The sequence below is a fragment of the Lissotriton helveticus genome, chromosome 10 (genome assembly GCF_964261635.1).
Source record: "Lissotriton helveticus chromosome 10, aLisHel1.1, whole genome shotgun sequence".
In the NCBI taxonomy this organism is placed as follows: Eukaryota; Metazoa; Chordata; class Amphibia; order Caudata; family Salamandridae; genus Lissotriton; species Lissotriton helveticus.
Genome location: NC_136071.1, coordinates 758,735,513 through 758,879,691, shown reverse-complemented (window position 1 = coordinate 758,879,691; position 144,179 = coordinate 758,735,513).

Here is a 144,179-nt window from a genome sequence, read left to right as displayed (position 1 = left end):
CACACTACTCTCTCATTACGCCAAAACCATTAATAACCACACCTTAACCCCTCACAGCAGGTTACGTAATTCCTCTGTAAAGTTCGTCCAGAACCACATGGGTCCTAGTGCATGTGGGGGCAGAATTACTAAGATTTATCACTGGGTTTGCTTTACAAGAGTGACGCCAAATCAGAGCAAAATCTTTTTGTGCGATTTTCTTTCCAACTTGTGAACTAAACTTGTGAAAGTAACACACTGCTTTGCATTACTTAGCGCCAAGATGGCATACCATGGGTGGTGCTTGGGCATTCCCATACAACCACCCAAGGATTCTGATGCTATACCCAATTTACTAAATAAAGTAGACAGGGTTTATTGTCAGAAAACAGCACACCTTTCAACCTGGATCTATGAAGGAGAAAAGCTTATTTTCTCCTTTATTTTTCAATCTCACATGTGTGCTGCACTCTACAACACACATACAAAGTATGAAAATGTTTAAAGTTAGTCTAAGCATAATATTTTGGCAGCTAATTTCAGCACCAGCGCTAGTTAGAGAGGAGGAGAGTTTTATATTTAAGTAAATTTGGCGCTCTTCTGCTCTCTCCTTCTCACGCAGCACAGTATTTGTTGCTGCTGCACTGCGCTACATGAGAATTTTGTAAATCTGGCCCGTAGTCTCATGACATAACATGCTGGTAGCAAGAATACTGAACAAAGAGTACACTAATGTTTTACTTATAAATCTGTTATTTGTCATATACCACGTATTTTGATGTTAGCTTTTGCTATGGAATCTTTTTATGAATAATAATTAGTAGCTGACTATAGCAGGGTTCATTTTGACAACATTTCTTCCCATTTACAAAACACTCAGCTAATTATTTGTTTCCTATTAGGCATAGCCTATGCATGAGACATTGTTCAATTAATGAGCTTGTACAAAACTAGTAAAACAGCCAGTAGTGGCAGGGAAGACTGACTCATCCTATCAATTATGTCCAAGTTCAGTAATGTCCAAGACATTGCCTTCGTCTGTACTCACCTCCTACTCAAAAGCGCAAAACTCAGTTGAAGCAAATATGTGAATGAATCCGTCAGGTTAATCAATGACGATAGAGTTTACCAATAACACATTGTGAATAATGAAAACACGAAATTGAGCTGAGTTTCCAAAGTCAGTACACCTTAGTACCAAAGTACTTCTCATTAAAATAAATACAAGTCGATCATTTCAAACTTAAAGTGAAAAATGCAATGTGCCCAGTACATGGGATGCCATAGCCTCATTAAAAGTGAAATTCCTATTTCTGTTCTAATTAGTGTAATAGTTGATGAACTATAAATGCGAAAAAGTATCAACACTGCTCACAGTCAAACGGATACATGCCTTATACGAATAGAAAGCCAAACACACGGGTGTCAGCGATGGTAATTTACCATTGTGATGACACTTTTTAGAAAAGCCCATGCACAGCAAAAGAACTCTATGATTTAGCACATCATCAATGCATTTCACAGGATATCAAAATACAACAGAAATATCCTGTTAAAGTCTACCCTCAGTAGGAACACAGGGTGCTAATGTACTGCATAAGTAGGTAACAGTGCCATTATCCCTTTAGTGCTGAGGCCTTTACCCCAAGTGCTAAGCACTTTCTTGATAGTTGGGGCAGTTAAGCCTTTAAACCTTGGTTCCACAACAAAATATCCAAGCCAGTTTAGGTCCTTTGTGCCACATGTAGGGGATTCTAAACGTGTTCAGGGTTTGTGGATTCCCTCGGTGGGAGTTGAGGAAATAGTCAAAATGTATCAGTTAGTTTATTTTTATTTTTAAATGGTATGCCAAAAAGTGTGTGCCTTTTTTCTAAAAAATGTACAGCAGAATTGGGCCACAAGGAAAGAGAAGATTTATAAAATCTACAACACCCAAAAAAAACACATTTTCCAAAACAATTTGATTGAAAATCAATTTCACAAATTCATATCATATTCATCAAGACAAAGTCAATATGTACAACATGATAATAGGTGCTCTAGGAATAAGTGAACAAAATCAAGTGCTTAAGGAAGTGCACATGCGATGTAAGGGATGAGGGTAAAAGGTTTCACAATATTTACATTTAGTAGTGGAAAAAACCTGTCTGACAATCAATTATGTATATATAACTGAAGAGAACCACAGTAAAGAAATACAGTAAATGAATTGCTGTTATCTACATGTGGATGAAATTGTAGTATAGGTTGATGTAAGGAAAAAGCCGAAGTTTCGACCCGGAAGAGGAGGGAAGGAACCATGATTCCTTAAAATGGGGTCTTCTTCAGGACAAGGGGAGCCACCTTACGTCCACTGCGAAGAAAGCAGTGGGCAAAGGGAAGTTGGACTTGTAGGCTTCAATACCCGAAAAACAATAATTTAAAATATTTGTCAGTGGTCCATATGCGATATAGGAACCATTTGTTGAGATTACGGGGCCAACAGAAAGTAAAGGCCCTCAATTACGTGAGCATATGTTTCTTAAAATATTACACAAAGTGTTATGTTTTTCGATGTAAATAAAGACAGATTGAATATGATGATTGAATCTGTAGATTTTATAATTCCTCTTTTCGGTTTGGACCAATTCTGCTGTACCTTACCTGACCCAGGTCCAGCGGAATACTGGGTTCCCCATTGTTATGTAATGTTTTTATTCCAAAAATGGTATCAACAAGGTCTTTGCTGTACTAATATCACCTTATTTCCAGACTTCAGGAACAGGCAGCAAAGTAAAAAAAGAAACTTTGTCACCACAATTTTTGTAAATTTCTAAGTGGTTGTCAATTATTCCTATATTTGTAGTTTTGACCAATTTGCATATTGTCGGGTAGAGGTGTTAAACCTATGGGGGAACCTGAAAGCGTTTCATTTTTGAAAGGTAGACTAAATTCAGTATGTAGCAAGTGGTATTTGGTGTAGATCACTTGTGGTTTTCAAAAAGAACCAATAGATGAATGAAAAAACTGGTGAAAGATACTAAGAAAAAACAAATAAGTGACAATGAATTACCTATATTTTTTGCCCCATGGCCGATCTATAAAAGTAATATAATGTTCCAACAATCTAACTTTTTCTATCACAGTTCATTAGTTGTCTGAAACCACACAATACCTAGAGGCATCAACTGAGCTGCAAGTTACAATGACTGTTCAATGTGCATCAACCATGCAGAAATTCAAAAGGTAAAATCTTATGAACGAAAAATGGGTATGAAGGAAGGTGATACATTTTTTAAATGTGCCACAGAATCTGAGATAAGGAATACTGATAATTTGTACGACTTATAATATCATGTGAATCATAGGATGTTTTGCACAATGTGTTCATTCCTGCACACTGACTTACATTTGGAAGCCCAAAATGGAGAGAAATTCAAAAGATAATATATCATGTTCTACTATTCTGTTTTCTGATACTCCTTTCAATAAAATTGGTACCCACTTTGTGGGTAGGCATACCACCGACAACAGGAAAAACAGACAATATAACATGAACATTTTTTCCTTGGAATTTCAATCTTTCTAGGGATGTTGGTAGCTACTGTACTTGGTAGAAGATTGGTCCAGCACCCAGAGAAACCCGAGATATTTCTAGAAACTTAATACTGGAGGAAAGTCCAGGTAGGCGTGGCTTACTTGTATCCTACATGTGTTCTTACATAGAATGCCCTTCAAAAATCAAACTGTTGCTAAAATCACAGAATTTCTTCATATTTCTGTGAGGGTAAGTTCCAGAATCTGTGAGTCATACCATACTTTCCCTGAAGAAATAGTATCCAACTTGTGTAGGTGGACCTATCATGGACCTATCACCTGCAACAGCAAAGCCCCAAAATAGAATATGGAGTCATCAAGATGTTTTCATTGAACTTCAGTCTTTCTGGGGGTATGGAGAGGAGCAGTTATTGGGCCAGGAGTTGGATGGGAAACCTACTAATCCCAGGCATTTCTAAAAAACAGATACTTGGGGGAGTTCAAAGTGATGTCCTTTGAGTTGTTCCCACTATTTCTCTTTAATAGATAGCCTCTTCCATTTTATTTTTTAGGAAAAATTACTGAATCTGCAGGGATGAAAAAAGTTCTACAGCCCAGCATTTCCACACTTCCCCCACTCTAGAATTGTCCCCCTCTTGTGGGGATGGGCATATTATTGAAGACTTTAAAGGCCCTGCAATGATATAGATACATCACGATTTTTCGCACATTGCTATGTGGGACAGTTCTAAAATTAGCAGGGATCGATAAAGGTCATACCACCCAGTATTCCCACATTTCTGCAAATAGATACATTACCCTTCTTCTGGAGATGTGCCTATCCTCAGTGATCGGAACGGCCCCAGAGTACAATATGGAGGCATCAAGATTTTCCCTTCAGATGTTGATCTTTCAGGGAATTTTGCTAAAGGTAGAAATTGAGGCCAAGTGTGGGCACTACCCTTGGAGTCTTACCAAACGCAGGCATTTCGGAATAACAGACAATCTGGGAGACCCTGGCTGTATGGCTTAAATGGATCCCTGTAGTATTTTTTCTTTCCAAAAATGTCCTATAAATATCAAACCTTCTCAGAAATCACATAATGCTCTCATTATTTCTATGAGGGAAAGTTCTGTTCTATGTGAGGATTGACAAAAGTCCTACTACCCACCATCCCCATACTTCTTCCAATAGGCCCCTAAATGACACTAGGATATACCATGATTCTGCAATTGAAATTGAATTTATATGGAGATGTGGGTAACTGTGAGATTTGGGGCTAGGGTCGGGTGGCACCAAAGGAAATCTAATCCCTCCAGACATTTCTGATAAGTTGACAAACATGGCATTACAAGGAGGTGTGGTTTGCATGTAGTCCATAACATTTACTTATGCAGAAGGCCCTGAAAATGTTGGTTAAGTCACAGAATTCTCTCATTCTCCTTCAAGAATCTATGGTGTTTGGCAAAAGTCCTACCAACCAATGCTTCCACACTTCTTTTTGATTAAAACTGATCCCACTTCTATCAGTGGACCAATCAACTGCGAACGAAAGAAAAGAAACCGGTTAAAACCTGGATCGTGTGAAGTCAATGTAGTATAAATGTAATCTTCACATGGTTACACTTTTTGTCCCTTGCTATGACATGTGTTGGGTCCACCCAAACATAAGAGGGCAGCATTTTTATCAAAAGACATTTGGTAACACAGCGTCGTTCGAGTGCGACCTTTGCAGGCTTGTTTTACTTCCAGTTAGTATCAGTCAGACTTTAGGAAAGCTCTTAAATAGTGATGCAAAATAAGTTTTTGTACGTGTTGCCAAGCCAACATTCACTAATAAAAACTTCTCTGACTTATTAGTGAACTCTGTCATGCCAGGGCATGTCCGGACCAGCGACCCTGATGGCCGCTTGGAGCTGAAGCTCTGTGGTGAACCTGCACACCAGCTTCCAGAACGGTGCACTGCGTGCTCAAATCCCACTAACAACCTACAATTATGCAAATGGAATGTCAGCGGATCGACTAGCGCGATGAATAACCTTATCACGACCCTGCATGGCCAAGAAATGAATCACGACGTCCCCGCAAGCAAATGAATCAAGATGGCGCCTGCGGAGCTGCGAGACTAGGTGTACAACCTTTACAACGCAACTTTTACCACGCAGTGCCTTTACGACACAACTTTTACAACGCAAACCATTACAACGCATTGCGCTGGGGGCGCTCTAGGATAGGGTATATATTTAATTTACTATCCAACACCTTCCCTACTATCCACGGGGACTGGAGTTGGAATAGTAAATTAAATAAATCACTATCCACCGCCTAAAAGCACTATGCGTTGTAATGGTATTTGTTGTAAATACCGCGTTGTAAAGGCATGCGATGTGAAACTATGCGTTGTAACGTCATACATCCGCGAGACTGGGCCCGGAGACTGAGAGAGACGACTCGCGGTGTTGCCGACATACAACAAATCAGCTGATGGGGCTCTTATCGCCCCATGCCCTCTCCCCTAGTGATCTTGCTGGCTGGCCCCCTGGGGGGAACAAAATCCCAGTTACAGACTTCACCGTTCTGCTCCCACTGTGATGTATGAGCGCGATTGAGGGGGGAAGAGCTGTGCTCCTGAGACCACGATATACTACGTGGCTGGATTCGTTCTGGTGACCGCACGCGCCGGGGGCGAACTGCTACAGGATCCAACCACACGCTGCTCCATACATAATAAATGCCCCCCCCCCTTTGAATGCAGGGACTTTAAAGCCTCCATCATCTGGGAGCCTTCTGCTGATCTGCCTCTAGTGGTCTCTCTCTGCAGTCCTTGGGATGGCTCCACCAATGAGATGCACTGTGGGAGACTTAATCACTTACAGAATAATGCAGAGTTGGAGCAAGCTGCAGGAGCCGGCACAATCGTTGCCAAACGCAGGGTGGTGGAACCCCCCCTGCCTTTTCCTTTGACTACAGCTGTTTCACTTGCTGTGGACCTTAAAATGAGGATACTTGTCGGGTGCTGAAGGGCTAAATATTGGTTTTAGGGCATCACCACTTCAGCTGCATACAGACTGCACTTCAGAGGAATGGTGTGGAAAGACCCTCGACAATGGAAATTGCCATTTAAAACACTCAAGATGCAAGCATAGGGACAGGAGATGAGCATGGAAGGTGCAACAGCGACTGGTGCAATGGGAGAAACAACTACACCTGATAATTTCGAGTTATTGCTGGAATTGCGATCTGGGGTCAAGGCGCTAGACACTAGATTTGATGCGCTAGATCAGCGACTAGATGGGCTTAAGGAGCGCATAGACGACATAACTCCGCCTGGACACAGCTGAGGGGAGAATATCCGATTTAGAAGACGGATCCGCTCAAATTACTAAACGTGGAGAACTCCTCGAAGGTAAATGTGCAGGGGCAAAAGCAGCAGTGCGGAAGCTGGGACTACGCTATGGAATGCTCTATCCGGTGCGACTCCGGATCGACGTCAACGGCAAAACCAGAATTTTCAATAATCCCGAAGACGTCCAGACTTTTTGCAAACAATATTTACAAGCTGGAAAGGCGCAGGGTGCCCCCTCTCCTGTAGGTAACTCGCAAGGTGCCCTATTAGGCACAAGTGCTAACCTGTTCACAGCCAGTTAACGCAAATCTGCTGCTGGACTACTTGCTGAACAGTGTGGTTAAAGACAGACGGTATTGGGGAATGGGGATGGGGATTGAGTCATTGAGAGTTGCCCTGGGGATTGCATTCCTTTGTGCCTTGCCTTTTTTTTCACATGGGGCGGTCTTCTTATAGACATGGGACTGAACATTCAAAGATATCACAGGTGTGCGGGGTAGAACTTGACATTGCCACCCCCCCCCCAGTTGGTACACAATGCTACCGAATATGGATAGATCTCCTGGTAGACATTCCAGGCATTTACAGTTTTTTATGGGGTTACTACCGGACGGACAGCCATCAGGAGGGGGTGGGGGAGGGGGAGGGGAATGAATAGGGTTGCAGTGTTATTTGCTTCAGATTTTCAATTACAGAGGATAGTCCAATTTGATAGTCCACATTCGCTAGAAAAAGCACACTTTTCGATCATGCCGCACCGACACACAGGATAGATACACGCTGTAGTTTCTTTCAATATCATCCTACTGGCATGGAATGTCCAGGGCCTCAACAATCAAAAGAAATGTATGTTAGTACCCCAATACCTTAGACAGCACAATGCAGATGTAGTCTACTTGCAGGAAACACATCTGGTTCCTGCCCCTCCTTCCAAATTTTCAGCGAACTGGGGTTCTCATAGATACTTTTCGGGCTTTAGCTCTTATGCCCGGGCGGGTGGCAATTTTGATCAGCCGACTGCTGCCATTCATACACATTAACACGACTGCAGATCCGGGAGGGAGATATCTGTAGGTAGCAGGGATCCTGGCAGGGCACAAAATACTGCTGGTAAATGTATACTCGCCAAACACAGACCACCCAGGCTTTTATGTGCAGCTCCGGACTCACATCAATAGATTAGCAACTGACTATATAATACTGGGAGGAGACCTAAATATATTCCTGAATCCTGAACTGGACAGCACTGCTCAGGTACCAGTAAACAAACCCCGATCTCTTAAGATGTTCGAAGAGATTTGCCTGGCTTGGGACTTGGATGATGCGTGGCGGCATCTCCATCCCCTTAACACTGACTATACCCCCTATGAGCAACAATATAATACATGGACGAGACTAGATTATTAGTTGCTGTCCCGCTCAGTGATTCCATGGGTTACAACAGCAAAACACTTGCTGCTCACGCTATCCAATCATTCCCTGGTGTCGTTTCTGGTGCATCTACCATCTGAAGGTGAGTCAGAAAGGCTGTGGATATTCCCTACGATGGCGCTGCGAGACACCGACTTTAGAGAAGAGCTGCGCATGGTGATTATAGATTACTTTGCTGTTAATACTGGATCGGTCACTACATAGAGTGTCTTGTGGGAGGCTTTTAAAGCATGCATTAGAGGCGTATCCATATCAATGCACTCTGGAGTATTAAAGGACCTTCAACGCTGCTTCCTAAAACTGGAGAAGGACTTGAACGTACTTGACAGGTTTCATATGACTGAGGGCACCCACAATAATACACAGTACATACACCACAGGTTGTAATTATTGACTGAATACATGGAGATGGAGACCACGAAGCACTCTATTTAGGGAAATACGTGAGGGCCCCTAGATATGGAGAAGGAGAGAGGCCGAGACACACTCTTGCACGCCTCCTCTGTTCCCAATATTCCCAGAATTACATCACCAAGTTACAAAAATAAGATAGGCAAATGAGAGTAGGCATGATAGAAATTGGGCAGACTCTTCTGCAGTATTTCATGGAATTATACAGTACTAAGACAACAGCCACTCCAGGGGACATCGGGGAATACTTGGGAGAGATATCGATGGTATGGCTTCCTGATGCATTTTGGCAATTTTTAAGTGAGCCCTTCTCTGCGGAGGAGGTAGAACAGGCTATTGAGGCCATGGATGGTACCAAGGCCCCAGGTTTGGATGGCTTCACTGGAGCCTTCTATAAAGCTTATAAAACATTGCTAGTCCCTCGCCTCCTAGAAGCATACACGGAAGCACTAGAAGTGAGAATCCCTCATCCCTCGTTCAGAGAAGCAGTGCTGGTGCTATTACCCAAGCCAGGAAAAGTTCCGGAGCAGTGCAGCTCATACCGCCCGCTTTCACTTCTAAACTTTGATTACAAAGTGCTGGCTAAGATGATGGCGACTAGACTGTCCCTCCTAATGGAACCAATCAATCAATCAATCATGCCATTTGTATAGCGCACTACTCACCCGGGAGGGTCTCAAGGCGCTTGGGGGGAGGGGTATGCTACTGCTCGAACAGCCAGGTCTTGAGTTGTTTCCTGAAGGCGAGATGGTCCTGGGTCAGCCGAAGGTGGATGGGGAGGGAGTTCCAAGTCTTGGCAGCCAGGTAGGAGAAGGATCTTCCTCCGGCGGTGGCTCTTCAGATGCGTGGTATGGCTGCGAGGGCGAGGCTGGTGGACCGTAGCTGGCGGGTGGGCGTGTAGAAGGTCAGACGGTCGTTGAGGTACTTGGGGCCCAGGTCGTGGAGAGACGTGTGTGCGTGGGTGAGGAGCCGGAACGTGATTCTCTTGTCGACGGGGAGCCAGTGCAGGTTCCTCAGGTGGCTGGAGATGTGGCTGCGTCGGGGGACATCCAGGATGAGTCGGGCGGAGGCGTTCTGGATGCGCTGGAGTCTTTTCTGTAGCTTGGCTGTGGTTCCGGCGTAGAGGGCGTTTCCGTAGTCCAGTCGGCTGGTGACGAGTGCCTGGATGACAGTCTTCCTGGTCTCGGTCGGGATCCAGCGGAAGATCTTGCGAAGCATACGCAGGGTGTTGAAGCACGATGAGGAGACGGCGTTGACTTGTCTGGTCATCGAGAGGGAGGGGTCCAGGATGAAGCCCAGGTTGCGTGCGTGGTCGGTTGGCTTGGGTGCAGTGCCCAGGGCTGGGGGCCACCAGGCGTCGTCCCAGGCGGAGGGCGAAGATCCCAGGATGAGGACTTCCGTCTTGTCCGAGTTCAGTTTCAGACGGCTGTCCTTCATCCACTCGGCGACGTCTTTCATCCCTTCGTGTAGGCAGGTTCTGGTGGTGTCGGGGTCTCTGGTGAGGGAGAGGATCAGCTGGGTGTCGTCGGCGTAAGAGATGATGTTGAGGTTGTGCTGGCGTGCGATGGCTGCGAGAGGTTTCATGTAGATGTTGAAGAGGGTGGGGCTGAGTGAAGATCCTTGCGGGATGCCGCAGATGACTTCGGTGGCCTCGGAGCGAACGGGGGGAGGCGGACTCTTTGTGTTCTTCCGGCGAGGAACGAGATGATCCACTCCAGTGCCTTCTCTTGGATACCGATGTTGCTGAGGCGCTGGACTAGGGTGCGGTGGCAGACCGTGTCGAACGCAGCGGAGAGGTCCAGGAGGATGAGGCCACTGTTTCCCCCTTGTCGAGCAGGGTCCGGATGTCGTCGGTGGCTGCGATGAGGGCGGTCTCGGTGCTGTGGTTAGCTCTGAAGCCGGACTGCGAGGGGTCGAGGGATTCGTTCGTCTCGAGGAAGGCGGTCAGCTGTCTGTTGACGATCTTCTCGGAACAGATAATAGCGCCAGTGCAAACTGGGTATATTAAACATAGTACTACCGGCCTGGACCTCAGGACTTTCTTTTCAGTAGTAAATAGAGTGGCCCCTGAACTTCTGGCAGTAGCTGCCTTCTTGGATGCAGAGAAGGCATTTGATTCTGTAGAATGGGCCTTTCTACATGCTGTTCTGGCTAAGTTAAACTACTATACACCCACAGCCCACATCCGTTTCAATGGGACGATCACATCAACCTTTCCAATAACTAGAGGCACCAAACAGGGTTGTCCTCTTTCTCCCCTACTGTTAATAATAACAATAGACCCTCTAATCCGTTACTTTCAGAAGGATCATTTACATAGGGGAATTTAGTCTTCATAACAATGTATGCGGACGATGTGACACTGTACGTAAAACACTCTGAGACTAACCTGCCACCAATATTAGCAGAAGTAGAGTGGTTTGGGGCACTGTCCGGGCTACCTACATATTAATTGGAGTAAGTCTGAAATATTCCAAGTAACATATGTCAATCCCAGCACATGCAGCCACATCCCTTTGCAGGGGTGTGAAGCGGAAGTTAAATACCTGGGGATTCTCCTGAATTGAGATAGGGTGCAAGTACTACGCCTAAATTATGGGCCGCCCTAGACCGATTACAAATGCAAGTGGAGGGCTGGATCAAACTCCCCCTGTCTTTGGCTGGACAAATAGCGATACTCAAGATGGTAGTGCTGCCATGGTTCCTATATTTATTTACCAATATCCCCATACCATTGACAAATGCTTTTTTTGCACAATTACGCATGTAGTTAATCAAATTAGTGTGGGAGGAATAACTGAAAGTTATTTGGGACACACTCATACTCCCATATGAAAGAGGAGGATTTGGAATGCTGGACATGCACCTTTATTTTCTCGTTGCGCAATGTGGCCATTCATATCACTGGCACCATCCAGACGCACGCATACCGTGTGCCAAACCTGAGAGAGAATTGGCGGACCCAACTCCACTGAATGCGCTACTTCCCGTTGGGATCCCGAGACATCGACATGACATACAACCACTATCCACTACATGTTGGGCTTGGCACAAGTAACTCAGAAGGACGGGAGGGGATCTACTATACTCCCCAGCACTAGCAGTATCAGTGAACCCCTGGCTCCCTCCAACACTTGAGACAGGAGCTAGGTGCACCATTTCATGATTAAGCTTAATTACCTTAGTCAATTTACTCCCTGGCGGGCATGTATTTACCCGTACAGAGGACCCTCACTTCCCAGCTGCCACTTGCATGGACCAGTTTGTACTGACTCGGTTACAGAGCACGCTGAGAGATGTCTTCACGTCCTACCCTGTAGAACCACAAGAGTTCCGCCCACTCACACTAGTCATCACAGATACCGCTGGGGAGCATCTTACCACTAGGTTGTACAGGGCGTGCCTTGTGCTACTGCCACAACATGACGCCAAGATCAGAGATGCATGGGCAACCGATTTGGGACATCCTATCACTTATAAGGAGTGGAAGGGGTGTTGTAAACAGATCAAACTGGTGTACTGTAACAAAAGACACAAACTTCTACATTTCAAGATGCTCCGACAGGCTTATCTTACACCTTATCAGATGGTTAGACTCAATAGTACCTACTGAACGCATTGCCCCAAATGCAACGCACATGCAGCTACATTCATACACATGGTTCAGACCTGCGGTGGGATTAGCGCTTACTGGCAGGAGGTACATGAACTGCTCCATTGCATGACTGGGATGCAACTGACGCCTTCACCCTTAATAGCACTGATGGTGAGGTTCTGTGGTTTTCGACTTCGCTTCGTATCTAGCCGCCATTTTGTGTCCAGCCGCGATTTTGTGTTGCCTCACTCAGGCAGCACGGCGAACGCAGTGTCTTTGCTTTTTTCAGCTGCTACATGTCTCTTCTGTTAAAAAGTAACCCCTTGTCCTTGTTTACGAAACCGATGTCAGGATCTGGCCGAGTTCGTTAATCCATGTCTGGACTGATTAATCCCTGTCTTATTCCACTGTTTGGGTCCCACCATTCTTTCTTACTTTGTCTTATTTGACTGGCCTTCGCTATTCTCTTCGTGTATTCTCTTGTTACACAAACTAGCCTTTGAAACACACAAACATGTTCTACCACCTGCAAATTGAATTACGGGCACTAGTGTTGATTAACTTGAGGGGAGGAGAGCACACGGGGTCTGAAAGGAGGGTGTGTTTTGGATACTCAATAGCTTGTTTTCGAACTATTCCTATTCGTTAGTTTTGTATGCTTTGGGAGTGGGCATTGTAAACCTGTGTACTATAAGAGACTGTGAGCCACGGAGTTAAGTGGCAGTCTCCTAAGAATATACTATTGTACTTCTTGGATAACTGTGCTTAGCTGCAGCTAATAAACTCGATTTTCTACACCTAACAGAGTGCAGGTGAACCTGGAGATATTAGGCGTGCCCTGCGCCGCTCGGCCCATAAGGCCCGGTTCTCAAACTGGCGCCCAACGAGGGGTGACTTCAGTGGTAATGGTTCAGCCCGAGGGTCGTGAGGAGCTTCGCCAGAAAATTCTGGAGTATTCGCGAACCACGAGAGTGACCCCTGTATGTCAAAGTGGACCGAAGGTCTTTTGCAGCACAGCTACTCCTTTCCAACGGCTGCTGACGACTGCTGCCCTGACTGTCGCCCTGCCTTGGCCCTCTGGTGATGATTGGTATCGCGAGACATTAGAGGGACATCTGTTGGCGTGAGAAAACATTTAGTTAAATATTTGTGGGTAGCGCCCACTCTTTGTTTTGTTTTTGTCATTCGATTAGTGCACTTATCGAAGCCGAGGGGTAAGTATGTTTGTGCTGTGACTCCATTGTCTTACACCCCTTGAGGTTTGTGAAAAGTCCAGTTTGTTACGAAATGCCTGGATTTAGTAAGTTTCAGAAATTTTGCTGTTTAGGTTGTACTAGGCCAAATCCTCCGGTTGGAACTCCCACTTATGAGCTCTATTCGAAACATGGTCTTGGCCCTATTATTTTTAATGAAACATGGATTCGATACACGAAGAAGGATGGTGTTTTGCAGTGGCCACAAAATGGTAGCTTTGAACCTGACATATTAGACAATTTAGAAGCAATTTTGTTTAAAAGAAAAGCCCGGCCAGCAATGTTTGACTCTTTCCGCCTATGGCGTAAGGAAGCCAAACAGAAAGAAATTAAACAAGCAATGAAAGATAAGAAAGCGCAAAATATGACGATTTTACAGGCTGCCCGACAGTTTAAAAATGATGGGACTGATCAGATGATTGAAGTTTCAGAAAGACAGCATCGTATGGCAATAGATAGATGTTAGCCTGTGCTGCCTACTTCCCCACAGAGTAAGGATCTTGACGAAGATCCTTTTATGTCCCATTTGCTGAGATTACCTCCACCCTATGTATTGGGTGCTAATGCACCCCTATTACAACCTGTTGTTCAACAACCTGTTGCTCAACCAGCTGCTCCGGTTCTTGCACAATTCCCTCTTCCGGTAATTCCACCTCCACCTCCTTTGCCACCGACTTCTGTACCTCCGTCTTCTGTACCTCAGTCTCCTTCACCTTAAGTTTCTTTTGCCACTAGCTCTTCTCCTACCGTACTGAATACATTGTCTCCTGTTCTAGTGTCGGATTCTCCTACGGCTCGTCAACGATTAGTTAACACTGTTTCTGGTCTCTTGTCACCTTTTCTTGGGCCTCTTAATTTTTCTCCTGCCTCGTCTCGAAGGCAATCTCGTAGTCGAATTCTGGACTCTGACGAGCAGATTAAGCTAGATTCTCTCGCTCGTAATTGGATCATGAGTGGTCCACAGTATAGTGTGCGCGATATTCTGGATACTTTTCTTCAGTGGAATGCGCCTACGCAGAGATATGTCTTTAATGTCATGTGTAATACTCTTATTAAAGGATGGGGAGATATGGATTTGGATATACCTCCTCAGGGTCTGTTCAAGATACAGGATCAATTTTATAAAGGACTTATTGTGGGTTCAGTTGTAGAGCTTGCCGTCCAGACACTTTTTACTTTCAGGTCTTCCTTTTTCTCTCAAGCTTCTCTTGAACCTCATTCTGCGGTTCGGCGTAAAATGAAACAATACCCTATGCGAGAAGTTCCTCCGATATGGAGAGATGCAGCTCCACAAGTAGGGGCTAATCCGCCTATTCCAGGTCATTTTCAGCGTATATGGGTACATGATCATTGGAAAAGATCGGAACTTTCGGCGCTTAAACATTCTTTACCGGACCCTCATAAGAATCCTGCTGGGTATTATAAAGAGTTGTCTCAGACTGTTGATGCATGTGTCATGAATTTGGCAGATATTGATTTACTAATGGGAAATGTAGTTCCACAAGCATTATGGGTTAAAATTCGTAGGGAAGACCACGATCAAGCTTTAGGTGGTAATTGGGCTGCTATAACAGCCGCAGATGCAGGTCAAGTAGGTGGTGGTAAACCCGATGATTTGATAACAGAAGTGCCTGGTAGAATAATAGCTTTAATGAAAACGATGATGCCTGCCGTACGTGTTAATTGGGATAAGTTAGCGGCATGTAAACAAAAGACGGATGAAAGTGTCTCCGATTTCTTTAGTCGTTTCGAAGAAACTTTCATCGACCATAGTGGTCAAGATATGAGTACTGAAGGTACAGCGATTATTCGTGGATAAATTTGTATTTAATTTACTCCCAGAATTATCGCACAAATTGAAACATTCAGAGAGTTCCTGGGCCGTTTCATCAACTGCCCAGATATTAGCTACTGCCCAGTATTATGAGAATAGGGAAAAAGAAGAAAAGGATAAAGTGGAGAAAAAGACTAAAGAGTTAAAAACTAAGATTCTTTTGCAACAGGCTTATCCCCCTCTTTCTGGTCAGCGCCAATCGCAACAGCCTCCACAGTTTCAGAGATTGTTACAGAAGCCTACACCTTTTGTTCCGCGACCTTTGTTAGGTCCTAATCAATGTGCCTATTGTAAAGAGGAAGGTCATTTCAAGAATAGTTGTCCGGTTTTATTGCAGCGTAATGGTGGATCATCAGTGCCACAAGGCCGTGGTGGTTTTCAGTCAGCACCTAGAGCTAGAGGGCGAGGGGCGTTGTCTCAAGGACAGCGTTCCTTTCCTCCTCAGAATACTACAAACTATTTTGATCAGCAGACTTCTCAGTCTACGTAGTATTATATTGACGATTACTGTGTAGAAGGCGAAAGTCCTGATTTTCACACTAGCTAGGACAGCCATGGACAAAGCAAGGGAGTTGTATCAGTTCCAGTGGATCAGAATGGACCTTATGTTGATGTTGTAGCATTGCGTGTTACAGAACCATTTCTTTTGGATACTGGTGCAATGAGAAGTTCTATCATGCATTCAAAACTCCCTGGGGCACCTTTATCTGGCTTAACGAATGTTTCCGTAGGATTTTCTGGCGCCCCAGTTCGTAACCCTGTTTCCTGTCCTTTGCCTATTTCCATTGGTCCTTATGATTTAGAAGCTCCGCTTCTTTTGACGACTGGTTTCGGAGAGAATTTATTGGGTTTGGATTTACTGAAACGCCTGCATGTCACATTGTATTGTTCCCCTTCTGGTGTACATCTTACTTAGGGTGATAAATTGGCTTCTCCGATGTATTTAGCTAAGGAACAACTGCCACTTGAATTGCGTTCACTTCCTGCTACGCTTTGGGCCACAGGTCCGAATGATGTTGGTTTGCTTGAAATTCCACCTTAAGTGATTACTGTTAAGCCTGATGTTAAGTTGCCTCGCATGCCTCAATATAAAATTTCTAACGATGGTGAAAGAGCTTTGTTGGCTATTGTTCACGATTTAGTTCAGAAGGGTGTTGTTGAAGAGACTAGAGGAAATGTTTGCAACAGTCCTGTTCTGCCTGTTCTTAAACGTACTGATCCTTCTAAGCCACCTGTGTATCGTTTTGTGATCGATCTTCCAGAGGTCAACAAAATTGTTGTCCCTCAGTTTCCTGTTGTCCCAGATATTACTGCTTTGCTCACAATGATTCCTGCTTCAGCAGCTTGGTTTTCAGTTATTGATCTCAAAAATGCTTTCTGTAGCATTCCTATTGCTGAGGAGAGTAGAGATCTCTTTGGCTTCTCTCTCGGAGGCCGAAGTTTTCGATTCAAACGTGCACCTCAAGGCTATTGTGAGAGTCCCTCCATTTATAGTCAGGCTTCGAAATCCCAACTTGATGCTTTTTCTTTGCCCCCAGGTGCTACTCTTATCCAGTATGTGGATGATTTGTTAGTGGCTGCCGAGTCAGAAGATGTTTGTAAAAGTGCGACTGTGTCACTTCTGCAACATTTGTCTGATTTACACCACAAGGTGTCACCTTCTAAGTTACAATATTGCCACCAAGAGGTTACCTATTTAGGTCATCTCTTGTCGAAGGAGGGAAGGCGATTGACCCCAGAATGTATTCATGCAATTGCACGTATGTCTGTACCATCCGCACAAAGAGAGGTGCGTGCTTTTCTATGCATTACCTATTATTGTAGACAGTGGATTCCGAATTTTTCTTTGCTGGCTAAACCTCTGTTGGCACTCACTCTGAAAGACACGCCGCAACCTCTTCCTTGGACTGATGAATGCCAGAAGAGTTTTTCTGATTTACGTACTGCTTTGTGTTCTGCTCCTGTGTTGGGTACTACAGATTATAGTAAGCTTTTCACACTCTATGTTCATGAAAGAGAAGGTTGTGCATTGTCAGTTCTGGCACAACAATTTGGAGACAAACAAAGGCCATGTGCCTATTTTTCGGCTACATTGGATCCAGTAGCCAAGGCATTGCCTAGGTGTCTCAGAGCAACAGCAGCAGCGGCGATCTCTATTCGTCAATCTGCTGTATTGGTGTTGGATCACACTCCTATTGTAATGGTACCACATGCAGTAGATACACTTTTGAACAGAACAATGACGCAACATTTAACGAGCGCTCGTTTGTCTGGATATGAGTTAACGCTTTTGGCTAGTCACATACATATCAAGCGATGTAATGTTCTAAATCCAGCAACATTGTTACCTATTCTGGATGAGAAAGATGTACAAGAACAGCATGATTGTTTTCTTCGTACAGAAGAAGAAACTAAAGGCCGAATAGATTTGAAAGACACACTACTTGTGGATCCGGATGGGATCCTGTGGGTAGACGGGTCTTGTTTTAAGCTTCCTAATGGCGAGACAACAGCAGCTTATGCTGTTACTACTTTGCATACAGTAGTAGAAACTGCACGCATTACACAGAATTCAGTGCAAGCTGCCGAGTTGATTGCATTAACAAGAGCGTGTGTGTTAGCGAAAGGGAAAAGAGTGACTGTTTACACAGATAGCCAATACGCCTTTGGCGTTGCTCATAATTTCAGTCGTTTGTGGAAGGAAAGAGGATTCTTTACTTCCCACGGCACTAAAATACAGCATGGTCAGTTGGTAACTGACCTCCTTGAATCACTTGCCTTGCCTACTCAAGTAGCGATTGTAAAGTGCAGTGCACATAAAAGGATCACCGATGATGTGGGTCGAGGAAATGCATTTGCGGTTGAGGTAGCGAAAGAAACAGCTAAAGATGTTAAGAGTCACATGTATGTTGCAGGCCCTGCAAGATGGGTCGCAGAAGGAGGTATGTGTGAAGACACAGTAGAAAGTGTGAAAATGAGTCAAAAGGAAGCAACTGAGGAGGAATTGAGTAAGTGGAGAGAGAGTACGGGAATGTTGGATGCGACGGGATGTTGGACGGAATAGTCAGAGCACCAGCGTTGGCTGTTACCAGATGCTTATGTACTACCTGTAGTTACTATGGCGCATGGTCCAGCTCATATTAGTGCAAAGGGTATATGTAAGCTTCTGGCTCCAGTATGGCAGAATGAAGGTATTCCCAAATGTGCAGAGAATGTGGTGAAGCATTGTATTGTTTGTTTGATGCACAATCCAGGAAAAGGAGCACCAACTCCGGCAGGTCATTTTGCTCCCCCTATGTACCCTTTTGAGGTATTGCAAATAGATTACATTCACATGGAACGTTCCAATAACCTCAAGTATGTTCTGGTGGTGGTTTGTGCCTTTTCCAGCTGGATAGAGGCCTACCCCCTAAAGGACAATACTGCTTTGTCCACTGCCAAAGTCCTCTTGAAGGAATTCTTTCCTAGGTTTGGTTTGCCGCGCATTGTCTGGAGTGACAATGGGAGTGAATTCGTAGGCAAAATTATGCAGAAGGTGTGTATGGGTCTTGGTATTAGACAGAAATTCCATGCGGCAAACCACCCTCAGTCAGCGGGTTTGGTAGAGTGTTATAATGGCACTCTCAAGCTCAAATTAGCAAAGATTCAGGCCAGCACAGGTCTTTCTTAGCCTGATGCCTTGCCTTTGGCACTTCTTTCAACTAGAACGACTGTCCACTCTCGTTTAGGACTTAGTCCATATGAGATCGTTTTTAGATGCCCAGCCAATGTCTGGGGAGTCCCTCGACCTAAGAAATACTCTGATATTCCGTATCCATTGTTGGTTGATTACTTGCATGACCTCACCACTAAATTACGTGTTATTCGTCAACAGGTCCAAAACGCTTTGCCAGAGGCTTCCTCAGATCCAGGTCATTCCATTCAACCTGGCGATTATATTTGCATCAAGAACTTCTAGAGGAAAAGGAATCTGGAACCTCGTTGGGGGCCGCCGCGACAAGTGCTTTTGACGACACGTACAGCCGTGAAAGTTGTTGGGAAAAAGAACTGGATCCACGGCGTGCACTGTAAAAAGGTACCCTTGCCTTTACCTTATGACCAGCGGGTCCGAGAAGGCGTAGGTGACAACGAAAGTGAGAAAGTACCCAGATTTGTACCATTCAGTAGTGCACGCCTGGACCGGACAAGTTCTGAGAAAGAAGACGACGACGTGTTGCAAGAAGCTGTACCACCGCATTTGCGACTGAACACGACAGATCCAGAGACTTTGTTTCGAGACCACACAAGCAAGACACGGTATAACCTAAGACCTAGGTTGACCAAGGACAATTGAACTTTGTGTTTTTCTTTCTTTTTGTTTTGTATTAAAAGACATTCCTTTTTCCACTATCCATCAAGTTGCAGGGTCACGGTATGAGTCTTAGGCTGTGACCTGAATAGTGACTAGGTAAACAGGACTTGCAGTGTCATAGGACGGCTAATAATCACAGCCAAGTGATCCAGGAAGATTACCGTGAGCAACACCTTTAGAGAAATGGATAACAAAGTGGAAGGGGGTGATATTAAGATGATAAAAAGACAAAACTATAAGAAATGATTGTTTAGTCGTTGTGGCGTAGCATTATGTATTTTAGTATGTTTATGTAGTTTATTAGCTTGTGTAGGATGGATTGTCCACACTGTGCAGCAAGCACCTACTCCTACTTCTGTCTCTTTGTTTTCTCCTACTACTATTTCCCCGCACAAATTCTTGCACTCCCAGACCATGAGCAAATCAGGAGAACAGAATATCTCAACAATTCGTTCATCCAGTTGTTACATCAACATCAACTGGTAGTTAACACTGACTGTTAGGTTTGTGGGCTCATGCCCCATAACACAGAGAGAGGGATGCCGTACTTAGTCCTTCCATTTTCATATGAAGGTTCTGCTTGGGCTTATCTGGCTATGTTTTCTAATGCACACCAGAATCAACTCCGATTTGATAAAGGGAATAGTGACTATGGCCAAAATTGCTGATATCAGTAAGATTCCCATCGATGAGAAACGAGCATATGATGGTTGGAATCTGACTCGTTATATTACTAGTCTCACTGATAAAGTTAAACAGAGAAGATCTTCACCGATTTGGACCATACCTCATAAAGGTAACTTATGTTTGCAAATAAATGGCCAGAACACTAAGATTAAACAGGAAAAGAGCAATTGCTCCCATACATATGTTTATACACCCTTGGTTTCTTCACCGTTGGTACCATCTCAAGGTACATATTTTATCTGCCACGATAAAGCCTACACATGGCTTCCCACCTATTTTTCGGGAACATGTTATGTAGCTTTCCTTCTTCCCCTGACATATACTGCTCCTGCAGATCATCATAGAAAGAGATATGGTAGAGGGGCTATTGATTCTGAAGACACAGCTGGACAAGAGGGAGGAGACTTTCTGAAAGGGTTTCTTCCCTTTTGGGGTCCAATGGTCAATAGCAGAAACATTAGACGTCTAGTCCGTGTGGTCGATGCTACCATAAATGTGACTTCTAGAGCACTGAACAATCTGACAGTTGAACTTCAGGCGGATCGTCTTATGACTTTACAAAACCGAATGGTTTTAGACATTGTGCTTGCAGATAGAGGAGGAGTCTGTAAATTAATTGGGTCTAGTTTCTGCGTTTACGTTCCTGATAATGCCCCTACAGTATACCAAGCCATTTCTAAGTTACATGTGATTTCCGAGTCTATTCATCAGGACACCGGAGATTGGTCTGTGATGGGATGGTTTTGGGGACTACTGTCCACATGGGGATGGAAAGTATTAACTTTCCTTGGAGCGATTCTAGCGATCATCTTTTCTTGTCGCCTCTGTTTGCAGTGTGGCCCCGCCATATGTGGACTTTGTGCCACCTTGTGTGTTCCAAAGCCTGTGTCGCAGAAAACAGAGAACATTAAAATGATGTTGCAGCAACAGCTCAGTGACCTCATGACCATTGAAATCGACTCAGACTAACATGAGTCCCTTGTGCTTTGCCTGAGTATGGCAAAAGGAGGGTCTGAGGTTCTGTGGTTTTCGACTCTGCTTCGTATCTAGCCGCCATATGTGTCCAGCCGCCATTTTGTGTTGCCTCACTCAGGCAGCACGGCGAACGCAGTGTCTTTGCTTTTTTCAGCTGCTAGATGTCTCTTCTGTTAAAAAGTAACCCCTTGTCCTTGTTTACGAAACCGATGTCAGGGTCTGGCCGAGTTCGTTAATCCATGTCTGGACTGATTAATCCCTGTCTTATTCCACTGTTTGGGTCCCACCATTCTTTCTTACTTTATCTTATTTGACTGGCTTTTACTATTCTCTTCGTGTATTCTCTTGTTACACAAACTAGCCTTTGAAACACACGAACATGTTCTACCACCTGCAAATTGAATTACGGGCACTAGTGTTGATTAACTTGAGGGGAGGAGAGCACACGGGGTCTGAAAGGAGGGTGTGTTTTGGATACTCGATAGCTTGTTTTCGAACTTTTCCTATTCGTTAGTTTTGTATGTTTTGGGAGTGGGCATTGTAAACATGTGTACTATAAGAGACTGTGAGCCACGGAGTTAAGTGGCAGTCTCCTAAGAATATACTATTGTACTTCTTGGATAACTGTGCTTAGCTGCAGCTAATAAACTCGATTTTCTACGCCTAACAGAGTGTCTTGTGTCTCTGTCTGACAAAGCAGGTGAACCCGGAGATATTAGGCGTGCCCTGCGCCGCTCGGCCCATAAGGCCCGGTTCTCCAATGGGCTACACAGATACATTACCCAAAGGCATGCACAGATTCGTAGCAATTGCAATGCTACTGGCGAAACTAGAAATAGTACTCCGCTGGGGCACTCGGCAAAAACCAACAATTAAACTATGGCTCAAGAACATGTCCTATTGTGACACCACTAGCAACTAATACGCTAGTTTACAGCCGCCAACATCCCGCCCCAAGGATGTTAGGCAACCTTTAAGAGATTTTGGGCCATATGTATCAAGCTAATTAGCATTCGCAAAGGCCGAAATTCTGCGAATTTCGGCCTTTGCGAATGCTAATTACCTAAATGGTATGTATCAAACATGTTTGATGCAAAATAAGGAATAGCAAAATTTGCTATTCCTTATTTTGCGATTGCACTTAAGGAATCGCAAATTTTGCGATTCCTTAAATGCAATGTATCAAACAAAAAATATGCAAAAAATGCCATTAAGGATTCGCAAATTACCACCAACTTCTAGGGCCATATGTATCATCAAACTATTTTGTATTTCCTAAATAGCGAATTTTAAGGAATCGCTATTTAGGAAATGAAAAACTGTATGTATGTACAAAATCGCTTTTCAATAGCGATTCCTTAGCATTCCTAATTTGCGATTAGCAAATTGCTAATCGCAAGTTACCCATTCATTTCCATGGGACAGGAGGCCGATAGGAATGAAAGTGCAATTTGCGATTAGCAATTTGCTAATCGCAAATTAGGATTTTTTTCAAGGGTGCAGGGGTGTCTCAAGAACACCCTGCTGCACCCCTGAAAAAGACATTTGGGGGCATATGGCGCACATACATGCCCTAAGGGCATGTATGGGCGTCATATGGCACCTGTGTTTTTTTGTAAAAAAGCTTTTTGAAAAGAATTCGCAACTTACCACCAACTAGAAGTTGGTGGTAATTTGCGAATCCTTAATGGCAATTTTTGAATATTTTTTGTTTGATACATTGCATTTAAGGAATCTCAAAATTTGCGATTCCTTAAGTGCAATCGCAAAATAAGGAATAGCAAATTTTGCAAAATTTCGCAGAATTTCGGCCTTTGCGAATGCTAATTAGCTTGATACATATGGCCCCTAGTTGGTGGTAATTTGCAAATTCTTTTCAAAAAGCTTTTTTCCAAAAAACAAAAGGTGCCATATGACGCCCATACATGCCCTTAGGGCATGTATGTGCGCCATATGCCCCCAAATGTCTTTTTCAGGGGTGCAGCAGGGTGTTCTTGAGACACCCCTGCACCCTTGGAAAAATTCCTAATTTGCGATTAGCAAATTGCTAATCGCAATTTGCACTTTCATTCCTATGGGCCTCCTGGCCCATGGTAATGAATGGGTAATTTGCGATTAGCAATTTGCTAATCGCAAATTAGGAATGCTAAGGATTCGCTATTGAAAAGGGATTTTGTACATACATACCGTTTTGCATTTCCTAAATAGCGATTCCTTAAAATTCGCTATTTAGGAAATGCAAAATAGTTTGATGATACATATGGCCCTATCTCTTGCAGCAGGCGGAGCAAGATACACAAGCCACTGAAAGGGGGAAGGAAATAGCATCAGGACATAAGTACATTGTAGAAATGTTTGAGATAATGCAATAAACTATTAGTCGGGGAACGGGCGGAAGACCAAATGTCATCAGTAATTTCTAGGAATTATTAAGGGGGAGGCAAACAGGTATGTACCTATCACTAGATACTATTAGAACTGTGAGTGCGGCAATATATGTTGTAGTGGACATGATATGCTTTCTTTAATTTGAAAATGTCGGACTATCGTTTTTTCTTGTTTTTCCTTTTATATAACCATATTTCACTTCTTCGGTATGCTGTTAATACAAAAAAATAAAGAACGTTTAAAAATAAATAACTGTCAATGCTACCAGCTCTGATAAAATGTTAGAATTTACTCACCATATTTGGTCTACAACTGCTTAAATTTAGTATGTTGAAGTCTGAAGTGGAATCCTGCTTGGATTTTTAACAATATTTGAAAAAACAGGATTCTCCTGTTATTTTTCTAGCCTAAATATTCACATCATCCTTTGACTGCCTATTTTTGCAGGCACTAACCTTATTGCAGTGGAAGCAATGAATACAGATGATGCTCCGACATCGTTCCCCCACCCCGGGACCATGGCCCGACCCATTGATGAGTACAGTCCGGGTCAACATTGCCGTAAGTAATAAAGGATTATAATGAGAGAGAAAAAGGTGCTGTGTCAGCAGACTGGTGCAGTCGATCAGTCAGTCCTGGTTTTCCTTTTCCCTGGTCCAATGCAGGTAGTGTAAACAGAAGAGTACAGGTAAGGGTTACAGATATTGCTACATACACTGTTATTGTGAAATCACTGTGGCTAGCTCTTGCTCATACCTTGTTAACTTAAGTGTGGAGTACCCATTCTCTAGGTCTGTAGATATCTTAATTCTACAATAGTGCTAATTATGCCATAGGCATTAAAGTAAGCACTGTTACAGTAGGAAGCACACAATGTATTAACTCTTCCCTCGCTGTTGCTAATTGAGTTTTGTTCTTATTGTAATTCTTCCTTCAGAGAACAACATTCTCAAATTTGTGAAGCATGTTACACACAGTTGCCTCTCTAAGGAGCCCATTGACAGCTCTGTAAGCTTCAGTTCTGTGCTGAGGGTTGTGTCATCATTTCTTCATGGATACACACTAATACACATGGTAGAATAGAGATCATGATGAGGGTTATTTCAACTTACCTATGGAGATGCATGTTTGCAGGGTTGTGAGAAAAACAAATTTGACAAAGTGTGAGAGCCTGAGATTATGACTTTTTTCTGCTGATTATTGGTATTCCAGCTTCTCTTATGAAACAGATATACTTTGCACCTAGAGACCGCAAAAATGTTTTGTTTATTTGTCCATTAAAGGTACGTACGATACTGAATAATACATAAGTACTGAGCAAATGAAGCTTTCTGTTGGGTAAGGCTATGCTTGTGGCATGCGCATGATGTTAAAAAAAATCCATGGTGGGAGGTTCTGAATGTCTGAGTTCCAATTGTCTAGCAAAGCAATGGAAGTTTGTATGGTATTTGTACTCATGATTAGCAGTAAGTGTTGCCAACCTTACATGTTTCCACAAGTGTTTGGGTCTTGGAGTCCATCCGACATGTTGTTATTCTGCTCAACTTCTGAGTAAATTTTTCCTCTGGTCAAGGAGGGCATATTGATGTGTTCTGCAAGTCTCTCCCCAAGAGCACTGAGTCTTGCTACATGCCCTGCGATTTGTAACACCTGCCATCCCATTTCTCAGAACTCCAAGTGACAGGTAGAGAAATGTTATTTCTACAGATGGTTAATCTAGTTTTCCAGAGGGGGGTGCCGCTCGCGCTAGGAGTTTGGACTGCTGCCTGCTTTTCCTGTCCCAGGAGCGTTTTGGGTGCGGACATACCTTGGGGATTGCTGTTGTTTGGACCGGCCGCAGCGGAGGTGAGAGGCGGAGGCGAGCGGGACTGCGAGGACCAGCAGTCCATCTGGCAGCGCCAGCTGGTTCCTCTTCCCGCCGCGCCTCGCGCCCCCTCCCAGTGCCACGCCCCCCTGCCTGATAGAGTATTTTACTCCTCGCGGCCCCCGCTCTGCGGGTGCCGCTCGCGCTAGGAGTTTGGACTGCTGCCTGCTTTTCCTGTCCCAGGAGCGTTTTGGGTGCGGACATACCTTGGGGATTGCTGTTGTTTGGACCGGCCGCAGCGGAGGTGAGAGGCGGAGGCGAGCGGGACTGCGAGGACCAGCAGTCCATCTGGCAGCGCCAGCTGGTTCCTCTTCCCGCCGCGCCTCGCGCCCCCTCCCAGTGCCACGCCCCCCTGCCTGATAGAGTATTTTACTCCTCGCGGCCCCCGCTCTGCGGGTGCCGCTCGCGCTAGGAGTTTGGACTGCTGCCTGCTTTTCCTGTCCCAGGAGCGTTTTGGGTGCGGACATACCTTGGGGATTGCTGTTGTTTGGACCGGCCGCAGCGGAGGTGAGAGGCGGAGGCGAGCGGGACTGCGAGGACCAGCAGTCCATCTGGCAGCGCCAGCTGGTTCCTCTTCCCGCCGCGCCTCGCGCCCCCTCCCAGTGCCACGCCCCCCTGCCTGATAGAGTATTTTACTCCTCGCGGCCCCCGCTCTGCGGGTGCCGCTCGCGCTAGGAGTTTGGACTGCTGCCTGCTTTTCCTGTCCCAGGAGCGTTTTGGGTGCGGACATACCTTGGGGATTGCTGTTGTTTGGACCGGCCGCAGCGGAGGTGAGAGGCGGAGGCGAGCGGGACTGCGAGGACCAGCAGTCCATCTGGCAGCGCCAGCTGGTTCCTCTTCCCGCCGCGCCTCGCGCCCCCTCCCAGTGCCACGCCCCCCTGCCTGATAGAGTATTTTACTCCTCGCGGCCCCCGCTCTGCGGGTGCCGCTCGCGCTAGGAGTTTGGACTGCTGCCTGCTTTTCCTGTCCCAGGAGCGTTTTGGGTGCGGACATACCTTGGGGATTGCTGTTGTTTGGACCGGCCGCAGCGGAGGTGAGAGGCGGAGGCGAGCGGGACTGCGAGGACCAGCAGTCCATCTGGCAGCGCCAGCTGGTTCCTCTTCCCGCCGCGCCTCGCGCCCCCTCCCAGTGACACGCCCCCTTGTCATACATAGGAGAACCTCCTCACGCGCGCAGCGGGACGCGCGCGGGGCGGTCACCGGGGCGAAGACCGGGCAAAGAGCGGGCCGTTTTAGGCCGTTAGAGGCCGGTAGAGACCGGACCGGGCCACCCCTCTACCGCCCCCGCTAATTTGCACCCCATTTACTTCATTACTTCATTATGGCATCCAGAGCTCTAAGGAGTAAGTCGGTACAACATGGCACAAGCACTTTGGAAAATTTTTTCCCCAAGGCGACCTCCCAAATCAGCAAGTGTCACTTATCCACGGACTCGCACCTTGAGACGGGTCCCGAAAGTGTGTTCTTGGACCTTGAGGAATCTGCTTCAAATGATGCTAGCACACCCATCACTACGGACGTTACCCACATGTCTCTGCTGGACAGCATCGACCAGACTATCGAGTCGGTACTCCGGCAGCTAAGAACTCCGGTTACGCAGAGGGATCGAGATTCCCCACGGCCAGCAGGGACTTCCGACCACTCTGCTGTCCTGGATAGTATGGGTTTAACCACGCTGTAAGCGGGTCAAGTGGTTTTGACAACAGTCCCTGTTGACAGTGGGGTGACCCAGCCCTTAAAAAGGAAAAGGCCAGTCGAATTAAAGAGGGCAAAAAGGGCAAAATTTGTTGCATCTGAATCAACACTCGAAGACAGTACAGACATTTCGGTCTCCCCTGAGCTCATTTTACCTGGTTCTGGGTTGGATCTTGGGGCTTCGCCAGCTCCCGTGTTATCACCAGTGGTGGCGGGCCCATTTATCTTTGGTGGGCTATCATCTAATAGTTCAGATGCAGTAATAAATTCCCTCACAGCCACTATCAAGAACCTGTTAACCCCCATCTTAGCTAGACTAGAGGCTATAGAGAACTTACTTCAGTCCCGGGGAAATATTCCTATTAGGAGTAGCCCTGACGTAGCTTCAAATGTCCCTGTAGCCACCGGGAAACCATCTGGGGACAGTCTACCTCCTTCTGCATCACTACAGGCTTCAAGCAGGGCATTGCCTAGAGCAAATGGTGTGTCTACTTCCCAGACGCGCACTTTGCTACCTTCAGTGCCTGGGCCCCCTGTTCCGGCACCCAGGAGATCTAAGCCACCCCCTGTGCCGCAGACAAGGGTGACAGTGGGTCCTACAAACGCCCGAAGTGATGGTTGTGTCCCTCCCCTAGATAGACGCAGGGAGGTCAATCTGCCCCCAGAGGCTGTCCCATACACGGCAATCATGTTGGGAGTTCCTGAGCTAGCTGGTGGTGTTAGGGAGTCCCAAGACTCCCTACGTAATAAGGTTATAAGCTGGCTCAGCATTAATAGGCCGTTGCCCCCAAATTTGAAGGGTGAGGTTCTGATGGTAAGGAGGATCCCGTGGATTGGTCCTACCAAAAAGAACAGGTCAGGGGACTGTATCGTTTTAAGTTTCAGGAGCCCGCATGTTGCCAATTACATCTGCAACTGGCTTGTAAGGCCAGATAAGTCCACAATAGATCTTGTACCCCTTTCTTATTTCTATCCTAGTGGTAGCAATACGGTGGGAGGGAGTGAGAAGGGATGGACCAGGGTGGGCTTTGCCGTAGATGGTTCCCGTTACAGACCAAGGCCCTCCTTGCCAACTGCTCAGGCAAACTTCACCCATCACAACAGGTTTTCCTGTCTGGACCAGGTTGATTGACCACAAACTAGGCCAATCTTGTCTGGACATGAAAATGGGGTGGATGAGGCGCAAAGCCACGTGGGTTTGGGTGTGATCCCCATGTCGGAACTAACCCGGCTCCAGGATGCTAATGAGCGAGGGGCTGATATGATTGATAATCTGTGCCAACTGAGTCCCCCACCTAACACCGGGCTAGTCCACATTCACCAAGCAGGGGCAGCAGAGCTGGATGGCTGCGCCGTCACCATTGTCGGCGGAACCGCCGCCTCTGACGTCGGTTCACCCAAGGCTATCCTGCAACCTCATGCTGGAGCTAAGGGCAGCCTGCCACTTGACCCAGGATTGAGAATCCTCTCCTGGAATGTGGCAGGAATAGCGAATAAGGAGGGCTCTCCTGAATGGGACTCCCTGGTGGGTGGATGTGACATTGTTCTCCTTCAGGAGACCTGGGCGAGGGTCGCTCAGAGCAGGAGAGGGTTTGAGGTATTTGAAATCCCTGCCACATGGGCAGGGAGGGGGAGGTCATCTGGCGGTTTGGCAATCTGGATTGCGAGTCACACTGGGTGTCGGGCGGAGCGGGTACATACGTGTTCGCAGGACATCCAGTGTGTGCGGCTCACTTGGCCTGGTAAAACTCCGTGGGTCATTGTCAATGTCTACTCGCGCCCGGTTGCCTCGTCGAGTGAATCACCTACCTTAAATGATCTAGCTTCCTTCCTGGGTCAACTTCCGGGTGATTACAAGGTGGTACTTGGAGGGGACTTCAATTGCCACTTTGAACCCCTGGAAGGTTTACTCGATGGTGCCCTTACGGCCGAGGACGACCATTGGGGGGTTCCACCCTCTTCTTCCCCTCACCCTAAAGCCTGGTCCCCTCTAGCCTTACAGCTCATGTCCCTTACTTTGAATGGCGCGCTGAGGGCGTGTAACGGTCGTACTCCTTCCGATACCCCCTCGGTGTGTACATTCAACAGGAGGGGCCACGAGTCAAGGCTAGATTACATTATGGTGGATATTTCACTCTGGCCCAAAGTGCGGGACTTTAGGGTTATCAAGAGGACAGATAGCGACCATAACGCTCTCTGTTTAAATATTCTGTGCCCTTCGCCCTTGACGGACTCATCCCCAGCTGGCCAAGGGGCTGATACGGGGGATCTGCTCCTGACCACAAACAGGCGCCGAGTTAAGTGGGGGAAGCTTGTAAATTCGGAGGAGTCAATTAAGAAACTATACGAGCTGGCGCTCCCTAGCCTCATGGAGGTTGAGACCCTCCTGAATGAACCAAGAACCGCTGAGTACTCTGAGAAACTGGGAAACATTCACCAGGCTTTAGTGAGGGACTTGGCTGAGGTATTTCATCCGGAGGTCCCAATTCGAAAGAAAAGGACTCCTGTTCCCACTTGGTATACCCCAGACTGCAGGTCAGCAAAATCTGACCTTATTGCAGCCATAAAAGAGGGGTCAGATAAGGCCAAAGTGCGTGACCTGAGGAACCTCCATAAATCAGTGCTGGTGGCTGCAAGGACCGAGTGGGATTGGAAGTACTGGCAGGACCTCTATGATGCCCTCAAATCCAGGGATCCCCGGCAGTTTTGGGCACTTGTAAATAATGGGTCAGGGAATCTTAGTAAAGCGATTGAGCCTAACATAGCCCCTGCGGTATGGGAGTCCCATTTTGGGGCTCTCTACCTAGATACCAGTTCCTGCCCGGCCGTGGAGATGCAACTGGGTACTGAGGAGTCCGGAATGGAATTATCCCTGGGGGAAGTGGAGCTTGCCATAGAACGTCTAGCAGTGGGGAAGGCGCCAGGCCTGGATAGGCTACCCGGGGATCTATTCAGGCATCACCCGGATATCTGGGGTCCATACCTTCTTGTTCTATTTAATGCCATTCTTGGAGGTATGGCGATCCCTGGGTCGTGGTTGGGGGCAGAGATTGTGCCCATCCACAAGAAGGGCTCTACTCTGCTCCCTTCCAATTACAGGCCTATAAGCCTCATAGATGTGCCCCAAAAGATCTTTGCGCGCCTCATTTTGGACCATCTCCTAGACTGGGTCGAGGCCAATGACATCTTGAGCCCTTTACAGGCTGGCTTCAGAAAGAACACGTCGACCATGGATCAAATCTTTCGCCTCCTTCTTCTGTACTGGAAGACGGTTACGTTAGAGGGAGGCCGACTGTACATGGTCTTCGTGGATCTGAGGTCAGCCTTTGACCTCGTCCCGAGGGGGAAGTTATGGGAGGTTCTGCAGAAGCTAGGAGTCCCCCCCCACCTCCTTAGAATCATCATTAGACTGCATGAGAACAACTTTGCGGTAGTAAGGTGTGGGAGGGATGGCAAGCCCTCGGGCAAATTCCCGGTCCGCCGAGGTGTCAGACAGGGCTGTGTTCTGGCTCCGACACTGTTCTGTCTGTACATCAACAGCGTCATTCAACACCTTGACGCTGTCGGGGACAATGATGCCCCGGTTTTGGCAGGAAGGAGGGTCCCGGCAATTATGTTTGCCGATGATACCCTCCTTCTTTCCAAATCCCCCATGGGGATTCAGAGGATCGTGGATGGTTTTGGTCACTTTTGTAGACAACACGGGTTGGAGGTGAACACGGAAAAAACTAAGTTCATGATCTTCAACCCTCCGACCAAGACCAGACCCAACCCAAAACTCGAGGGAACCAGTCTGGAAAGGGTTTCTACCTTTACATACCTGGGGGTCTCACTTCAAGAAAATCTGACTTGGGATTCCCAGGTGGCGAGATCTAGGCTGAAACTCTCCCAGCTTTCGGGCGCACTCCTGAGGGTATCTAATAAGTCCACCTTCAAGCCTGTCAGCCCGGCCTTAGAAATGTACAGGACTCAGGCGAAGGCGGCTGCCTTGTATGGCAGTGAGCTGTGGGGCCATAAAGCTGGGAAGGTCATGGCAGGGGTGGAAAATTGTTTCCTTAGACGTCTTCTTGCTCTTCCGCAGGGTACACCACTCCTCCCCCTAAGACTTGACCTGGGTCTCCCGTCAATCGCAGAGGACTTGCGGTCGAAACCGGTGAAGTATTGGCATCGGCTATGGTCCACTGAGGAGTTGCACCACTATAGGCAGGACCTCATACATGTCTTGAGGCTGGATGTAAATGGTAAGATCCCTTGGCTGGCACTTATCAAATCGGAATGTTCCAGCCTGAACTTGCCAGACCTATGGGATGATCCAGCTCAGGGATGTAGAAGGATTCCGCGCAAAACCCTGGCACAGCTTTACAAGAACAAAACCCTTGCTGATATGGACAGTGCATATGATAGTGGCACCCTGACAGGATGTTTTATTGTTTCCAAAAATTCTTATGTTTTTGAACCTTTTATGGATTTTATCTACCCTCTTTTGGCGAGGAAACTGTTCCTGCAATGGAGGTTTGGTACGCTCCCTACTAAAGTTTTTACCCATAAGTGGTCGCTAGGGGGCGACAAGCTCTGCCCATGCTGTAAAGTTAAGGAAGAAGATGACTTGCACATAATGTTTTGTTGCCATGTCTACGGGAGTCCGTGGAGGCGCTGGTTAGCCCCTCTTTGTCGGAATCTGGGCTTCAGTAACTACTTACAAGCCTACAGGGTGCTGAAAACTAATACCCTGGGCCACATTGTGTTTGCGGTTTCCAAATTCCTAATGGCAGCATGGATAATAAGAAAGAAAATGTCTGTTTAATCTTTTTACCACGCTTCTCTAAACACTGCAGGTCCAGTTGGTTTTTATTGTATATATTGTCTTTTATCTGTATGTATTTTTATTGCTTCTTTTATGGCCCATGAGGCCGAAATAAAGAATTTTTGGATTGGATGCATAACAGATGAATAACTGTGACTAACGATTCCTAGAGCATGATGGGCATCCCAGAATCTTTGGTGTCAGCAAGAGGCATGATAGCAGATAATTATTTTAGTACTACTCACAAAACACAACAGCACAGATTGGGACACAATCTTTGAGAATAGATCTGTTCGGGTTTGGGATTGAAACACTACAGCAAGAAGATGTTCTCTCAGTCACTTTACAAATGACATGCATACTTGAACAGAAATTGTTAATGTGTAAGAGATTTGGGGATACGTAAACCAGGCCTTCAAATCAACAAGGAAGAATGTTGAGAAAAACTGTGCTTTAGGACATTTAAATGCCACTGCCGCAGGATTGCACAGGTTTGCTGCTACAGTTTTCATAAACAAACCATTATTTCTTTTGGTATTAGGAACTTTTTTGATTATCTAAGATGCTGCATCATGGAAAAACATTTTTTGTGGCCTTTTAAAGAACAATACATGGGAAATGCATACAAATTACTATTTACTTTGTCATGCTTTCCTTATTTGTCTACAATAGAATTATGTTCTTGAATGTGAATAACCAAATCTACTATGGTATTATGAGATATTAAGAATAAGGTACACTGCCTCTGCAGGTCAATGTGCTCCATGAGTTATACAGGTGGAAGGTTGGTAGCCAGCTAACATCAACACACCCTTCTATATCTATCCATTCGATTCACTGGAATAGTATGATGGTCAATGAGTTTGAAATTGTTCCAAACTTTTGTGCCTATTCCTCTAATATAGTTTGGTTTATCACTAGAACAATTATACATTAGACCCACTTGCCACATTCATATTTTAGAGTTATTTCACTGGCCTGGTGTGCTTGAATATCTTCATGACTGTTGCCAGTGATTCCTACCTCTTACTGGAAAGCCATGAGCCACCTATATTTTATGAAATACAACGATATTTGTTTATTCTGAGAGCTGTCTTCATATCTTATGTATTGTGTAACACCTACACGTCCAGTCATTAATCATTTAATGTATATGCATATTCACAGACATATATGTATCGCACTTAAAATAACGGACAAAGCATATTTGAAAACAAAAACTTTAATTAATTAACTAAATATAACCCAGGTCTGTGTTTGATGGGTTTTCTGGTTTCTAAGTGAATCACATGTGATTTGTTCCCTCCCTCTGATGAATATGTATTACTAAGTAGTTTGCTACCATGATGAACCATACTCGACATCAAGCGGTGTTCACAATCTGCAGTTAGAGCCTACAACCAAGAAAAGGTTGTTCAGGCGAAGGAAGAAGAGGACGATGAGAGGAACCAGGCAACCTAAAAAGAGAAAAAGATCACATAGTAGTTGTACTAGGAGGAACCAAAGCCACAGAATCTAGACCACTAGGAGGATCAAGACCAGCACCAGGAGGACCTAGACCAGGAAAACCCAGAAAAAAGAGGACCATCAAGACTTGGGCCAGAAAGACCATCAAAATTATGAAGGTCAGGAGGAGAAGGAGCTCAGCCACCAGGATCAGGAACACAAATAGGCCTACAGCCAAGAGGACCAGGAAGATTGACCAGGGGTGGCAGTCCATAAGCAGGATTAAGAGGAAGAAATGATGACCAGAAGTGGATAAGAAATAGAAACCAGCGAGCGCAAGGTAAGCGGTTTTCTTTTTTTAATTTTATTTTCCGTCTTAGTCTGGCAAAAAACCCTACCCTGCCCCACCTCCTCACCGCTCTTACTTGCTTGTTTTGCCACTCCTGCAGTAAGACCAAGAACAAATGAAGAAGGAGGCAAAGCAGGAAATGGAAGTGGATGAGAAGGAGGAGCATGGCCAGCGGGAACTCTAGGAAGTGGAACAGGAGGACCAGGAAGGCCAGGACCCCCAGCAGAAACAGGATCACAAGGATCGGGAAGACCACATTCAGAGTGAATAGGTCATAGAATTGGGATAAAGTTCAAAGGGGCAATATTGAACTGTCAGAAAGACCAGGAGAAGAAAGACCAACTAGATGACTACGGCTGCAAGAAGTTGAAGACCAGGACTGCCAAGAAGATGAGTACTAGAGCCACCAGGAGGACCTAGATAAGAAAGCTTCTTTGGACGATGCATCACATTCCCTGTTCCCTTTAAGCAAGGATGGGGTAGTACACCCCCTAAATTTGGTACAGGAGAAACTACATCTTGCCCTTGGGCAAGACATGGGCACTTAAAAATTTAGCACAAACCAAAATATGCCCAGTCCATAAGATACTTAAGGAACTCAGTGCCCACATTCCAACTGCTAGAGAAAGTTGGACGTTTTTAATTCTACTCCCTATCCCTGAGTAAAGTGGTGGTTGCTTAAGGCCCCGCAGTTACCTCAACTTCACCCTTCGTATAGGCAGTTAGCATTTCTGACCCCTTCCCCCTTCCTCTGGCAAGGCAAGGAGAAGAACAGACACCAGCCCCCTCCCCTTATTTTGGGCAAAGGTTAAGTGAGTGTGACAGGGTAGGAGGAAATGTTAAGGTCTAGCTTAACTTGGGGATTTCCACTTTGTTTTAGTTTCTGTGAATGTATCTTTATTATAGTCTTGCAAATGTTTTCTCCCTTTTTCCTTTTGTTTATGTTTTGTGCAAATACACAAAATATACTTTTACACAAAATGATGCAAAACATATATTGAAATCCAAGAGTGTTCAAAATTGTGATTTTGTTATTGGAAATTATGTGAAATGTCAGGAGAATTACATGGAATAACGTACAAATTACAGGAAATATACATGAGGGTATCTTGAGTGAAAATTGAATGCAAGTTCACACTTTGCAGTCAAAAGTCACTTAAATTACTGACAAGTGAAATGGATTGTACTGCAGATTTTCTGCTCAAACTTGTCCTCTGCATTAAAATATTGTGTGAAATTATATGCTGGTGTAATTTCCAATATTTTGCATAATTTGGACGATGAAAACTTTGCATGAATTAATACGTGAGCGTTACATTAAATTTGCCTTAGCCTAACATATAAGGACCACGCATACACGTTTAAATACTTGTTTGTAACTTTAAATCTGTGCATCGTTCAAGAATGCATAAACATAAATTAAAATATGCAAGCAATCATTGTGTTAAAATGCACACGATTGTACACATTTAGTTTTCCATCTAGCTTTAAGATCCTTGTTTTGTTCTTCTTAATGCTGTGAAATGACCTCCAAAATGACGCATCAATAACCACAAAACCCTGTCGTATGGGCGTAAATATTTTCAGTTTGCCTTGCACCAGATCAGTCTCATGTCAGTGATCACTGTTGCACTCCCCTATCTACTATCGTTTTCTTCAGGGGTATTACTGCAATACGTCCAATACCGTAAAAATTTTTTAAAAAAGGAGTGGTATATTGGCCAACATCTCTTGACAGTTACACAGAACACCACGGGATGTCTGAAAACTTAATCTACACAGTGCATCCACGAAATAAAGTTGGAATTGTGCAAAAGAAATTTCTGCAAAAAATTTATCTACCAAAAAAATGTGTGGCAAAATGAATGACACCTCACGGGAACACCACCCTCGGGGTAACTGGCAGGTACTCACCAGACTGGGCCCCTTTTCTCTTCACTGGTCGTCATTCAGTTCGAAAAATAAAAACGAGAATGTGTCCAAACAATAAACCAAAGAAGTGAAACGTGCGCAAAAGCAGAACATATAGCTCTGCTAGTGACAGAACAAGTGATTAAAATCAACAGGCACACCTATTCGCAAACTTTTATTCCTGATTATCAGGCATGGTCTGTTGAATTAAAAAGGCTGGCAGCTAACATCGCATACCATTACCTATCGCCAACATGCTTCTCTGCCTTAAAAGTTTCGGCAAATTCGTCAGGGTTACAAACCTTGTCACCGCACCAGTGTTGGACACTTTGTTCTGTGTCAACTGTCAAGTAGCTGAAAGCACAATAATACACACATTAAAAACCCAGTATGCCACCTTTCCAAACCTTATGTGATTTGCCGCATTCACGGTATTTACCCTCTAGCAGCTTTCTTCACTCATACCAGCTGTCGAGGAAAATGCGCCTAACATACTACTCCTGACGTGAGTTTTTCTTAAATGCAATCTTGGCCCATAGGATTGTGATCATCAATCTAGAACACACATATAGAAAGACAAAACAACACAAAGACACAAATATTAGCAGTACTCGCTTTCTGGTTGTTTAAAAACAAGCTGGCCCATTTACTGCGCTCACGAAGGCTAAACTCCTTCTACACAGTCTGAAACGGTAATGCAACGCATTCATGTGTTAAAAGCTTTTTCAGGCCAAAGGTAATCGTAAGGCATCGTGGAGCATCTGGAGTAACTCGGTGTCTAAGCACTCGCTCCAAAATGTCGCAGCAGCACCACCAGTCTACATATTTTTACTTTTTCTGCCTTTTCTATTTAATATTTGTTGATCAACCATACTTGAATTTTAGAACTGAACAATCTCTTTGTTTTCTATACTGTTTGCCAATTTGAACTCCGTTTTTCAGAAGTACACTAATGTGGTCATTTCCTATTATGATCTATGCTGCTTCTGGAATAATAACCACTTTGCAGAAAGTACTTCTGGTGTATCAATGGCACAACTTATTATTTCATATATAAAAATGTTGTGTGATTCAAATGGCTACTGTTATTATTTTATGTTGACAGCTTTTCTGTATCCTGATGCACGCCCAATACTAAGCATATTTATGTGCTCCATGATAGGTAAAGTGTCCTTTCTTGAAAATAAGAAGTTGCCATTGTACTATGTTCTTCAGGTAAAGATCAGCTGGTAATGAATAATTTTGCAGGAAAAAGAACAAGCTTTGAAATGAGATTAAGTTGCACTTTTTCAATTATTTAGTACTTCATGTGATCACTTCAGGGAATTGCATCTCAATGCAGAATGTTCCAAAAGCTTTGCGACAATGTATCAAATTTAACATATTGCATGGAGGCTGGTTTATATGTTAATACCTTCAATACTCTCATCCAAGTTACACATTGGACCTAATTCACAAAGTGCCGTTTGTAATATGTATTGTAGTACCACAGTAGAACTACAAAACTTAGTAAAAAGTGCTATTCACAATTACACTTTTATAGTAATTTGTACTTTTGAGTAAATTTAATAGTTTTAATGTGTGCCCTAATTTAAATATATCTCTTGCACCTGCTATGCATTACTTGTACCCTCACATATTATATCACTCATGGCGAGTTCTATGACTGCATTGATAACATCCCTAATGACATCTGAAACTACATCATTCATAACAACATTGCATTGGAGGCTGCTAGTTATAGTTACTTTAGATTATTAGCTACTTGAGATAACTATAACTGGTGAATTTCAGTGATATTGTTAGTTTTAAAGGTTATGTTTTACCTTACATTTTCACCTAATATATATATATATATATATATATATGTGATCAAGGTCGCATGTCTGGTGGCCGAAACGCGTAATTTGGACATCTGATGCTATAATTAAACAATCTTAAACACTAAGTCTTGCCTGTGGAGTCTGTTTCCTGGTTCGGCGCCGCTGTGAAGGTTGGTCGCACTGCTGGGACTTTCGTGTTTCATATATATATATATATATTTCCACACTTGTACTCCTGCTGCCACGCCACGCCATCAATCCTCGGCTGACCAACTAGCAAGAACACGGAAGACCCAGAGTGCTAGTGAGTTTTTTTATTTAACAGCACACCACGGCAGGATAACGTTTCTCCCTACACAGAGGGCTTGGTCACATATATATATAAAAACGAAGGTATGTCTGTCTGTCTATCCTTTATGCATTACTACACCATTCATCCGATCGCCATGAAACTTTGGGAAGTTGTTGAGTACACTACCGCGAAGGTTTCTGGCATATGCATTACTACACCATTCATCCGATCGCCATGAAACTTTGGGAAGTTCTTGAGTACATGCACAAAGCCATGCGAAAGACCGCCCCCACTATGATCTGCTCTCTAGCAGAACCTTACCTCCCTCACAGATCCTTGCGTTCAAGCACTGCCTTTCTAGCTACTGTCAATAAGATCAGACGTACTAGATGGGGTGGACGCTCCTTTTCCTGGAATGCTGCTAGGGAATGGAACTCTTTGCCCACCCTCCTTCGCAGTGAACCGAACCTTTTAAAATTTCGAAAGAACTTGAAAACCTATCTGTTCATCTAATTCTCCTCCTCTTTCTGTAGTATGACGGTACTTAGCGCTACGAGGCCTCCGGGTTGTTTGCGCTTTATAAAACCCGGTTAATAATAATAATAATAATAATAATAAGTACACTCCCGTGAAGGTTTCTGGCATATGCATTACTACACCATTCATCCGATAACTATGAAACTTTGGGAAGTTGTTGAGTACACTCCCGCGAAGGTTTCTGGCATAAATGTTTTTTAAATATCGGCCCCCCAGGGCCCTCATAATTTTTTGAATACTGATGTACGCACCAGACGGAAAAACAACAAATAGTGTATCCACAAGCACTCGAATAAATAAATAGAATTAAAACACCATTCATCAGATCGCCAGGAAACTTTGGGAAGGTGTTGAGTACACTCCCGCAAAGGTTTCTGGCATAACATGTTTTAAATATCGCCCCCCCAGGGCCTTCATAATCTTTCGAATACTGATGTACGCACCAGATGGAAAAACAAAAAATCATGTATCCACAAGCACTCAAATAAATAAATAGAATTAAAATAACACTTTGAAATGTTTTCCATATTAAAATGAATACGTTTCAATAAAAATGACACAATGTAAATTGAATGTTATCATGATGAGTTTTCTTGAATTTCCTTTCTTCGGAGATGGCAGCAACGCGCGACGGGTAAGCTAGTATATATAAATATATGTATGTATATTACCTACTGGCAGTCACCAGTAGGTTACTAAAGTTAAAATGTAGTTTTCATAGGAAGAAAATTCTTTCATTTGCCAATAACATTTGCGTTGTTTGACGAATCTTCGTGAAATTTTCAAAACTTATTTGCCAATCACTTCAGCTGCTGTCATAAAATCTCATGCTGATCCATCACGCAGGTGCCTAGAAAAAGGGGGGGATCCCAAAATGCCTTTCTCCATCTTAATTTCCATAGGAAACTTTGCACGGCTACAGCCTGAACTGCTGAATAGAATTACACCAAATTTGCAAGTAGGGTAATTCTTGGTCCAGAAAGTGCTCTTTTTGATAAATGGTGTACATCCATTCAGTAGTTGCTGAGAAATGTAAAAAAAAAAAATGTCCAGTTGTATATATAGGGGGCACAGTGGATCCGTGCTGAGATTTGATTGGCTGCCCCCCTAGGCCTCTTGGGGGAGTGGGGGGGGGGGGTTCGCAAAAGGACCCACCAGGGCCCAAAAAGTTATTTTTTTTTTAAATATTTGTGGCGGGAGTTGCGGGGATCCGTGACTCCCGTTGAAATGTAAAACAAAAAATGAAGCGCAGACTTCCATGCTTCATTTAATCTAGGCCCCTGGTTGTGCCAGGTCATGGGGGCAAGTTTAAAAAATGATGAAAATGATGTGCAAGGCCCATGTGGGCCTCCCGCAGCTCCAGGACCACCACCTCCCCTGGGCTAGATGTAATATTAAACGGGGAACAACACTCTCCAGGGGCACACTGTTTATTGTTTTAAGTGATGTGGGGAGGCCGTAGGGCCTCCCTCACTGCCACCGGGACTGCCACCTTCCAGGGGCACATACTTTGTTTTTTTTTAAAAGCACGGTAGGCTCTATGGACTTCCCCACAATTCCATGGACCGCAACCTCCATGGGGCACAAATAGAATAATTAAGGGGGTTAATTATGGACCCACATCCATGGGGACCACCACCTCCTAGGGCCAAATTTGAAGAAAGGAGGGGGGGTGCACGGCTCCCCTCTACTGGGCCCTACATGGCCCTAGTGACCGCCACCCCCCAGGGCCAGCTCCAGAAATGTCTCGGGAAGCCCATCCCTGAGACATTGCAGTTTGCTATGTCTTGGCAGGAGCAACACTCATCAGCGATGTCATCAGTGATGTAACTGGCCAGGTCATGAGTGATGTAATATGTGAGGTTATAAGCATAGATTGCACACTATAAGTATATCAGAAAAAAGGTGAAAATGTAATGCAAACATAACCTTTTAAACTAACAATACCACTGAAATTCACCAGTTATAGTTATCTCAAGTAACTAATAATCTACATATATACATAAACATATATACATGTATATATATATATATATATATATATATATATATATATATATATATATTCACTGAAAAAACCATAGGTTATAGACCATATATAGTTAGGAATTAGCATTTACAAAACCTTGAAAATTCACTGAAAAAACCATAGGTTATAGACCATATATAGTTAGGAATTAGCATTTAAAAAACCTTATTTTACTCACACAAAACCATTGAAATTCCATATATAGTTAGTTGCACTAACTATATATCGCGCACCCGCAATCCACTGCTGATCATGTCACATATTACATCATTCATGAAATGGTCAGTGACATCACTGATGACATCACTGATGACATCTCAAATGACATCACTGATGACATCACTGATGACATCTCAAATGACATCACTGATGACTACATCCAGTGACTGTATAATTATGTAAAGTTAAAATATGTCTTACATATTGAAGAATGAGTGGATGTATAAGTGTCTTGATGAAGGATTTAGTAGGGGCATGGCTGACTGTATGAGTGACTGATTAAATGTGTCTCACTGAGTGCATGGGTTAGTGACTAAACTGTCTTAATTTGTGCATCATTATGTCTGTTGTTCTGTAAACTGCTGCATGTGTTGATCATTAGCTATATGATTAACTGTATGGGTTATTGATTGGTTGTCAAAGCATTTGTATGGGAGACTGAGTGTGTGTGTGGGTGGCTGGGAGGTGTATGACTCTCTGCATAGATGTGTGAGCAGTTGATTGACTAGATGTATGGGTTCAAAAGTGCATGTGGAAACAGCTGTATGGGCGGTTGACTGTGTGCATGAGTGTATTGGTGAGTGAATGGATATCTCAGTGCTACATGTCAAAGTAAGTACATATGTAAAACACAGTACATGTGAAAGTTGACATATATAAATAACTGTGCATAAGAGCCAGTGAATGTGTGAGTGGCTGTATGGATTATTGTGAACTTGTATCAGGGATTGTATAACAGAGTAAATATGTTTTAGTATATGTTTGAATAAGTAAGGTGTGTATAACTGTATAGTTGAGGAAATGGAGGTGTGATTGATTCTTTGCATGACTGACTAAGTGTCTGAGTAACTCCATGGATGAGTGACAGTCTATGAGTGTCTGTTTACACTGAGTGTATCTAAGGTTATATTAGAGTCTGAAGAGGTTCATCGTATTATCACATGAATGATGTCATCAGTGATGTGATCAGTAATGTCAAATGAGATGTCATCAGTGATGTAATCAGTGATGTCATTTGAGATGTCATCAGTGATGTCATCAGTGATGTCATTTGAGATGTCATCAGTGATGTCATCAGTGATGTCACTGACCATGTCATGAATGATGTAATATGTGACATGATCAGCAGTGGATTGCGGGTGCGCGATATATAGTTAGTGCAACTAACTATATATGGAATTTCAATGGTTTTGTGTGAGTAAAATAAGGTTTTTTAAATGCTAATTCCTAACTATATATGGTCTATAACCTATGGTTTTTTCAGTGAATTTTCAAGGTTTTGTAAATGCTAATTCCTAACTATATATGGTCTATAACCTATGGTTTTTTCAGTGAATTTCATTGGTTTTTTAAAAGCTAATATCTATAGCTGTAAAATGTATTCTTCTTTAAATCCAAAAATATATTTTATATGTTTATTAATAATTTTTTTTTAATATTTTTTTTGTTTCGCTCCCGGTCCGCGAACCGGGAAGCTTCCCGTTAGCTCAATTCGATTCCGCGATCCGGTCCGCGAACCGGTAACAAATCAACATAGTTACGGTATCGCGTTGCCGCGTAATGCGTCTTATGACGTACTGCGTTAGCGCACCCGGAAGTGCCCCGGGGCGCGGACCGAGGCGCGAAACGCAACTCCCCGGAAGCGATCCGCGGCGCGAAAGCGCGACGTATCGCGTTGCCGCGAAATGCGTCTTGTGACGTACTGCGTTAGCGCACCCGGAAGTGTCCCCGGGCGCGGACCGAGGCGCGAAGCGCAGCGAACCGGAAGCTAACCGGGGAGCGTTCCGCAGCGCGTAACATGAAAGTTAGAGTCATGTGACTTGTTAATAAAGCTTTTCATTGGTTCATTTCACTTTTAGTTTCATAATTATGGAAGGCTAGGTCAGGTGACCTAAAAATAACACTTTTCATTGGTTGAGAAGTATTGTTTTTTCCAAATGATGAAAACCCCTCCTTCTTTCCTCACTCTGACTTTCATCATTGTGAGAGGAAGACCTTTATTAATACTTGAGAAATGACTTCAGTACTTGCTTCAGCTGGTGGACCCCCACCACCACCTCCACCTCCTCATGGGAAGAGAGGACCACCTCCCCAGGTGATCACCAACACAGAGGAGGAAGAGGAAGAACTAGAGGAAGAGGAGAGAGAAGAACCACAGTTCTTGGAAGAGGTGCCCCGGGTTTCCCTTAGGAAAGCCAGTTTCATCTGGCAGTTTTATTCAATCCCTCCAGGGCAAAAGAAAGTGAATGCGAGGTATGTGACCTGCCTCATCTGCAAAGAGAAATTATCAAGAGGGACTGATAAAAAGTATAGCTATGGGAACTATACCATGCATCGGCACATGACCAGGAAGCATCCACTTAATTACAGCCGGGCGGAAATACGGGATATGGAACAAAACCCAACAGCAACTCCTGTGGCCAGGTCAACATCGTCAATATCATTGACACCAGCAGAGGCACGGGAAACTGTGCCAAACATCCAAGAGAATTTTGGGCACATGAAACATACTTGTATGCACTGTGGTGCGTTGATATCATGTGGTAACATGAGTATTAATGCCATCAACCTGGCTTATGACAATCATAATTGCCCTAACCGCCCCCAGTAATTTTTTTTTGCTCCTGTTGAGCCCTTTTCAACGCCTGTTTTTTGTTGTTCCCCCCCCCCAAAAAAACCCAAAAAAAATATAAAATCGTTCAAAAAATACAAAAAAAACAAAAAATGTTCAAAAAATACAAAAAAAATATAAAACAACAAAAATATAAAAAAAAAAGTTCTTTTCAGAACTACCTTCCCTTTCCAAAAAAATTGCTAGAATGTTTAGCACTCTGGCAAGCTCTATTTCTTTTGGTTCGCTTCCGGTTTAGCTTCCCGGTACGCGTACCGGGAGCTAACCAAAAAAAAACTTTTTAAAAAAAAAGAGTAAGTATAAGGAAAGTAAACAGAGAGTGATGTTTCAAGAAAGACAGCTATAGGGAGTAAAGAAGAGATACTATTTAATAGATCTATTTACCAAAGAACAGACAGAAGATGGTATAATTGTGAAAAACAAAATAGATAACGAAGTGAAAGAAAAACAAGCATTGGCATAGCCAATAGGTATCGACTTTTGGACCTTCTAAGTCTTTAGTTATGCAGCATAATATCCTTGGTGCAGCAACATCAACTGTTGCATGGCTAAACACGTATAAGGTCCCAAAGGCGAGACCTATTGTCTATGCCAATGCTTGTTTCTTAAGTAGAATTGCAATACGTATGGCTCTTCCATGTAAAAAAATCTTATCTTGTGCTCTAAAGATTGCTAAAGTCTCGACAGAGAACACGCTAGATTGTAAGTAGGGTAAATTGCGCTTGGTGATCTGTTTGAGGGAGCGTCTGCTTTGCCTGGTGTCTTTGGAGAGCAATTTTGATTGTTATACTGGACAATATAGCCCTAATGTAAATAACATAGGGGCATATTATCAACATAGGCAATAAAAGTTTTGCAGCTTTTATAGGCAGAAATGTGTCGCTAAAGCTGCTTTTGCGGCAGAAAACTGCCGCTAAAGCCGCTTTTGCACCAGTTTTCTGCCAATAAAAAGAGCAATAATTTTATTGGCTGCATTCATAATATGCCCCTTAGTGTGCTTCAACTACACAGAGAAAGCATTATGAACAAATAGTGATACAGTGATCAGTCAAAGACACTAAGAGTAATAGAGACGGAGTGAGTGAACAAGAGTGAGGAACTATGAGAAGAGAGGGACTGAGAAAAAAAGTGGAAGGAGTTGAGTAAGTAGGTAATAGAGAAAGGAATGAGGGAAGTAGCAAAGGCAGGAAACTGAGGATTAAAGAAATGAAGCAGTGGAACTAATAGTAGTTCAATGTGATAGAAATGTAACGAAAAGAGTACAAAATACTTACCTTATAATTGTCGTTAAATTCCTCACTTTTTATTTTTATACTTTCAATCTGTGAAAGAGAGAACAAACATTTGAAAAATATAAAAACATGTATTGAAAAATTACAAAAGACAAGGGCAAAGTTTGAAGGACAAACAGTTTTTCAATAACTTTGACACTTACAGAAGCTACACAGTCCTAAAGATATACATTTTAAAGTAACACTATCTTGATGCAGATGAAGTGAGGCCTATCTTAAAACATGGTGCATCTTTTGCATTGCTGTTGTCTCAGAAAAGTGTCGCAAGACACTAAAATTTAAAATAATTGCTTCAGGATGCCAATAAGATGTCTACTATCCAGAGTTTTGTTTCAGGTGAGGCCTACTCAGGGTTGCAGATGAAATTTCGAGTTGTTGAAGAGAATAGAAGACATAATACATGTGAAGGTCTACCAATGAAGTGAGTCATGTCCACTGCAATCTTCAACAAAGTCCAAACCTCCTATGTTTCCCTGGACAGACCTAAACTTGATCTGCACAATGTGATTCGTAATGATAGGAAACACAGGTGATGTAATTGAAATACATGCAATTTATTTTGCTCATTTCACAATCACATCACTTCTGTTTCCTTTGCTTAGGTATCTCATTGTGCAGATGTAGTCTAGCATATCAAAGAATACGCAGAAGTGCAGCACTGCATGCAACAACTTTGACACTTACAGAAGCCTCACCTTCTCCATGCCTTCTACACAGTTCTACATATACATCATAAATGGAAACATTACAGAATTAATTATACATGTTAAATGGTTTATTTTTGCTGTTCTCAGAATGTATCAAAATTCACTAAAAACAGTGACTTGAAGGTATTCATCATGTAACAGCGGGGAAAAAAAAACACAATCAAAATGATTGTGTTTAAAAAACCCATACAAGATCAGAAATCAAAAATCAGAACTCCTTAAAGTTAACTTACTTTCCATGACGTCCAAGGATGTCCTATGAATAGCTTATACTCTTTTGTGCTGTTATTACTTTCAGCCCACCAGTTTCTGAAAGAAAATCTCCATCGTTTTTAAAAACATGTTACATACAATAAATGACTTCTTGCTCTCTACCACAAGATTCCACAAGGCCAAATTTTGTCAGAGCCATGTATAACTCTTGGATTTCTTGTTAGCCAATCCCATCATTTGGCATTCCCGCAACTTTCAGAATTAAAATGTTGAAGATCATTTTCACAATCCTGGAATAGTAATATCTTCCCCTTCTTGCTCAGTCATGTTCTACATTTCGTATGACACTGATACTGCTTAATATGAAGCAGACTTACACTACCTCTATGAGTACTACAATTATTTAATTCTCTACATCACTTTTAATCACAAAGTAATGTAAAACAGTAGACAGCATTGCAGACTTACATTCCCTCTACTCCATGTTTTGATTGGCTGCTTTAATTAGCTTATGAAAAGAAACAGTTTTTCTGAACTCATTTAAACTGCACATACATGTCCATGATGTCCAATCCTATGATTAGAAGTTATGTCTCTGAACTACACTTATCCTCAAGGCCAAATTGTGTAGGAGCCATTAGAACTTCTTGAAATTCCACAGATCATATCCCGAGATTATTTTCCTAAAATTTTGGTTTTAAAAACACCAGGTAAGAGTTTTTAAGGTCATACGGCAATTTTTTTTTGAAAATTACAACAGAATCATTACAGAATGACCAGCCATTTCTAGACTTTAAATAAGCTGTGTAATGTCCTGATGATATTGAAGGGCCGTCATGATATATAATTGCTGTAGTTACAAAAGTCCTTCCTGATATTGACAACTGCGAAGCTACAAAAATTTTTATTAAAGTTGTCAATTTTGTTCCATCAGGCCTACATCGTTGGAACATTAAAATGATGTACTGGCCATATGTTCGTATAAATAATGTGGACATCATTTCAGATTTACATTGGCTACACTCCATGTTGTGATTAGCAGCTTTTACTAGCTTATTAAAGGAGACTGATTTACTGTCTGGCAAAGTTAAATATACAAATCTTTCTGAGTCTACACTAGTAGTACTTGATACCATACAGTTCTCGCAGTCATGCTGCCATTGATAAGAAAGCCCAAACAGCTGATCTACATCTACACCTTCAGCATGTAATACATGAAGCATATACATTAAAAACTCCTGACAATCTTGCTGAATATTTTGAGAGAATTGTGTTTGGCCTGAACATCTATCTAACAGATTTCTAATTTCAGACACACTTTCTATGTTTCTTCTATCAGTGGTACATTTCTCTAACACAGAATTTAACAAACTGCAAAATCTTTGATCAGAATTGACCACAATCTCTTCTTTTACATTTTTTAGAGAAAACAAAACATTAATTACTACATTAGCATAGCAGTTGACACCAGAACTGTTTTCAAACTGAAAACCAACAACATCTTCAACAGAATCCTCTTTGTTTCTGCTTGTAATTTTAGGTTCATTCACTTTTTGTCTTTTTGCTACAACCTGCCCAGTATTGTTCTCATTTCTTCGTTTCCGGCCTACCAGACGTTTCTCAAACAAAGGAAACTGAGGCAAATGTGGCGCATACTCTCTTCTTAACCTATTGTATTCCTTAACACAATCTAGATCTGCACAAATGTTTCTGACATCACAGTCAATCAAGTACAATCCTGATAAAGTTCTAACTCGTGACAATGCCACATATGCCATACCCTCCTTGAACACAGAACTGCCAATATTCACCAATGCAGTGTCTACACTTAAACCTTGCGATTTATGAATTGTCACCGCATATGCCAAGCAAACAGGGAACTGCTTACGGCGAACATATAAGTCTTTTACAAGCAAAAATCTAGCAGAACAACGAGCAATTAGCTGTACTTCCTCAATGCCATCAAATTTAATTTTTAAAAATTCAATTCCATCTCTATTTCTGTATTTCACAAAATCAACAACATTACCCATTGATCCATTTACCAGACCTCTTTCAACATGTAAATTCCTTCTTAAAATTATACGGCAGTTCAAGCACACATTCAGAGTCTTTTCAAAACCTGCAGTTTTAGATATACTCTTCTCTAATGAATCCAATTTTGTTTTCAGATTCTCAGACAAAATAATTGTTGATCCCATATGCTCTACTCTATCAATAGCTTCCACTTTCACAATCTCTTGCTTTTCTAAATGCAACATTTTGTTGTTAAATTTGGCACATTCTGCAAGAGTTGGCATCAAACATATTCCAGATTTCTTATCAGTAATTTTCTGAAAAATATTCTCAGGCACAACATCTTGTTCTGGATATAAATTTGACAGTAATCGTGCATGTAAAGCTTCTTTCCCATGCTCGGTCACTTTTCCAATTCTAACATCTTGTAGAATAGTCTTGTAAACTTCATCCTTCGCCTGACGCATATTTTCATGCAGTTCAGCATAATTGAAGTTTAACCATATATTGACGTTGCCAATGCTGCCTAGGCACTTCCTGGTATCTTCATGCGTGAGCATTTTGAACACAGGTTGCCCTTTCACTGGTGTCAGCTGCAGAAGATCTCCAAAAACAATGATGTGTTTGCCACCGAATAACACATCATACTCTGTTTTGAGAACTTCTTGCATCCTCAAATGCACAAAGGCAAGCATGACATTGGAAACCATGCTTACTTCGTCAATGATAAGAAGTTTCATTTTCCTCAAGATTCTTGAAACTTCAAAACAAGCATCTCCAGATAGCTTGTGATATTCTAATTTGTTGTCATGCTCCACTGGCAGCATCAGTAAACGATGTAAAGTAATCCCTTTAATATTATGTGCTGCCAGTCCAGTTGGAGCAGTGACAACACAAGACAGTGATGACTCTGTCCTTTCCTGCAAATAGCATGAAATTGCTTTAATGAGGAAACTTTTTCCAGTTCCCGCTTCTCCACTCACGTACAGTCGGACAGGCTTCAACGACGTACATGAGCACTCTTTCTTATCATGACTTAATCCATGATCAATTTGCATGGTAACTTCGTCATATATTTTCCTCTGCTCAACGTTGAGTTGCCTTTCCAACTCTTCTAAGTTAACCGCATCCTCTTGAGCATGTGCCATGGCTCTTTCCACCTCATTCATAGCAGTGGCAGCTTCATTTTCAATAAGAGGTCCTCCTAGTGGATCCTGACTCAATGAAGCAGAACTCTGACTGTCCTGAGAACTGTCTCTGGCAATCTCGGCTGCAATTGTTGCTTCCTGCTCAATTTCCGCATTCAACATTTCTACATATTTGGGAAAAGCAGGACATTCTATGGTCTCCTTGGCGGCATTGAAAGAGTCTTCGTAACAGAGGAAATCTCCAAGCAGTTCCTCTTCTGCACGCCAAGGCTTGAAAAGTTGCAAAAGTGCTAAATAGAAAAACTCCTTTTTTTCAGGAGATTCGCCACTCAATTTTCGATGGTTTATCAAGTGGCATTTTCTTTGCTTGACCAGACATCCCTCACTTCCTATTACAGCATACACTCCTTTCTCAGTATCTTCTTTGATGTTCCTCTTGAACATGTAATTTTGCAGAACCTCATACAGACAAACATTCTCTAGGTGACTGCTTCGATTTGGATAATATGTATCCAACATGTTTGTCTTCAAAATGTCGGTACTGTTTGGCTCCTTTTCCGCCAAATACTCAATTTCCCGCACAGGTTTGAGAACTCGATTACGCGTTGCAGCAAGACCAAGACTCGCCCAAACGATACTCCTGGACTTGGCATAGAGACTTGCTGAAGACAACCGGTCAGAACATTCGTACGCTCCGATTTCTCGATGCGACAACATCTTCAGACTGAAACTGTACAACTTCTTGCTGAGGCTCTTTTCATGGGAAATGTCCTCCCACATATCCTTCAATTCTGTCTTCTCTTTTTTGGTGATATACGACGTCACATACCGAGCCACAGCCATACAGTTATCAGCCACAAACTGTATATCCATGTTAGCATTCCACATGGACAAAATCACCGGGTTGTAGTCGTTGATATACTTGGACTCTTCGTTCCTCTTCAAATTGTAAGTGTTTTTAGGTGATTTCTTCATCACATTATGTCGCAGCGAAGACATCAAACTGTTTACTCTTCCTTTAGAAATCACCGGTCGTGGGAAGCCGAAACGACATTTGGTGTAGAACTTGTCTTTGTTTCGGAATTTACGACGGCAGTACTTTCCACATCGATGGCTTTGGAAACGCAGAACTTTTTCTCTTAGGCTTTTCTTCTCCTTTGCGTTTGGAACAGCACACGTAGAATACTGTTGGATGAAACTCATCACTGAGTCTTCTGGATCCGTTCCAAATTTAGGTGCATCCTTGATCCACAGCAACATATGTATATGAGGAGCTCCTCTTGCTTGGTACTCCTTTCTCCAGAAGAAATCCAACACCTCTCCAAGAGGTGGATTCTTCTTATTCATGATGAAAGACATCATAGCTTCAAATCTATGATTGAAGTACCTACATACATTGACTGGATCCAAAGAGCACAGTTCTCCGGGTGTCTTGAATTCGATGTTTTCTACGTTAGCATTTGCCTCTCGTAGAAATTGAAGTAAGTCTTCCCAGCCATACTCGGCACAACTCAGAGTGAGGAACCATGTGGGAGTACCTAAGTTCCTCAGCATACATTTTAAATCACCATGACGACGGTACCAGTACTCATTAGTACCACGCTGACACGCCATGAGATTAATCAGGTGAGATTCCAAAATACTATCTTGGACATTCACTTTATCCATAAAATCACTTGCCGAGATGTTTTGCATGTGTATACCACTTTTCAAGATGTGGTTCACTGCATATGACAGTCCAGACAGATCGCTTTCAAACAGGAGATGAAACAAATAAGTAATGCATTGTCGAAACCTAGCATCTCCTGCATACATTCGCAAAGTCCGGTATTCAGAAGCAGGAATTTGATGAGGTCGCTCATCATATCTTCCTCCCTGACCTGTTGGAAAAAGCTGTGGGAAACACCGAGCTTCCAAACTTTCCTCCCAAACACTAATGGGACTCCCTTTGGCTTGTTTCATTTGAAACAACTCAATAGCATTCCCCATGACTTCCTTTGAATGCAAAGGATGAACACTATAATGTTCATATATTTCCTCACTAGTAGAGGGTTCTACTTTCTCAATTTGACCAGCACACAAATCGCTATCCTCTTCCTCACTTACTTCCTCTTCTGCAACATATACATTCTTATAGTATTTATTATTTTTTTTCAAATACAATGTTGCCTTTTTAACTTTCCTAACATCTACTAAATCTTGCCATATTTTCTTATTCTTTGTCGGAACCCCATTAACTAAGATAACCAGAGGTTCCTCTTCCACTTTTTCTACTCCAATTGTGTTAATGTTTTTCTTCAAATCTAGAGGCAAATAAACAACTCTTCCCTTTAATCCTCTCTGTAAATCTGATGGAGGCAATTTCCCTGTCTTTGGCTCCATTCTTACAATAGCCTGAAAGGGATGGATACTTTGAATCAAAATAGATTCATAAGTATTTAAATCCTTCAATTCAGAAGGAATCTCAACCAATTCCAGATTATTATGAACTGCTCTAGCAGGCATCTGGTTTTGTTTTAATTTGTTACCACAATAAGTACACACACGTTGATCCAATCCCAAATCAAAACAATTTTCTACCATCAAGTATGTTGCAAAATCCTTCCATTCACTATTATTTTCCCTTTCACTTTTTGCATATAAATCCACTAACTTAGTCTGATTCTTATAATAAGTGCGTCGACAACACACACAAGTGTAATTAGGCCTCTCACTTGATTTCATGTCAAACGTCGCAATTTCCCTCTGGAAATTATCTGTACTGGAAACATGTACAGTATCTTCCAAATGACCCTCTATTTCTTGCTCAATTTCAACATTCTCCTCTTTACTTCCAAAGTAACAAAACTCAATTTCTTCACATATATTCCTCACATCTATTTCAGAACCATGCAAAAGAGCAGCGCATAATTGTTTCAGCATAATTGCTGGACTCTTAGCATAATACAACATTCTAACTAACTTCCTCACTTTGTTATGATGCACTGCTAGCATCCTGAAATGATGAAAAACACTCTGGCATACTCTCCTGGAAAGACAAGCCAGTGAATGACCATGCAAACCTGTCACTTCTCTCACTCTGCAAGGATCTAATTCTTGCAACAACCTTATTTTCTGCTTTAAACTTTTCTTGTTAAATGTCCGTACAAAATCACAAAGCAAATTGATGGAATCCTGTCGCACACTGCAAATACTACTACACTTCCAGGTGTACACAGGACCCTTAGCACGTCTTCCTAAAACCTCATTACCTAACAACTCTTCTGCCTCTGTTGTCACAAGTTTTTCTTTTTCAACTGGACAACCATCTTTCATTTCATAAGCACGACCACTGATGTCAACTGCATGCACCAAATCATTATCCTGGAAATAACTCTCTTCATTAAAAAATGCCTCACAGCTTGAACTATGTATCCATTCTCCAGAAAAAACTTCACAAAAATTACTACGATTAACTATTCTCTTCCATCTACTATTTCTTTTGAAATCAAAAATTTCCTTGTTTAGCTTCCTAATTCTATTGATTATCAAAATAAATAACTTACGTTTAATTTCAAAAGCCTGATCAATAACTTTCTCAACTTTTTTTTTTCTCCTATAAAAAACTAATTTCTGTTGACCTTTCTTAATATTTTTTAACAAATTGCCAATTATCCTGTTGCGGAACATTCGTTTACGAATCTCCCAAAACTGTTGTTTCCTTCTACTATCATGCACAGATGTATCTCTTGCTCTAGCAGTAACATTTTCATTTGTCCTTTTCTTTCCATTTGATTTACTTGTCATATTATGGATTGAAACATTTTCTGTACTAATATTTTTTTTATTACAAATATTTCTTATGAAATATTTAGAGCTCTTACCCGGTGCTTTCTTCATGGCTTGAGAAATCTTTTTGTTAGAGGACTGCTGCGTTTTTTTTTTCTCCTGCTGTCTTTGACGTTTTGCAGCCTTTATCTCTCTTATTTTTGTAGGCATCTTGAAATGATCTGCAGTTGAATCTGAGGAAAAAGATAATAAAAAATGTTATTAAACATTATTATCAAACAGTAAATCAGTAATAGTGATCAAAAACATAACACACTACTTGACATTTTATTTTGAAGATTTTTTAGTCATTGCCATTTTTACAATACAGAAATACCAGAAAAGAAATGACATTTATATTTATGTTACCTATGCTATTTTATATGTGAATCTGATCTAATTTTATGAGCATATTTTAATATTTTATTGAAAACACTACACATAACCTGTTTTTGAAGGTGTTTTTATTTTTAAATTAAACGGTTTACCTTTTTACTTTTTATTGATTATAAATTTTAAAAATAAATGTTTATAATTCCAAAGGCTGAAGCAAGTCAGCTTCCCATCCGATATCATATAATTCAGACAAATCTGCATCCTCATCACGCTCTTCTTCATCCTCAGGATTTAAATCATCCAATGGATCAACATCCACTGATGTTTCAATTACAAGTTCAATGATGAGGTCAAAATCAACTGATTGCAGATTGTCGCTCATGTTGAGGTTGTCTTTATCTTTAAAGAAAGATAACAACAATGAGATGTTGCAGAGTAAGAGACAAATCTCACAGATTATAATAGTAAAATTATTTAACAAGAGTAACATTTTGCAGCTATTATTTAACCATGTCCAGCGATGCTGAGCAGGTGAAGCCTATGTCTAATTTTTCACTGAACAGGACTCATCTGTTCTTAACCTTGGATAAGCCTCAACGACTCTGTGTCCCCTGCACATACTCAAATGTTAAAGTGCAGATATATATTAAATGGCACATCCCCAGGCATGCACCAGTTAATGTGCACCACTGTTTTACCACCCATGGTGTGCCGCATTTACAATCAGATAGGAGAAAGCTGCTTCAAAACCCTGCGCCTGCTTGAAGCTTGCATAGGTCTTGACGCAGCATTGTATAGATGGGGCACCCCTGAGCCTTGCTGGAGCTGCATCGCACTTACGATACAACTCCAGCAATGCGCCACCTTTACAGCACAGATACGTCACGCATCTGTGCCATTTTTGCCCCATGCTGCGCCGCATTGTAAATGCAGCACACCATGGGTGGCGGAACAGCGGCGCAAAATGACTGGCACATCCACTGCTGCATCGGTTTCATGTGGCACGTTTTTTTTACACCATGACACATCTGCCTAAATGCATCAATTTGTAATTTTCTCGCCTCATAGCAAATCTTTTGCACCGCCACTGCGTCACAAAAGTGACGCACAGTGGCGCAAAAGATGCATACACCTATCATAAATCTGTCCCTAGCATTTTAAATGATTAATTCAGGATGACGATAAGGTGTGGCCTATGCAGAGGTTTGTTTAAGGTGAGGCCTACTCAGGGTTGCAGATCAAAGTTACGCTTGATGAAGAATACAGAGGAGATAATACATGTAAAGGCCTACCAATGAAGTAAGTAATGTCCACTTTATTGCACCAGTCATCATAAATGTATCCCTAAGCTTCTTATCTTGTTACAGATGAACCACCATATGTACATGACATTTTAAGTAATTTCCACATGTGCAGTGTTTTCAAAATATAATTTGAAAATCGTTTTTCGGGAAAAGTAATGGTTTGCAAAATTATGACAATTACATAATGGTGTATGCTTCTCTATAAAGCATTTCAGTATCTCTAATGTCATTTTTCCCATATTACATTATAAGACCTTTCCCCATGAAGCACATTCCTTGTAAATATGCTCCCACCTGTGCATTGCAAATTTAGATTTTCACTGTTTCAGACACATAGCCATGTTGAAAGTGACCCAAAAAAATTGCAAACGTTTCCCCATGAAGCACATTCCTTGTAAATATGCTCCCACCTGTACATTGCAAATTTAGATTTTGACTGTTGCAGACACATAGCCATGTTGAAAGTGACCCAAAAAATTTGCAAACGTTTAAAAAAAAAAAACATTCATGTGTCTTAATGACATTTTAAGTCATTTCCCCATGGAGAATGTTTTCTAAGTGGCACAAAAGAGGTATACACCTATCATAAATCTATCCCTAGCATTATAAATGATTAAATCAGGATGACAATAATATGTGGCCTATCCAGAGGTTTGTTTAAGGTGAGGCCTACTCAGGATTGCAGATTAAAGTTACGCTTGATGAACAAAACAGAGGAGAAAATTTTATTGTAAATGCCTACCAATGAAGTAAGTGATTTCTACTTCATTGCACCAGTCATCATAAATGTATCCATAACCTTACTTAAATTGTCCTTAAGACACATAAAAGCGTTTTTTGATTGGCTTTCCTGCATGGTAGGGTCACTTTTAACATGGCTATGTAACATAAACATTCAAAATCAAAATTTTCCATGTACAGGTGGGAGCATATTTACAAGCAATTTGCGCCACAAAGAAAGGTCTGACATTAAAATGGCAAAAATAACATCAGGGACAGTCAATTGCCTTATAAAAAACCATACACCATTATGTCCTTCTCATGCATTTAAAAACAATTCCTTTTTCCCAAAAACGATTTTCAAATCATAATTTCAAAAAACTGCACATGAGAAAATGACTTAAAATGTCATTGAAACACATTAAAGCATTTTTTGATTGGTTTTCCTGCATTGTTGATTCATTTTTATCATGGCTATGTAACACAAACATTGATAATTAAAATTTTCATGCACATGTAAGAGCATATTTACAAGCAATTTGCGCCACAGAGAAAGGTCTTACACTAAAATGAGAAAAATAACATCAGGAACAGTCAATTGCCTTATAAAGAACCATACACCATTATGTCCTTGTCATGATTTTATAAACAATTCCTTTTCCCCAAAAACGATTTTAAAATCATAATTTCTAAACACTGCACATCAGAAAATGACTTAAAATGTCATTAAAACACATGAAAGCGTTTTTTGATTGCCTTCCCAGCATGGTTTGGTCACTTTTAACATAGCTATTTAACACAAACATTCAAAATCTAAATTTTCCATGCACATGTGAGAGCATATTTACAAGCAATTTGCGCCACATAAATCATAATTTTCTCCTTAAAGCACACTATTCTCTATCTAAAGTAAAGAAATATTTTCTCACCTTAGCAAATACTTTGAGTTTGAAAACAGTCTCAGAAACACACCAATTTGTCTTCAGCAGAGCAAAAGGTATGCACTCCAGAGTCTGCAGCTATCAAAAGCACAGAAATGGTGTAATTCTTCACACATATTTCTCATGTCACCCAATCAAAACTCTTCCCTCACTTTTTTTCAAATGAAAACCCTTCCCCCTCTGCCCTTTCTGCCTATTTTCCATAGCAACCACCTCTTGGAGAAACTCTGGTGTTTGCAAATTCACACAACAATGTTGCAATTGAACTCTGAACTCTCAGTGCACCTGCATATCCAGTGCTTTCTTTCATTTAATGATTTTTTATTGACCACTCAAAATACATCTTTCAAAGAACACATCTCTACACCCTAACTTTCTGTTTTCATCAATCAAAATCCACCAATCACTGTTACTACTTCATGAACACAGAAACTCCACAGTTTTTTTCATTTCAAACTCACATTTTTTCAACTGCCATTTCATTGCCACACTTCATCTGACTGCAGGAGAACCTTCTCTCACCATGTTTTCTGTCTGGATTGTTGGTCATAGTTATATTCACTGGGCTCAAAGGTACGTTGAAAGCAGGAATTTACCTAACCTCAATTTACAAGATGTGGAAATTAAGTGGTTTGGCCACAGAGGATTAAAATGTCACCAATTGATACCATTGGTGAAAACCTTTATGCATTTGCCCAAACCTGACCTGTTAATTGTGCACTGTGGAGGTAATGACTTGGGCACTTTGACTGGTGTAGGTCTGGAAATGCTTTTAAAGGACACCTTTGAGCAATTAATGGCACTTTTTCCTCAGACTGCCTTGGTATATTCAAATATATGCCAAAGACAGAAATGGAGGTGGTCAAACCAATTTTGTCCACAAATTGAGAAGTCGAGGAAGCATGTAAACAAATCTGTTTCAGCTTACATGAGAGACCATGGAATGGGCTCCCTGTACAACAATAACTTGCGTTACCACATGCAAGATATCTACAGAGGAGATGGAGTTCACTTCTCAGATGAGGGCAACAGAGTTTTCACTCTGAATTTAAAAATGTGCATTGGTACCTACTTATAAGTACCAAAATGTACCATAAACCCAAAAGCTCTTCTCAGAGCTACCCTACATCTAATCACTCACAATTATTATTTTACTCTAACTTTTTTTACTAATTTTCAACAAAGTACGCTCCCTGGGGCGCTACCCGGTACGCGTACCGGGAGCTAACCTCGCGAAATTTAAAAAAAAAATGTTTTTTTTTCGCACATATGGGCCTCCTCAGCCACCCTCACAAAACCTAGGGGGTCAAGATAAGTCTACCATGCCCCCTTCTACCTATTCTGAACATTATTTGCCCTCCATCTTGTATCATAATTCGACCGAAACACAAAATGGTGGACTCCCGTTACGCTTAAGGTTCGCGTACCAGGGCGCTCACCGGTTCGCGTACCGGGTCGCTTCCTGGGAAGCGCACCATCAAAAAAGGTGGGAAAGTAGTTCACACAAAAGCCACTTGAGACAATTTCACCAAATATAGATTAGCTCATACTACATACCAATCCCTACCATTTTCACAAATTTGATTGGAATTCCATTTAGCCATTTAGCCTATAGAACTCACTAAATACCGTGAGGTAAATTACTTCACAAAACACATCTGAAGTGTTGGAATTGACAACCAATTAAAATGTTACTTTCATTTTCTACTTTTTTTACCTGACATTTGATTGGTTATGTACCCGAATATATATAAAGGAAGAGAAGGAAACACAGCCATTTTGACTACTACTTCCTGGTGTACATTTCTATTAGAATTTTCATTAATAACTTCAACTTCTTTTTAAAGGTAAGTTGTTATTTTTAAAACTGAAGTATATTGAGCACTTTAAGTTAATATGGCAAACTTTTTCTGTTAGTTATATACTATCCCTCTGTAGTACTTATAAATTTAGATACACTTTTTTATATTCCTACTTCCACTCTGATACTATACACTGCCCAAAGATAAATTCTCTGTTAAAAACTGCCTATCTAAAATTAATCCCAACAGTGCCCTACCTCTACTAATATATATATTTTTTTATGCAAATTTCAGGAAAAATGGAAAGTGAACAAAACATTTCATTTGAAATTGTCCTTCCAGAGTCCAACACAGAAATCATTGATCCAAATGAGATTGAATTTATGGATGAATCTTGGGACCAAGAACTACTGCAATGTGTACAAGCAGTAGATAACCTCCTTGCAAATGAGGACATTTTACAACCTCAGAGACTACAATCTATATTCCATGATTATGAAATTTCTGACAATGAAATGTTAGAAAGTTTAATAAATTATGAAACACAATAAAAAAAACTTAAAAAAAAAAAAAAAAATAATCAACAAAACCAACAATCAATTAACATACAGCATTTGAAAAGTCTATCATTCATTTTTCATTGTGATACGCTCCCCAGAACGCTTCCCGGTTCGCGTACCGGGCGCTAACCACGAAAAAAAATAAAAACATTTTTTTTTTTTTTTGCTTAGCGGGGCCCCTTTAAAGCCTCCACATCAAACCTAGGGGGTCAGGGAGGAGCTAGTATGCCCCCTTATGGTTATTTCCCCCTTTGTTTTGGCCTCCTCTTGTCTCTCAATCCTACCGAGAGACAAGATGGCGGCCGCTCCGGACTGTTTAGAATGTTGACAGACACCGGAGAGCCAATCAGCTTAGCTACGCGAAGTTCCGGTACGCTTAAGGTCCGCGGACCGGAGCGCTGCCCAGAGCGCGCTTACAGATATATATCTTTTTTTAAACGTTAATTTCTCAAAATCCACTGGAGCACATATATTGAGACCTACAAAAGGCACATCGGGCTACCAGTCCCTACAATTTTGCCAAGTTTCGTGCAAATCCATTCAGCCGTTCGGGCTAAAAGTGAGGCTAACCGCCCTATGGAAAACTCAATGTTAAAAACACGTTTTGGGACCCCCCTTTTTTCTCGGCCCCCCCTGGACGAACCCCCCCAAAATTTTCAGGGGCTGCTCAGAAACAAAATGTTCCATTTTCCTGAAAATTTCAGCCAATTCCGTCCACAAACGCCAAAGTTATTAGACATAGAATTTTCAAAAATCCCATAGGGAAAAAATCCTAACTATATATACCTACTGGCGACCGCCAGTAGGTAATATATATATATACATATATATATATATATATATATATATATATTCACAGAAAAAACCATAGGTTATAGACCATATATAGTTAGGAATTAGCATTTACAAAACCCTGAAAATTCACTGAAAAAACCATAGGTTATAGACCATATATAGTTAGGAATTAGCATTTAGAAAACCTTATTTTACTCACACAAAACCATTGAAATTCCATATATAGTTAGTTGCACTAACTATATATCGCGCACCCGCAATCCACTGCTGATGATGTCACATATTACATCATTCATGACATGGTCAGTGACATCACTGATGACATCACTGATGACATCTCAAATGACATCACTGATGACATCACTGATAACAACATCCAGTGATTTTATGTTTCTGTAAAGTTTAAATATGTCTTACATATTGAAGAATGAGTGGATGTATAAGTGTCTGGACGAAGGATTTAGTAGGTGCATGACTGACTGTATGAGTGAGTGATTAAATGTGTCTCACTGAGTGCATGGGTTAGTGACTAAACTGTCTTAATTTGTGCATCATTATGTCTGTTGTTCTGTAAACTGTTGCATGTGTTGATCAATAGCTATATGAGTAACTATATGGGTTATTGATTGATTGTCCAAGTATTTGTATGGGAGACTGAGTGTGTGTGTGGCTGGCTGGGAGGTGTGTGACTCTGTGCAGATCAATGTGTACTTATATCAATGATTGTATAACAAGGTAAGTATGTGTTAGTATATGTTTGAAAATATAAGGTGCTCTATGTTTAACTATATAGACAAGAAAATGGAAGTGTGATTGATTCTTTACAGGACTGACTAGGTGTGTGAGTAACTCCATGGATGAGTGGCAGAGTGTGAGTGTCTGTATAGGTGTATGAGTGCATATGATAGTGTTGTAAAGATGAGTGATTGTATGTATGAATGATTGTATGGGTGAATGAGTGAATGTGTGTGTAGACGTAGGAATCAGTGAGTACATATGTAGTAACTAGTATTGGTGTGTCAATGGTTTCAAAAATTATACTCTGTATTTAACACTGGGTGAAACAGAGGTTATATTAAAATATGAGGAGATGCATTGTATTGTCACATGAATGATATCATCAGTGATGTGGTCATTGATGTCAAATGAGATGTCATCAGTGATGTCATCAGTGATGTCATTTGAGATGTCATCAGTGATGTCATCAGTGATGTCACTGACCATGTCATGAATGATGTAATATGTGACATCATCAGCAGTGGATTGCGGGTGCGCGATATATAGTTAGTGCAACTAACTATATATGGAATTTCAATGGTTTTGTGTGAGTAAAATAAGGTTTTCTAAATGCTAATTCCTAACTATATATGGTCTATAACCTATGGTTTTTTCAGTGAATTTTCAAGGTTTTGTAAATGCTAATTCCTAACTATATATGGTCTATAACCTATGGTTTTTTCCGTGAATTTCATTGGTTTTTTAACAGCTAATATCTGTAGCTGTAAAATGTATTCTTCTTTAAATCCAAAAATATATTTTATATGTTTATGAATAATTTTTTTTTTTAATATTTTTTTTTCTTCGTTCCCGCTTCGCGAATCGGGAAGCTTCCCGTTAGCTGACCTTGATGCCGCGAAATAGACCGCGAGCCGGTAAACGTTTCTTTACCGCAAGTGCCGCGTTAGAAAACAACATCGTGACGCCTCCCGTCCGCATGACGTTTCACGTTCTCGCGTGATACGTCATATGACGTGCTACGTTAGCGAACTGGTACGCGAAGCGAGTCGCAAAGCGCAGGTTTCTGGAAGCAAACCGGGAGGCCCTGCAAAGCGCTTAACGTAAACACAGCAAGTCATGTGACTTGGTAATAACACTTTTCATTGGTTCATTTCACTTTTGGTTTCCTAATGATGTAAGACTAGGTCATATAATCTAAAATGAACACTTTTGATTGGTTGAGAACTCTTGTTTTTCCCATATGATGAAAATCCCTCCTTCTTTCCTCACTCTGACTTTCATCATTGTGAGAGAAAGACCCTTTGTGATCACTGAGCAATGGCTTCTTTAGTAGCTTCAGCTGGTGCTTCCCCACCACCTCCACCACATCCAAGGAAGAGTGGACCACCTGCTCAAGTTATAATTCAACAAGAAGAGGAAGAAGAGGAACAGGACGACGAGCACGAAGAGAGGCAGTTTTTGCCTGAGCAGCCCAGGACGTCTCACCGGAAAGAAAACTTCATTTGGCAATTTTTTAAAATTCCCAAAGGTCAGAAAAAAGTAAATGCAAGATACGTAACTTGCCTTATATGTCAAGATAGACTGTCCAGAGGAACCGAGAAAAAATACAGTTTCGGAAACTACACAATGCATCGCCATATGACTAGGTGGCATCCTAACAACTACAGTGCTGCACAGTTTCGGAACGACCTAGATAATCTCCCTATTATGGCCAGAAGATCTGTTGTACCGGAAGTAACGGGACCAGAGGGCAGGGAGATGGTGCCAAATATACAAATGAGATTTGGTGAAGTAAAACACACCTGCGTATATTGCGATGGATTCATTTGCTACGGAGAAAGAAGCATCACTCTGATCAACAGAGCTATTGACTATCATATTCAAGTTTGTACGAAACGCCCAAAATAATAAATACTTTTTTTTTTGTTTTGTTGCTCCTGTTGAGCCCTTTACAATGAATCGTTTTCATTGCCCCCTCCAAGAAAAACCCAAAAAAATATAAAACTGTTCAGAAAAATTCAAAAAAAGTAAAAAAATGTTCCGAAAAATAATAAAAAAAATATAAAACAACAAAAACAATAAAAAAAAAAGTTCTTTTCAGAACTACCTCCCCGTTATTAAAAAATTGGTACAATATTTGGAACTGTGCCAACCTCTATTTCTCTTAGTTCGCTTCCCAGTTCGCTCGCCCGTACGCGAACCGGAAGCGAACCAAAAACAGTAAGTATAAGGGAAGGAAACAGACACTTATGTTAAAAGAAAGACAGCTATAGGGGAGTAAACTAGAGATACTATTACCCGTAATCCACTGCTGATGATGTCACATATTACATCATTCATGACATGCTCAGTGACATCATCAGCAGAGGATTGCGGGTTTTTTGGCAACGTGCCTTATCCTCGGTTTAATAACGCTGCCTTTTGCTTTATATAAGTTTTCAAATTGTATGAAATATATACTAATAGGTCGTTATGAACCTTTAGGTAGTGCTTTTCTTCATGAGGTCTGGTCGCTTCCATACACATACAGATGTTTCAAAGATGATCAAGAAGTTTATCTGAATAGAGAGGAATGCACTGAGACGCCAGATCATTCACTAATGTGTAGGCACATACAGTTACACGGTTCATTCAACAAACACCGACCAAATATGGCTTGCGTGTTGCAAGGCACGCCAGTTCCTGCTATCATCCCCACGTTCAAGTTGTTGGCAAATGGTAGTTATTTGATGCTCAATAATGAAGATTGTTCTGAGTTAATTAAAAGTATTCCTTTTATCGTAACAGTAAGTGAACGGGTTATTTGCTGCAGAAATGTTCTATTTCCTCCCACACATGAACATAGGGAGTTTTCAATCTGGCCACAAATACCAACCTTGGGACAGATTTCAACGGCATGGCAAGAATAAGAGCTCTTTTGTCTCAGAGAGAGGTGGCCTTGAGTTCGGCCCGTGAAACTTTCGTGCTTCACATAGCGAACACCCGTACAGAGGTGCAACCCTTTTCAATTCAGATTTGCCTTTCAATTTCAGCAAGATGGTTCCGACTATCTTTAACGCATCCTCCACAAAGGCCCTGGCGCACTTTTTTAAAGTTGTTACCAGTGGTCTCGTGACTTCATTTGAGAAAATCTTTGGAGTCATCCCTGCTTCCTTTCATTCTATTTTCTCCACTCTGGTTCGTGGATTGGCATTTTTACTTGCATTACCAGCGGACGCTCTTGTGCTGTTTTACATTTTTAAATATGGATGTCCCTCCTATGCAACCTCCCACCCTGCAGCTGCTGACACTGTTCCGCAATCGCATGCTAGAATATTATGGCACAATGCCGTTGGCGATATTAAGCACGGCATATGGATTATCTTTTCGATTCTCCTACTTCACCTGTGTCCAGCCTGTATTTCACTGCCTGACCTGTGATTTCGATTGGGCCATTGATTTGTGTCTCTGCGGACCGGTTTCTCCTGACGTCGACTTTAATCAGCTGATGACTCCTATCATTACTCACGAGTTGGTTTGTCCTGGCGAAAGGATTATGGCTGTGGCATTGATGCATGGACTACTTGGTCCCTGGAATTTACTGGCGGCAGCACAGTCTTTCTTGGAACAGAGCTTTCTTGAAAACCCACCGAGCTGTCCTCTGATGGTGATAGAGGATCCGGTGCTGGGAGAGCACGTATGTTCTTTTCCGCTTTTAAATTGGATGGCTGAACTGTTTTCGGATGAAGACGGTGACTTCCTATTGGAGGCTGTTGCAGCTTATTTTGCATACACAGTTATGTCATAGACCTTTTTCATGTTTGATATGCTGAGTACTAGCATTTCATTGACAATTCATTGACTTATTTGTCAAGTTTTTATTATTTACCTTGCCTATTGGCTTAAGACTCGATAAAGTACTTGGCTGTTTTATTTTTCTTTAGCATTAAATTTTCCTAGTTTTTAATGCTTTACCTTGCGGACCGTCCACATATAAACTTGCAATCTGCTCTCATGAGATGGCACTTCTATTATCTTATTCAGTTCGTTTCCGGATCATGGGGAGGTGTCATCTAGGTCCTGGATATCTTTACACCGTGTTAAGTTAGCATGGGCTCATTACCGGTTTAAACGCCATTTTTCCTTTTTTGCAACTTCTGCACACGACACTTAGTTGTTGCTTTAGCTTTCCACCTAGTAGTTCATCGTGGTTTACATGAGAATAATATGTTATTGCTCTACTATCTGCTTTGCTTGTTAAACTATATCTGTACAGCGAGTGCTAAAGTTTCAAGAACAACATGATACAGAATTGTTATGAGGTCTGATCTCCACGACTTCATACTCATAACATAAGTGCAACTTCTGCCAATTCTGGGCATGAGGCGGGTTTTATATTGCTTTGCCGAGCACACATACACAACAGTTGATGCGGTTCACATGAAGAGAGAGCTGGTGTATGCTGATGTGATTCCTTCAAATCTAAGACACTAAAGTATGGGCACGCCCTAAACCAACACAAAGAGACCTTCTTAGCAAATAATATAATATGTGTATTAGGGAGGGTGAGATATAAGCAGCCGCGGGCCGTGGAGGGAGTTACGGTGAGGCAGGGAGGCGGGGAGGGGGAGAAGCAGGGTGGAGCCCTCTCTACCTTGCCCCTCCCCCTCCCCACCTCCCTGCCCCACTGTAACTCCCTCCACGGCCCGCGGCTGCTTATAAGTGTTGCTAACTCTTATTCATTTACAGCATGTTAACATACTGTCACCATTCGCTTTTTATGTACTAGTAACTATGCTGGTAATTTTGCTACTGATAATATGTGTACTTGTATTCTCCACCCTGCTTCTCCCCCTCCCCGCCTCCCTGCCTCACCGTAACTCCCTCCACGGCCCGCGGCTGCTTATAAGTGTTGCTAACTCTTATTCATTTACAGCATGTTAACATACTATCACCATTCGCTTTTTATGTACTAGTAACTATGCTGGTAATTTTGCTACTGATAATATGTGTACTTGTATTATCTAAGATACTACGCCTGAGAAGACGGCATTAGTAAATAAACATTTCAAATACACATGTGTTCTTCTTAACTCCATGTTCTGGTTTCTAAGAAATATATAACGACCGACTGTTCATGAGTTCCACGTATCCTGAGGTACTATAAGTTCATATTCTGGATTGTCTAAACATTGAGAGTTTGTTATATCCAATGTGACACTGTACCTAGCTTGCTAAGGAGTTTTTGATTACTAACTTGAGTTTTGGGACACCCTAATTCGCCGAGGTTCCAATCCTCTGTCCACAGTTCTGTGTGAGAACAGAAACCCTGCGACAGGGGCACCCCCGACCCTTGCTGGAGCTTCATCACACTTGCGATACAACTCCAGCAATGCGCCACCTTTACGGCACAGATACATCACGCATCTGTGCTGTTTTTGCCCCATGATGCGCCGCATTGTAAATGCAGCACACCATAGGTGACGGAACAGCGGCACAGAATGACTAACACATCCCTGGGGATGCGCCAGTCATCATAAATGTATCCCTATGCTTCTTATCTTGTTAGAGATGAACCGCCATATGTATCATCAAAGTTTTTTGCATTTCCTAAATAGCGAACTTTAAGGAATAAATAGCGATTCTTTACCATTCCTAGTTTGCGATTAGCTATTTGCTAATTACAAATTACCCATTCATTTCCTTCATTTCCATAGGGCGGTTGGACTCACTTTTAGCTCGAACGGCTGAATGGATTTCCACGAAACTTGGCAAAATTGTAGGGACTGGTAGCCCGATGTGCCTTTGCTATGTCTCAAGATATATGCTCCAGTGGTTTTTACGAAAATTAACTTTGAAAAATATATATTGGGCTACATTGGCCTATATATATGTTGGAGCCCAAATGTAGCCCAATGTAGCCCAATGAAGCCCAATGTAGCCCAATGTAGCCCAAAGATGGCCGCCAGACACACAAAAAAACAAATGTAGCCCAAATATCAGCCAGATGTAGCCCAACTATAGCCCAGTGACAGAATGACCAATCAGCTTCGCAAACCTCCGTTACGCGAAGCGGAGCGCTGTTACAGATATATATCTTTTTTTGAACGTTAATTTCTCAAAATCCACTGGAGCACATATATTGAGACCTAGCAAAGGCACATCGGGCTACCAGTCCCTAATATTTTGCCAAGTTTCGTGCAAATCCATTCAGCCGTTCGATTATTATTATTATTATTTTTTTTTGCCCCGCGGGGCCCTTTTAAAACCTCCACATCAAACCTAGGGGGTCAGCGAGGATCTACTATGCCCCCTTATAGTTATTTCCCCCTTTGTTTTGACCTCCTCTTGTCTCTCGATCCTACCGAGAGACAAGATGGCGGCCGCTACGGACTGTTTGGAATGTTGACAGACACCGGAGAACCAATCAGCTTCGCTTCACAAAGCTCCGTTGCGCGAAAAGTACGCGTCCTGGGACGCTGCCTGGTCCGCTGTTACAGATATATATCTTTTTTTAAACGTTAATTTCTCAAAATCCACTGGAGCACATATATTGAGATCTACAAAAGGCACATCGGGCTACCAGTCCCTACAATTTTGCCAAGTTTCGTGCAAATCCATTCAGCCGTTCGGGCTAAAAGTGAGGCCAACCGCCCTATGGAAAACTCAATGTTAAAAACACGTTTTGGGACCCCCCTTTTTTCTCGGCCCCCCCTTGACGAACCCCCCCCAAATTTTCAAAGGCTGCTCAGAAACAACATGTGCCATTTTCCTGAAAATTTCAGCCAATTCCGTCCACAAACGCCAAAGTTATTAGACATAGAATTTTCAAAAATCCCATAGAGAAAAAATCCTAACTATATATACCTACTGGCGACCGCCAGTAGGTAATATATATATGTATATATATATATATATATATATATATATATATATATATATATATATATATATATATATATCGGGGAATACTCTTCGTCTCTGCTTTTCTTTTGATGCATATGAAGAGCACGGACCAGGCAATTCTTGAAATACCTTTCTGTTTATTTACAGCGTACAAACAGTGTGGGCAGCCATAACGCATTTCATCCCTCCCAGGGGACTTGATCACATACATATATTCAACAAAAGGTTGTCCCAGTGAAAATGCCTAGTTACACCACGGAAGGAGGGAGTTTGTCTTGTAAGCAGCTCACCGTAAATCATGGAATTAACTTGTGTGAGGCGTTTTCATTTGGGCAGCGTTTTGTTGGATTATTAGCGGTGTGCTTAGCCACGAAAACGCCCAGCTGCATAAAGCGGCCCTGCAGTGCTTGGACTTCCAGATGCTAAGAGGATGGAGATCCCGGTATTGTGGGATGTTATTGTGGCACCAGAGGCAACTCTTCCCTCTAGAAGTAGCCCACAAGGGCAAGAGACTTTTATATTTAGAAACTTTTGTCATGCACCCACTGTGGATTAATAATGGGAACTACGAGGACCAAAAGGCATTGTGGTACATGCCCACTGAGGCGAGACTCGGTAACCTGATTTAAAGTTCACAAAGAATTGGTTTGACTTTGTTTGGCCAGTGAACTAGGGCAGCGTACAGCCCGAAAACGCGTTTGGCTTTAGTTACACGACGGAAGGGAGTTTGTCCTGTCTGCAGCCCACAGTAAATCATGGAATTAACTCTCACGTGTGAGGCGTTTTCATTGGGGCAACCTTTTGTTGGATTATTAGCGGTGTGCCAAGCAACGAATACGCCCGGCTGCATGAAGCGGCCCTGCAGTGCTTGGACTTCCAGCTGCTGAGAGGACGGAGAGTCCAGTATAATGGGATGTTATTGTGGCAGGAGAGGCAACTCCTCCCTCTGGAAGTAGCCCACAAGGGCAAGAACATTTTATATTTACAAACTTTTGCCATGCACCCACTGTGGATTAATAATGGGAACAACGAGGACCAAAAGGCATTGTGGTACATGCCCACTGAGGCGGGACGCGTTAACCTGATTTAAAGTACCCAAAGAATTGCCGTGATTTTGTTTGGCCAGTGAACAAGGGCAGAGGGCTGCCCGAAACGCGTTTGACTTTAGTTACACGACAGAAGGAGGGAGTTTGTCCTGTCTGCAGCCCACAACAAATTATGGAATTAACTCTTTTGTGTGCGGCGTTTTCATTGGGGCAACCTTTTGTTGGATTATTAACGGTGTGCCCAGCCACGAAAACGCCTCACTGCATAAAGCGGTCCAGCGGTGCTTGGACTTCCAGCTGCTGAGAGGACGGAGAGCCGGTATTGTGGCATGTTATTGTGGCAACAGAGGCAACTCTTCCCGCTGGAAGTAGCCCACAAGGGAAAGAGACTTTTATATTTCAATCTTTTGTCATGCACCCACTGTGGATTAATAATGGGAACTACGAGGATCAAAAGGTATTGTGGTACACACCTACAGAGGCGGGAATCGGTAACCTGATTTAAAGTTCGCAAAGAATTGCCACGATTTTGTTTGGCCAGTGAACAAGGGCAGAGTGCTGCCCAAAACGCATTTGGCCTTAGTTACAAAACAGAAGGAGGGAGTTTGTCCTGTCTGCAGCCCACAGTAAATATGGAATTTACTCTTTTGTGTGCGGCGTTTTCATTGGGCAACCGTTTGTTGGATTATTAGCATGTGCTCAGCCGCGAAAACGCCTCGCTGCATAAAGTGGCCCAGCGGCGCTTGGGCTTCCAGCTGTTGAGAGGACGACAGCCCAGTATTGTGGGATGTTATAGTGACAGCTGAGGCAACTCTTCCCTCTGTAAGTAGCCCACAAGAGCAAGAGACTTTTATATTTACAAACTTTTGTCATGGACCCACTATGGCTTAATAATGAAAACTATGAAGACCAAAATGCATAGTGGTACACTCCCACTGAGGAGGGACTCAGTAACCTGATTTCATGGTCCCAAAGAATTGCAGTGATTTTGTTTGGCCAGTGAACAAGGTCAGAGTGCTGCCCGAAACACATTTGACTTTAGTTACACGACGGAAGGAGGGAGTTTGTCTTGTCTGTAGCCCAAAGTAAATCATGGAATTAACTCTCTTGTGTGAGGGGTTTTCATTGGGGCAACTTTTTGTTGGATTATTAGCGGTGCAAATATGACCCGCTGCATAAAGCGGTCTTGTGGCACTTGGACTTCCAGCTGCTGAGAAGATGGAGAGCCCGGTATTGTGGGATGTTATTGTGGCAGCAGAGGCAACTCTTCCCTCTGGAAGTAGCCCACAAGGGCAAGAGACTTTTATATTTACAGACTTTTGTCATGCACCCTCTGTGGATTAATATTGTGAACTACGAGGACCAAAAGGCATTGTGGTACACGCCCACTGAGGAGGGACTCTGTAACCTGATTTAAAGTTACCAAAGAATTGCAGTGACTTTGTTTGGCCAGTGAACAAGGGCAGAGTGCTGCCCGAAACACATTTGGCTTTAGTTACACGGCAGAAGGAGGGAGTTTGTCCTGCCTGCATCCCACAGTAAATCATGGTATTAACTCTCTTGTGTGAGGCGTTTTCATTGGGGCAATCTTTTGTTTGATTATTAGCGGTGTGCTTAGCCACGAAAATGCCCCGCTACATAAAGCGGTCCAGCAGCGCTTGGACTTTCAGCTGTTAAGAGGACAAAGAGCCCAGTATTGTGTGATGTTATAGTGGCAGCAGAGGCAACTCTTCCCTCTGTAAGTAGCCCACAAGGGCAAGAGACTTATATATTTATAAACTTTTGTCATGCACCTACTGTGGATTAATAATGGGAACTACGAGGACCAAAAGGCATTGTGGTACACTCCCACTGAGGTGGGACTCGGTAAACTGATTTAAAGGTCCAAAGAATTGCAGTGATTTAATTTGGCCAGTGAACAAGGGCAGACTGCTGCCCAAAACGCATTTGGCTTTAGTTACACGATGGAAGGAGGGAGTTTGTCCTGTTTGCAGCCCAAAGTAAATCATGGAATTAATTCTCTCATGTGAGGTGTTTTCATTGGGGCAAGCTTTTGTTAGATTATTAGAGGTGCCCTCAGCCTCGAAAACGCCCGATGCATAAAGCGGCCCCGGCGGCGCTTGAACTTCCAGCTGCTGAGAGGACGGAGAGCCCAGTATTTTGGGATGTTATTGAGGCAGCAGAGGCAACCCTACCCTCTGGAAGTAGCCCACAAGGGCAATAGACTTTTATATTTAAAACTTTTGTCATGCATCCACTGTGGTTAATAATGGGAACTACGAGGGCCAGAAGGCATTGTGGTACACGCCTACTGAGGTGGGACTCTGTAACCTGATTTAAATTTCCCAAAGAATTGCTGTGGCTCTGTTTGGCCTGTGAAAAAGGGCAGAGTGCTGCCCGAATTGCGTTTGGCTTTAGTTACACAACTGAAGAAAGGAGTTTGTCCTGTCTGCAGCCCACAGTAAATCATGGAATTAACTCTCTTGTGTGAGGCGTTTTCATTGGGCAACCTTTTGTTGGATATATACATATATATGTACATATATACATATGTATATATACATCCACATTCCAATTTGGCTCAACCCAAACCACTTGTACGGCAGGCACGCGTCAGAGGTAGCCACCCCCAAATATCCACCAAACAGTCTAATGCGTAACACTCTCCTTTGAGCAGAGAAAACACAGGAGCCGCGGCCACAGATTTAAAAAGCGTGCTTATTGACACCACTAGGTCCAACGCGTTTTGGAGCTGCCTCACTCCTTTGTCACGGGCAAGGATTAGTGACTCGTCAGTTTCATTTAAAGCAAACAGTGCCTGTATTGTGCAATAGAAATAGAAACAATAATGGTGTTCATAATCACAATCAACAAAGTTTGAAATACATCAGTCAAATTGTGTAGAATGCCGTTTGCATAAAATATATACATAATTAATATACAAAAATAAATAAATCATTCTTTCTTTTACGAAAATAATAGTCTCCGTGTTTTCACCTTGGGTTGTCTATGAGTTAAATACCCTATTGGACACCATGTATTATGCTGCAAGCGTGAACAGTAGCTGACTACTGGAATCAATAATATGCTCCCAGTCCATTATGATTGAAACAGTAGACATCGGGGGTACAGCCCAAGTGGGCATTCAATAACTGTAGTCTTCCATATATAAAAGGTAAACAATATACATGCATAGTTCTTCGTGTTGCCTGACTAGCGCCTGGCTAGCGTTGCAATACAGCCCAAGTGGGCACAAGTTGTTAAAGGCGAGTCACGAATTGTAGCCAAAAGTTCACATTAGAAATAAACATAGGGATCATGCTCCAGTGAGCAAAGGTGTCAACTGTAATAGGTAAAAATATTTAAACTTCCCATTAATGCAAACAGTTTCGTATTAATGCTCCTCAGCATTCTCACTCAGCATCTGTAAAAAAAATCAAACAAAGATAATTCTATTAAAATCAATATCTCAGTGCACAAAACTAAAATTCTAACTGAACACAAAACCTTAAAAGACAGATCAGGAGAACATGAAAAAATGATCTCAAGAGGAAGTTTACAAATGTACGGAACCCTCTTCATCAAGGTTCAAATCTATGGAGGGTTGAAATGTAAAATTTGACAATCATTTTCAATTCCAACCTCCTCAGTTCAATAGTTCTATTGCCCCCCCTTCTTCTAGGTGGCACACTGTCCAGGACATAGAATATGAGAAGGTTGGGTTTCTGATTATGTTATTCACTGAAATGGCAGGCAACAGGATACTGCTTACCATTTTGCCCTTAAGTGTTGAAGCACTCTCTTTTTTCCGTTATGGATGGTGCCCCCTATATGGAATCTGTCACAAGGGCATCTCAATGTACAAACAACTTATTCACTATTACAGTTGACATGTTTGTTGATAGTAAAAGGGGCTTTGTCTTTGCAGAGTTTGATGGATTTACAGCTGGTGCTAAACTTACATGCTTTGCACTGATTGCAAGTGAAGAACCCCTTGATGTCTCTGCGTGTATTTTTGCTGGGTAATAGATTTCTTCTTAAAGTGTTGCATAACGATTGGGTTTTTTGAACGTGAGGGAAAGATATTTTACCACGTGTTCTCTCAGGTCAACGTCATTCCTTCAGACCTCCCAAAACTTTTTCAGACTTCTCCTGATCTCCCAGGCTTGATTGTTGTATTTGGTAATGAACCTGATAGGTTCATTCTGCACCTTACTATCTTTTTCTTTTTCGTTCAGAAAAAGTACCTCATCCTGTTGAGTTTATCAACTTAAGCAGTGGCTTCCTTAATGAGGGTTCTACTGTACCCACGTGCCAAAAACCTGTTGGTCATAGTCTGTTTTTCAGTTAGATAACTTTCTTCTGTACTGCAATTCCTCTTGGCTCTTATTAATTTGCCAAAAGGAATGCTACGGATGAGGTTTTTGGAGTGGCAACTGTTGGCGTGAAGCAAACTGTTGCCAGCTGTGTCCTTTCTAATCAACCTGCTGGTGATTTTATTTTCTTAGATCTCAAGTTTGAGATCAAGGAATTCAATGGTGTTCTTACTGGTTTCACTCGTAAAGTACAAGTTAAGATAATTTTGGTTAAGGTCATCAACAAACTCATGTGCCTGGACCTCAGTACCTTTCCAGACGCAAAAGATATCATCAATATACCACAAACAGAGGAGGACGTGGTCAACATATTGTCTGGTGTTATTGACAAGCCGCTTCTCCCACCAGCCGAGGTACAGCCCCGCAAAGCTGGGGGCAAAGCAGGTTCCCAGGGATTTTGGGATCTTTACATGCTAAAAATGAAACTTCATCTTTGTTTAACAATCCTTTGTGTCTCCACCCTGCCAGTTTAGTTAAAACCTCTTCGTTAGCACTCAGCCACCCATATAGGTACTCAAACAGCCACTAGCTCACCCAAAATGCCACTCAAAGTCACTCACTCACTGATTCAGTTACTCACTCCCCTACCCACTCATAGAGGCACTTATGCAGGCACTCACTAACCCATACAGCCTCTCAGATAACCACCCACTCACCCATACAGAAACTCACACAACTACTTCTTTACCTATTCACACACTCACACGCCTAATCACACACCCATACAGTCACTCACACACAGATTCATACAGGCTCATAGCCGCTCAGATGTCATATGTTAGAAATAGTATCACTAATTAGTAGTACAGAGAGAATAGTAATTTAACTAATACTGTAGGTCACTATATATCTTTTAGTGTCAGAAAAGTTTACAAAACATATGCACTGGATGATGTTATCAGCGATGTCATTTGATATGTCATCAGTGATGTCACTCACCCTGCAATGAGTGATATTTTATATGAGGTCATAAGCACTGTATTGTGGTGGTGTAAGTTATACTGAACTCAAGTAACTGTAACTACTGAATTTCACTGGTGTATAAGTGAAATCGGAGCCTAATTATAAAGTTGGTTTCTTCAGGGAAATTTCTAAGGGTTTTTAATGTTATTTCCTAATTATAATGTCCCAGTTGCCATTGTTTTTTTCAGTGACTTTCTAAGGTTTTTTTTTACTTGAATGTTCTTGACTGTAACATGTAACCTTTGAGACTGGGTGTGTGAGTGGCTATATAGGTTGGTGAGTGGATGTGGGAATATCTGTATGGTTTATGAGTCTGTGTGTGTTTTGAAGGTGTATGAGTATGTGTGTGAGTAAGTGTATGGGTCTGTGAGTGGGTGTATGAGTGGCTGTAAGGGTATGTGAATAGAACTGTGAGTAGCTGTATGGGTTGTAGACTAGGTGTGTGAGTAGCTGTGTGGGTGTATGACTGGTTTTGTGAGTGGCTGTATGGGTCTGTGAGTGGGTGTGTGATTGGCTGCAGGGATTTATGAATGGGTGTGAGAATAGTTTTCTGGGTGTTTGAGTGGGTGTGTGAGTGGTTGCATGGGTCTATAATGGGTTTGTTAGATGTTATGTGGGTGTGTGACTGGATGGGTCTGTGAGTGGATGTGTTAGTGGATTTATGGGTGTGTGAGTGGCTGTAAGAGTGCCTGTATTGGTGTAAGCATGGGTGTGGCATTATCTCTATGGGTATTTGAGTAGGTGTGAATGAATGTATGAGTATTTAAGTGGATGTGAAAGTATGTATGAGTATGTGGGTAGATGTGTGAGTGTCTCTATGGGTGTAACTGTGGGTGTGTCAGTGTCTGTATTGGTATGTAACTCGTTGTGAGAAAGTTTGTATTTGTGGGTGTGAGAGTAGCTGTATTGGTATGAGAGTGTATGTATAGGTATGTGATTGGGTGTGCCTGTGTATGAAAGGGTAGGCCTTTGTGAAAGTGTTGTTATGTGAGTGTCTGTATGGGTATGTGAGGGGTGTGATGGGTGTGAGAGTCTCTGAATGGGTACGTGAATGGTTCTGTGAGTCTCTGTTTAGCTATGTGAGAGTATCTGTATGGGTATGTGAGTGGGTGTGTAAATCTCTATATGGTATGTAAGTGAGGGTGACAGTGTCTATATCAGTGTGACTGTAGGGATGACAGTGCATGAGTATGTGAGTGGGTGTGACAGTATCTGTATAGGTATATGACTGGGTGAAAGAGTGTATGAGTGATATGATAGTTTCTGTATACGTATGTGAATCAGTGAGAGAGTATCTGTATAGGTGTATGAGAGTGTGTGTTTTTATGGCTATAAGAGTAGGTATGAAAATATATTCATATTTATTTTTTGTCACTCGCGCAAGGTCCAGAAACCCATTGTGGATTTACATGGGGCTGTGTTGAGCTCCATGACACCCCGCAGATCTCGCATGAAGCCCAAAATAATTTTTTTAAACATTTTACTGCCCAGTACACCGACTTATCCCTCTTTTTTCACGTACACAAGCAGTCAGGAAAGTTTTCACCTGCCCCTTTCATTCACTATGGAAGCAACTTTTCAGCCCAGCGGCCCGTTTCGCAATAAATAAAATGTCGGCCATAACTTTTCTATGACGATGCAGCTAGCCAATAAGAATCTTAGATTGGCATATGGGTCAGGGGATTCTCTGCAAGTAGACTCGCAGAGGGTCAGCATCATGAGATATACAAATTTGGATTTTGGTGAATATCTCTAAAACTAATGGATGGATTTACATTAAATAACATAAAGCTTGCTTTCTAGACCAAGAGCTAGCTTTTACCAAATTTGTTGTAATTCTGTTCAGCAGTTAGGGCTTCAATCTTGTTCAAAATCCCGATGGGAATTAACATGGCAAAAACTCATTTTGGAACGCCCTTTTTTCTCAACCCCCACTTGATGGATCACCCCAAAACTTCCAACACAGCATATGAAGTATGGAAACTAGGTCCTAATTATAACTACCTACTGGTGACTGCCTGTAGGTAATATTTGTGTATATATATATATACACACACACATACACACACCACACACATATATATATATATATATATATATATATATATATATATATATATATATATATATATTACCTACTGGCGGTCGCCAGTAGGTATATATAGTTAGGATTTTTTCTCTATGGGTTTTTTGAAAATTCTATGTCTAATAACTTTGGCGTTTGTGGACGGAATTGGCTGAAATTTTCAGGAAAATGGCACATTTTGTTTCTGAGCAGCCCCTGAAAATTTTGGGGGGGTTCGTCAAGGGGGGGCCGAGAAAAAAGGGGGGTCCCAAAACGCGTTTTTCCCATGTTAATTTCCATAGGGCGGTTGGCCTCACTTTTAGCCCGAACGGCTGAATGGATTTGCACGAAACTTGGCAAAATTGTAGGGACTGGTAGCCCGATGTGCCTTTTGTAGGTCTCAATATATGTGCTCCAGTGGATTTTGAGAAATTAACGTTTAAAAAAAGATATATATCTGTAACAGCGGACCGGGCAGCGCTCTGGTTCGCGGACTTTTCGCGCAACGGAGCTTTGTGAAGCGAAGCTGATTGGTTCTCCGGCGTCTGTCAACATTCCAAACAGTCCGTAGCGGCCGCCATCTTGTCTCTCGGTAGGATCGAGAGACAAGAGGAGGTCAAAACAAAGGGGGAAATAACTATAAGGGGGCATAGTAGATCCTCGCTGACCCCCTAGGTTTGATGTGGAGGTTTTAAAAGGGCCCCGCGGGGCAAAAAAAAATAATAATAATAATAATCGAACGGCTGAATGGATTTGCACGAAACTTGGCAAAATATTAGGGACTGGTAGCCCGATGTGCCTTTGCTAGGTCTCAATATATGTGCTCCAGTGGATTTTGAGAAATTAACGTTCAAAAAAAGATATATATCTGTAACAGCGCTCCGCTTCGCGTAACGGAGGTTTGCGAAGCTGATTGGTCATTCTGTCACTGGGCTATAGTTGGGCTACATCTGGCTGATATTTGGGCTACATTTGTTTTTTTGTGTGTCTGGCGGCCATCTTTGGGCTACATTGGGCTACATTGGGCTTCATTGGGCTACATTCGGCTAATTAGCAAATAGCTCATCGCAAACTAGGAATGGTAAAGAATCGCTATTTATTCCTTAAAGTTCGCTATTTAGGAAATGCAAAAAACTTTGATGATACATATGGCGGTTCATCTCTAACAAGATAAGAAGCATAGGGATACATTTATGATGACTGGCGCATCACCAGGGATGTGTTAGTCATTCTGTGCCGCTGTTCCGTCACCTATGGTGTGCTGCATTTACAATGCGGCGCATCATGGGGCAAAAACAGCACAGATGCGTGATGTATCTGTGCCGTAAAGGTGGCGCATTGCTGGAGTTGTATCGCAAGTGTGATGAAGCTCCAGCAAGGGTCGGGGGTGCCCCTGTCGCAGGGTTTCTGTTCTCACACAGAACTGTGGACAGAGGATTGGAACCTCGGCGAATTAGGGTGTCCCAAAACTCACGTTAGTAATCAATGTAAATGTAAATGTATAGGCATTTATATAGCGCACTACTTACCCGTAGGGTCCCAAGGCGCTTCGACCGCTGCGAAACCCTTCCTGGCTTCCCTGAGAGATGGTCCCTTAATGGGTATCTCCAGGGTGAGACCAGGCATCCCCGGCGGTCTGGTGGGGCCGTTAGTGAAGATGAGGCAAGCTAATGCCCAGAGTTGCCGAGTGTGATCGCTGATCAGAGTGGGCACCGAGGCGAGAATTATCGAGTCCGCTGACCCTGGTCCAGAAACCTGCCGCGCCGGGAATCGAACCCTGGTCCCGGGCCGTCCTCTGCTCTCGGGTCTGCCGCCTCTAACCAGTGAGCCACACCACTCCTTAGCAAGCTAGGTACAGTGTCACATTGGATATAACAAACTCTCAATGTTTAGACAATCCAGAATATGAACTTATAGTACCTCAGGATACGTGGAACTCATGAACAGTCGGTCGTTATAGATTTCTTAGAAACCAGAACATGGAGTTAAGAAGAACAGATGTGTATTTGAAATGTTTATTTACTAATGCCGTCTTCTCAGGCGTAGTACCTTAGATAATAAAAGTACACATATTATCAGTAGCAAAATTACCAGCATAGTTACTAGTACATAAAAAGTGAATGGTGATAGTATGTTAACATGCTGTAAATGAATAAGAGTTAGCAACACTTATAAGCAGCCGCGGGCCGTGGAGGGAGTTACGGTGAGGCAGGGAGGCGGGGAGGGGGAGAAGCAGGGTGGAGAATACAAGTACACATATTATCAGTAGCAAAATTACCAGCATAGTTACTAGTACATAAAAAGAGAATGGTGACAGTATGTTAACATGCTGTAAATGAATAAGAGTTAGCAACACTTATAAGCAGCCGCGGGCCGTGGAGGGAGTTACGGTGGGGCAGGGAGGCGGGGAGGGGGAGGGGCAAGGTAGAGAGGGCTCCACCCTGCTTCTCCCCCTCCCCGCCTCCCTGCCCCATCGTAACTCCCTCCACGGCCTGCAGCTGCTTATATCTCACCCTCCCTAATGCACATATTATATTATTTGCTAAGAAGGTCTCTTTGTGTTGGTTTAGGGCGTGCCCATACTTTAGTGTCTTAGATTTGAAGGAATCACATCAGCATACACCAGCTCTCTCTTCATGTGAACCGCATCAACTGTTGTGTATGTGTGTTCGGCAAAGCAATATAAAACCCGCCTCATGCCCAGAATTGGCAGAAGTTGCACTTATGTTATGAGTATGAAGTCGTGGAGATCAGACCTCATAACAATTCTGTATCGTGTTGTTCTTGAAACTTTAGCACTCGCTGTACAGATATAGTTTAACAAGTAAAGCAGATAGTAGACAAATAACATATTATTCTCATGTAAACCACGATGAACTACTAGGTGGAAAGCTAAAGCAACAACTAAGTGTCGTGTGCAGAAGTTGCAAAAAAGGAAAAATGGCGTTTAAACCGGTAATGAGCCCATGCTAACTTAACACGGTGTAAAGATATCCAGGACCTAGATGACACCTCCTCATGATCCGGAAACGAACTGAATAAGATAATAGAAGTGCCATCTCATGAGAGCAGATTGCAAGTTTATATGTGGACGGTCCGCAAGGTAAAGCATTAAAAACTAGGAAAATTTAATGCTAAAGAAAAATAAAACAGCCAAGTACTTTATCGAGTCTTAAGCCAATAGGCAAGGTAAATAATAAAAACTTGACAAATAAGTCAATGAATTGTCAATGAAATGCTAGTACTCAGCATATCAAACATGAAAAAGGTCTATGACATAACTGTGTATGCAAAATAAGCTGCAACAGCCTCCAATAGGAAGTCACCGTCTTCATCCGAAAACAGTTCAGCCATCCAATTTAAAAGCGGAAAAGAACATACGTGCTCTCCCAGCACCGGATCCTCTATCACCATCAGAGGACAGCTCGGTGGGTTTTCAAGAAAGCTCTGTTCCAAGAAAGACTGTGCTGCCGCCAGTAAATTCCAGGGACCAAGTAGTCCATGCATCAATGCCACAGCCATAATCCTTTCGCCAGGACAAACCAACTCGTGAGTAATGATAGGAGTCATCAGCTGATTAAAGTCGACGTCAGGAGAAACCGGTCCGCAGAGACACAAATCAATGGCCCAATCGAAATCACAGGTCAGGCAGTGAAATACAGGCTGGACACAGGTGAAGTAGGAGAATCGAAAAGATAATCCATATGCCGTGCTTAATATCGCCAACGGCATTGTGCCATAATATTCTAGCATGCGATTGCGGAACAGTGTCAGCAGCTGCAGGGTGTGAGGTTGCATAGGAGGGACATCCATATTTAAAAATGTAAAAAAGCACAAGAGCGTCCGCTGGTAATGCAAGTAAAAATGCCAATCCACGAACCAGAGTGCAGAAAATAGAATGAAAGGAAGCAGGGATGACTCCAAAGATTTTCTCAAATGAAGTCACGAGACCACTGGTAACAACTTTAAAAAAGTGCACCAGGGACTTTGTGGAGGATGCGTTAAAGATAGTCGGAAACATGTTGCTGAAATTGAAAGGCAAATCTTAATTGAAAAAGGTTTTGCACCTCTGTACGGGTGTTCGCTATGTGAAGTACGAAAGTTTCACGGGCCGAACTCAAGGCCACCTCTCTCTGAGACAAAAGAGCTCTTATTCTTGCCATGCCGTTGAAACGTGTCCCAAGGTTGGTATTTGTGGCCAGATTGAAAACACCCTATGTTCATGTGTGGGAGGAAATAGAACATTTCTGCAGCAAATAACCCGTTCACTTACTGTTACGATAAAAGGAATACTTTTAATTAACTCAGAACAATCTTCATTATTGAGCATCAAATAACTACCATTTTCCAACAACTTGAACGTGGGGATGATAGCAGGAACTGGCGTGCCTTGCAACACGCAAGCCATATTTGGTCGGTGTTTGTTGCATGAACCGTGTAACTGTATGTGCCTACACATTAGTGAATGATCTGGCGTCTCAGTGCATTCCTCTCCATTCAGATAAACTTCTTGATCATCTTTGAAACATCTGTATGTGTATGGAAGCGAGCAGACCTCATGAAGAAAAGCACTACCTAAAGGTTCATAACGACCTATTGGTATATATTTCATACAATTTGAAAACTTATATAAAGCAAAAGGCAGCGTTATTAAACCGTGGATAAGGCATGTTGCCAAAAAACCCGCAATCCTCTGCTGATGATGTCACTGAGCATGTCATGAATGATGTAATATGTGACATCATCAGCAGTGGATTACGGGTAATAGTATCTCTAGTTTACTCCCCTATAGCTGTCTTTCTTTTAACATAAGTGTCTGTTTCCTTCCCTTATACTTACTGTTTTTGGTTCGCTTCCGGTTCGCGTACCGGCGAGCGAACTGGGAAGCGAACTAAGAGAAATAGAGGTTGGCACAGTTCCAAATATTGTACCAATTTTTTAATAACGGGGAGGTAGTTCTGAAAAGAACTTTTTTTTTTATTTTTCTGAACATTTTTTTACTGTTTTTGAATTTTTCGGAACAGTTTTATATTTTTTGGGGTTTTTCTTGGAGGGGGCAATGAAAACGATTCATTGTAAAGGGCTCAACAGGAGCAACAAAACAAAAAAAAGAAGTATTTATTATTTTGGGCGTTTCGTACAAACTTGCATATGATAGTCAATAGCTCTGTTGATCAGAGTGATGCTTTTTTGTCCGTAGGAAATGAATCCATCGCAAAATGCTCAGATGTGTTTTACATCACCAAATCTCATTTGTATATTTGGCACCATCTCTCTGCCCTCTGGTCCCGTTACTTCCGGTACAACAGATCTTCTGGCCATAATAGGGAGATTATCTAGGTCGTTCCGAAACTGTGCAGCACTGTAGTTGTTAGGATGCCACCTAGTCATATGGCGATGCATTGTGTAGTTTCCGAAACTGTATTTTTTGTCGGTCCCTCTGGACAGTCTATCTTGACATATAAGGCAAGTTACGTATCTTGCATTTACTTTTTTCTGACCTTTGGGAATTTTAAAAAATTGCCAAATGAAGTTTTCTTTCCGGTGAGACGTCCTGGGCTGCTCAGGCAAAAACTGCCTCTCTTCGTGCTCGTCCTCCTGTTCCTCTTCTTCTTCTTCTTGTTGAATTATAACTTGAGCAGGTGGTCCACTCTTCCTTGGATGTGGTGGAGGTGGTGGGGAAGCACCAGCTGAAGCTACTAAAGAAGCCATTGCTCAGTGATCACAAAGGGTCTTTCTCTCACAATGATGAAAGTCAGAGTGAGGAAAGAAGGAGGGATTTTCATCATTTGGGAAAAACAAGAGTTCTCAACCAATCAAAAGTGTTCATTTTAGATTATATGACCTAGTCTTACATCATTAGGAAACCAAAAGTGAAATGAACCAATGAAAAGTGTTATTACCAAGTCACATGACTTGCTGTGTTTACGTTAAGCGCTTTGCAGGGCCTCCCGGTTTGCTTCCAGAAACCTGCGCTTTGCGACTCGCTTCGCATACCAGTTCGCTAACGTAGTACGTCATATGACGTATCACGCGACAACGTGAAACGTCATGCGGACGGGAGGCGTCACGATGTTGTTTTGTAACGCGGCACTTGCGGTAAAGAAACGTTTACCGGCTCGCGGTCTATTTCGCGGCATCAAGGTCAGCTAACGGGAAGCTTCCCGATTTGCGAAGCGGGAACGAAGAAAAAAAAATATTTAAAAAAAAAATTATTCATAAACATATAAAATATATTTTTGGATTTAAAGAAGAATACATTTTACAGCTACAGATATTAGCTGTTAAAAAAACAATGAAATTCACAGAAAAAACCATAGGTTATGGACCATATATAGTTAGGAATTAGCATTTACAAAACCTTGAAAATTCACTGAAAAAACCATAGGTTATAGACCATATATAGTTAGGAATTAGCATTTACAAAACCTTGAAAATTCACTGAAAAAACCATAGGTTATAGACCATATATAGTTAGGAATTAGCATTTAAAAAACCTTATTTTACTCACACAAAACCATTGAAATTCCATATATAGTTAGTTGCACTAACTATATATCGCGCACCCGCAATCCACTGCTGATCATGTCACATATTACATCATTCATGACATGGTCAGTGACATCACTGATGACATCACTGATGACATCTCAAATGACATCACTGATGACATCACTGATGACATCTCAAATGACATCACTGATGACATCACTGATGACATCTCAAATGACATCACTGATGACATCACTGATGACATCTCATTTGACATTACTGATCACATCACTGATGACATCATTCATGTGATAATACGATAAACCTCTTCAGACTCTAATATAACCTTAGATACACTCAGTGTAAACAGACACTCATAGACTGTCACTCATCCATGGAGTTACTCAGACACTTAGTCAGTCATGCAAAGAATCAATCACACCTCCATTTCCTCAACTATACAGTTATACACACCTTACTTATTCAAACATATACTAAAACATATTTACTCACTTATACAATCCTGGATACAAGTTCACAATGATCCATACAGCCACTCACACATTCACTGGCTCTTATGCACAGTTATTTATATATGGTAACTCTCACATGTACTGTGTTTTACATATGTACTTACTTTGACATGTAGCACTGAGATATCCATTCACTCACCAATACACTCATGCACACAGTCAACCGCCCATACAGCTGTTTCCACATGCACTTTTGAACCCATACATCCAGTCAATCAACTGCTCACACATCTATGCAGAGAGTCATACACCTCCCAGCCACCCACACACACACTCAGTCTCCCATACAAATGCTTGGGCAACCAATCAATAACCCATACAGTTAATCATATAGCTAATGATCAACACATGCAGCAGTTTACAGAACAACAGACATAATGATGCACAAATTAAGACAGTTTAGTCACTAACCCATGCACTCAGTGAGACACATTTAATCAGTCACTCATACAGTCAGCCATGCCCCTACTAAATCCTTCATCAAGACACTTATACATCCATTCATTCTTCAATATGTAAGACATATTTTAACTTTACAGAATTATACAGTCACTGGATGACGTCATCAGTGATCTCATCAGTGATGTCATTTGAGATGTCATCAGTGATGTCATCAGTGATGTCACTGACCATGTCATGAATGATGTAATATGTGACATGATCAGCAGTGGATTGCGGGTGCGCGATATATAGTTAGTGCAACTAACTATATATGGAATTTCAATGGTTTTGTGTGAGTAAAATAAGGTTTTTTAAATGCTAATTCCTAACTATATATGGTCTATAACCTATGGTTTTTTCAGTGAATATATATATATATATATATATATATATATATATATATGTGTGTGTGTGTGTGAATGAAACAAAGCAATCCGACATGCGCCTCCAACATGAACGGGACATGGACTCCAAATGTATGTGCTTCACCAGATAGAGTTTATTTATGTACACATGGCGATATGATGCGTTTTGGCCACAGCGAGGTGGCCTTGATCAGATAACATAAAGCGCTGCGAGCAAAGCTATTTGACTCTTCAACACACCACGTGATGCCTGGAAAATGGTGACATGGGAAACAGACTAGTCCAAAATGGAACTAGTAAAACTTTACAATTCAAATTTTAAAGATGAAATAAATGCAGGGATATGTTTTAAAAATTCACAATAAAAGGGGGTCTTGCTCTAATATTAAAAATGCAATTCGCTCAAATGCAAAGAATCTGTGCAGTGATTTGTTATTCCTGCTCTTAACAAGCAACATGCAATATCATAGAGACTAATATATTACCTACTGGCGGTCGCCAGTAGGTATATATAGTTAGGATTTTTTCTCTATGGGATTTTTGAAAATTCTATGTCTAATAACTTTGGCGTTTGTGGACGGAATTGGCTGAAATTTTCATGAAAATGGAACATTTTGTTTCTGAGCAGCCCCTGAAAATTTGGGGGGGGTTCGTCAAGGGGGGGCTGAGAAAAAAGGGGGGTACCAAAACGCGTTTTTCCCATGTTAATTTCCATAGGGCGGTGGGCCTCACTTTTAGCCCGAACGGCTGAATGGATTTGCACGAAAATTGGCAAAATTGTAGGGACTCTTAGCCCGATGTGCCTTTGCTAGGTCTCAATATATGTGCTCTTGTGAATTTTGAGTAAATTAAGTTTAAAAAAAGATATATATCTAGAGCCGTGCCCCGGTACGCGTACCAGGGAGCGCTTAGGGCGCGCCACGCGACTTACGGACGGCAAGCTGATTGGTTCTCGGGTGTCTGTAAACATTCGAAACAGTCCGCAGCGGCCGCCATCTTGTGTCTCGGTAGGATTGAGACACAAGAGGTGGCAAAAATCAAAGGGGGAAATGAGAAAAAGGGGGCAGGGTACACCCCCCTGACCCCCTAGTTTTGATGTAGGGGCCATAAAAGGGTCCCGCGGGTAAAAAAAAAATTTTTTAAAAATTCGATTTTCGCGGGGGGCGCACCCGGTACGCGTACCGGGGAGCTTACTGGGGAGCGTACCATGGAGATAAAAAATGACAGATTTTTTTTCATAAAAATAATAGCATTTTTTTATAAATTTGAGGTAGTTCTGAAAATAACTTTTTTTTTTATTTTGTTGTTTTATATTTTTTTAGACTTTTTAAAACAATTTTATAATTTTTTTGGATTTTTGTCAAGGGAAAAACAAAAAACAGGGATTCCAAAACTGCTCAACAGGAGCAAAAAAATTTGAAAATGTAGGGACTGTCAGGGCAGCGGTGTTGCTGTTTCTTTATGGCAATGAGTTCAACACTCTGCTCCCCATAGCAGAGCAGTTCGTCACACTCCGTGCACAGAAATTTGATGCCTGCAAACTCTGGCTGTATGTTAGGGACCATTCTTCTACGGGATGGTCCCGAAGGTATTGCTCCACCAGTGGAGGTGCTGCCGCCATCTGTGGGTAATTTCCGTGCCAGCTCTCTGACACTCTCCCTCGCAAAGTTGTTTGGGTGTCTTCTTTTGACATGCCTGATTAAATTGGCATTTCCAAAACTATATTTTTTCAGAGGATTGCCTCTGGATAAAGTACTACCACATATTTTGCAGATTACTTTTGGAGCGTTGAATTTTTTTTGTCCTTCAGGGATGTCATAAAATTTCCAGATGAAATGGGTTTTTTTCTTCTGCCTAGGAGGGTCCTCCTCTAAAAATGCCTCGGAATCACTGCTGGATGACTCTCTTGCAGCCATTGCTGTAGATCAGGAAAGTAGGAGATGAAGACAGTACACAGAACAGCTCTTGCTCTCTCCAAGTACAAAGCAATAGTGAGAGAAATGGGTGGGTTTCACACAATTTGGAAACAAAACATTTCTGAACCAATGAAAAGTGTTATTTTGAAGTCACATGGTTTGACGCGCTTACGCTACGCGACTCGGGGCGCGTCCAGGGGCGTGTTTCATAAGCGCATCGGGGCGTTTACGTTGCGCGATCGTATGCGCTTCCGGGTGCGCTAACGCGGAGCGTCATAAGACGCATCTCGCGGCTACGCGATACGTGCCTTATGACGCAAGGCGTGGCGGCTACGCAAAACGTCACGATGTTGTTTTCGTTCGCGGCAATAGTGCTATCGGGACGCTCATCAGTACGCGCCGCAAGATTGCAGTTACCCGTGCGTTCACCGGTCCGCGCCCCAGGAGCGCACCGAAAAGAATTTAAAAAAAAATGACATAATTATACAATATAAAATTCGCTTTAAAATTTATTATTTTTTTTAAAATATAAAGATTTGCTATTAAAAAACCTATGAAATTCACTGAAAAAAACATAGGTTATAGACCATATATAGTTAGGAATTAGCATTTACAAAACCTTGAAAATTCACTGAAAAAACCATAGGTTATAGACCATATATAGTTAGGAATTAGCATTTACAAAACCTTATTTTACTCACACAAAACCATTGAAATTCCATATATAGTTAGTTGCACTAACTATATATCGCGCACCCGCAATCCACTGCTGATGATGTCACATATTACATCATTCATGACATGGTCAGTGACATCACTGATGACATCACTGATGACATCTCAAAGGACATCACTGATGACATCACTGATGACAACATCCAGTGACTGTATGTTTCTGTAAAGTTAAAATTTGTCTTACATATTGAAGAATGAGTGGCTGTATAAGTGTCTGGATGAAGGATTTAGTAGGTGCATGACTGACGTATAAGTGAGTGATTAAATGTGTCACACTGAGTGCATGGGTTAGTGACTAAACTGTTTTAAATTGTGCATCATTGTGTCTGCTGTTCTGTAATCTGATGCATGTGTTGATCATTAGCTATATGACTAACTATATGGGTTATTGATTTGTTGGCCAATTATTTGTATGGGAGACTGAGTGTGTGTGTGGGTGTCTGGGAGGTGTATGACTCTGTGCATAGATGTGTGCGCAGTTGATTCACTAGATGTATGGGTTCAAAAGAGCATGTGGAAACAGCTGTATGGGCGCTTGACTGTGTGCATGAGTGTATTGGTGAGTAAATGGATATCTCAGTGCCACATGTCAAAGTAAGTACATATGTAAAACACAGTACATGTGAGAGTTGACATATATAAATAACTGTGCATAAGAGCCAGTGAATGTGTGAGTGGCTGTATGGATCATTGTGAACTTGTATCAGGGATTGTATAACAGAGTAAATATGTGTTAGTATATGTTTCAATAAGTAAGGTGTGTATAAGTATATAGTTGAGGAAATGGAGGTGTGATTGATTCTCTGCAAGACTGACTAGGTGTGTGAGTAACTCCATGGATGTGTGACAGTCTGTGAGTGTCTGTTTACACTGAGTGTATCTAAGGTTATATTAGAGTCCGAAGAGGTTCATCGTATCATCACATGAATGATGTCATCAGTGATGTGATCAGTAATGTCAAATGAGATGTCATCAGTGATGTCATCAGTGATGTCCTTTGAGATGTCATCAGTGATGTCATCAGTGATGTCACTGACCATGTCATGAATGATGTAATATGTGACATCATCAGCAGAGGATTGCGGGTGCGCGATATATAGTTAGTGCAACTAACTATATATGGAATTTCAATGGTTTTGTGTGAGTAAAATAAGGTTTTGTAAATGCTAATTCCTAACTATATATGGTCTATAACCTATGGTTTTTTCAGTGAATATATATATATATATATATATATATATATATACATATATATATATATATATATATATATATATATATATATATATATATATATATATATATTCCTCTCAATTGTACCCGCTGCAGAGGGAACTCTTGATGTTGGTGCCAGCGTTTAAAGACCGGGACGTGTCTTTAGATCCATAAACAAACAAAGAACACGTGGCACTCTTCTTGGCAGTAACGATATTTAATTACAGGTTCACAGCAAAACTCCTACGCGTTTCGAACTAACGTTCTTGGTCACGGCAGTATATATATATATATGTATATATATCTAACAACGTCTGCCCCCACCATCAAGGAACACTCAGACACTCAAGGATGCTTAGTATCTTTTATTGTGGCAAAGTGTAGCCTCCCCAACGCATTTCAGCCATAGCCTTGTTCACGGTATGGGGTAGGCTGATGTGACCATACATCAACATGGTCACCAATACAAAGGCCAAACGTATGTGCTCAGTGCAAACTGTGACCGAGGATGGACGCCATATTTAAATGCATGCATCCAAATAGCAATCTAAGAATCATGCACTTCCTCCAGAGCAACACAAGCATTAATGTCAAGAAGATTTTGCAATGTAGGTATTGGACCCCACAAATCTTAGATGCTTTTCCGGTAAAGGTTTACACAACTAATACATGATATACTAATACATGTGTCTGTAGCCATGATGTAGTCATAACAGGATACACTATATTAATTAAAAATAATATACATTTGGGATGTCATTAGTGATGTACCTGACCATGTCATGAGTGATGCAATATGTGAGGTCATAAGCAGTGCATTGCAGGGTAATATGTTATAGTTAGCTCAGGTGAATATAACTGCTGAATTTCTAAGGTTTTGTACGAGTAAAATCTGAGCCTAATTATAACGTCCATGTAAACCTTGACTTTTTCAGTGAATTAAAAAAATGAAATTTTATGCGTCTCTACCAAGACTTGAACACGGTTCCCCCGCTTCAAGGTTGACCACTTTAGCCGTTAGACCACATCCTCTCCCAACATAGTCATTTCTTTTTTACCGGAGGTGGGCATTGTGGCCCCCCTTCTCATGGCAGATTTGGGGCCCGTGGACCCCATCCCCTGGGGCCAGGCCTTTTGTCAAGGGGGGAAGGGGGCCCCACGGTCTCCTTCAATGGGGGATTTCAGCCTTGGGGACCCCATCCCCGGGATCAGGCATTTATTGTGAGTGCCCTGGTCCCACCCAAGGCACCCACCTACCACTGATGGGGTCTGTCGGGGGAGCTTCAAGGTCACCGCAGTCCCTGCTGGCTCCCCACCTCCTGCTTGAGCTGGCACTACTTTTACAGAGAGGGAGCTGCTGAACATGAAGGTCCCTCTATGTAAAAGCAATTTATTATGTTCTCACTTGCTAAAAGTGGAGCTTTTGCTATAGCTCGTGGGAGTGGTAAAGCTATGTCCGGCAGTGGGCACCTCAAGACATAGCAGGAGCTGGCCCTGGGGGGTGGTGGTCCCCAGGGCCACCAATGGCTCCAGGATGGGGGTGCATCTCCAACATAGGGCCCGATGTTCCTTTTCATATGATGGTGCAGTCCTTGCTGTGTCACCTATGAATAAGGAGCTGGGGGCTCCGAAACACGTCAGGTGTTAATCGATCAGAAATGCAAGTTGCCGGTTCCTCTTAAATAAATAATTTAGTTGAAAGTGGCTGCCTGGGGTGCTTGCTTGGGAACAGAGCAAATTGGAGACATTAATCACGGCTGCTCTGGCCGTGGAGGACTGCACCATCATATGAAAAGGAAAATGGGGACCCGGGTAGGAAATGCACTTTAACCCTCAAGTGGCACAGCAGTTTTGTGATTTAAACCAGACAAATTACCTTCCTGAGGCCCATTGGAGGGCTTGAAGAATTGTATTTAAAAATCATGCAGCCATGCAGAAACCCACGAAAGACAAGAAAGTTTGGCAAAACACTACAAAATCCATCATGCATTTCAACAAAGGTACTCACCTGAAACCCACTGGAGGGCAATGATGTTTTTAGCATGTGACTAAATAAGAGTTTGTAGTTTCTCTTCAATGTTGCTGTTTCACCTATGAATAAGGAGCTGGGGGCTCCGAAACACGTCAGGTGTTAATCGTTTAGGAATGCAAGTTGTCGGTTCCTCTTAAATAAAGAATTCAGTTGAATTGGACTGCTGTGAGTGCATCCTTGGGAACAGAGTAAGTTGGAGACATATATATTTTTTTTTTCACTAAAAAACAAAGTTTAGAGACATTGTACTCGTTTTCTGGGACATTATAGTTAGGCTCAGGCTTCACTATTACATAACCAGTGAAATTCAGAAGTATAGTTAGCTGAGCTAACTATACCTTGTGCCACCCGCAATGCACTGCTTATGACCTCACATAATACATCACTCATTACATGGTCAGTGACATCACTGATGATATTACTGATGACATCACATATTACATCACTGATTACATCATCCAGTGACTGTTTAAAAAAAGTTAATGAGTGTTAAATATATATTCCAAGGAGTATTGGTGAATAAGTAAATGTATGAGTACCTGTATGAATGATTCAGTGGGTGCGTGACTGACTGTATAAGTGAGTGATTAGGCGTCTTAGTGAATGTATGGGTGAGTGACTGGTTCTGTGAATGTCTTTGTCAGTCTGTCATTTGGTACCTAAGTGGTTGTATAGGTGTGTGAGTGGGTACGTGAGTGGCTGTATTGGTGAGTGATTGGTTGTCTGAGTACCTGTATGGTTGTCTGAGGGTCTGTGTGTGTGGGTGAGGGGATGTGTGACTGCCTGCATGGATAAGTGAATGGGTGAGTCAGTGGCTGCATGTGCTAATGAGTGCATGTGTGAGGAGCTGTATAAGTGATTGAGTGTGTGTATTGCTGTGTGGGTGAATACGTGGAAGTGTCAGTGGTATATGGGTATGTGAAAAGCAGTATAGGTGAATGATGGGGTATATGAGTGACTATGTGGGTGAGTGAGTGAATGTGGGAGTGTCTGTATGGGTGAGTATATGCTTGTATCAGTTACTGTATAGCTGAGTAAGTATGTGTTGCTTTTGTATGAATAAGAGAGTGGGGCTGTTTGTATCTTTATGGGTGCATAAGTGGTTGTGTGATGAACTGTATAGGTGAGTGACTAGGTGTGTGAGTAGCTCTATGGGCGACTGACTCAGTGTGTGAGTGGTTGTATGGGTGTATGAGTCAGTATGTCAATGGCTGTATAAGTGAGTGAGTGGGTGTATGAGTGGGTGTATGGGTGTGTGAGTAGATGTGTGTGTGCAAATTTATGAATCAGTGAGAGGGTGTGTAAGTACTGGTATGGGTCTGTGAATGGGTTTGTGAATTGTGTGGGAGTAGATGTGTGAAAGGTTCTATGGGGCATGAATGGGTACGTCAGTGATTCTCTGGATGATTCAATCAGTGATGTTATCAGTGATGTCATTAGTGATGTCACTGACCATGCCATGAGGTATGTAATATGTGAGGTCATAAACAATTCAGTACAGGGGTCAGTCAGTCAGTCAGAAATACTTTTATTTGATCTTGTTAAAAATCATAAAAGAGTGGGAAAAGTTCGATATTACAAACATGTTGAAGAAAACAAGAATGCATAAGTAGATAAACAGATAAGGGTTAAAAAAGTGCTAAAAGATGAAAACACAATACTGTCATGACCTAGATAGTCATCAATAGATAATACATCAAATAAACTTTCATATTAAAATGAAATTTTGAACAGTGAGAGGCAGTACTATAAACAAGGAGACCAGAAATAATGTTGGTGCAGTAGAAGGAGAAGGGTCCAAGCAGTCTTAACGGAACCGCTCCGGTTCATTCGTGTTTGTTGTCTAATTCTTTGGCTGCCATTTTCCAAAGCATGATGGCTTTACAAGATATTTCATTGGAATGGCCTCCAAGACATTGTATGACTGCAGCTCTGCATGTCCGTAGCTGGTTTTTAATCAGCAACTTGCGGAGGACCCTTTTCCGAATTTCTAGAAGTATGGGGCAGATGCATAGAAGATGTAAGAGGCTCTCTTCTCCTTGTCCACACAGCCGGCATTCTTTTGTTAACCATACTTGTTTCCATTTTGGGGTTAGGTCCTTCGTGGGGAATGACCCCAACCGTAACCTAGTCAGATAATGCTTTTTGTGTTGTGAAAAGTGTTCTAACAAGTTTGGTTGTGGTTTGAGCGACTGATAAGAACGAGTCACTGCCCAAGCGTGATTTTTCTTTGAAAATGCAGTTTTTTCCATTAGCAGCGAAATTTGTTTGGTTGCGCTGTTTACTGCCTTTTTGAAACCAGAGAAAGAGGTATTTGTATGCCATGCCCCCTCGAAGTGTAAGTCCTTGAGTGATCCTTTTAGGACCGTGGCGATGGGATTATTTAGCCTCGCTTGCTTTTCGATTTCTTCCCAGCAAGAATGGGCTAATGTGTTATCTTCTGCTTGCCTCATCCGCCAATAGTATTTGACAACCGCCCCTTGTCTGGCTGGTTTCTGTTTTTTTAGCCCATATTCCAGTCGAATCTGGGCTTGAAAAATGTGCTGATGAATTGAAAACAACCTCTTGAAAAAGCTTGATTGGGCTTGGTTAAGGGCGGCTGCGTCTTTTGTATACATTATTTCCGACCCGTATGATATAGTTGGTATGAATTTTGCTGCGATTACCTTCAGCAGATGCCCTGTTGAGCAGCCTTTTAATTTCATGTGTAAAATTTTGAAGGCGTAGAGAAGTTGTTTTGCTTTCGTTCTCACTTGATTCAGGTGATGTTTGAAATTAAGATTTTGATCAAGTTGAAACCCTAGGTATTTGTAAGATTCCACCTGGGTTATTGGTTTGTCACCTAGGTTCCAGATGAATTTACCTTTTGACCCTTTTTTATGTTGTTTTGAGAAGCACAGTACCTTAGTTTTCTTAAGGTTGATTGTTAATTGGGATGCGATGGTATAGGCTCCTAGTTCTGTCATTGATCGTTGCAAGCTTATCGGTGTTTGTGATAGAAGGACGATATCACCTGCATATTGAAGGCTGGTGATTAGTGTTTTGCCCAGTTTTGGGGTGTCAGTTTGAATTTTTTGAAGGTGTTTCTCGAGGTCGGCGGTATAGTTGTTGAAGAGGCAAGGGGCCAGCATGCACCCCTGTTTCTGGCCGTTTTTAGTTTGGATCTTACTTGTTATGCTGCGCTTGTCTCCTTTTTTTATTTGGACCCATGTATCTGAATAAAGGTTGATAATTGCCTCCAAAAGTTTTGTTGGTGCCCCCAAGCTTTGCATTTTGACCCAAAGTTTTGCTCTCTGTACTTTATCAAATGCTGCTTTGAGGTCAATAAAGCAGGCATAGAGGGGACGGGATTTAGCCATGGCTTGATTGGCTAGGAGGGTGACCACAGAAATGTTGGTGAGGGTGCCCATTCCAGCCCGGAATCCTGTTTGTGTATTTGGCATCAAATTTGTATAGCTCACCCAGTCTTCTAGATCTGCCAGCAGATTTGAGGGGTAAATCTTGGCTTTCACATCAATGAGTGCGATCAATCTGTAGTTGGCAGGGTCTGAACGTGGGCCCGATTTATATATGGGATTTAGGATGCTTCCTCTCCAGGAGTCTGGAACCGTACCGGATGATAGTACGTGTGTGAATAATGGAGTGAGGATGTCGGACCAGATTGAGGGGTCATGCCGGAATAATGCATTAGGCAATCCGTTAGGTCCTGGAGCTCCCTCAGGCCTTAAGTTTTTTATGGTTTTAAGGACCCGGTCTTGGGAAATCTGCAGAAGTGGTTCTAGCAGTTCAATCTTTGGTGTATCATAAGCTATTGCTGCAATCGGGGTTTCCTGATTTGTGGCTCCTGAGGGTAGGATGTCGTTATATGTTTGCTCAATGTGTGCTTTCCATTTGTCCTCCATTACGTCAGAGTTGAAGTGCCGGTTCTTGCCGTTCGATAGCTGGTTAATTATGTCCCAAAAGAGCTTGGAGTCTTTTTGGTTACTGGCATAGAGGAGTTTTGCCCAGAGATCTTCTCTAAAGTCTTTCTTGGCCACCTTGGATTCTCTTTCGAGGTCTTTTCTTAATTTTAATATTAGTGAGCGAATATCCTGAGTCGATTCTGGGCCGCGAGTTCGCAAATGCCTTAGATGTTTATTCAATTGATTTTTTTGTTTCCTTAAACTGTTGGTGAACCACCCTACCCCTGCTGGATTGCCTGCTTTACGGCCATTTTTGAGAATTCTTTGTTTAGTTCTTGAGCAAAGATTTCCCAAGCCTTTATACATGATGGATTGACTTTAAAATTCTCATAAAGGGCTATACATGTAGCCATGATTTCGCCAATATTTTCCTTTTTCCAAATTAAACGTCTCAGGTTGTAACATTTTGTGTGTTGAGACATCACTTTGTCTTTTACTGAGTCGGCCGTATTTAGGAGTAAAGTGAAGGTTAGAGGATGGTGGTCACTTTCTGACCTATCTTTGATTTCAAAGTTAGTGATATGTGGAAGAAGGTCTAAGTCTGTTAATGTGTAATCAATGATTGAGCATGTTTTCTGCGTTACCCGAGTATATGCTGGGTGACTCTCTGTTGTCACTTGTCTATTTAACACGCCCAATGATCGTTCTTCCAACAGGGAAGCACATCTATTACCATGTGTAGCACGTTGTTTGCTAGATGGAACGTGGCCTGTTGGAATTTCTTTCCTGAGATTTAGTCATTTCCTGTTGAAATCTCCTGATAAAATAATATTGGAGTGCGGATGAGCTAGTTTGAGTGTATCCAGTGTTGCTGCTAGGGTATCGATAATCAATCTCTTTTGTTTGGATGATGGATGGATGGATATGTTCAGTATTAGTAAGCTGAAGAATTTAGGGGCTGTTAATTTGATACATAGCATCCATGTTGTGTCTAAATCTACTTCCGAGGCCTGCCAAGAGATGTGGGTCGAGACATAGATTGAAAGGCCTCCTTTAGCTCTTCCATATTTCAAGTCTTTCTCGGCCGGGTTAAGATATTCTTTGTATCCTACTATTGGTGAAAAATTTGTCTGCCATGTCTCTTGAAAGAGGATTAAATCGTGCTGGTTGATAAATTCCATGAAGTCAGGATCTTCTAATTTTGAGCTTAGGCCATTTACATTCCAAGAGCAAATATTACACCTGTGATCTTTTGTTTTAGCTTTGAATGAGTTTGTTCATGCCGTACATTGGCGGGTTACGGCTGGGTTCAGTTTCCTTTGCCCTGTGTGTTTTCCTGCTTCCGGATGGACGAAGGTTATAGTAATTTTCCTCCCCTCTTGATTTTTGTCAATTCTTGGGCTTTGGTGTTCTGGGCCTTTCGCGCCTCTCAACAAGCCCTCTGATGACTTTAGTTGTTGAAGTAGGGTTGGGTAGCAGGTGGGAGCTGTTTTTTTAATTCTATACCCCATTTGGCAAATAAAACCTGCTGCTGCCAGATTTGCTCTGTGATGGAGTTATCAACAAAGCTTACTATAGTGATTTCTCGACCAGATGGGTCGGGATTTGGTCTAAATTCAACGCTTTCAAGATTGCCCGTCTTGATGTGACGCAGGGACGGGAGTGCCTCGAGCAGTTTTAATATTACGCTTCTATTAAGGATATCATGGGTTCCCCTCAATACGAATTGAGGGATGAAATGCAGCTTGTTGTTGTAGAGATTTATGCTGTCGGAGGAGACCAGCTCGATGTGTTGGCTCGTTTTAAGTTCTTTTCCCTCTAAGGGTTGTCCCGCGGTGGTTGGACGAAGATTCTGGGCGTTGCATACAGTGTTTTGAGGAGGTGTATCATTGTTCATTGCAGTCGTTGGAACACTGTTTTCCATGTGGATCCTGTATGTTTTGTCGGCAGTGCTCCCGTCCTTGCTGACTCCCTCATTGGGCCAATTTACGTCATTTAAGCTGGTTATAACGGATTCTATTGTGTTGCATCTGGGAGTTCTTTTTTAGGTTTGAGTGGGCTGAGATGTTATATGCCGACTCTCTTTCTTTTCCGCAGGTTTGAATATGCTGTATACGTTTGCTGGCTGCGAACGTTCCGTTGTTGGTTGCTTTTGAATTGTTGCTGTGGTAAGCTTATTAGTAGATGGGGTTGTGTTGACCTCAAGGCTTGCTTTCTCAGTATTTATTATTGGTGTGTCGTCTTCACTTGGGGTCACATTTGGCTCCGTCGTGGTGCCGGTTACGCTTGGTGCATGTCTTGTTTGTTTTCCCTTTCTAGCCTTTCTTAGGCGTTTTCTCTCCCGCTTCGATAGTGGAGCTTTAATATTTGCTTCTTTTGCGAGTAGCTCATTGCGATGGTCAACTGATGGACTAATCGAGACACCTGTGTTGTCCGAAACTGTTTTTGATTGTAATGTTTTTTGTGCTTTCGGGTGTTAAGGCACTGTTAGGACCCCCAGCTTTTACGTTGTGCTCTTTTGGGGGACTTGGATGAACCTGATCCATTTCCTGCTGGGTTTCTTTGAATTTCTTAGTTGGTGGATTAGTCTGTGTTGAGGTGTCCCGGGCGACCCCCAGTAGTTCAGAAATTAAGTTTGGAACTATGGCTAGTTGATCTATTATTTGCGTGCAATGGCAATGGCTTATTAGGTAACTTGTTTCTCGATCTTGCTGCACCCTCTCTATCATTTCATTAAGGTTTTGAAGCTTTTGTTCCACCCCCTGAACGTGGATAGCTAAGATGTTTAACAGATCCACTTGGGCATCTAACTTGTCTGCGTGATAAGTCATGGCTTTACCGATGGTGTCCAAAGTGTTTAACAAATGGGGCCAGACTGCTGAGGGCGGTGAGCTGGCTGCCTGTACCTGTGTAGGTGAATGCTCTGGAGACAAGAGGTCCGGAGAGGCTGGAATTACGTATATTTTCTCCCTGTTTTGCGACTGCGGCACCATGGGAGAATTTTCGAGATTTTTTAAACTAAGAAATGAGTCATCAAGTTGCCTAGAGGGTGGTGATTTTCTACTGCTTCGATGGACAGAATCCGATAAGTATTGTAGCGAGGCTGATTGGTCTTGCTTGTTCGTTTTTGCTTTGACAGGGTCGTCTGTGAGTAGGGCCAGCAGCAGCGTGTGTGTGTTTCCGAAAGGGCTTAGAATGCACGTACTTATCTGATGTATTGAGATGGCTTCTTTGTTACCGTAAAGACCATTGTGGCTGAGTAACAGTTGTTGTTGCCCCTTCGGCTGTGGTTCTAGGATAAGGGGATGATGGTGTATTTGTGCTTCTATGGTATTGACTTTGTGGGTGAGACCACCTTCCAAAAGGGGTTTAATTTTTGGGATTTGGGGGCCCAGGGCTTCGCCTTTTAATGCGTGATCCAGATCTGGTCCAGTTACCCAGAGTTCTTCCTTTTTTCGTTGTTGCCACTCTTGATGCACTTATCGTGAAAGATATTCGTATCGGCTTCACTTAGGCCGTCAATGGTGTCAATGCTAAGACTGGTGTGTTGAAAATGTTTGAGTTGTTTAGGGTCACCGCATTCCTGATTATTTTTGGCTGTTTTTGTTTTTGTAGCCACTTTTAGGAAGTCGGTGATCAATGCCCGTTTGCTGCAATTTGGACAGGAGTAGTGCCTTGTGGGTGCCGATGGTATGCTCTTCTTGCCGCCTTCATAAGTGACAGGCGGGGCTGTCTCTGCGACTTTTTTGCTAACAGTTGATTTTACGCTTGAGAATCCGGGGAAACTACAATGCCCTGTGTTACGACTTCCGTGGCATACTGCTTGTCACTATTTGTTTACCTCGGCTCCGTAAAGGACATTCCTCCCTGCGCAGTTCCTGATGCGGTGCTGTTGTCCTACATGACCAACGCCTTCGTGACCTCCGTTTCTGTTTCTGATTCCCTCTCCCTTTCTTTTTTGGGTTTTGTGGGATTGGGTGGAGATTTTTTCTCATTTGACTCCTCCCCCATCGTTCTTCCGGACCTCATGATTGGGTTGTTGCCCGCCCACCTTGCGACTTGGTGCTGTGGCGAAGATTTGTTTGCAGTCAAAGCTGCAAATTTTTTCTGTTTTTTGGAGAGGGTTGTTAGAATTATTATTATTTATTTTTATTTATTTTTTTGAAAATTGTTTGAAAATTGTGTTTTCTGTTTGTTTGTTGGTTTATCTTTGTTTGTTTTTATTTTCTGTCAATTCGCCCTGGATTCGTCGCTCGCTCAGTCAATGCAACACTCCACCAAGGTTGATTAGAATACGTGGGGTTGCCAGGATCGTCACACTGCCAAGACGAACTCAACTGACACGAGGTGTATTCCAGAGGTCTTCTTCTTCTGGAATGACAAAACAGGGCTAAGAGCAACAAACTGCAAACAAAAAAATGCTCCTGCAGTATGCAAGACTTTAAGGTGCTCCCAGCTCCGTCCGCACACCAAGCTGAACAGTGAAATGGACGATGAGCTGCTCGTCAGTAAGAACAATCTTTGCAGTACTTGTGGTGCTCCTGGCTCCTGCCACGCACCAACATGAAAGAAAATAATGAGGCACGGCTGCTGAAGGCTGTCCTGTTTTAAAATAGTGCCCGCAGAGTCTCACACACGCTACCCACAAGTAAATCCCAATTAAAACTGCAAAACAACACTTCAATAGTGTTTTCCGTGCTCGCGGCTCCTGCCGCGCACTAAGACGGTTTATTAATATGGCAAGACTGCGTTGTTGCTTTTTTGGGGCTAATGCGGTGTTCGCACTCCTGCCGCACCTCAAAGAAGTGTCAGACAGCACTAATTTGCTAGATATCTGCAGGTATGGCAGGAGATGATGGTGCATGCCGTGCACCGTGTGCTGAGGGGAAGAGAAGTGCTCCTCGCGGCACCTGCAGCACACCGAAATGGGGGAGTAAAGCTCACGGGCCGCTCTTCGCTCCCACAGCTGCTCACCTCACCTCCTCTCATGGTGCCAGCAGCTGCTCTCTCCCAACCGCGGCACTCCTCCACACTCTGCTCGCGGCTCCCGCAACTCGTTAACTGCAGGATTAACAGGAATGGCAGGACTGGCGGGAATGGTGGTGCTTGCTGCTCCCACCGCCCGCACCACGCACCGAAGTGCTCCTCGCGGCTCCCGCTGCCGCCGCCACACACCAAGAAGGGGAGAGAAATGCTTGCTTGCTTGCTTGCGGGTCACTCTTCACTCGCGGCACCCGCAGCTGCTCACTCCTGGCTCTCTCCCAGCCGCAGCACTGCTCCGCTCACAGCTGACTGCTTACCGCGGGGGTTCTACGGTGGCTCGAGGTGAAGCCTACCCGCAAGAAGCAGTGGATCAGCGTCCTCCACCTCCACCTCCTTACTCAAGTGAGTGGATGGCTGGCTGATGCAATCTCGAAAACACGGACTGGACACCAACAATGAGGTGAGAACACTGCAGAGCGGAATGATCTTGGTCAGGGTGTATGAAGTCCCAAAGAGAGCCAGTACGGGGGTCAATTTCACTAGTTTTGTATGAGTGAAACCCGAAGACACACAATTGATGGACCGAATGCAGAACCAATCAAAACATTCACCCCCAGTCAAGAGATCTTAGTTAAATCCATCATTCTTTTGATCACCATGCCAGCCCAGTTTAGACCTTGCCAGATGCAAATCAGCCTTGGCCCTTTGCCTCATGAGAACAGTCCAGCCCGAACTGCCAAGCCAGGTCCTCCCTGGACAGGAAACAAGCATCCTAGGATCAGTTTCAGGGTTTCACCCCTCTTCAGCCAGGATAGCTTGAATCCAGTGGCACAGTGATCCCAGGACCCACGTCTGGCCATCCCCGGCGCACTTAGGGGTAGAAAGCAAAAGACACACAATTGATGGACGGAATGCAGAACCAATCAAAACATTCACCCCCAGTCAAGAGATCTGGGTTGAATCCATCATTCATTTGCTCACCATGCCACCCCAGTTTAGACCTCGCCATATGCAAATCAGTCTTGGCCCTGTGCCTCATTGGAACAGTCTAGCCCGAACTGCGAAGCCAGGTCCTCCCTGGACCAGAAACAAGCATCCTAGGACCGGTTTTGGGGTTTTACCCCTCTTCAGCCAGGATAGCTTGAATCCAGTGGCACAGTGAGCCCGGGACCCAGGTCTGGGCATCCCCGGCGCACTTAGGGTGAGAAAACAAATGATACACAATTGATGGACGGAATACAGAACCAATCAAAACATTCACCCCTAGTCAGAGATCTGGGTTAAATCCATCATTATTTTGCTCACCATGCCACCCCAGTTTAGACCTGGCCATATGCCTCATGGGAACAGTTCAGCCCGAACTGCCAACCCAGGTCCTCCCTTACCCGGAAACAAGCATCCTATGACCGGTTTCAGGGTTTTACCCCTCTTCAGCCAGGGTAGCAGAATGCAAACCAATTTGTATGAATGAAACCTGAGCCTAACTATAAGGTCCCTGTAACCTTTGGTTTTTCTGTGATTTTCTTGGCACCCAAGGTCCCTCAGCAGTTGAGTGGATTTCATCCCACAACCAGTTGTGTGCCAGGAGGTGCATTTGCATTGTGGTGGAGAAAGGGGATGTGGCCATTGAGGACCTCTTAGCAATCCCACTGTATGGGATTTACTGGACGTAACAGAAGTGGTAGTTTGCCTCCAACTACGTCTTTGGAGGCCATCTACTCCCAGTAAGTCCCACACAGCAGGATTGCTCAGAGGTTGTCAGAGACCATGCCCCCATTCTCCACCACTCTGCAAACGTGCCTCCTGGTGCACTACTAGTATGGAGATGAAGTCCACTTGGCTCTTGAGGGTCCTTGGGGGCCAACTACTTCTCCTGTTACCTCTAGTAAGATCTAACCCTGGGCATAGTTCACGTAGTTGCACTACGCGTAGCTACGCGAAATGCACATCGACTACGCAAGATAGTCGTAGCGCTACGCGAACTTCGTAGTGCGCTGTTCGCGATGATTGCACAGTGCTGGATGCTTGTCTGCACTGTGCAATCATTGAAAACGGCATCTTGCACAGTGCGAGCTGTCGTTTTCTGCCGCTCGAGTAGATTTTTACTCGAGCGGCAGCTTTCTCAACGCGGACCGGTTGTTTCTCATCGCGAGCATACGCGACGACTTGCAATGAGAAACCTGACCTCCCTGTGTTAAGAATCTCGCCGGGAGGTTTATTTTTCTCGTTTGCGATCGCCAACTTGATGTTGCCGGGATGTGATTTAGCTCGCTCGCGTCGCCAACTTGACGTTGAGGAGCGCGAGCGAGCAAAAAATGTCAACTACGCTACGCTACACGATTTTGCACTGTGCTACGTGCAATTCACATTGCGCGAAGTAGCACAAACTACGCAAACTTCGCGAGCGTAGCATAGTTGGCTGCCCAGGCTTAGTAAGCTCCACACAGCAGGATTGCTGAGAGGTCATCAGAGGCCATGCCCTATTTCTACACCATTCTACAAACTTGCCACCTGGCGCACTACTGGTTGGGTGATGAAGTCCACTTTAGTCCTGAGACCCACAGGAGTAAAGTGGAATTTATTCCCCAACCAGCAGCACGCCAGAAGGCATGTTTGATGAGTGGTGGAGAAAGGGGGCGTGACATACAAATCATCTCAGCAATCCCACTGTCACGGACTTACTAGAGGTAACAGAATAGGCTCCTGGACCACAAGGACCCTCAGCATTCAAGGGGACTTCATTCCTAACCACCACTACACTGGGAGGCACTTTGCAGAGTGGTGTTGAAGGGGGTGTGACCTCCAGCAACTTTGTCTTTGTTTAAGGGAGGGGGGCTGCGTAGCTCACCTTCCCTAGGCATTTTCCACCCTGTGAACTCCATCCCCCAGGGCCAGCCTTTTTTCAATGGGTGAGGGGGTCAATGTCAAACACCAAAATTGTAGACCTCTCCGGCCTCAAGTCAATGGTGTACTCAAAAGATGTATGAGCACCCTTCAAATTGTAATTCAATGAGCCTCAATGGAAGGGATTGACTTGAACAAAACACTGTGTCAGGTCCTACGGGCCTATTGATCAACCACTCACTCAACGATGTTGAGAGTCCAGCTACATTGCGGTTTGGAGAGCCATCAGTGCAAAACTACCTCGATGGACCTCATATCGGTCAGTGAACAGCGACAAGCTTCATGACACGGACCCTGCTCATAAGAGTAAAGGGAAATGTAGGCTGATCAGCTGAGTTTTGGTGGTTTCCAGAGAGCTTAGACTAAGACTGTGTTCTGAAACTGATGTGGATGAGGTCATCCCCTTCAGGGCCGGACTGGCTACCGGGCAGTTTGGAATGCTGCCGAGCTGCTGCCCGATTTTACTGCAGTGGGGGATGATTTTGTCAATGGAGACCTGCGTGTGCCTCGAAATACTGAAAGCAAAACGAATTTCGTTTAGCTCACGCAGGTCCCCATTAACGAAATCAGCCCCCAGCTCAGCAGCATTCCAAACTGCCCGGTAGCCTGTCCGGCCCTGATCCTCTTCATATCTTTCCCTCCGTTTCTTCGATTAAGAGCACCTTCAAATGTAAAGTGGGACATTAGGTACTCCGTGACTTAAGCCTACTTTGGCCCAAGAGTGAGAATATTTTGGAAGTTTTCGAGTTGCATGATTGTTGGCTATTTTCAGCAATACAGCAGTGTGCCAGATTCTACTCCCCATTGGTATCTGGATGTTAAGTGGGGTCTAATATGTGGCACTCCTGAGGAAGGCGTTTTAGCTGAAACACGTGTTGATGATTATTTATTAAGCTACATAACGAAATAACAATGAAAATAACACACTCAATACGGAATAACCTAGAAGATAAGAACTGAAAAGACACAATTGGAAACTGCAAGTCTATATTAGATATGATGATCTAACAATCCACACAATGTAAGATGATATAGAGCAATTGTAATATTGTGTACCAATACTTATATTTATAGCAACATTTGCGTTAAGCAAGACCCTTGAACATTTTTCAAAAGCTTCTTTTTATATAGGGCTTCAGAGCAGTCACAGCCGGTGCAGGTAAGAGCGGTAGGGCCGGGTGGGTAGGGGAATTTCGACGGGCGATGACAAGGGAAAAATAAAAATAAAAAAAAATTTCCCTTGACATTGTCTGTCGAAATCCCTTCCCACCCGGCCCACTGCCTCCCGCTTTTACCTGCATGGCTGCTTCAGAGTTGTGAGAGTGGGAGAAAAATGCATGTGTGTGTGAATCAAATGAATTAGCCTCTTATGGTTTTTCATGTTTTAACATTGTTTGTAGTACTCTAGATACAATCTTTTTTTCAAGTCTTTGATGATAAAATTGTTAGATGTTTCCCCTTCTACAGATAAATAAGTTAAGAAAAATATGAGATGACCAAATAAAATATCCTATACTTCAACAAAGTTGTTCTCAGCCTATTACACACTCCTTTGATTATAGGACGTATGCCGATTAATTTGGAAGGTTAGACGGGGTCTTCTTATGTATATTAGATTGTGTTCCCTGCCCCATTAATTTATTCATAACAGGGGGTCTCTATTTATGATTTATGCTGATCAGTGCTGACATGCCCAGGTAACAGTATTTTACAAAAAGGTGACTCAGTACTGGTAAAGCAGAGACAAAAAACAAAAGACGGACACCCCATTCGCCACTGATCCTTTACAAGTGGTGGCGCACAAGGGACACATGGTGATATCACATCGCTCAGGGAAATCCATCACTTGGGACACATCATACTTTAAACACCTACATCATCACTCACCAGCTTATAAAGCTGCCTCAGAAATACACATGTCTTCCTGTCCGGCTCCTGAGCCTATGCCCTTGTTGCCGGATGAGGTTGGACCTCAGCCACCCGGGATCACCCTGGCTGGGAGAGAAGTGTAAGCTTGTCGTAGACTGATTGAAGAGATATGGTTTAATTGATGCCTGCCACTTTTTGTTTAACTGGGGGGGGGGGGGGGGTGTAGCATATTGATGCGACACGCACTAGGACCCTGGTGGTTCTAGGATAACTCTGAGACAGAAACTACATAGGATGAGGGGGAGGAGTTAGGGTATGGTCTAGGAAGTATGACGTGATGGCATAGTGGGAATGAATGTCGGAGAATAAAGAGATGCTCAAATGCAGCTCCCGTGTGTGGCGTACTCTGTATTGCATGCTACAGGCTTGGGAAAGAAGCTTCACCTCCCACCACTTTCCACAGGATTGGGCAATGGGTCGGCTCACAATATCCACTGGTTGTTTAGCAATGGATGATTGAATTTTGTCTGATCACATACTCACAGCTGCCAAAATGGAGTGCACTTTAGTATTTGGGCTGGTGTGTCTGGGTGGCTAGGCCGCTCCTCTATTTTTATATTTTATTTCTTTATTAAATACCTCATGTATATTGCATTATTTGCATAAAATAAATAAAACATATTATATGCTTGCTAAGGCCAGACCATTTGACACTGCGAGTATCTAAATTGACAATGTTCCATAAAAAAATGACAGGGACCTAATCTTTCTCAAAGTATTTAAATACAGTCCATGATATTGTATATATAAATTTTAATCGACTTTGGGCATAGTTAGTTAAATAAAACAGACTGAACAGATTGCATCCAATGCTCTGTTTACGCTCAGCAAAATAAAACGATTGTGTGGTCCATTACATCTGCTGACTCAGCAATTTATGATTGGCTGCAAGACGACTCAGTGTAACTAGAAGCAATGCAAAACAGACCGCCATTCATTCTCCTCCCTGTTGTATTTACCACATGAAGCAAATCACTTTTTAATGGGATAGCTGTAATAATGATGCATCTTAAACGGTATGCATTTCAGTGATAACGCCTGCCTTATTACCAGCCTGCATAACTACTCTACAGTACTTGCAGCTTTCCATATGAATGCCTTTTTCCATTACCACTGTATTTCGGTAGTTTAATGTTGACATTTCTTCAGATTAACACATGCGGAACTCATCGATGTCTTGCCATTTAAAACCACTTCCTGACGTCGCAAAACAGCTCTCTTCCTCCCTGTTTAAGGACTCCAGTAAGCGAGATGTGCACTGTATCCCTTGCTCCAACCCCATTATTCAAGGAGATTTTTATTTTTGCAGTACTAAAATGTGCCAGTCATTATCTCCTTTCATCTATCCTCCACTGATTTAACCACATGTGAAAGAATCTGTTCTGACAAGTAGTGCTAAACCCTAAAAAACAATAATATGAAAAATAATTCCAAATGTCAACATTTCATAGCACAGAGCTGGTTGATAATTGGGCCGCATGCCTAATGTTGTAATGTAGGTGTTTTTTTTCCAATAAATTCTTCAGAAAAATGATTTTAATGTAATATATATCAAAATAGATCAGATCAGAAATGTTTTTATTCCACTAGAGCCATAAAAGAAAAAGTCATAAATGAAATAAAAATTCATACATACATTTAAAACATCCATGTATAAAAAATCCCTATTAAATAACATAAATGCTCTTTGCAACAGCTAAGTTCACGACCATATTCATGATCCTTACGACAGCAGTGAAATGTTATAAACCATCAAGCACAGAAATTCAGATTGACGCATTTGGTGGTGAACTAACTCTACTACTTGAAGCATTTGGTGGTGAACTAACTCTACGACTCTATGTTATCTTATATTAATGACCTTCAGTGGAGGTGCTAGGAACAGCTCCCTCGATTTATCATATAACTTAGATAAGAAAAATAAGGAGCATATTCTCAAGGATTTATCGCCAAGTTATCGACACTTTATCTCAACCAAAGTGGTAATAAATGTATCGCCCCATTCACAAGCTGGTGCTAACAACTGATATCACCAGTTTACCTGCGATAGCAGCCATCAGAATCACAACACATAACATACATGTGTGTTCAGAAAAAGGAGAATCATACATTCATCTTAGAATTGCCAAACTATTTGTTTTATTCAGAATAAACACAAAACAACGATTCAGAAGAGTCATGGCGGGTCTTCTCAGGGTAATCTGTAAGTCACAGCCTGCAAGACAACATTTTAGATGAAGGTGTGTCATGCGCCCATCAAAGGACAGAGAGAGAGAGCGAAAGAGAGAGAGAGAGAGAGAGAGAGAGACAAAGAAAGAGAGAGAGAGAGTAAGAGAGAAAGAGAGGGGAAAGAGAGGGAGAAAAAGAGGCAGAGTTAGAGAGAGAGAGACACATAGAGAGAGCGAGAAAAAGAGGGAGGGAGAGATAGAAAGAGAGGGAGAGACAGAGACACATAGAGAGCGAGAAAGAGAGGGAGGGGGAAAGAGAAAGAAAGAGAGGGAGGGAGAGAGAGAGAGACACAGAGAGAGAGAGAGAGAGGAAGATAGGGAGGGAGAGAGAGAAAGAGAGGGAGAGAGAGAGAGAGACATAGAGAGAGCAAGAAAGAGGGAGGGAGATAGAGAAAGAGAGGGAGGGAGAGAGAGAAAGAGAGGGGGAGAGAGAGAGAGAGAAAGAGTGGGAGAGAGAGAAAGAAAGGTAGAGAGAGAAAAAGAGGGAGAGAGAGAGACACAGAGAAAGTGAGAAAGAGAGGGAGGGAGAGAGAGAGAGAGGGAAAAAGATGGAGAGAGAGAGAGAGAGAGAGAGACAGTGAAAAGAAGAGAGGGAGAGAGAGTGTAGACACTGCGGACACAGGCCTCACTGCTCACCTGCTGCCACCGGTGTGTCTCCAACCATGTGCCGGTATACACTGCAGTCCACCAGGTCCCTTATCTGAAACAGAGTACCGAGTCATGAATGGCAGAGTCCATACAGGTGCACACACCATCATCGCTTGCCCACCCCTGCACACACATAGGCTTCTGCATCCCATCCCTTCACGCCACCCTGCGGTGATTGCCCGCCCCTGCACACCCTAGCCCTACTTCTCACCTTCGCCACAACTGTGTCTCCAAGAGGGCCCATCACGTGCTGTTGCAAGCTCCAAGCCCGGGGCCGTGACCTTGGCACCCTCCACATCATGCAGCCCCCCACTGCGGGCCACCAGGTCTCTCACTTGATTCTCGGTCTTGATATCGCAATGGCAGAGATCATATCAGTGCACCCGGCATCATCGCAGGCTGCGCACTCTCTCAGCCCTTTAGGTGCCACTAACTCTGTGAACTGCAAGGCAACACCACGTGGCGGTAGGCCCGTGCTGCCCTCTGGCTCAGGCCTACACTGGGGTCCAGCAGGGCTCACAGGAATCCTCACCAGTCCGGACCGCCAGGACAGCGCTTCATTGCAGGCTGCACACCCGCTCAGGTCTTTAGGTGCCCCTACCTCAGTGCACCGAAAGTAACCATCCCGTGGATTTGTGCCTGTGCCGGCTGCAGTGTATCCGGTGCCACCAAGTCTGGGCCCGACAAGTCATGGACTCTTTATGATTGAGTCCTGTGGTGCGGACGTCATCATTCCTCCTCCGGCACTGGGTAATGTAATGTGGCAGGGTCCAAGGCCTTCATGCATAAAGAATACCCACACGGATACACCCGGATAGTGAGTGGAAATGGCATCCAGCACGTGCGCCAGGCCCTTTTTATTGGCTGGGTCACATGCCCTGTGACGCCTGTGTTGGATGGGTTTGGTGAGGGTGTAAACCAGCCAAGAGGGAGTGGCTGTGGCATGCTGACAACTAGACATGTGATCAGCAGATCACTAGAGGGAAGAGCTGGGACAGGTAGTGTTGTCATCCCCCTGTGAGCGTAAGCGGAGTGGGCTGGCCTTGCGTATGCCAGTACAGCATGAGGGTATGATCAATGACCCCGGGACTCAGAGTGTGATTCTGTCCTGGGCTAGACAAGGAAGTAACTGATTCGTGTATCCATATTGTAATGTCGGCGCCACCCGGACCGCAATCAGCAATGTGTCACCCTGTGACTCAAGTCCCACAACATGAGCAACATGGACGTAAGGGGGAATCATTGACCCTACATTCATTCATACTTCTACAATTGAAAGATCAGAGACATGACACATCTGTGTGAATATGAATGTTTAATGCACATCCACTGGAGTGTTGTAGCTGGAGAAGTACAGGGCCCTGCAAACCCCACTTTACATTGTTGGCCCGTGGAGGGCCAGCCAGAGTCCTTCAGGGAATGACAAGTTCTTTGGAAGGGGAAGGGTGCAGTCCGCAGTCTGTATGCTGTGTCACTGGTGCCCAAACAGAATATGGCAGTCCATGTCGAGGTCCAAGGTGAGTGTCGCAGATTGTATCAGGGGACAGAGGAAGTTGATGATGCAGAGGGCCGAACCAAGCAGAAACAGGCCATATGGTGGAGATGAATGCCACTGCGTCCTTCTGACCACAAAGGCAGATTCTTCTGCAACTTCGTCCTCTGCTGATTCATGTGCCTCACATGTGGGTGGTGGTGTTCTATCTCCAGCACTGTGTGACAGTGACACCTCAGGGGCTGGATGTGGAATGTCTGCTGCACTGTGTGACACTGACACTTCAGGCGGCGGAGATGTGGAAGGAGTGGTAGCAGCAGCATGCATCAGCGCCAGGTCTTGTGGTAGCAATGCCATGAGGAGGATCTTTAGGGTGTTGAGGAACCCAGCTACCTCTCGCTGGTGTGCAGCTGTGGCAGCCGCTCTTTCTGCCTGCGTCTGCTCAATGTTCTCCTTGATCCTCCGCATGTGTCCCAACTATCGGGTGACATCGCTGGAGCCACTCTGACTAGACAGTCGTTCTTGTCTCCGAGTCAGGACTCCAGCGATGTCAGCCATGGTTCATTGGAGAGCATGGAGCGGACTGTCGGTGTCCGATAGGGACTGTGAGTGGTCCCTGATGGGACTTAGACACCATGTATGGCGTCGAGTTTGACTGCCATGCGGTTGAACCGCACCTGCACCTTTTCAGCCAGGTTCTCCTTCCCCTTTGGAAGGCCATGTGTTCTTTGTGGTGTCCTGGGAGGCAGCCATGGTGGTGTGTTCTGTGCAGGGGGTGGGTTCTCCTCTTAGCAGCTGGGTTGCCCTGCTCCTGGAGGTGGGATGCGGACGCTCTCCACGAGCTGTTGGAAGGCATCGAAGTCGACGGTGTGGTGGACCTCTTCGTCATCAGAGAAGAGAGGTTCGGCCTGCCCTGCAGGAGGTGTTGGATTTCCCTTTGTAATGTGATGGGGAGATGCATTTGAACATGTATGTTGACGCATTTTACAAGTTTACATACAGAATGCATGACAATATACATTGTGACTGTTTGGGAGGAGCTGCCTATCTGATGTGGGATGGTGGACATTTCGACAACATCACGGATGTGTGTTTGTACATGTACATTTTCAACTCATATTTCCCTGCAATGCCAAATGTGATTGGCCAGTTCCTACATACAAGCGGCACCAGTTGTGTCCTCTGTTCTGTTGTGGACGTGTTGCGGTTTGTAGCACATTGTTATCAATGTTCATGTGCTCTGCATTTTATGGGTGTGTGCAGCATTTTGGGGGAGTCGCACCTACAGCTCTGATTTTGCTGCACCCTATCCCTTTCATGCGGTGTGCCACTGACTTCTGTGCTTATACAGTGCAGAGATGTTGCATATTTGGGTACCTTGGTCTCTTGGTGGGAGTTGGGGGTCTAGGGCATGGTTTGTCAGCAGATGTGCTCTACTTAATTGTGTATGTGTGCCATTGTGCCCATCTCCCCCCATACTCCCAGTCCCTGGTTGTAACTCACCCTGGTGCTGTTGTGTTTGGTCATGTTGACCAATGTGCTGTCCCCCAACTCCTGCCACCGTCTCCCCACTGATGACTGTGGACACCATTTCCTCGATCTCGTCCAGGTTCGCCAGTGGTGCTGTACTTCCACCTCCAGTCTGCATTGCTGCCTTCCGGTTGTTGGTGAGTTTCTGCTTGGTTTTGCACTTCAGATCATTCCAGCGCCTCTCGACCTCTTCCTTTGTCCTCTTCAGCACTCCGACTGCATTCACCTTGTCTACGAAGGACTGCCATATTCAATTTTTGGTTGCCAATGACACAGTGGAGGTGACAAACAGTAGTTGATGGTGTTCTAGCAGCTCCCTTATCAGGAACCGGTTTTCCTGCGGACTGAACCACTTCTTCCTACTCTTCTTCTCCTTGCCCTTCCCTGACCCCGCGGTCCCAGGCTGGTCCTCTGGGGGGCTTGTGGTGTTCTGGTTGTCCTCTGTACTTGCTCCGGCTACCTCCATTGTGCTTCGCTGCTATTTGGCTTATGTTTTTATGTTTTTTTTCTACTTTTATAGTGTTTTTTTCCACATGCTGCATGGGAATTGCAGGCCTGGTGCTGTTTTTCACTGTTTTTGTGTCGCGATTGGCCTCATCTCTACTATTTTCGCGTTCGTGATTTGCGTGTTTTCGGCGTCACCTTAATTTTTACGCGATCATTTGGCGCGTTGGCGTGAGACTATCGCAGGGTACCCCTGTGTTGGGAATACAATGTTAACACAGCGTTAGTTTCCCACAATAGACAGCGATGTGAAGAGTTGCATTAAGCTAATTTTGCAGTACTTATCACACATTCTTGAGAATATCCCCCTAAGTGTAACAAATTTTGAGGCACAGATCAAGCTCCACTGCCCTGCAGGGACCACCAGGATAGGAGACCAGATAGTGAGCTGTATGAAAATGAAAGCAATTTCAAACGGGTATTCTGAATGAAGCCCAAATAGGGCTGCATAGTCAATGGGGTTGCTAGGCAAATGTATCTCACCACTGACCCCTTGATCAATTCAGCACATTCTAGTTCAATGCTGAGTATGCTTACAAATGCAATTTTATGGGTTCCTTTATGGATGTAGTGATACACTCTGGATTGCTGAATAAATCCAGTCTGCATATTTTAGCAACCTGCTCTTTAATGTATTTCAGCCACGGGAGAGGAGGGGCGTAGCAGCCAGAATGGGTGACTCTGGAGTATGGGGCTTACGATTCGATCCCCGGTGGCAGCTCAGCTCAGCATCATGTAACTCTGGGCAATACCTCACCCTGAAACCCTTCAAGGGTTGATATGTTTGTCCTTTATAAACAGAAATTATTATTATTATTATTATTTATTTTTACAGGATCGAAAGATCATTATCGTGCCTCAAGCCGTCTAAAATTACAAGGTTAAACCCTTTTGATCAAATTGAGATCCAAAGCATTAATGGGTGCATTTTCACAAAATCCTCCAAGAACGGCAAGTCCAGTTCTAAGTGGCACATGTATGTTGAGTAGCTGGTGGGGATGCCAAGCAATCTTTTGAAGAAAGCGTTTTCAGATCTCTGCATGATGGTTACATCAGATACCCCCAAGATGCAAGCACCCTATTTAGCAACAGAGACAGATCTAACTTGACAGATGCTTATCATGGTTTCTAATGGTTTAGATTCCTAATTGGCTGGGAAACAAAAGAATAGTTGCACTGTTTTGTCTTAGCCTGACCTTCTTATCTTCAAAAGGTGCTTCCAGTTACACTTTACATCAAATGGGACCCTCAAATATGTGAAACCTGGTACATACATAAGCCGTAGCCCTTTTATTGGAAACATTTTAGTCTTTACAATCTTAGGACCAAGGTCCATGATGAATGAGTTGGAAAACTTGGTGGTTAGATCTAACCTGTCCATCAATAGAGTAAAAGAGTCTAGAAGCTTCTGTAGGCCTATAGTTGTTCTTGCCATTGAGGCACAATTATCAGGATAAAGTAATACAGAGGTTGGTATGTTTCCCACCTTCTGGGTATCAGCCTTGATATTGGTCAGCATGTGCTCCAAATTCTTGATGTAAAAGGTGAAAAGGAAAAGGATCAGGACACACACCTGCCTGACCCCTCTCCCAAACCGAATTGGCTGGAAAACCAGCCATCCGGGCTGAATCTAATACATGTTGTGACATTATTCTGCAATTTTATAAGGAGATTCACTAGAGGTTCTTCTAATCTCAATTATGTCATCAGCTCCCATTGCCTAGAGTGCCTCACACAGTCAAAAGCAGTGGATAGGTCCATGACAGACTTTTTTTTCATTGTTCGCTTGTTGATTATTAGGTAGATATTCAAACTCTGATCAACGGTGCCAAGTGCCTCATGGAACCCATAATTGTCCTTGGTCCATGACTACAACCGGTCTAGGAGGACTCTACCCAGTATCCTTGCAGTAGAGTTGAGCAAGGATATGGGGTAGTAACATCTTGGATCTGACCTGTCTCCCTTTTTGAAAGTAGGAACAATGATCACATTTGACCAAGATTGTCGAGGCCATCTTTGAGCTGCACTTTTCAGAACATGGACTACCAGAGGGGCCCACATATCAGTGTTTTCCCTAAAGAGTCCCATTGGGAACCCCTCAGGGTTTGGCACCACAATACAGCACAAACAACATGTATTAGGAAAAAGGAAAGAGTTTATGGAATACTCTGTGCACAGTCAACAGGGCAATTAATACACTCCTCAATTTGCCTCAAAGCAGTAGATATACCTCACACTCATTGAAATTTCAATTTCTAAACATGATGACGAAGGAGTGCACTCTTTGCCCTATTGACTGTGTACAGAATATTCCATTGGCTCTTTCCTTCAGTTAATTAATACATGTAGTTTATGTGTTGTATTGTGTGTAACTTCACTTTCACATGCAATGTGTCATATTTCAGATTGTGTAAACCCCTAATGCGATACATTCTTTGCCTTACATTACTTAATACAGTTTGCTTCTCTTACATAGAGTGATGTGGGTGGCCAATGTATAACGCATGATGGGTGTAGTGTCTTGAGAGTTGAAAATGATGGAGTCATTTTGGCTGCTGATGGACTACTTAGAACTGTGACGTAAGTGTTAGAGTGGAATGCAATGAAGCTTCATTTAGAATATTGGGTTTGCAGTAACACACAGCCGAAAAAAGATGTGTAATACTAAGCTACGTGTGTGGCATAGTCATTGGTGGTTACCCAGGATTCCTTGAACCTCTTTTTCTGTGTTCTTAAGAGCGGCAATGAGCTGCTGATGTGCTGACAAGCAAACCACATCAAACTACTTCTCCTTTTTCCTGGTTCACAGACCTGAAAGGGACCATCATAAATTTTCTTCCTCCAAAATAGTTACATTTTAAATTTAAATTAAGATTATAAAGATTTACTTTTTTTGTTTAGATCTAAGAATTGAAATAAACATTTAAAGTTAATTGACAATAAAATTTAACATGAACTTATTGTTGCCATTTATTTCAAGTTTAATTAACTTTTATACTTTACCCTGTACTTTTATATTTATTAACTTTAGAATTTTTTTAAAGATGTGGAACAAAATAAAAATGTTTCAGCACTATTAACTTAATTGGAATTTAAAACATAATTATTCTAAATATATTACATTAAAATACACTTTTTTTTTAAAGTTTAAATCATAAAAGAACCCCACCCAAAGTGAAATCATCTTTTTAATTATGTACTAAAATTTCAAAAATATGATGTATAGAATGAATGAAATATAATTCAATTATTTTTAAATAGAAATACTGTTACACTAATTTTTTTATTAATTAAAAATTGTTCTTAAATGTGCCTAATAAAATGAAAAAGATTTGTTTAAGATAATTGAAATTAAATTAAATTTACTTGGATTCTTTTAACCATTTAAGTAATTTAATTTAATTTAACCATAGTTCCTCTGGTTTTTTTTAAGTTCACAGGTATCATCATTAAAATCAATATACGTAAAAACAAAAGACTGAAATCTATGGCTGCATTTGTATATGATAACTCTAAATATGGTGCAGTTTGGATTTGAGTTGTGAAGCGTTTCGAAAGGAAATTGCTAGGGTCAAGCTCTAGTATAATTTGTGCTTTAGTCTGTAGAGGGCACATTTTCCTTCTTTAGATTTGTGAAAATAGGCCTGATCGCCATGCAGAATATACAAATTTCATTTAACTCTGATACTGGCATATGCATTACAGAAAACACCCAAAATGTATTTTCATTTCTAAAACAAGGCTACAGGCTGGACAAATGTAACGTTTGTTATTACTTGAAGACTATCTTGTACAAAAACTGTTAACAGGTCATATCACAAACATGAAGTTAATATAGAGTGACTTAACTGGAGGGGGTGCAATGCTATCTAAGTAATCTGCAAAGTTTGGAACGCTCTTTGTGTTACATTTTTCTGTTAGATTGCCCTGTTTTGTGATTCTGCACCAAATGTTCAATGTAAGGGAACAAAACCTTTTGTTTAGCAATCAGACAGCCCCAACTGTAGAGACAATGAGAAATCTACAATCTTTGCTCATGACTCGCTGCTCAAAACTTTAACCCTGTACACTGTAAGTTCAGGTATTGATCAGTTTCTTATCTAGTAAAGCAATGGTATAAAGTTAGCTACATGGGTGATTTTATTATGTCCTGTGTCAAAAACAATAGGAGTATAGGAGTACACCATTGCTGCAGTGCTGTCAATGTAGAGGAGAGTACAACTTCTTCCACTGAGTCATCTTTCTCTTGTGGGACAGAAGACGAGGAAGTAGCTCACAATCTTCTTTCTCCCCCATGTGCCACCATCAACATTCTCATGTCAGCCCTGTCAAAGTAGAATTTGAGGCGGTTAGCATAAAGCACTGTGAGGTATGTCTGGGTGTGCCTAGGTCCACCACAAAGGTAATTTTACTTACCTTCTCCAATACATTTCAGGGCACAGTCTACTTGCCTTGGAAGGTCTTGGAGCCACTGGCTCCACCACCCAAATTTTTGACTAGGTTGGTCCCCCCTCCAATGTCACTTCTGATCCTATGATTATTTGATCAGCTCTTGACTGACCTCTGTATTTTGTTACCTTTATTCGGCCATCCTAGACATCTGGCCCATTACAAGATACATTATATACTCCTTCAGTTACTTAAGATGTTTCTCACACCCTTCTCTAACTAGACTCTAAAGACCTCTCACAGGGTGCCCAATGCACATACAGAAACTCAACGAGGCTGAAGTCTACTCTCTTCTGAGGTATCTCAGTGTAGGTGAACAAAATGCATGGCAGCAACAACTCCCATTCCTGTCTGAGAATCTCATTCACACCCATCATCATGCCTTTCATGGTTTTGTTGATTCTCTCAACAAGCGCAATAGTTTGGGGTGATAAGACATAGTGAAATTATAAGTCACACATTCACTGCACATTACTAGCAGGCAGGCATGGCATTTGTGCCTGTGTCTGAAAGGACCACCTTTGTGAACCCTGTTCTGGTCAAAAATGCTAAGTAGTGTCCTTGCCAATACAGGTGCAGTCACTGTCCTCGGAGGTACTGCTTGAGGACACCTAGTGGCATGATCAACTTCTATCAGGATAACCCATGATCTGTGCACTGGATACCAGATCTTCAATCAGAGTGGTCATTCTTGCTCCTGTGTCCCTCAGAACCTCTACATGTTTCCCACTCATGGTTAGCCTGTCGTGCAGGCCTCAGCCAGACCCACTAGTGGAAGGGGTTCGCCCTTCTCTGCACGAAGTCCCCAGACCAAATAGAAAGAAGTTGGCACAGAAACTGGAAATAGGAAACGTAACATTTATTACACCTCATGAGGTGGTGCTACGGTTCAAACAGTACCCTTCGGTATTGCAAGAAGTAGCACCCCGAGCCAAGAAAGCATGGTTTATTTATACCCGCACAGGGGCTCAAAAGAAGGCGGTACAAAACACAAGAGCACATTTTATGTACATATAAGGTAATATCGAAAGGCACAATCGATCAGTGGGAGGAGCTAACAGTCTTGGGGGCTTGACAAACACATTCCAATCTGGAACTAATCACTAACAGATGTGAACCCTAACGGACAGCGGCAAAGTGGGGGATGCTAAATATAGCTTGTTGCTGGCCAGATTCAAGCACCATGAACAGGAAGATAGGACAAAGCACATGGTCGGCACGAGGCAGCATGTAGCAAACAAAATGGCTGCCATGAATACAAAATGGAGTCCGTTAAATGTCAAGATAACGGCTAGAACTAAGATGTCTTCTGATAATGCTCAATCTAATCGTTAAATTACAACAGATGACCCTTTTAGCATTAGCTGAAGACATACGCTCTTCTGGGATAATCTAAACATTCATCCTGTATATCTATACGCATCATATCAGCTACTTCTTTATCTAACGTGTGTTGTGCTTTTACATCCACATTATTCTTTTTGGATGGTATACAAGCAGTTATACACATAGAACATAGTATTGGGCCACAATGGATACACATACAACAGGTGAAAATCACTGCAACTGCAATACAGAGAACAGTCAGTAATTTCCAACCCCAGGCAGAAGCTAGAGCCCAAAACCATCTAGAAAAAGACCAGGTGCCATTCTTAGTATGAATATCTGTAGCTATCTTATGCAGTTTAAGAATTGCATCATACACTGAGGGCGAATTATCAGGAATGAAAACACAACAACTACTACCGATAACTTTACATGCACCACCTCTATCGGCTAACATCACATCTAATACCATCCTATTTTGGAGCGCTACAATTCTGGCAATTTGTAATTCTTCAGTAATATTTCCAGGCGCTATAACAGTTTCATTAGTGACAGCTTCCACAACTCTAGTTAATCGTCGCACTTTTCTGCTGTTTAATGCAGCGCCCACAAAAGGAAACAGGCCCAAATTAAAATCAGCATATTGCTGTAGACTAGTGTCTGTCTGGTCCACATCATCAGTACTTATTTTCCTTCTATAACGATTTATTGAAATATTCCTAAACAGTTTAAAATCTCGATGGTATGATGCAGGTGCTAGGAAAACAGGAGGTAATAAAAAAGAAACATAACACGCACCTGACCACCGAACTGGTAGTCTATGATATCCATGACTTCCACATACTAGGTATGTGTTATGCAAAGCCAAAAATGAGCTATCGTTTATTCCATCTATATTTAATACAGTAACACAATCACTAATTCCAACTGGGATTCGCCCAGTACTTTGCACACATAAGTCTGCTTTAGTCCTTGTAACAGTAATTACAGATTGGTTGCTTGTGGTAAAGTCTCTCGTGTGGGTGAAAACATATGGCGTAGAAGCATTGTCCGGTCGGTATTCTTCCCATTCCCATACAGTTCCATTTGCTTGAGGATACCCATCTTTGTCCTGATAACACTCCTTATTCAAACGTAAAAGAAGTCCACCTACTGTAGGATTTCTAGTTGCAAACAAAAGAGTGTACCAGGCTCGACAAGAACCATTATGCGAGAAAGGAAGTGGAATAAAAGGTGTTCCTCCTTTCTTTTGATGCGCTGGAAGCATACCACATATCCAACAATTAGTGGTATTCGTAGCATTGTGAGTGTGGTGAAGCATCTGAACAAACGTGTTATTGAGATAAGATTCTCTGTGCTTCTGCTCATGATACGGAAGAGTCAAATGTTGGTGTTCTTCTCGGACTGGAGTAGTAGTAACCACAAAAAACTCATGAGCAGGAGCCATCATTTCAACAGACCAGGTGATTAATGCTATAATTGTCAAAACAACAAAAACACCTATATCTCCTAATATCTTCTTCGTATTTTTCATCATAGCAACAAAATCAACTTTCTCTATAAATATGAACAAAACAAAAATAGTCGTAGGAGCTCTTCTCCCGTGGGTAGACGTTGTTTTCTTCACCGCAGATCAAGACAGTTGTCACTACACTACGCAGGGCTGATCCCCCTCCCTTGTCATATCAGCATTCTGTTTCCACTACCCAGGGTGGTTGCTCAACGTGTCTCTCTAAAAAAACTGTAGATTCTTTCCTCGGTCTCAAGTTCTATCGCGATGCTCCAGGGATCGTCTGGTCAGGGAAGAACTCCGCAGATTCGTCAGGTGATACAGCCGGACCTTTCTCCGTGGTCAAAATCTCTCGATGATCAGTTAGCACAGCAGGTTCCACCAAGGTCGACGATACTTTTCGACAATGGGTACTATGCACCCAGTTTTTCTTGTTGGTGACTCGAACCGCTGTTCTCGTGGCGAGGAGCACCTGTTCTGGTCCACGCCATCTCGGCTCCAAGCTGCTAGACCTCTCGAACGCTTTGATCATCACAAGGTCACCAGGACGGAGTTCATTGCCTTCACCTGTAGATCTGTCAGGAAATGCTTTTTGAACCTGTTGATGAATAGAAACCAAACTGTCGGTTAACTGTGCGAAATAGTCATTCATCAAGACACAAGGTACATCATACACAGAACTCGGTTTTGGAACTCCCCAAATATTCATGGGTCGTACAAATACCACTTCATACGGGTTGAGACCTGTTCTAGAATGTGGTACTGATCTGATAGACAACAATGACAATGGCAATGCATCTGGCCAGGTCAAGTGTGTAGAAGCTTGAATTTTCGCTATTTTCAGCTTCAGAGTAGCATTATACCTTTCCCTTCAAGACATACTTGATGACTTCCCCAACAAAATGAGGTCCGTTATCATTCCATAGGAGACTGCAAACACCAAACCTCGGGAAGAATTCCTTCAATAACACCTTAGCAGTGGTATTAGCAGTATTGTCCTTTGTGGGGTACGCCTCAATCCATTTACTGAAGGCACAAACCACCACTAGAACATACTTCAAGTTATTACAACGCTCAAGTTGGATGTAATCCATTTGCAAAACTTCAAAATGTGCAGTTGGTGTAGCAAAACCTCCAGATGGAACTCCCATTCCTTTTCCAGGATTATATTGTAAACAGATCAAGGAAGACTGTACTACTCTCTTAGCTGTGCTAGCAATTTCTGGATGCTCCCAAACTTGCGTAAGCATTTTCGTTATTGCTGAAGCTCCAACATGTGCTAGCCCATGTGCCATCTGAACCATAGGTTGTACGAAAGCTATAGGCAGCTTCCATCTATCCATCTGCTTATTCCGCCAACAACCTTCATCATCTAACTCTCCTTCTTTAGACCATTGTTCACGTTCTTTGTCAGAAGCGGTCCTCTGTATCTCTAATACTTCTTGCCTGGCATCTTGCCATCTCTCAGCTTGTGACTTCACTACATACATGGGAGTAGTGCTTCTTTTCATCGCAGTTTCACGTGCCACGTGATCTGCAAAAGCATTACCTTGTCCAATCTTATCCTTCACTTTCTTGTGCCCAATAAACTTCACTATGGCTACTTTCTTTGGGCGTGTCAATGCAATCAAAAGGTTATGCACTAAGTCTCCGTGCATTATTTGCATTCCATGAGACGTAAGAAAGCCTCTTTCCTTCCAGAGTAGGCCAAAATCATGCGCTACTCTAAAAGCATAGCGGCTATCTGTATAGATGTTCACACACAAATCAGTACTAAGCTCACATGCTCGTGTCGAAGCTATCAATTCAGCTGCTTAAGCTGATTTCTGTGGTATGCGAGCTGTCTCCACTTTTGTTTCAAGCGTGGTGATTGCATTGAGGTCGTACCATCTGGTAATTTCAAACAAGACCCGTCAACCCACAATTCACCATCCACATCTGGAAGGGGCGTATCTTGCAAATCAATGCGACCCTTTGTCTGTTCCTCAGTCAGGAATATACAATCATGCGCTTCTTGTGACTGAGGCGGAGTCACCGGATACGACAACAAAGTAGCTGGGTTTAAAGTTGCACATCTCTTCAATGTAATGTGAGGAGCTAGCAATGTCAATTCATATCCTGTCAGACGAGCGCTAGTTAAGTGCTGCGTCTTTGTTTGATTCAACAGGGCATCAACCGCATGGGGTACCAACACTAACAGCTTATGTGACAACACTATTCCCTCACTCTGTCGTATTGACACCGCCGTTGCCGCAACTGAGCGAAAACACCCAGGTAATGCTCGAGCAACAGGGTCAAGAACTGCTGAAAAATAAGCACAAGGACGTTGCTTATCACCATGTAACTGGACTAAAACCTGCAATGCACATCCATCTTTCTCATGCACATAAAGTGTAAAAAGCTTTTTGTAATCTGGTGTACCTAACACTGGTGCTGAACAAAGGGCTTGTCGTAACTGTCCAAAAGCATTTTCACATTCATCTGTCCATGGAAGGGGTACGGGGGTGTCTTTTGTCAAAAGTGCTAACAAAGGCTTAACAATATATGAAAACCCCAACATCCATTGCCTGCAAAAGGAAGTAAGACCAAGCAATGCATGTACTCCTTTCTGTGTAGTAGGTACTGGTGTGTCTAAAATTGCTTGTATACGATCTGATGTCAAGGCACGTCCCTCCTTAGGCAAAAGGTGACCTAAGTAGGTTACCTTTGGGCTACAATATTGCAGTTTCTTCCGCGACACTTTATGATGATGGGAAGCAAGACAAGAAAGCAAAGACAGAGTACACATTTCACATTGCTCTGGGGTGTCGGCTGCCAGCAAGATGTCATCGACATATTGTATGAGAGCCATACCTCCAGGCAACACAAAAGAATCAACTTCTCTTTTTAATGCCTGACTGTAAAAACTCGGACTCTCTGTATAGCCTTGAGGAACTCTACAAAATCTATTCGATCTATTATTCAAAGTGAAACCGAACAAGTATCGGCTGTCAGGATGAATAGGGATCGAAAAGAAAGCATTCTTCAAGTCTATTACCGAAAACGTAGTAGCAGTCGGGGGGACCAAAGTAAGAAGTGTTGTGATGTCGGAAACCACAGGGTACTGCGGTACAACAATCTTGTTGACCTCCCTCAAATCTATGATAAATCTATAAACTTGAGTGTCAGTGTCTCTTTTCAGAATTGGAAGAATCGGGCTGTTGCAAACATTGAATGGGACTTCCTCAACAACCCCAACTTGGATAAGATCATGTACAATTCGTATCAGTGCTTCTTCACCCTCCTGTGAAATCCTATATTGAGGCAAGCGAGGTAACAGAGCTCCCTCCTTGACACTAATATGTACTGGTGGGATAACCATTTGACCCACATCAGTGTCTGAGGTAGCCCACAAAGTTTTAGGAAGTGAAGCCAATGCAATATCCTCTTTAACAAGACAAACTCTTTCAAGCTCGGAATGATTGTCATTCAAAATGACACGCACTCCTTCAGGAGAACATCGCATTGTGGCTCTGAAATACTTTAGCATATCAAGGACCACAATATTATCTGGTGTGTTTGGGGAAAGCAAAAACGGACATGGAGCACTAAATTTATCGACATGAAATGCAAGTAGTTGTGACAATGGGCTAAGGGAAGGTGTTCCATCTAAACCTATCGAAGTAATAGTTACGCCAGACAGGGGAGCCCTTGGAACCAATTGTTTAGACAAAGCGCTACGAGTAGCTCCTGCATCAACCAGAAACCAATCAGTTGAACCCAAAACATGTGCTGTAACATAGGGACCCGTCTGATCTACTGGAACTTCAATTGATTCCTTACCCCATCCTAGGCAATCCTATGCATGAACAGAATTGTAAAGGTCAGGCTGAACATAATCAGACATTTGATATTGATTTCGTCTATCGAAAGCATTTAGCCCATCCTGTGCTCGTACATTAGTATCAAATCGAGCACGATCATTCGTATTTCCCCTAGGCCCTGAAAAACCTGAACGATTTCTCATTTGTCCCCGCCTTTGTGAATTCTGTTGGGCACGCAACACTGGGCAATCAGCCATCCAATGACCAAATTTCTTACAATACGCACATTGATTAATAGACAGATTTGTACGAGTATAGGGAGGATTGATAGACCCACGTCCGCCTCTATCATAACCTCTATCTTAGCCTCTATCGTAGCCTCTAGAGGGCGGACCATAAACTTGGGCTAACATAACTTTCGTTTTTAAATCTTTAGATTTCTTTTCTTCATTACCTTTTGCTTCTAATTCTTGACGTTCATAATATACTGGTGTGGCAGGGTATACTCAGACATGAGTCCCTTGCTCACTGCTCCATCAGGATTCAAGCAAGCCGGGCCGACGACGCCTGAAATGGCAGAAACCGGTCCCCGGAAGCTTGTCTCTTTTCTGGTGAAGAATTGGCTTGGTAGTTTGGTCTGCCCTGTTCCCATGATGCACTGGGCCAGGGACAGACTAATTTGCATATAGCCAGGTTCTGAGCTGGGATGGGGCAGTGAGCTAAATAACGGTGATGGATCAAGCCCTGATCTTTGGACTGGGTAAGAGTGGTCTGCTTAATTCAGACACTCTGTTCATCACCACCCCCTTTTCTGAATCGTTTTTGGCCACTATAGGTGTGGCAGGGTATACTCAGACATGAGTCCCTTGCTCACTGCTCCATCAGGATTCAAGCAAGCCGGGCCGACGACGCCTGAAATGGCAGAAACCGGTCCCCGGAAGCTTGTCTCCTTTCTGGTGAAGAATTGGCTTGGTAGTTTGGTCTGCCCTGTTCCCATGATGCACTGGGCCAGGGACATACTAATTTGCATATAGCCAGGTTCTGAGCTGGGATGGGGCAGTGAGCTAAATAACGGTGATGGATCAAGCCCTGATCTTTGGACTGGGTAAGAGTGGTCTGCTTAATTCAGACACTCTGTTCATCACCACCCCCTTTTCTGAATCATTCATAATATTGAGCCATCGTCAAAACAGATGCTGGAGAAGATGTAGTCCAGGAACTTTCACTGGCTTTTAAACAGCTAGCTATCCCTGGCAACAGATTCGTAACATATTTATCGACAAACAGTTGTCTGCCTGTTTCATCCGTCAAAGACTGACCGCTAAAATCATGAAAAGCTTCCTCAAAGCGTGTAAAGAAATCAGAAACCGATTCATCCACCTTTTGTTTACACAATGCTAAAACAGTCCAATCTATCTTTTTAGGGGGAATAACTGTTTTTAGCTTTGTTAATATTGCTGCGGGGAGATCTAATATTAACCGATGCTGCTTTTGGGCGGGCTACCTTTCTACATCCAATCATTCTAAAACCTTCCAATCGGCACCAAGAATAACTTGGTCATCAATTTTATGAACAGTCCGCCACATATCTGGTGGTAAGATTAAGCAGAAAAATAAATCTATATCATATAGGGTCATAGTACAAGAATTTATAGCACCTTCAACTTCCTCATAGAAAGCGGCTGGATTTTTATGCGGATCAGGTAATGCTGCTTTAAGCGCTATTACATCTGCTCTATTCCAAGGAGTGTACACCCAATTATAAACAAAATATCCTTTAGCATCAGCAGAATTTTTATCATCACTATCACCCGTTCCTTTAGGAGGAACATACAAGGGTGCGGCTTCCGGCATAGGCCTCATCTCGACTGGTATTATCTTATCTGTTCCGAAGATAGAAGACTGTGACACTCTGGACGGATTGGACTGCGCGGCTGCGTCTGCCATCTTTTTCTTCTCCTTCAGGTTAACCGCCTCAGTTCGTAATTTAACTAACGGTCTCATCTTGTCAGCCACCTGAGAGAGAACAAAAAGACCATCACACATGGATTTACAATCAGCTGCCACATCATCAGATTCTAGTATTGGAGAGAATTTCCGAAAGAGCTCTACAACTTCTGAAGCAAATGTCTCAGTAAAATATATCTGCTCCTTCTCCGACCAATCCTTCATACTAGCTATAAGATCGGGAGCAGAATCAGTGCCACGTAATGCTTTACGAGCAACTTGTCTGATATCGGCTGCGCGCTGAGCAGACAACATGGATCGAGTGTCCCGCGCTGTTCGTTGATCTGCGTCTGAATCCTCATCGCCTTCGACCAGAGCGGACGGAACGGCATACGGAGGTGGAGGTCGATCTAATAACAAAAAATCATCTTGCAGTTTATTAAGGACAGGATAGAGAGGCTGTCGGACAGGATATTGGCCAGATACCTGCAACCTGTGTTCTTTCTCCTCTCTCTCTTTCAACTCTCTCACTTCTATCTTTCTCAACTCCAACGCTTTCCCATACACATTCTTTCGCTGCTCTTTCTCAATCAACGCTTGCTCACGCTTCGCTTGTTGTCGTACTTCTTTCTCCCATATACGCACGCATTCAAACATATCACGTCTAGACTTCCGTTCAAACATACATTGCTCCACATACTCGATCTTCCGTGCATTAAATGACCCATGCATTGGCCAACGTAATTCAGGATCCTTTTTGGTATATTTATGCCACAACGTGCTGTACAGTATGGCAGAAAGACCAAACTTGACGTACATATCTCTATTAGGCGTCCCCTCTGGGGGAGCCGGCTGCGATTCCTCCAATCTGAGGTTAGTACCATTACAAAAGCAACACAACCTTCGAAGTGCACTAAAAACAGGCATGCCAGAAAAAATGCAAAATATGCAATATTATACACAAAGTAGCACTTAAAGTACCTTTAGTACGTTGCGCCGTTCAAATTCAAATAATTGAAGAAAAATCTTCACATTGCCTGCCTATGTGGGTTGCAACACATATATATATACCAATTTCCAAATACAAATTAGACTAGTCTTTTCCAAATACAAATATGCCACAGTAAGTGTTCCTAAAACTACCTTACCATACAAGGGCATCCGAAACCCGTAGTAGGTGCCGCAAAACGGCTCTTACCAATCATAGGGTGTCCATATTCCAACTGCCAAGTTCTAAATTCGACCAAACGGTCACTGCACGGTGAACCAACAGAAGAGATCTCAGTCGATGACCGGCGCCACCTGGATGGTCTGATCGGAAAGAAGGGAAGAAACGCCTTGGGTGCCAAGACTCAGGTCTCTTCTGGTAGCGATCGCGTCCTCAGCGAGGTTCCAAACTTTCGTTACGACCAATCCTTCGGGCATCCGAGTCGTCGATGAGCCTCACGTGGCGGGTGCCAATCTGTCGTGCAGGCCTCAGCCAGACCCGCTAGTGAAGGGGTTCGCCCTTCTCTGCACGAAGTCCTCAGACCAAATAGAAAGAAGATGGCACAGAAAATGGAAATAGAAAACATAACATTTATTACACGTCATGAGGTGGTGCTACGGTTCAAACAGTACCCTTCGGTATTGCAAGAACTAGCACCCCGAGCCAAGAAAGCATGGTTTATTTATACCCGCACAGGGGCTCAAAAGAAGGCGGTACAAAACACAAGAGCACATTTTATGTACATATAAGGTGATATCGAAAGGCACAATCGATCAGTGGGAGGAGCTAACAGTCTTGGGGGCTTGACAAACACATTCCAATCTGGAACTAATCACTAACAGATGTGAACCCTAAAGGACAGCGGCAAAGTGGGGGATGCTAAATATAGCTTGTTGCTGGGCAGATTCAAGCACCATGAACAGGAAGATAGGACAAAGCACATGGTCGGCACAAGGCGGCATGTAGCAAACAAAATGGCAGTCATGAATACAAAATTGAGTCCGTTAAATGTCAAGATAACGGCTAGAACTAAGATGTCTTCTGCTAATGCTCAATCTAATCATTGTCAAATTACAACAAGTCATTGCCTATACTTCACCATGCTGGCAAGCATGGCATAGATGCGATCACTATCTAATCCACCTTTGGAGACTAATGTGGCTTTGATCCAATGATTGGTTTTCCCGGTGCCAACTTTCACCCAAATTCACTCACTTGCAATGCCTTTAAATGGCCCACTGGTGGAGGGCTTTGTGGAGCAGACATAGTCTGCTCTCTTGTACCCTGGCTGCTGGCAGTCAAAGCACACCCAATCCCTGGTGGGATCACAATTCTTCCTCTTGTACCCATCCCATTTCTTTTTAGTGTTTGTTTGGGACTCTTCCTCATTCTGAGACATTTGGGGCCTTTTTGAGATTGCCTTCTGTTTATCCTTGTTCCTCCCCTCTGTTGCATGTGGCAGACCTGACCCTATTTTATTGGTATTACTCCCCTGAAATCTCGGGCACCTTTGTGTATACCTACACATTAGCGGCCCTTCCAAGCTTTCTAGGATCAGTCAACTTAGATTCCACAAGATGCTGCTGGAACTCTGATGAGCAATTACTCAATAAGTGCTCCTTTACAATTGAGTTATGCAGCCCATCAAAAGTAAGTATGGGCGAAATTTGCGAACTCGCGGTCCGCGAATTCATGCGAAATGGCAAAAAATCCGCGAGTTCGCAAATTTTCCCAGGAACTCGCGGATTTGTGTGCCATTTGCACAAATATGTGACCACGTGTGCCTGTAACTTTGCCAGCGCACCAAAAGGCGCCGAGGTCCCTTGAGTGAGCTGGCCATTATAGTGGGGACGGGCGGGAAGACGTTTCATACCGCTAGTGTGTGATGGACGGGGCCAAACGGGCGGGGCTTCTATGCGAGTTCACATGCATCTTGTTTATAAAGGGTCAGAGACCGAGCAGAGCAGCAGATGAGGAGAAAGCAGCCTCCTGGTCAGAGGAGCTACACGGGGGATGGCGCTCGAGAAACTCATGGATGCAAAAATACGTTTGGCACAGGACCCCAGAATCCTTCAGATCTCCAAGATAGCTCTGCTGCGCGTGTTGGTACAAATTTATGAAATATAACAACCTAGGCAATTCAATACTTAAAACTCATGGAAAAATGACAATAGAGAAAAGATTACTAGGTGTATCCAATAGATCATCAGTGACATAAATTTTATTGACACAAAAAAGGTTAAAAACATTAAAAAAAACAGGTTGATTCTCAGATATTTTTTACTAATTTCACAAATTAATTGAACCAACATTACATCAAATCACACTATAATTAAAAAATCATAATTCAAGTACAGAAATTAATATAAATAAAAACAGATAAAGGTGGCAAAAAGATCTTCTCTGACGTGCGTTTCGGCGACCAGCGCCTTCTTCTGGAGTAGCCACAGGTTATCTAATAACAGAGAATTTATTAAAAACAACATCAGTGACCTGATTTTACAATTTTCAATCTATATTAACATTTGCTAACAATTTACGTTGACTGAGATCGACTAGATTGTAGTAAACATCTCCTAATGTCACTTAAGAACCACGTAGCATATAATTCCTACAGACAAACTTATTGTGGTATTCAACATACTTATTTCCATTGCTCATTACGGTATTTTATACAGATAACCTCACAGACCTAAAAGATAGAAATTAGGACATATATGGCTTGCTTTTAAAACCTTGCTTATCAGTGAAGATGACCTATCGTCTACATTCTCATCAAGAATATAAAAGCTGACTGATCCTCACATCTGTTTATAAACATTTCTTTATCCAATATACTTACTGCCTTTACAATCTTTACTGCCTTTATGATTTTCGAGGATAGCAGTTGTACGTTGTTGGGTATAGGTAAAAGATGGTTTAACTATAAAGAAGGAATAACATAATATCTGATATAGTTAATTCCATATAGTAACTATATGTCTCAGATTAGTGGGCAGCATGTGGACTGAAAGGTATTTACAAGAGACTTACAATTTTAGATATCTTTCCTTTGATTATCTTAAAAGTGTTTTGATCTAGCGAAAATGGTGATGGCAATGCTTCTCGTGTAGGGACCCTTTAATGATGGATCCTTTCTTCAAAGTTAAATCTATGGGTTCAAATCGATTTTATATTTATTATTACAAAAAAGCTTAACATTTAGATTTTCTTTCGTTGGTGTGGCAAAGGTACGATATAATAACTAAATATAACCCACAGTTCTATTTCATTTTGACTACGTTGGTTAGTGTAAAAATACTGCATGTATCAGAATTATAGAGAATGTCATAAGAGAAGTTCCACAATTATTAATAAGCACTCCTAGATAGAACGTAAAATCTAAGATGTTACTCCCCATTTTGGAGGAAATAGTGTGAACGAATACACGGAGATAAACGAGATGTTAAAACATTACCTTCTAATGAATTGAGAAGTCATATAAACTCCTGTTCGCATAGAGAGTAGTCGGATAAGAAACCCTACGAATGACAAGCAGGATGGTATTTATGATATATTTAAACACTTTCTTTGCAAAATAGATATTTAATTGTGAAGAAACTTTATGGTACCTGATTTAAAATTTATTTTGATGCTTTAAGGTGAGGGCGTTCCTCCGAATATGAGGTTCACGGGTAACTTTTACACTGCAGGAAAATTTAACATATACAACATATTACTTTCTTGCGGTTATCGTCTATGGCAAGCCAGAAGTTAGACTGTAATGCCGTGCAAGTGCTTACCGATTGTTTAAGATGTAACCGAGCCGACCAGGAGTGACACGACCGCAGGCTGTCTTATAGCGGTGATATTCAAAAGCCAACGGGAGTTCCTCAGATGTAGGCTATTTAAACAGAACGGCGTCCAATAGCTCCAAAAAACGCGGAAATACAAGCTCTACCGGCTAGAAGGTACTGGTGTATTAATTCACGGATCTAATTTTTGGACAGTTATTTTATAAAAAACAGCCAATACCGATAATTAAATTTAAAGGTTATTTTTAAAGATGAATATAATTATTTTTATAATAAAGAGAAGTTTGATTAGAGACAATTTTTTTATGAATTTCATTGAAAGCCTACAACAATGGACATAGAGGACAGACCATTGGTATTCAGTTTTTCAACATGAATATAATTATTTTTGTAAAAAAGAGAAGTTTGATTAAGGATAGTTGTTTTACGAATTTCTTTGGAAGCTTACACCTTTGAACATAGAGGACAGGCTATTGGTATTTGGTTTTTCAACAGATCTGATAGTGAAAAGCAACTTTCTAAATATAATTAAATTAATAGATAGCATTCTCCCAAGGGATGTCGCTATTTAGCCCATTTTTAAAGGTGTCGAAAACAAACATCCAGAAAACCTCACGTTTCTTTCTTATTTGTAGGCCACCTTTGGTGTCAGGCGTATGGATTTTCTCCAGAATTCGCCATCTGAATTCCTCGGGGCTGTGATTGTGTTCAACGAAATGTTTTACCATAGGGGCACACATCTTTTTCGTATTTATAGCCGAGCGGTGCTCAGTCAAGCAAACTTGAATCGCCCTTGATGTCTCTCCTATGTATCCAAGCGAACATGGGCATTGGATGAAATATATTACGTTGGCAGTCTTGCAGTTCCATAACTCTCTGGCCCTAGTTGTATGTCCATTGTGACTGAACTCTTCTCCAGTAATTATTTTATTGCAAGATTTGCACATAGAGCAGGGTATTGTACTTTTGATGGGATGACTAGTCAAGATGGATTTCTGTACGAATTTCTGTTGGTTGGAAGGATTACAGAACCTAGAGTGTACAATGAGATCTTTGATGTTTCTGTTGCGACGATGCACAAATAGAGGTTTAGCTAATTTCTGATCATTGGAACAGTTACTGTTGAGGATATGCCAGCGTGTTGGTACAAAGCCATTCTGATCCTGCTCAGTGGGTTCAGGCGCATGCAGCTGCTGCTGCTGGACAATGTCCCATCTCATACTAAACTGCCCCGTACAGGCATATGCTGGCGCTGGGCATGCGGGTGCTCCACGCCTGGTACATGCGCATACCGGTGCCAGGGGGGACACGTGTTTGTTGGTGCTGTGTAGCAAGTTATGACTTTACATTTTGACTGCACCAGACGGTGGTACCACCTACACGGATCAGGAGCACCCAGGCACCAGACTTCATGGTGCAAGAGCATAATGGTGCTGTGCGGTACAGGTATATATGTACTGGGGCAGGGGGGCACTTAGCACAATGTGTGCTCACACCCAGAGGGCTCCCGGGCAATTGAGCACGAATGATTTTCACACTGAGAGGGCTCCGGGGCAGGTTAGCAGCACGGGGGCTCACACCCACTGGACCCCGGGGCAGTTCAGTAGCGTGTGGGCTCACAACCCATGGGCAGCTCAGCAGTGTGGGGACTCACACCCACAGGGCAGTTTAGCAGCGCCACCCTCTGGTTCATCACTGCCACCCTCTGGTTCATCACTGCCACCCTCTGGTTCACCACTGCCACCCTCTGGTTCATCACTGCCACCCTCTAGTTCACACCACTGCCACCCTCTGGTTCAACACTGTCACCCTCTGGTTCATCACTGTCACCCTCTGGTTCATCACTGCCACCCTCTGGTTCATCACAGCACCCTCTGGTTCACCACTGCCACCCTCTGGTTCATCACTGTCATCCTCTGGTTCATCACTGCCACCCTCTGGTTCATCACAGCACCCTCTGGTTCACCACTGCAACCCTCTGGTTCATCACAGCCACCCTCTGGTTCATCACTGTCACGTTCTGGTTCATCACTGCCACCCTCTGGTTCACCACTGCCACCCTCTGGTTCATCACTGTCACCCTCTGGTTCATCACTGCCACCCTCTGGTTCACCACTGCCACCCTCTGGTTCACCACTATCACCCTCTGGTTCATCACTGTCACCCTCTGGTTCATCACTAACACCCTCTGATTCACCACTGCCACCCTCTGGTTCATCACTGCCTCCCTCTGGTTCACCACTGCCACCCTCTGGTTCATCACTGTCACCCTCTGGTTCATCACTGCCACCCTCTGGTTCATCACTGTCACCCTCTGGTTCATCACTGCCACCCTCTGGTTCACCACTGCCACCCTCTGGTTCACCACTGTCACCCTCTGGTTTATCACTGCCCCCCTCTGGTTCATCCCTACCACCCTCTGGTTTGCCACTGCCACCCTCTGGTTCATCACTGCCACCTTCTGGTTCAGCACTGCCACCCTCTGGTTCGCCACTGCAACCCTCTGGATCATCACTGTCACCCTCTGGTTTATCACTGCCACACTCTGGTTCATCACAGCACCCTCTGGTTCACCAGTTCCAACCTCTGGTTCATCACTGCCACCCTCTGGTTCATCACTGCCACCCTCTGGTTCACCACTGTCACCCTTTGGTTGATCACTGCCATCCTTTGGTTCATCACAGCACCCTCTGGTTCACCACTGCCACCCTCTGGTTCATCACTGCCACGCTCTAGTTCATCACAGCCACCCTCTGGTTCACCACTGCCACCCTCTGGTTCATCACTGCCACCCTCTGGTTCATCACTGCCACCCTCTGGTTCACCACTGCCACCATCTGGTTCACCACTGCCACCCTCTGGTTCACCACTGCCACCCTCTGGTTCATCACTGTCACCCTCTGGTTCACCACTGCCACCCTCTGGTTCATCACTGTCACCCTCTGGTTCATCACTGTCACCCTCTGGTTCATCACAGCCACCCTCTGGTTCACCACTGCCACCCTCTGGTTAATCACTGCCACCCTCTCGTTCATCACTGCCACCCTCTGGTTCACCACTGCCACCCTCTGGTTCACCACTGCCACCCTCTGGTTCATCACTGCCACCCTCTGGATCATCACAGCACCCCCTGGTTCACCACTGCCACCCTCTGGTTCACCACTGCCACCCTCTGGTTCACCACTGCTACCCTCTGGTTCATCACTGCCGCCCTCTGGTTCACCACTGCCACCCTCTGGTTCATCACTGTCACCCTCTGGTTCATCACTGTCACCCTCTGGTTCATCACTGCCACCCTCTGGTTCATCACTGCCACCCTCTGGTTCATCACTGCCACCCTCCGGTGCATCACAGCACCCTCTGGTTCACCACTGCCACCTTCTGGTTCACCACTGCCACCCTCTGGTTCATCACAGCACTCTCTGGTTCACAACTGCACCTTCTGGTTCATCACAGCACCCTCTGGTTCACCACTGTAGATTATGGGGAGAAAGCACACCTGCTCAGCCTCAACCGGGGGCTGGTTAATGTGTTACTGAATTTGATCACTACCATCCTTTGGTTCGACACAGCACCCTCTGGTTCACCACTGCCACGCTCTGGTTCATCACTGCCACCCTCTAGTTCATCACAGTAGATTAGGGGGAGAAAGCACACCTTCCCAGCCTCAACCGGGGGCTGGTTAATGTGTTACTGAATTTGAGCTTCAAGTCCGGCACCGGCTTCCTTATCTGTAAGTGCTTCCTGTTGTGGTTTAATTTTTGTGACAGCCTGGAGCATTGTGCCATACTTGTAACTATTCTCTGACCCTGCTTCGAGGGTCAGAGCAGGGTCAGAGAATAGTTGCAAGTAGGCAACAACTTTGGAGGCGCGGCTCAGGAAGCACTTACAGGGTTACAGCAGGTGCCCAAGTTGAAGTTAATTTCTTTGTAACCATTTTGTAAATGGTTACAAAGAAATTAGCTTCAACTTAGGCACCTGCTGTAACCCTGTAAGTGCTTCATGTACTTTAGTTTTTGAAAATCCGTCCCGCACTCGATTTCGCTGATTATTCTGCAATTTTGCGAGATTCGCGGACCGCGAAATTGCACAAAATCCGCAAATTCCGCGAACAGAACGGATTTTACGCCAATGCTTAATCAAAAGTAAACAGTTCCCTGCACTTCACACAGGCCTTCAGTGCTTTTAAAAAGATGGGTATGAACACCTACTAAGACTGTTGCAACTCTTACTGTTGACACCTAACCTCTGCTGCCACTGTGTTCTTCTGGATAAAGCAGACTCAACTCAGTGTTTGCTCCTCTAATAGCAGTTTCTTCTCTTCCATTGCTAACTTCTTTTCCTCCAGGGCAAGGAAATCCAACTTAACCTGATATTACCTCCCTGACTGCTTGTAATTGAGCTCTAATTCACAGACTGCCATCCCTAAGGGCTCAGTTTCTGGGCACCCTCACTCGCACCCCCTGGAAGGTGCAATCAATAGTTAATCTTGTGACACGTTATTCTTTATACTGCTAGAGCTCTTCCCAAGCCATAATAAATTCTATTTCTGGGACTCCCAGGGTAAACTTCAGGTCTCTATGCTTGCACAGAGACATCAGTGCAACAATTAGAAGTCAGCTCCACCTCCACATTCCCCAAAAACATAAGCAAAAGCAGACCAAATCAAGACCTTATGGCAAAAAAAAATCAGCTATCAATTTTTGATGTCAGTTGTATAGGGGAGTTTAATACATTTCCACAACATTTGGACAAGACCTGACTTTAGAGAAAGCAAAACCAAAGGGGATGATGGACGGAGTATTGAACAATGCAAACACTCACCTCCATTCAACTTATCTGGGTTTAATCCATCATCATTCTTTAGCTCACTCCGCCACCCCAGTTCAGACATGGGCATATGCAAATCAGTCTGACCCTGTGCCTTATGGGAACAGTCCAGCCCTAACTACCAAGCCATGTCTTCCCTGAATCGGAAACAAGCATCCTGGGACCGGTTTCTGGCTAATCAGCCGTCATCAGCCAGGCTAGCTTGAATCCAATGGCAAAGTGAGCAAGGGACACACGTCTGAGCATACCCTGCCACACTTAGGGCGAACAAAGCGATACAAAAGGGGATGATGGACGGAGGAGCGACCCTTGAGCAAGGGACTCGCGTCTGAGCATACCCTGCCAACTTAGGGCGAACAAAGCAAAACCAAAGGGGATGATGGACGGAGAAGCGACCCTTGACCCTTCCAGGTAGGTCGCTCCCCCTCCGCACAGCACCGCCAGTGTGTCCCTGTCCCAGCTGCCGCTGCTGAGGAAGTTTGAGGCACTTCTCCACCTGCGCCTCATCCCTGGTGGCCAGTGGTAGGCCGTAGGTTTGCTCATCCTCCTTGTATTGCCTGTATTTCCTTTCATTGCTCCCGTTGTAGTGACTGCATTTTCATTGTTGTGTCTGTGACTGCTGTTGTCTGCCCCCCCCGCTGCCTTTACGTGGTCTGTGCCCATTTTCTCCCTCTGTTCCCCTCGCTGCCCCCGTGTCTCTCTGCCCGGTCTCCCTTTTACTTCACTCGCGGCCCCAGGTCTCTCTGCCCGGTTTCCCTTCTGCTCCCCTCGCTGCCCCTGTGTCTCACTGCCCGTTTTTGCCTTCTGTTGCTTAGCTACCCCTGCATTTCTGTGACCTTTCTGCCCTTTCTTGTGACCTTTGTGCCCTCTGTGCCACTCGTTTCCCCCCGTTTTTTGTGACCTTTTCTGCCCTTTCTTGCGACCTTTGTGCCCTCTGTGCCACTCGTTTCCCCCGTTTTTGGTGACCTTTTCTGCCCTTTCTTGTGACTTTTGTGCCCTCTGTCCCACTCGTTTCCTCTCGTTTTTTTGTGACCTTTTCTGCCCTTTCTTGTGACCTTTGTGCCTCTGTGCCACTCGTGTCCCCCTGTTTATTTTGTGTGACTTTTTGTTCCCTTTCTTTGTACCTTTGTGACTCTGTGCCACTCGTGTCCCCCTGTTTATTTTGTGTGACTTTTTGTTCCCTTTCTTTGTACCTTTGTGCCTCTGTGCTACTCGTTTCCCCCCATTTTTTGTGATCTTTCTGCCCTTTCTTAGGACCTTTTTGCCTTCCTTGCCACTCGTTTTCCCCTCATTGTTGTGACCTTTGGCCTTTTGTTTCCTTCGTCACCCCTCGCTGCTGCATCCCCTGCGGCCCGTCCCCCTGACTGCCCATTCGCTGCCCGACCTCCCGCCTTCCAACTGCTCTTCCCTCCCACCTCCCCATATAGGCCGGCCGCTGCACCGTGAGGAGAGCGACCCTTGAGCCTTACAGGTACGTCCCTCCCCCTCTGCACAGCACCGCCTGTGTGTCCCTGCCCCAGCTGCCGCTGCTGAGGAAGTTCGAGGCCCTCCTCCACATGCGACTCATCCCTGGTGGCCAGCGGTAGGCCGTAGGATTGCTCATCCTCCATTGTATTGCCTGTATTTTCTTTCATTGCTCCCGTTGTAGTGTCTGCATTTTCATTGTTGTGTCTGTGACTGCTGTTGTCTGTCTCCCCCGCTGCCTGTACGTGGTCTGTGCCCGTTCTCTCCCTCTGTTCCCCTCGCTGCCTCCGTGTCTCTCTGCCCGGTTTCCCTTCTGCTCCCCTCACTGCCCTGTGTCTCTCTGCCTGGTTTTTCTTTCTGCTTTCCCCGCGGCCCCCATGTCTCTCTGCCCGTTTTGCCTTCTGTTGCTTAGCTGCCCCTGCATGTCTGTGACCTTTCTGCCCTTTCTTGTGACCATTGTGCCCTCTGTGCCACTCGTTTCCCCCCATTTGTTTGTGACCTTTCTGCCCTTTCCTGGGACCTTTCTGCCTCTGTGTCACTCGTTTCCCCATTTTTTATGTGACCTTTCTGCCCTTTCCTGGGACCTTTTTGCCTTCTGTGCCACTCGTTTCCCCCTGTATTCTTGTGACCTTTTTGCCCTTTTGTGACTTTTCTGCCCTCTGTGCCACTCGTTTCCCCCTCAATTGTTGTGCACTTTTGTCTTCTGTTCCCTTCGTCCCCCCTCACCGCCCATGCCGCTGCGTCCCCTGCGGCTCAGCCCCCCTGACTCCCCATTCACTGCCCCCCCTCCCAGCTGCTCCTCACTCCCACCTCCCCATACTTGCCAGCCACTGCGCAGTCACGCCGCTGGCGCACGGCAAGCCCATCTGCACCCGTCCGCTCCTGGACCGCGCCCAGTGCCAGAACCCCAGACCCCCGTACCCGCCACGATGACCGCCGCCACAACGACGTCAGCACTCTGCACGCTCTCAACCCTGGACAGCCCACAACTGCTTCAAGGCCGCCCTGAAATGCACACACGGTCCTTTCACCTGCCCGAACTGCAGCTACACCAGCCACAGAGCCGACAAACCACCCGCCAAGAAAGACCTCAACCACCTCCGATGCATACTACTGCACACTTGCTCCACACGCAAACACACCATCGAGCTCCGCGACCTGCTCAACACAACCTCCCCGGACATCACCTTCCTGACAGAGACCTGGTTGAACAACTCCTCGGTACCCCACATCGCCATAGCCATCCCAGAGGGCTACAAGATCAGCCGCAAAGACCGCACCAACGGAGTCGGAGGAAGAATCGCCATCGTCCACAAGAACATCATCAGGTTCTCGACTAGCACCGACAACGCGCTCAGCAACACCGAACACATGCATTTCCAGATCCACACTGACCCCAACTCCACCCTCAGGGGCACCCTCGTCAACCAACCCCCCCAGACCCCACCCCCAGTTCAGCGACTCCATCGCCGACTTCATCAGCACGCACGCCCTTACCTCCACCGTTTACATTCTCCTCAGAGACCTGAACTTTCACCTTGAGAACAACAACGATAGCAACTCCACCACCCTGATCGACAACCTCGCCAACCTCGGACTGGGGCAACTCGTCACAATGGCCACCCACTCCGCCAGCCACACGCTTGACCCCGTCTTCTCCTCAAGCCTGCATGTCTCTGTCAGCCACAACACCGAACTCCTCTGGACCGACCACCGCTGCATCCACTTCACCTTCCAGAAACCCACCACACAACACTGCACCCAACAGATCCCCCGTCACCACTGGAGCAAAATCACCGAAGACCAACTACATGCAAACCTTGCTCTTAGCCCACCCACCAAACCCTCCAACAGTAATGTCGCTGCCCACAGCCTCAGACGCTGGATCGAGGACTGCGCCAACACCCTCGCCCCGCTGAAGAAACCCCCCCCACAGAGACACCAGCAAGAGGGCCAGCTGGTTCATCCCAGAACTCCTAGATTCCAGGCAAGCCTGCCGGAAACTAGAGAAGAAATGGCACAGTGAACAAACTCCGGACAGCCACGCAGCACACAAGGACACCGTCCGCAACCACCACCACCTCATCAGGGCTGCCAAGAAGACCTCCTTCAAAGACTGCCTCAACAACAACGCACACAAGAGCAAGGAGATCTTGAACATCGTGAAGGAACTCTCCAAACCCCAGCTCCAACACCAACGACATCCCGCTGTCGCAAGCCCTGTGCGACTCCCTCGCCACCTTCTTCCACCCCAAGATAGCAGACATCTGCGACAGCTTCAACACCCAGACAGCCCAAACAGACAGCAACACAACAGACCCTCCACACACCATCGACCACGTCCCCTTGCTAGCCTGGACCAACGTAAGCATTGATGACACCATCAAGACCATGAGCACAATCCACTCCGGCTCTCCATCAGACCAATTCCCGCACCACATCTTCAACAAAGCAAGCAGCTCCATCGCACCCCACCTACGCAACGTCATTGTTCTCTCCCTTGAGACCGTGACCTTCCCAGAGAGCTAGAAACACGCCAAGATCAATGCCCTACTCAAAAAACCCAAGGCAGACCCAAGAGACCTCAAGAACTTCCGACCCATTTCTCTGCTCCCCTTCCCGGCCAAGGTCATCGAGAAAATCGTTAACAGACAGCTAACCCGATACCTCGAAGAGAACAGAATCCTGTACCCTTCCCAGTCAGGGTTCCGCAGCAACCACAGCACTGAGACCGCCCTCATCACCACCACTGATGACATCAGGACCCTGCTAGACAAGGGGGGGAAGGCAGCACTCATCCTATTCGACCTCTCTGCTGCCTTCGACACCATTTGCCACTTCACACTACGCACACGCCTCCACGCCGCAGGAATCCGAGACAAGGCTCTGGAATGGACCACCTCCTTCCTCTCTGGCAGAACCCAGAGCGTCCGCCTCCCCCATTGCATTCCGAAGCCTTCGAGATCATTTGCGGCGTACCCCAAGGATCCTCCCTCAGCCTGACACTGTTCAACCTTTACATGGTCCCGCTCGCACACATCGCCCAACAGCACGACCTCAACATAATCTTCTATGCCAACGACACTCAACTGATCCTCTCCCTCACCATTGACCCCATCACCCCCAAAGCCATCCTCCATGAAGGAATGAAGGCCACCACCGACTGGATGAAGATCAGCCGTCTGAAACTGAACTCGGACAAGACAGAGGTACTCATCCTAGGCTCCAACCAGTCAGCCTGGAACGACTCCTGGTGGCCAGCCCCGACCCCCACCGACCACACACGCAACCTGGGAATCATCCTCGACTCAACGCTCTCAATGACCAAGCAACTCAACGCCGTCTCCTCCTCCTGCTTCAACACCCTCCGCATGCTCCGCAAGATCTACAGATGGATCCCGACAGATACAAGAAAGACAGTATCCCAGGCACTAGTCAGCAGCAGACTCGACGACGGAAATGACCTCTACGCGGGAGCCCCGACCAAGCTCATCAATCGGCTCAGCACGACTGATCCTCGATGTACCACGACACAGCCACATCACCCCCCACCTGAGAAACCTGCACTGACTCCCCATCACGACCTCTCACTCGCCACCGTCCCACGCATCCGAAGAACAACCACCGGCGGGAGATCCTTCTCCCACCTCGCCGCCAAGACATGGAACACCCTCCCACTGAGCCTACGACACACCAAAGACCTGCTGACCTTCAGAAGGATACTAAAGACCTGGTTGTTCGATCAGTAGCAGCCCCCAGCGCCTTGAGACCCTCACAGGTATGTAGTGCGCTTAACAAATGACTGATTGATTGATTGAGTGTTGAACAATGCAAACACTCACCCCCAGTCAACTGATCTGGGTTTAATCCATCATCATTCTTTAGCTCACTCCGCCACCCCAGTTCAGACATGGACATATGCAAATCAGTCTGACCCTGTGCCTCATGGGAACAGTCCAGCCCGAACTGCCAAGCCATGTCTTCCCTGGACCGGAAACAAGCATCCTGGGACCGGTTTCTGGCTAATCAGCCGTCATCAGCCAGGCTAGCTTGAATCCAGTGGCAAAGTGAGCAAGGGACTCACATCTGAGCATACCCTGCCATCTTAGGGCGAACAAAGCAAAACCAAAGGGGATGATGGGCGGAGTGTTGGACCATGCAAACACTCACCCCCAGTCAACTGATCTGGGTTTAAGCCATCATCATTCTTTAGCTCACTCCGCCACCCCAGTTCAGACATGGCCATATGCAAATCAGTCTGACCCTGTGCCTCATGGATGGCTGACGAGGGTTATGAACAGTGTTCCCTGTAACGTGCGCACGTGCGCTCGTGCGCACCTTGCTGACCCCGAGCACGCAGAGTCCCGAGGAAAGCGCGCACACATCCTGTGAGTGCTTTCGCACCGCCGCATTTAAAACGCGAGCGGCGCGAAAACGGCAATTCCGTGTTTGGGGGAAAGATTAAGAACATATATTGCTCCGCACTAATGGGCTGTGGCTGCGGGCTGTTTGTGGCCCTTTGTGAAAACATTTGTTAATTGCAGCACCGTCATGCGCTGCAATTAACAAACATTTTCACAATGGCTCACAATCAGCCCCCAACCGCGCTCCCTTAAGAGAAGACATTTAGCAAGTCTTTTGCTAAATGTCTTCTCTTAAGGGAGCGCGGTTGGGGGCTGATTGTGAGCCATTGTGGAAATGTTTGTTAATTGCAGCGCATGACGGTGCTGCAATTAACAAATGTTTTCACAAAGGGCCACAAACAGTCCGCAGCCACAGCCCATTACAACACAAATTCAGCAAAAGAAAAGACGGGATTAGGCGGTGTCTCCCGCCTCTATTTTGTCGCCACTTTCAATCATGTCACCAGCCCCTCCTCGCTAGTGGTACCGTACAGGTAGGACTCTGTTGTGGCTGGCTCGGGCAGGTGCATGGGCGCTCTGATCAGCTTACAGCTCGGGCGAGACAGAGGCCATAGCTGCCAAGGTTTAAGATTGCTATGGGGGACATTTTTATAATTTCTATGTAATCTTGAGTGACATTTCAACAAATGAGAGTGACACTTTCAAGCAAAATCAAGCAATGAAGATGACGGAAACATAAATATGAGACATTACACCCCTCAGATAGCTGTAATTTCTTTTATTTATAGGTTTTTCCTCTTTTTCATGGCTGGATTTTACTCGCCAGAAAGTGTCACTCGGTTGTTGAAATGTCACTCATAATTACACTGTAATTATGAAAATGTCACACACAAGCAATCTGAAACCTTGGCAGCTATGTGCACACATCGTGCTTTTTGGGCTTGCTGCAGCCAAGCCTTCTAAAAGTTATACACAGCAGTAGTTGGCTGCCAGATTGTGAGCTGTGCATGGAGATAGACGAAGGCCGCTGCGAGGCTTTGCTGCATGCAGCTGACTATACATATAATAAGTGTGTTGTCCTCGTGTGAAGAGTTGGATGTCATGCATGTTCCTGGCCTCCAGCTATTTTCAGGCATCAATTAAAATGTCTAGATAACTCTGGTGAATAATAGTCTTGCTGGAAAGAGATAGAGGTTTGTCTAGTGGAAGTTTTGACACATCCAAAGGCCGCACAGTGGGTTAAAATGTCTCCTGCTAAGAACATGTGCCATGCAGATAACAAAGTGGGTTACTGCTTCTGTAAGAGAGCTCATTTTGTTACTTGTGGTTTGTAAGTCAAAATCCTAATATAGAGCATTGAGCTATTAACGGGTGGGAGAATCATATCGCCCGACGCCCGAACCATGTTGTTTTTATCATTGGGCAAGAAGATTTAGGGCCATATGTATCAAGCCGTTTTTGAATCGCAAAGGCCGAAATTCGCAGGATTTCAACCTTTGCGACTCGCAAACTGCCGTTTTCCACGTTTTGGAATGTATGAAACATTCCCAAAATAAGGAATTGCAAACTTGTGCGATTCCTTATTTTTCCATAGCATTTAGGAAATCGCAAATTTGTGATTCCTTAAATGCTATGTATGTAGCAATTTTTGCTTGCGAATTTTGTTTCAGAATTCGCAAATTACCACCAACTTTTAGTTGATGGTAACTTGCGAATTCTTCCGGAAATGCATAAATTGGCATTTTTAAAGGTGGCATGTGATGCACACACATGCCCATAGGGCATGTATATGCGCCATATGCACACACCAGTTATTTTCTGGGGTGCAGCAGTGTGTCTTTGAGACACCCCTGCACCCTTGCAATAATTCTCAAATTGCGATTAGCAAATTGCGAATTCGCAATTTGAGAATTATTTTGCATTCATTCCTATGGGCCTCTTGGCCCATAGGAATGCTTTGGAAATTATTCCTTAATTGCGAATTCGCAAATAAGGAAGCTTAAGGAATCGCTAATAAAAAGCGATTTTTTTCATACATACCATTTTGCAATTCCTAAATAGCGATTCCTTAAAATTCGCTATTTAGGAAATGCAAAATAGTTTGATGATACATATGGACTTAAATGTCTATTTTGTCCGAAGGACAAGTAGACATTAAATCACGGAAACAAAACAAGCTGTGGGCACTCTGGGGCTCACAGCCAGTCATAAAAGCTTTCCGAGAGCCTTTGAAGACTTTGGAGGCCTCTGATTGGCTAGCAGCCCATGACTTCACTGTGCTCTAGCCAGTGATTGGCTGGGGAGTGAAACGTCACTCAGTCTCAGCAAGCCTTTGAACTTCGGGACCGCCACGAGCGAGGCAATTATAGATTCAGGTAAAATAGGCACTATGGTGCCCAGCATAGCACTGCTAGAGTGTTATTTTGCTGAGCTTGCGTGCAGATTGCTCTGAAATATCGAAATCGAACTTGTCTGCCTGCCGATGGACCGTGTCTAATGCGGCGTCGGCGTGGCTGCAGAAAGCTCAGGCTTTTATCGCCACTAATTGCTAACTGCGCACGTTTCCATTGGTGTGCAGAGTGGATTAAAACTCCCTTTCACACCAGACGTGTGACACAGATTGGGCAATTTCCCTCACTAAAGGGTGATATCTTTCCCATTTGTGTGAGAAAATGCTCAATTGGCCAGTGCCTATTTGTAGGGCTTAATTTAGCCCAATGTGTGTATTTTCTTTTAAGCTGCAGCGGCGCCTCAGGAGAACTGTTCCCTTCAAAGTTCATGGCGGGCGGCATGGGCACGGCACATATCTTGCACCACTTCAGTGCCAGGACTTCAGACTGATCTGAATGCGGGGTTAAAATACATGTGTTTTTGAAAAGCGAAAGTGAAATTCACCGCCTCACTGTGCTGATGCCGAAGCCATAAAGCTCTTTGTGACCGGGATTAGAAGTCACGCTAGAAGTCCGTATTTTTGCTGATGATGGTCACGAAAGGCTCGCCAATTCCACCACCAAGGAGGTATCTCTAGGGGTGGTTGTGTTTTGGCTGCAATCAGCTTTGTATGTACCGGCGCAATAAAGTGAGGCAGAGCTGCACTGAAGGGAGAAGGAAGAGCGCATACAGTAGCTGTTTAAAAACCTCAGACATAGAAAGCGAAGGTGGAGGTGCAAGGAAAGGAAAGCGCATGTAGTGAAATCCTGTGATCGACATTGGCATAAAGTTAACTGCGGGCGTGTGCTTATGTGGTACGGAAGGGCGCTTTCTAACAGAGTACAAGGAGCACTGTCACAGTGAGCCACATATTGTTTTACTTTGCAACTTCAGCCGCGCTCCGAGCAGAGCAGAGAATGCCTAATGCGAGTGACGGGGTCCCAGGGAGACACCAGATTTACCTCTAGCAGAAACCTTGGTTTTCATTCTGAAAACTACAATGATCGCCTTATTATTGTATTGGCGCCTGTCAGAATAATGTCCCATTTGCAGGTTCTGCATTAGTTAACATATCATTTAATATGATTTCTCGTGCAGCTGCAAATAAGTGCTACAGTTAGAAATAAATAACCGTGTCCAAGTTGCGTAATGTAACTGATGCTCATGTACAGCGCTCTAATACGTTCAGGTCGAGAACGCTATTCGCGTTACTAAACTGCAAAAAAAATTGTAATTCTTTGACTGTAAATGCACTCTCAGTCTCAAGGTCATATGCAAGTGTAGTCAAGTGTTAAAATAACTCGGGCTAGGATATTTAGAAACAACTAAAATCGGGAGGTGGTCAGGAAGATACAAAGGTTACTACCATTTAAAAAAGAGACAATGCTGATTTCACTTGCAGCAGTACATCAAATCTGGTGTGTTAATTTGGTATGCGCTACTTTATACACATATGCAGAGCCTCTGCCAATGAACACACAAGTAGACCACTCTGACTTGTGTGAAACAGGGTAGCCAGACCTCTATAAATAGCACTGCAATGCACTACAGTTCTGCCTCTAATAGGTCTGCAAATGCACTTTGACATTATATTATTTATTCATAGTCCGGGATTCTTTTGGTCTTTGTATCTACAGTTTTACTTGAAGCAGGTGGATATTGTTTGTCTGTCCGTTATTTGTGATATAGCTGCATGCTCTGGGATAGTCCAGTATTCTGAATAGGTGTGGCTTGTTGGCGACAGATGTTCCTTATTAGTGATCATGATTTTTTTTTAAGCAGTGAGTTAAGTAAGTACTGGTTGCAATTAGTTGTGCAGAGTTGTGACATTGTGCAATATCCTTCTTGAGTGCAGAGTTTATTTACAGTAGTTATCTGCTATTTGTGATGTTGCAGAATTCTTGACGGTCCAGAACTATTTAAATACTCTTTGTGAGAGAGAACCTTGCTTGATTAATTTTAAAAAAAGGGCTTCCATGCTTAAATTGTGTGATCTTTGGCAAATATTTTATTTCACCAAAGCTAACTTTTTCTTCATAATTAAGGCTCCCTGTTTTCCGTTTTTACAAATTTTTACAGAAAAATACAGGCAGAAAACCATTTATTTTCTTATCTGTATTTATTTTTAAATGTGGAAAAAAACGGAAATTGGGTTAATGTCTCTCTGTCAGCCGGAGCCCTTATGTTCGATGTGGGATTGGAGTAGCTGGGACAAGTGGTTTTTACAGGACATGTAGATCTCAGTGGCATTTTGTCCCTTGGACAACTAGATTATTTGGAAAATTCCACACCCCTGATTAACTGTCATCAAACAGCTGCGTGTTAACTGCAAGTATTATGTCAGAGCAATATGTTTTATTGCCCAGTCTTTTATTATCCTAATCTTTCCAAAAGGGTTCATTTGGGTAAAAAAACAATTCTGGTTTTTAAGAGAACCTCTAACAATGGGGTCACATTTTGAATTCTGAATTCATACTTTTCCAGAATAAGCATTGTTAAACTATATTGCCTACTAGTATTGATGACTCCTACACTACACCTTGTAGTCTTGTCTGATGTAACACGTCCAATACACTGATTTACACACCTATGATTGTCTCTGTGCAATGTGTGTATTATGTAAAGTGCTCTGACACCCTACACTGGTATGAGTGGTGCTATAATACTAAATGAATCAGAGAGCCAGTGGTTCTGGAGACTTGAGGGCCGCTGTTAAAGGGTGCTAGTGATGGAATCCATGGTAGAGGTGGCCATTGGGGGGGGGGCAACAAACATTGTCGCACAGGGCTTCACCAGTGTTAAAGGCGGCCTGGCTTGTGCCTAGTTGAAGTTGGCTGACCAAAGTCCAATTGAACAACCTGCAAAGCACACGTCGTTCTTTTGGACTTGCTGCATTTCTTTTAGATATCACGCAAGTTAGAAATCTCTCTGCTTAGCCTAGTGTGCCGCCTGGCTGGTATTTTGTTGCTTCTTTCCGTCTGTGCATCCAGATATACAATACAACAATTAACATTACATCTACAGCAGTAAAAGCTTATAATGGTACTATCATTGGAGTCTTGTGCTTTTCTAAACTCGAAGTGTACTTGCCTGTATAACCAATTCATGTAATGGTGTGTGTCAAAATTGCAAACCTGCCATAAGACCCTTAACGTGGCGATTTATGTGTGAAAATGCAGTCTTTTCACTTGTTTAAGCATGAGTTTGGAGTGATATTTGGCGCTGCACCCACACGCACGGTCTGGTTCCTGGCGCACATAACCATGGCTGCAGCGCACAGAGACCTCACACTGCGGCACACAGAGGAAAGAAATTAGAGGGAACATTGGTTATGAACCCGAAACCGGTCTCAGGATGCTTGTTTCCGGTCCAGGGAAGACATGGCTTGGCAGTTCCCATGAGGCACAGGGTCAGACTGCTTAGTGTATGCAATAAAAAAACTTCCTCGTCTGTTTATTCACATTTTTAATTTAGCAGAGATACCTAGGCATAGTCCTTCCCTAACTTGCAAGGGGCCACATTCCTTACAAAGGTGGGAGCATTATCTTAACATTATGTAAAACCAAAGGTGGGGTGTTTTTCAAAGTGTGGACCTGGTGCCTCCTGAGTGTGCGTAATTGAGTATAAGCTATCTGTTCGGTGCAAAAAGGTGAGGGAAACTAACACCCTGAACCCTCAATTGGGACCGTTGGCACGGTCCACTAATGACATGTAACAGAATGCTATGCACACGCTGAATTAATCAACATTTATGATATGGTGTTCCACCGCATTATAGATGCATATTAAAGATACATTGATATCCATTTATATTCCTTTCAATGATTGTAGTCGTTAAGTGTTCTGAGCCACTTTTCAGGAAAGAATTGAAAACTTGGCTTTTTAGCCTAGATCAGAAGGACTAGGTGTCGTAAGGAGTTCCCTTCCTGCCCGCACATCTGTTTCGCTTCAGCGCCGGGACACCTCTGGTTGAGGTAGCTGTTCGCGCTCTACAAATGTCGATATTGTTATTATTATTATGTTCTTTATTAAGAAGGATTGCCCATCCAACAAGTGTTTCGTCGTGGGTGATATCCCAAACGAATTCTTCAGGGCTGTCAAGCAAGTGGACGATATATTTCACGGTCTCACCGTCGGTTCTACTTCTGACCCAGCTGTAATTAAGATGATTTTCTATCTTTTCAGTTGTGATTAATCCCCACACTACGGTGTCTGTAATATTATGCCAGCGTGAAAATCTTAAGGTATTTCAGACTGTCTAGGTGCTTCATTTAATTCTTATCGACCCCAGGTGGCTATTCTGATATTGAGTTCTGAGCGAGTATGTCTCAGACCTCTGCTGCT